Source organism: Oryza brachyantha, chromosome 3 (assembly GCF_000231095.2).
Source record: "Oryza brachyantha chromosome 3, ObraRS2, whole genome shotgun sequence".
In the NCBI taxonomy this organism is placed as follows: domain Eukaryota; kingdom Viridiplantae; phylum Streptophyta; class Magnoliopsida; order Poales; family Poaceae; genus Oryza; species Oryza brachyantha.
In genome coordinates this window covers 27867027-28005142 of record NC_023165.2, presented here as the reverse complement: position 1 = coordinate 28005142, position 138116 = coordinate 27867027, and the positions used below count along the sequence as shown (strand labels likewise).

The following is a 138116-nucleotide window of genomic DNA, read 5'->3' as shown; positions in this document are numbered from 1 at the left end:
TGATTAAAATATCACCAAAAATTTCGCAAAAAAATTCAATGTTTTGCTTACGATTCAAACATGACACGCCGAAGACCTGGTCGAATCAAATTTCACCCGCACGCACGGGGACGAAAAAGATGACTTGACCCAGGAAAAGGAACAGAATTTCCACCAGAAAGTGGCACGCAGTCAGGCAAATCGATCGTGGCTGTAATCCATAGTGGCAGCGACCGTCACCCGTCAATACCGATCCACATCTGTGTGCTACAAGTCAAAAGGCAGCAAGAAAAGAAGACCAGTAGCAATGTAGCATATCGAGTTAGCTAAAGAGACAACCACATTGTTAAGCTAGTAGGTTTGCAGTCACTAGCCACGTAATGGCACAATTACGCATTGAAAAGTTATTGGTTTTAGTTGCACGCAGTATGTGTGTCAGATACATAATTATAAACTGCACTGTGAGCATTCTCCCTCCATATCAGAAAAAAACGAATTTCTGAAGATGAATCTGAACTTAGTTTATGTTTAAATTCATCTTCAGAAATTTTTTTTTTCTAGACGGATAGAGTACCTCATTCGACAAGTCACTACATGTCTACATGTCTTAGGTAACGCATATAGAAAATCGTTCAACAACGAAACGAGAATAGGTACTAACAGAAACGGATAAGCCTGACATATGGGAACACAAAGTACAACAATAATTTAATGTAAGAGAACTTTGGAAGAGGTCTAAGTACAATTACAATTATCAGTGGATGGGATCATCGGCGTTTGTACAAGCAAGGTTTCAACTGAGGCCAATCGACATTTTTGACCATCTTACTCTTTTCCTGAAAAGACATGTGAAGCATTCAGTGCCAGACAGATAGCTGGACAAATAATCTCCCGATGATCAAAGTATGGAGTAATTTAGTTAAGGTACGGAAGTGGCATGACTGACCTTTTTCCGGAAATAGAACAGAATGAACATTTTGTTTTTCGCGTCCTGCGGAAAGGAGTCAATCACAAATTAGAAAACATGATGACATTGTTCTCTTTTCACACAGTATGGTTTGTGTCAATACAGACTTTTGAGCATGGGACAAAGTGGTGAAACATTAATGGGAACATTTCAGATACCATAACAAAGAATGGGCACAAAGAACATATTAGTTTCTGAAGCACACGATAAGGATGGGATATTTTGGAAATAAGACCTATGGTTAGGTAACTACTGCACTAAAAGCAACATCATAGCTCTGAATATTTAGTGATACTCAGACATAGTTGTATGTGGAACATAGCATAAAGAGCTAAGACAAACAGGGTTATACCAAGTACGATATAATACTATAGTATGACATAAATATAGAGTATAAATTGATGACCAATAATTGTCAATATGTTATAACAATTATTCAAAACCGCTCACTTAAGCTTTCATAAACACAAAACCACCTTATGGAGTGAACATTAAACAGTATTGCAAAGTTTTGGGGTTAGATGTCTGGTTTTAAGGTTCAAGGTGCTAAACAAACTTCCATCCAAAGTTTTTTTTTTTGAGGGGGGGGGGGATATTTGGGCTTTTCCGAAATATAATGATTCCCAAATCCTATCAAGCTACTTTTCAGCCCTCCAAAACGTCAAAAAAATATTCAGTATACAAGTTGTTATTCCATCAGTTCACAAATGGATTGTATGACCTTTTTCACATATGTGGCTCAGGACTTCAGCCTCGGTTTGCCATCAGTTAACACCACTGTTATGTTATAATCATTCTAGGGCTTCATTATATAAAATTACCTCAACATAACCACGAGGCTGTTTGGTTTGTTATGCTTTCAGCCATACCAAAATTTGGCAAGGTAGCAAACCAAACATGCTTCATATATCCCTCCATACCAAAAATTGGTAATTCCAAAAACTTCCTAACTCATCATCAGATGAAAAGTTTGAGAAAGGCATCATAACAAACACATCGTGTACACAACCTTACCAAAATTTGGCATTATAAATGGCAACAACCGAAACAGCCCCTAAGTTCACTTGAGAACAAGGTAGAAGAAAACCTTAAGAATACAAACCTTTGAAACAAGGGAAAACCCAAGCTTGCTGATGGCTTCACAAAATTTATCAGGATCAGCACCTCCAGTGTTTGGGTCTAGCCTACTCCTCACTTCAGCAATAAGAAGCCAACCACTGGATAAACAAATGTATCAATAGTAAAAGAGGGGGTCATAGACTGTCATAGAAGTGTAGCAGCTAATGAATAGTGGTGAACCTTGGCTTGAGAACTCTGTTTGCTTCCTCTATGTATCTCGGATAGTTTGTTCCCATCAAAGAAAGACAAAATATTGCCACTTCTACAGAGGACGACTGCAATGGAGTCTAGAAATAACAAGACCTTTAGTTTAACAACTCAGATAAAAAAAACAGATATTTTAGTGTTTGTTTGATATAATTAGTTTCAAATACTTTTAGATTAACTTCTTGTTTACAGAGGGAACATTGCACATGGTGGATCACAACAAACGTTAAGAATGTCAAAGTTAAATGAAAACACTTGATGAAGCCCCATGACGAGCACAGAACCATGAGGATATATAATGGAGTCATCAACTATTTTAGTAAATCACATTTCTAACTATTAGGAAAATTCCGTTACCGTGGTGTCCCAAAAGCTAGTGATTTCTTCCTTGCTGTCATGAATTAAAGAAAGAAATAGAACTTGTTTTTTATGACTAATACACTTTAATCATAGGAAGGTAGCAACTGGAAAGCTGCATAACCATTGGCCCTTCATGCATATACTAACATTACTTCTAATTCACACATGACTGTATTGAGTATTGGCATAATGGCTTCTAAGAAGATGTTAGCATCAGAATTCAGTGCTAAAAGAGCACTAGCCTGTAATGGTTCGATATCATGGATAAATTATGGCCGCACGCTAAGAAATAAAGGTAAAAATGACCTTATACAAGAATTTAGCCAATATTTGGAGGTTTAAAGTTTGTTTATTTTGTAATGACACAGTGTAGTGGTGATTGGTGAAGCATAGTAAACATAGTGTAGTTGTAAATTCCTCCTGAAGTCAAACTGGAAATGAACCAAGAAGTGGATGCTAACGCACCGAGACAAAACACACGCAAGTTAAAGCATCAAAGAGGTACATGATATGGTTAAATGCTTACATGAGCCATATCACATGCGATCACTGATGGATCCTCTGAAACAAGATCGATGGAGAATACCTTATTCTTCACATTTTTAGAAACTGCTGCATTGCCTAACAAGATGTCAATTGTATTAGCATGATTAAACATTGTGAGAACATGTCAACATCTTGAGAGTAAATGACTGAATGTTTAGCATTCTTACCACAGCCAAAATCTGCAACTGTCCAAGATGCACTATGACTCTTCAACCAGTTAATAATAACATTTACTGGTTGCTCTGGCCAATGTGACATTTGTTCTTGATATCCTGCATGATACTAAAAGAGAACAAAGTGAAATATCAGCCATGCATCAGGTGACAATAAACCCTGAACAAGCTATGCAAGAAGTCCCTGCGTATCAGCTGATGCAATGCATTTTCCTCTGACAAAAATACATGAAGAAGTATTCAAATAAGAAAGAGACAACTGATAGAATGAGGTTCGTGTAGGTAGAATTGTAGAGGTCAAAAAAGGCACTGACTCATGGGTTGGTAAGGTAAGATATGAAATAGTTGCTACCTAAATTCCAAAATTTGTGTCTATAGCCTTACAAGATAAAATTATTTTAAAAAACAATAAAATTATCAAGATGGATGAAAAGTGCATAACATACCACATCGAAAAGGTCAGGCTCATTTGTGAAGTAGTCAAATGCATCTTGTCCACTGAAAAGAATTAAACAATGTTTGAGTAAAAGAGTGAATCGTGCAAAAATAAAGCTCTGGTTTCTACAGTTCCAGATCCAAGGGTAAAGTCAAAGTCTATTGAGTACTCCAATTTAGAATACTATGCACCACAAGTGAGAGGACAATCCGTTTTTCAGGCATAGCAGTTGATATGTCGGGTAATTAGCAGTGCCAGGTCAGACAGAGCATGAAGGTTAAGATTGATCCACACCACTAGCACTTAGCACGATTAATGGCAGCAGCATGTTGTACAAAAAGTAAGCTACAATACTATGTGGCTATTTCAAAATATGAAGTACAGTCATGTTCCTACACTTCATTATTGGCAGAAAACTGTCCAATCCAGTAAGACAACGCAAAGCATTCAAGGCTAACAACACATGATTAGCGTAAAGTAGTTTTCTGTGGAGAAGAATGCAAACCTGCAAGTGTATAGTTTCTCATTTAACATTCTGAAATGACCGCCAGATAACCTTGCACGCATCTAGAGTGCACGTCATAAGAAAAACATATCGACTAATTAGCTCAGAGAAAAATGTAATGAACAGAAGGTAAACTCAGTAGTAACACATTCATGTTAGCCATGGCTCATCTCCAAATCGCAGGATAATTTGTTATTTTGTTTTTAGCAATGTTATTAATTCCTCTATCCCAAAGTAAGCTCATCTTTCTAGTTCAAAATTGAACTAGAAATATGAACTTGTTTTGATATGAACTTGTTTTGGGGCAGAGAAGTAAATTTATTGAGCGGCAAATACAAGCAAGATGTGGATACTGTGCTGGGCCTGTTGGCTAAAAAAAAAAGTACTACCTCCATCCTTAAATGTTTGACGTTACCTCCATCCTTAAATGTTTGACGTTGTTGACTTTTTTATATACGTTTGACTATTCGTCTTATTTAAATTTTTTTGTCAAATATGTAAAACTATATATATACATAAAAGTATATTAACAATAAATGAAATGATTTAAAAATAATTAATAATTATGTAAATTTTTTGAATAAAACGAGTAGTCAAACGTATATGAAAAAGTCAACGGCATCGAACATTTAAGGATGGGGGGAGTATTCAATATTGTGTTGCCTAAAACATTGTGAATACTGTGCAGATATAACATATTGAACCATCTATAAGAAAATATGAAGCTCTAAACGGAATTATTAAGGTTTGGTGCTTTTACTGTTGCTACTAAGAATAGCAGGAGCAATGAGGCAATCTATCCTTTGACGTCACCCGCAGAGGATCCAATCAACCAGTCAACCCATCGACCGTACCCAAAATTTCTTCTCGATGCTATCAGAACAGATTTGCAGTGCTTCTGCACACGAAACGAATCGAAACCAACCCACCGGCCACTGCTACTGGTACTGCATACCGCTGCTGCTCCAGTGTGAGCCGATTACCTTGTCGAGGAGGCTCGCAGGCCTCGCCTTGCTGCCTCGCCCCTCCGGCGTGGCGTTGGCGGCCCCGCGCTGCCGCTTCGCCGGAGGGGAGGGGGGTGGAGGCGCCTCCTGCGAAGACGACGGAGCCCGGGGCTTCCGGCGGTTCCTGCCGCCTCCTCGCCGGCGCCGCTTGCGGCAGGCGGCTGCCGCCGCTTCCTGCGGCGGCTCCATCGGGGTAAGGGAGGCGGCGCGGGAGGGCTTCGGGGTCTCGTGCCGCCGCCGCCGCTCTCTTGTGTTCGTCGCGGGCACAAACTTGTACGGTTCTACCCTACTACGGCCCATTATCGTCCTCTTGGCCTCTTGGGTCTGGCTAAATGGGCCATTTGATTTTGCACAAATTGCTGGGTCGGTCTAGAACTAGGGTTTGGGGAGCCCGTTCACCCCCGGTCAGCCGCCATTCCGCCGCCCGCGCCAGTCCGCCGCCGCCGGTGCCAGCGACAGTCCGCTGCCGGTCGCCGTCCTCCCTCCTCCCCCCCCCCCCCGCGACAGTCCTCCGCCCCCGTCGTCCTTCGCCGCCGCTCGGGCTCCGCGTCGGTCGCCGTCCTCCGTCCCCGTCGTCCTCCGCCGAGCTTGGGGTCGCCGTCCTCCTCCTCCGCCGCGGTCGCCTCCTCCCGTCGGGCGGCCTCTGTCTCTCCCACCGGCCACCTCCAACTCCCTTCTTCTTCCTCTACTCTGGTAGGTGGTAAGTGAAACATTCCCTCTTTTTTTTTCTTCTACTCTTGATTTACTTGCATGTGAGCAGAATAAGGGCATTTCCCCATAATAAATCTTCTAGACCTATTAAAAGCTGGCATTTTCTGGGTTGGTTTCTGTGGATTAAAGGTTGAATGCTTGCACTGTTGAACCTGTATCATTGTACTCAGTTTATTTTATTTCCATTGTCAATGACTGTTTGCTACTGGACGTAGCACTAGTTGACTGATAGTAGTACGCATTGACAGCACTATCCATTTTTATTCTCTGTCTTGACTATGTATTATATATTTTTATTGGCATAGATGGAAGAAGTGCGACGTATTCGACAGACCTTAATTGCTAGAGCAGCTGGGTTAGTTGCAGTGCTGCATGCTTACACCATTTTTGTTATACGAAGAGCTAGAAACCGTACCCCTAGGATCTCATATGGCCCAATGTCTGAAAGAGACGTAGCTAGGCAGTCAAACCTTTGTTTCATCTATCATACAGATGATACGAATTATTTAAATCAACTCAGAATGAGAAGGGCCCCTTTTTTCGGCTGTGTAACTTGTTCCGAGAAAGAGAACTATTGCGGGACAATATACATAGCTCAGTGGAAGAACAAGTTGCCATGTTTCTCCTTGTAGTAGGCCACAATCATAGATTTAGAGCTAAACTTCATGTTAAGGTAGTAGTGGACAACAAGTACTCTTTTGTAGTGAACATGATCACATGTTGGCTAAGGTGGAAATGGATGCCATACTATTCAGATTATGCTTATTTTATTTCAGCCTTGTTTTATTGTTTGAAGTATTGCAATGTGGAAGATGATGGTTTGGAGTACTGTTATCTACAGAGTGGCTGATAATTTAAAGTATTGCTTCAGGTTTCTTTTCAGTGCATGTTTACTCCATTTTATTTTGTGTTGGCATTGCACATGAGTTCATACTGGACACCATTTTATTTCAGATATGATTAGTATTATTTAGTTCCTTCTGGGTTTGCACGTACGTAGTACAGTTCAACGGAGACTCAGCAGCAGCAGCTAGCTTCTTTTTTTTCGATAATGGAAATTGAATCAACCTGTACATCAAAACATGTTTGGCAGCAAGCAATCCGCCATGGAATCATCTCATTTCACTGAAAATTGCTTATATATACTAGCAGTGGCAGCAAGCAATCTGCCATTTTTTGGCACCCAAAAAATATTATGAACACTGTTGTCACCACCATGATCAGAATACAGGGAAAAATATACATCAATGGCGTGCCAAAAAATAGAATAAAATTCAGTTGACAATTTGTTCAATAAGGACTTAGAAGATTTTTCATTGCACTAACACACGTGGCAACCTCAAAATTTAAAAGAAGAGGTGATTGCACTCAAGATCCAAACATCCAACCAAACACCATCTCCTCCATGCAACCTTTTACTGCAGGCAACCAAACACCATCTAACTATATCTGGGCTCATTCAATACAGACAACCAAACAAGTGCATCTGCATATTCAGAAACAGACCAAACTCAGCCTGGATTAGAGAGATGGGCCAGGCTAGGATGATTCAAGTAACCAAACACACCCTAAGGGAAAGACTTATGAAGTTGTTTTTGATTCTGTGAACCGTGTTTGCAGTCGAGGTGATTGGAGAGGGAGGGCGCAAAGATCTGATTGGAGATGAATGCTCCTGACCGCTACGAGCGCTTTGTCGTGCCCGAGGGAACCAAGAAGTGAGTCCATACTTGCATGGTCGTTCAATTCACATTGTTTGTGTATTGTCTGTTTGAAAAGAACTCTTAACTGTATAAGACTATAGATTAGTGCGCAACAAGTTGGCACAAAAGAGTAGAGGTGTTTCTAGCACTTTGACCCTGTTGTTTATGTGAGTCAGTATGAACTTATGAACTTACCATACTCTGATGCTTGGCGTTTAGTGTCTTAAAAAGATTCCTAGATGCCCTGGTGGCTTGTTTGCTTTGGATTAGGGCTTTGTCGCGCCTGACAGAGCCAATGAATAAGTCAGTTTATCGCCTGTACTTAGCCAGTAATTTTTGACACAATCAATTAATTACCATTTCTTGACTTGTTAAAAGGGGAGTTTTGTCCTGTTAGTATCTCTATTGTTACTCTCATTGGTGAGAGGATGACACTCAAACTTGGGGCAATTTTCTGTTTACTTATCACCAAATGTCATACGCTTCCCGGGGGAGGGTTGGATACATATTTATAGCTGCCTACTAGTCTAAAAGATGCTGTCCTAGAGCATCTCAACAACCTGTCCTAGAGCATCCTAACCACCTGTCCTAGAGCATCCTAACAACCTGTCCTAGATGCTGTCCTAGCAACTAAAAACTGAAAAACAAGGGTAGGACACCACAAGACCAAGACTAAACAGCCTAAGACTTATTCCTTCATTCTCCCCCTGAGTCTTTGTGCGTCGTCTTGTGGGAAAGTTGAGCCATCCCGATTCGGGAGCAAAGCTCAAGGAACTTGATCCTACCAAGGGGCTTGGTAAGCAGATCCGCAAGCTGGTCCTTGGTGTTGATGTAGCTTGCCTTGATGCTCCCTTCCTCCAAGCAGCCTCGAATGAAGTGGTACCTCACCCGGATGTGCTTGCTCCGTTCATGAAAGACAGGATTTCTTGCCAGGGCCAGAGCGGACTTGCTGTCCACCCTAATCTCCACCGCTCCAGTGTCTCGGCCGAGGAGATCACCGAGCAGTCGAGCAAGCCAGAGTGCCTGGGTCGAAGCAGTGGAGGCCGCTATGTATTCGGCCTCGCAGCTGGATAGGGCCACCACCTGCTGCTTGATTGACTGCCAGCTAACGAGGCACTTGCCGAGGAAGAAGAGAATCCCGCTCGTGCTCTTACTAGTGTCGATATCGCCGGCGTGGTCGCTGTCGGTGTACCCAATGAACTGTGCCTTTCCAGGGCACCTCGGGTAGTAGAGGCCGTGGTCGAGAGTCCTCGCAACGTAGCGGATGATCCTCTTCACAGCCTGCTGGTGCTCCGTCGTCGGTCGCTGCATGAACCGACTAACGTAGCCGACGGAGAATGCCAAGTCCGGCCGTGTGTGGGTGAGATAGCGAAGACTCCCCACAAGACGCCGGTACTGCGTAGCGTCCACCTCCTCCGCCGTGCTGTCCCGGCTCAGCTTCAGCCTCTCCTCCATCGGGGTGAGGGCTGGGTTGCAATCGTTGAGCCCAGCAAGCTCAACTACGCGCTTGGCGTAGGCAGTCTGGCGAAGTGTGATCCCGGAGTCATCTTGGTGCACCTCGATCCCCAGATAGAAGGAGAGGGGCCCCAAGTCACTCATCTGGAAAGTGGCCTTCATGTCTTCCTTGAACGTTGCCACCTCCGTATCCTTGGTGCCGGTGATCACCAAGTCATCAACATAAACACCCACCAGCAGGGTATTTCCTCCATTTCCCCGCCGGTAGATAGCAGCCTCGTGCGGGCTTGGCTCGAAGCCCATCCTCTTGAGCGTGGAATCCAACTTGGCATTCCACGCCCTCGGTGCCTGCCGCAGGCCGTACAGGGCCTTGTGCAGACGTAGCACCTTGCCCTCCTTGCCGGGGATCGCAAAACCCGGCGGCTGGTGCACGTAAACCTCCTCCTTCAAGTCGCCGTTGAGGAACGCCGACTTGACGTCCATGTGATGGATGCGCCAGCCTTCCTGAGCTGCCAGCGCAAGAAGGAGTCGCACGGATTCCATCCGTGCCACTGGGGCGAAGGCATCGTCGAAGTCGATCCCCTCCTGCTGCACAAAACCACGTGCCACCAAGCGAGCCTTGTGCTTGACGATGACTCCGGCTTCATCCCTCTTCAGCTTGAACACCCACTTAAGAGAGATCGCACGATGACCATGAGGGAGGTCAGCAAGCTCCCAGGTGCGGTTCTCCTTAACCGCGTCCAATTCCGCCTTCATCGCGGCGCGCCATGCCGCGTGTCTCTCGGCCTCTGCGAAGGACCGAGGCTCGCCGTCGTCGCACGCAAGGTGCAACTGTTCCTCTAGGTCATGAGGCACCAGTCCCGGCACTGGCTGGTCGCCGAGGAGGTCCTCCATCGTACGGTACCGCAGGGGCTCTCCATCATGGTAGGCGTCGATGCGCTCCTCATCGTGTGAGAGCGGAGTAGCGAACTGCATCGGGCTGCGCTCGACGTGAGCTGGTGTTGGTGTGGACGTGCCCGGAGGGGTGGCTGGTGGTGTCGGAGTGCGTGGGGTCGCCAACTGTGGTGGTGTCGGCGTAGAGCGCGGCGCAGCCAAAGTCATGGCTCGAGAGCGTGGCGCTGCCGAAGTGGTGTTTGCTGGAGTTGGTGGAGAATCGGAGACTGGGGTAGGCACGCTCGGTGAAGGGGAGCTGCCCACTCCCCCAGCTTCCCTGAAGTGGATGTACTCGACAGTGAAGTCGTCATACGTCGGAGTAGAGCCGTTGTCCACCGTCTTGTCCCATGTCCATCCGCGCCCTTCGTCAAACACCACGTCGCGTGCCGTGCGCACACGCTGTGTCGCCGGGTCGAGGATGCGGTAGGCCTTCGAGCCTTCCGTGTAGCCGATGAACACCCCTGGGATGCTCCTGTCGTCGAGCTTGCCGATGTGGCCAAGCTCCTTGGCGAACGCGAGGCAGCCAAAGACTCGCAGGTGGGAGACCGATGGCTTGCGCCCATGCCAAGCCTCGTACGGCATCCTGCCATCGAGAGCCTTGGTAGGTGAGCGGTTGAGGATGTAGACAGCCGTTACCACCGCCTCCCCCCAGAAGAGAGCCGGCATTCCTCTCTGCTTGAGGAGGGCTCGAGCCATCCCCACAACCGTCTGGTTGCGCCGCTCAACGACGCCGTTCTGCTATGGGCTGTACGGCGCGGAGTAGTGGCGGTGAATACCTTCATCGGCACAGTACGACGCGAATTCAGCCGCCGTGAATTCGCCGCCGTTGTCGGTGCGCAGGATGCGCAACTTGCGGCCGCACTCCGCCTCCGCAGCAGCCTGCGTGCGCCTATTGGCGTCCGCAGCCTCTCCCTTGCTACCGAGGACCGTCACCCACATGTAGCGAGAGAGGTCGTCGACGAGCAGCAAGAAGCGTCGTCCTCCTGGTGTGGCCGGAGTCACCGGGCCACACAAATCCCCGTGCACGAGCTCGAGCCGCTCCTTGGCTCGGAAGCTCGTCTGATGGGGAAAGGGGAGCCGCCTCTGCTTCGTCAACACACAGACGTAGCAGAACTGCTCCACGTGGTCAAGGCATGGCATGCCTCGCACCATCTCCTTGGTACTGAGCCGCTTCAGGGCCTCGAAGTGGAGATGGCCGAAGCGCTCGTGCCACTGCCACGCCTCGTCGTCCCGGCGGGCGACGAGGCACACGGGTTGTGCTACCTGCACGTTGAGGATGTAGAGTCGGTTGTTGCCTCTGGTTACCTTGACAAGGAGGCGACCACGGCGCTCCCCGATCTTGCGCCGATCCCAAATCCTCATGACTCCGTTCTTGATCACCACGCATGAGCCTTTCTCTTCTTCCAGCTGTCCAATACTGATGATGGAGTTCCTCAGCGCGGGGATGTAGTAGACTCCGGTGAGCAGCCTGTGCTCGCCGGACTTGGTGGTGAAGATGACGGAGCCGGTGCCCTTGATATCCACGCCAGAGGCATCCCCAAACTTGACGAAGCCTCGGACGCTGGGATCAAGCTCGGTGAAGAACTCCCGTCGACCGGTCATGTGATGGGTGGCCCCGGTGTCGAGGACCCATCCATCAGTCTTGTCGTTGGAGTCGTCGCCAAGAAGGGCTCGTGCCTTCGGCTCTTCTAGGTGGAGGAAAGCCGATGCGGCCGGTGCCGCTGGAGATAGCTCGATGCTTGCGTGTGCCAGGAGCAGGGCTGGTTCTTCCTCCACTTGTGCGGCGTTGGCTTGGCCTTGTCGTGGTTGTCGGCAGTCCTTGGCCCAGTGGCCAGACTTGCCACAGTTGCGGCAGGCGTCGTCTCGCGTCGGCCTGCGGTTGCCAGTGGTGCCGCCCTGGACGCCTCCGCGGGCTCCACCCCGGATGCGTCCTCGCAACCTGACCCGGACGCCTCCGCGCCCCTTGTGCAGATTGCCGCGCTTGCGGCCGCCTACCAAGGAGGACTCCCCCTTTTTCCCATCACCCTGGCAGGCCTCCCACTGCTCCCGAGTGAGATGGAGCTTCCCGCCAATGGTGATGGGCCCGGAGAGGGGCTGTGGCTCATCGCCGTCGACGACCTTGAGGCGACCAATCGCCTCCTCGATCGTCATCGTGGAGAGGTCCAGCAGAGACTCGATGGAGCGGGCAATCTGCTTATACTTCTCTGGGATGCAGCGGAAGATCTTCTCGACAGCTCTCTCCTCGTTGTAGGTGTCGTCGCCGTACTGCACCATCTTCTGCAACAGAGTGTTGAGACGGAGGGCAAAATCATCGATGTCCTCACCTGGCTTGAAGGCCAGGTTCTCCCACTCCTTGCTGAGTGCTTGCAGCGTGCTCTTGCGGGCGCGATCGCTGCCGATGCGTGCCGCGGCGATGGCATCCCAGGCCTCCTTGGCAGTCCGCTTTTGCGAAAGGGAAAACTGCATCTCGGATGGAACTGCAGCGATGAGGGCATCTAGCGCCCGTCGGTCTTCATCGTAGTCGACGTCGCCATACCGAACTGCCTCCCACATGTGCCGCACCTGGAGCCTCACCCTCATCACCGCGGCCCACTCGATGTAGTTGGTCTTGGTGAGGGTAGGCCACCCACCACCGGGACCAAAGTCCCTGACCACCGCTTGGATGCCGTGGTAGCCATGGCGCCGGTCAGGGGAGGGAGAGTCGCGCTGCCTGTGAGGGCCGCGCTCTCCGTAGATCCGGCCGCCATCACCGGGAGGGTAGCCGCCGCGGCATGTGTTCTCTGGGTTGCCGCCGGCACGCCTGCGCCCATCTGGGCTACCGTTGCCGCACGCGCCCTCGCTTGGGGCGCCGTCGGCGGATGCGTGGTCCCCTGGACCGCCGCCGCCATGGGGGTGGGCTGCTGCCCACCGTATTGTCCGCTCCCGCACCCTTCCTCTCGCCAGCTCCTCAAGGTTCCTGTCGGCGGTGATGTCGCCGACGATGGAGCCGTTGATGCTGCTACGCAAGGTCTCAACCTCAGCCTCCGCCGCACGTGCTGCATCTTCCGCCTCCTCTGCTTCTGCCTCCGCCCTGATCGCCGCCAACTCCGCTGTTGCCAGCCTTGCTGCCCTTGCTGCTGCTGCTGCGGTCTGTGCCGCTGCTCGCCTGCGCTCTTGCGCTGCAGCGAGCTCGGCGTCCTGCTGACGTCGTGTGCTCGAGGCGCCCGAACGCCGAGACTGTCCGTCGGACATGGCGCGCCTCCGGGGGGCTGCTACGTGGAGAAGGGAAGGGGAAAGGGGAAGGAGGAGCAGCCGGTGGTGCTGCTGTTGATGGTGGCTGAGTGCTCACTCGAGCTTGGGAAGGGGAGGAGCAAGAGATGTTCAACCTACAGGAAAGTGTGGCTCTGATACCAGATGTTAGTATCTCTATTGTTACTCTCATTGGTGAGAGGATGACACTCAAACTTGGGGCAATTTTCTGTTTACTTATCACCAAATGTCATACGCTTCCCGGGGGAGGGTTGGATACATATTTATAGCTGCCTACTAGTCTAAAAGATGCTGTCCTAGAGCATCTCAACAACCTGTCCTAGAGCATCCTAAACACCTGTCCTAGAGCATCCTAACAACCTGTCCTAGATGCTGTCCTAGCAACTAAAAACTGAAAAACAAGGGTAGGACACCACAAGACCAAGACTAAACAGCCTAAGACTTATTCCTTCATGTCCATCCACACTCTTCCCACTTGATCATGTATTCATGTGTAGTGTGCCACCCCTAACTTGACTCCCTGTAAAAACCATCAAATGTGTGGCCTGAAGCCATGACTCATATATGTTAGTATTCTCACACTAAACTGATTGTTGCATGGAGAACCCAGCAAGTATATTTTCTTTGGAGTAGTACATTTTCTAAATCATTTTGTGGATATATTGTGAAATATACCAAACCAATGAGCTTCTATGCCCCGGAGGCCCAGACATTCAGAAAGATGGTTCAAGAATTTTCACACAATTTATGATGGGCTATATATTGCCTTCTTATTATTTTGGAGTGCATGTGCTTTACATGTTCTCTAAATCAAGTGTTTGTTTGATGTAGGAAATGTTTTGTTCGATATTTCTATATATACTTTAGTTTTTCTAAAGATGATTTGAAGAATACATGTTACTGCTTTATGAAAATATGACATGGTTTATTTGAATTTCTCTGTTGCAACACACTGCATTTGACTAGTTAATTGTAAGAATAGAGTAGTGAGACACAAGTTCACAAAAACAGTGCAGTGGTTTCTAGCGGTTTGATCTGTTCAGATGCTTGGCGATTATTATCCAAAAAAGATGGTTAGATTCTTGGCATTTTGACCTGGTCGCTTGTTTCTTGGAATGAAGGCTTGTTGTTTGCCGCTTTAGTGCTTGTGGTCTTGCAGATATGTCTCTAAAACTTATTATTACTGGCGCAGGGTATCATATGAGCGGGATACAAAGATCGTGAATGCTGGGTCATTCACAATTGAGCGTGAGGACCACACCATTGGCAACATCCTCCGCATGTATGCACAGAATCTTTTTGTGACTAATTCGATCCTGCTTATTTTTGCAACTTTTGAATGTTTTTCACCTATGAAATTCTGCAGGCAGCTCCACAGGGACCCAAATGTCCTTTTTGCTGGTTATAAGCTTCCTCACCCCCTTCAGTACAAGATCATTGTCAGGGTAGGATGAAGGTTTTGTTTCCTTTATTTATTGTGTTTGGTTGGGGTATATGTAGTCTCATTGTTTTACTATGTCGGCAGGTCCATACTGCAAACCAGTCCACCCCTACTCAAGCGTACACACAGGCAATCAATGATTTAGACAAGGAGCTTGAGAATCTGAAGCAAGCTTTTGAGGTCTCCTCCTAGTGCTGTTGCTCCAATTTTTAGTTATTTATATGCTAACCTATGGTGTGTCATTAGAACGGTGGTACCTTCTGCTTCTCATGATTTCAAAATTTTCATGGCCATCTCTTCAATATATTATAGAATATTTGATATTGATGTTGCTGCTGGTGATTACAACACAAAAAAGGAGAGGAGTTTATACGCTGTTTTTCATGCCACTGTACTGAGATACCAATCATTCTGTGACAAAAATGTTTGTCCTGATATTTGACTGGATATATTTGCTGCGACCAAAAGCTTGTTCCTCTTGGATGACATTAGAGATGTTTATTAGTAATATGTTCATTAGAGATGACATTAGCTCCAATTATGCTACTGGTTACTGACATTCTGAGCCTTCTGTTTTCAGGACGAGAAGAACCGCTACGAGGAAAGGCCTAAGCAGGGATACTAGGCCAATGCTCTTGGACGTTATAAAACGCAGAACCTGTGTGGATGTTAGATCTGATGCCTGAGCATCCATGGATTTTTTTTATTTTTTATTTTTTGTCTTATGGATCCCCAGGACGCTACTAGGCTAATCCATGAACTCTTAAGGTAACTTGTGTATGCTTAAACTCAATACAATGCAATGCGGTTTCATCTAAATGCATCCTGTCTTGTGTATGCTCCAGCAGTCCAGCGTGTTGTACCTGTCATCTGTGGATCGTGCTTCTTTCGTTTTCTTTGTTTTATATTATGTTTTCTTTGTTTTATATTATAAGACTTTATGAATTTTTTGGACGCACACTTCTTAAACTATTAAAGTGTATGTTTTTTATAAAAAAATTCTATATAAAAGTTATTTTAAAATCATATTAATATATTTTAAATTTTTTATATCTAATAATTAACCAATCATTTACTACGCGGCCTAATTCATCAAGATTTTGCATGTTACTTGCCGGCCATAATTTTTGTTGTCGGGGATAGTATTTAGTCAAAAAAGTTATAACTTTGATTAATTATATGATTTCATTTTTGTCGTCGGGGATAATATTTAGTCAAAAAAGTTATAACTTTGATTAATTATATGATTTGGTACATGTAGAGTTGCTTTGATAGTTTCATGATACCAATTTAAACTAACGACAAATTTACAACCATCCTTTAAGGGTCTATATTCGGTTTGGAGAAAATTTAACCCACAAAAATAGTGTAAGATGAATGGAGTACATGCCCACATCAAATCCATCTGAATTTTTATAAGTGGTCAGAGTAGATGAAATTTTTCCTATGTGTTTCTTCGCTTATTGAAAAGGAAAAATTTGTTGGTTTCGTATATTTTATTTGTACAAACCATATGATTTTTATGGAAAATTAATCCTTAGAATCCAATACGTTGTTTTTCCTACATGAGTATAAAAATGCGGGAATAAATAAAATGTAGAAACGGAATGCCATATTCCCTAGATTTTTGTAGGAATTTAAAACAAACAAAGCTCAAAACCATCGTTAGGGCATGTTTAAAGATAGAGTCCACATAGACTCTTCCTCCAATCCACACCAACAATAGGATTTTATTTTATAATTATACGTATAAAGTTAGAGTTAGTATGATTTGTTAATCATTACAATAAAATAATTTTTCATTACACTACTTTCCTTATATTCGCCCTCATACAACATTTTTTTTATGAGTCGGCTCTAAGCTGACATCATATATAACAACTATTTTTCTCTCTCATTCCCTCCATTTCATCCACGTCACAAAATTTGTTTACGTGACGATTAGTAGAGTAAACTAATAAACGTCATTCTAAATGCCCTTAGTCTCATATATGGGAGAACCACACATAGAGGGTCTGTTTGGTTGCTTGCATCAGTTTAGTATGGCCCGTATGAGCCATCCAAGCTGACTCTGCCCTGGATAGGTGGGTGCAGTGAAGTTGTTTGGTTGGTGTATCTGTCAAGCCTGTATATCCCGAGATGCTGTTTGGTTGGTTATCTCCTCTTTTACAGTTTATGGGTAGAAAATTATTCAAACTATCCAACAAACAGTAAAAATAGCACATATATTAATTAATTTCTGTTATCATTCATACACATTGCACACTGATATGAAAAAAAATTAAAAAAAGAGAAAAAAAATCCCAAACGGGCGTGTGCGGCGCGACGGCCGCGGATCCGACGATAGGTGGCGGCGGGCAACGCGACGGACGCGGATTTGGCGACGGACGGCGGCGTGCGGCGTGGATCCGGCCACCGGCATTGTCGTGCCCGCGGATCCAGCGACGAGCGACAGCGTGCAGCACGGATCCGGCCACGGGCGGCGATGTGCGGCGCGGACCCGACGACGAGCGACGGCGTGCGGCGCGGATCCGGCCATAGGGGGCGACGTGCAACGCGGATTCGGCGTCGTGCGGTGCGGACTCGGCGACGAGCGACGGCGTGCGGCACGGATCCGGAGATGGGCGGCGTCGTGCGACGCGGCGCCAGCGGATGCGGCGGAGACGACGGGGCGACGACGGCCGCGACGGCTGAGGAGCGACGACGCCCAGGACGACGATGAGGTGACGATGACCGCGATGGCTGAGGCGCCTACTCGTCCCCCCTCCCTCACCCGCTGCACAAATGGGGCCAAGCTGAGTAGCGAAGCTCGATTCGAGCTTCCCTCCTCATCCTGGCTGGGTGATGTATTTTGCATCTGCGGGTGCAAGCTCTGACCTGCAGGCTCTGACACATGACCAGACAACCAAACATGTATCTCTCTGCATCCACCATGCGAGCCACTCTAGATGCGGGCAATCAAACACGCCTAGAGTCATGCCAAGAAAAAATGTAAGGCAGGACATCATGTATATTTTTCTCTAAAAACTATATAGGATGTCCCAATCCATAGGAATTCCCAAGAAAAGATAGTATATAATCTTTTGTTTCAAAGCTCTCGTAGGATATTTTTCCTATAGATTTTAATCCTCCAAACTTTCAATATTTTTAAGTACACATCAAAGGGCCTAAAAGAATCTCGGGCAAACGCAGGATCAAGGGGAAAAATGGTGTAGAACAGACCACACAGGCCGCTGCGAGACCCAAAAAAAAAAAAAAAAGCCCAGCCCAACCCCTAGCGCGTTCCGGTTCGTGCGAGACAGCGTGGCCTGAAACGGCAGCCGTTGGATCAAGACCAACACACACCTCATCATCTCCCTTCCCTCCCACGCCGAGCTCTCCGCCTCCGTGTCATTCGCCTTCCTCTCCTCTCCTATCTCCCTCCCTCTCTCTCCCCAATCCAAAACCCTCGCAAAACCCCCCTCCCAATGTCGCAGTAGTGGCTGCTCCGCCGCCGCAACAGCAGCCGCGTCCTCCGCCGTCCCGATGGCTCTCTCGGCGGCGCTCCGGCTGCCGCTCCCGCGCCTCCTGCTCGGCCCCACGGCCTCCCTCCTCGCGGCGGCCTCCCGCCGCCGCACCGCGGTCGTCGCCGTGCCCGCTGCCCGGTTGCTCTCTTCATCATCATCCTCCTCCTCTTCCTCCTCGCGGACGGTGAATCCCACACGCGCGGCCCGTGATGAGCGCGCGGCGGCGGGTGAGGACGGGGTGGCGGTGAAGGAGCGGGTGGTGCCCGTGGAGCTCCATAAGGAGGCCACCGAGGCGTACATGGCATACGCCATGTCGGTGCTGCTCGGCCGCGCGCTCCCCGACGTCCGCGATGGGCTCAAGCCAGTGCACCGCAGGATACTGTGAGCTCTCCCGAGTCCCGACCTACACTGTTCATTTTGCATCCATACGTGTTGTTACACCGAAGCTGGTCGAAGCTGGTCGAATCTGTTCAGCGTTGCAGCTGTGCCTTGATGCCTTATATTAAGCCAGTTTAAAATCGTATCAAGTTGGCTCGAAATGTTGAGCCATTCACCTCACTATCTCGTTAAATTTGTACTAATTATTTTAACTGTTTTTGCAAGTTACTAGGCAGTTTGGCCCGGCCTCGTGCTTTACAAATTATTTTTATGACTGGGTGAACTAATTTGATTTGATTCCTCTGCAGTTATGCTATGCATGAGATGGGTCTTGCATCCCGCAGACCATTCAGAAAATGTGCACGAGTTGTTGGTGAGGTATGCAGTAAGGAACTTGCATTTGTTACTCCTTATGGGACATTTGAACATTAATTTGTGTGTTTTGTGGCGGTGTTGGGTGAGGGAGGGCCCTGTATCTGCCTGTACCTTGTCCTACTACAATTGCACAGGGGTTTCGGGAAAAAAAAACTTCCAATAAATTACCATGGAAAAATGAGTTGGATTATCTTTTTGGATGACCTTTCCTTTCATATGGATCACTTATTATTTGGTCCACTATTTATAGCTACATATCTCTAATATGCTATAGATTCATAACTAACCAAGACAAGATTTATTAGTTTGGCTTGATTATCCCAAAAGAGATGGCATATTTGTGTTTAGGAATTAGAATTAAACCTGTATATTGTAGATGGCGTATTTTCTTGTGAGAAATGGGCTTGGTTATGTATTTAAGGATCTATCTGTACATTCTCGAGTAATATTTTAGCTTGTGTGTGATGTCCTTCATTAACTATTCTTAACTCTTGCAGGTGCTAGGTAAGTTCCATCCACACGGAGATTCAGCGGTATATGATAGCTTAGTGCGGATGGCTCAGGTAACATGCCCTTGGACGTATTATGTTAATATATCCTTGTGTGGTTATATATTCTTCATTTTCCATTTCTGAACTAGATAGGAAAATGCTGTATCAGCTCCTTCCATCAAGGTGTTGTGGTATACGATTGTTATAGACTTTAGTTATATCATGGGTCATCTTATCCAGTTTCGGCTACTTTATATATTTACAAGAATGTCATACTCTGTAAAATTCAAGTGCTGACACCCTGTCTGGGTTTGTGATCTGCCCAATACACAGATGTTGGCATATCTGCATTAAACTGCACATTTGTTGTATACTTGTATGTCACAACTTAAAACATTCATGACTTGGAGCCAACAATTATTTGGATAGCATTCTAAAGTGCATTTTACCATTGACAATGCAGCTCATGTTGGCAGATACTTCATTGTCAAATATTTCATATTACACATGAAAATGACCTTTTATTTTCATGTTCATCATTACATGCATTAAATTTACCATGTCCTGCGGAGGCTTCCTATAATGTGTGCTAAACTACAGAGCTTTTACTTCGCACTATCTCGCAGGACTTCTCAATGAGGTACCCACTTGTTCAAGGTCATGGAAATTTTGGTTCAATAGATGCTGATCCTCCTGCGGCAATGCGATATACAGAGTGCCGCTTGGATGTAGGTTTTGTTTCATCTATATATTGTTTATTGCGCAAACACTTTGAATTTTCATTTGTTTGTCTTCCCTAGGGTTTCATGAATGGCTTACCTTTTGCATTCAGTTTCTCACCTTCTTCGTATACCATAAGCATTCATGATTGAACTTAGCCTATCTGTTCACATAGCAGGTCTAGCTTTAAATATTACAAGAAGATACTCTGTATTACAGTGGTCTAAATGTATTAATAAAACTTCTTAATCTGTTTATTTTCCTTGGTGACTTATGAAACTATATGTAGTACTCCTTAGTTACCGGTTCAACCTTGTGTTTCAATTTTTCTTCGAACCATCTAATATCTATGCACTAATAATGATAAACTTTAGGCAAAAGAAGTTCAGTCACTGACTAGTTTCTATATTTTGCAAAGGCGGGAGTATGTATTATTTTTTCCTTGCTTTCCCACGATTTACAACCATTTTTTAAATATAATATGGTTGAAATTAAATGTACTTTACTAACACACACCCTTAGTACCATAAGGTTATTCTTTGTTTAGGCATTGTGCACCTAAAGATATGGGTCTTCATTCTTGGTAGAACAAATGTGTGTTTTTATCCTGCTTTCTAGTATGCCTTTACTGCTAACTATTCTGTGATATAGGTCACAATATATTTGAAAGAAGGGAAGTGAATGGAATACACAGAAAATTTTATTTGGGGAATTTTTATCGAATGATTTTTGTGTTTATATGTCCAAGCATGCACAGCAACTTTCTCTAAATGTTGCAATCTAATTTGATATTATCTCCTTTTTTCATCAAAATCCTGATGGATCATTAATTCTATTGCAGTCATTAACAGAAGCCATGTTCCTGACTGATCTGGAGTTGAATACAGTATATATTTGCCCTTCACTTCCTTTTTGTTCTTCACATTGTGTTTGATGGTCATTGTTCAGTTTGATTCTTTTCCTGTACATTCATGCCATGTTATCATTGGACAGGTTGACTTCACCCCAAACTTTGACAATTCACAGAAAGAACCTTCTCTGTTGCCAGCTCGTGTTCCATCTCTACTGTTGAATGGATCTTCTGGAATTGCAGTATGCTCTGTTATACTTCTCCATTTGGAATTTATGTTTTGCCAAAAATGTTGTCTGGGATATGGTTGTTACTAATGTGTTATTGTCTTACTCTTAGGTTGGAATGGCAACAAATATTCCTCCTCATAATCTGGGTGAACTTGTTGACGTGCTCTCTGTTATGATTGAAAACCCTGAAGCTACGGTAAGTATTTTATCGTTTTTCATTTGTTGTTTGTCTTTAATAGGATCATATGGCATAAATGATCCTGACAGCAAAATTGTCTTTGTTTAAATCAAAGAAGAACATGGTACATATATGGATCATTTTGCTTGCTTCTGCTCATGGCCAAAGGCTTGGTAGTATAAATGCAATAATTAATGTGTTGGCTATCACTCATTTGTATTGCATCCGTTCCAAAGTATAAGCATTTCTAAGTTGTTTAGCAGAGATTAAGGTTGAGCATAAAAGACTATGATGGCCCTAAATAGATGAGGAAGTGGTTGATGACTTGATTGGACAAGTAGTACCGTGAATAGTGTCTGAAATGCTTATATTGTGGTACAACATTCAAATCCTAAAAAAGCTTACATTTTAGAACGGAGGGAGTAGTTCGTTGCATTAAACGACTCTTTTTAGAATACTAGAAAAAAATGCCCATGCGTTGCACCGGGTCAAGTTAATTTTAGTTGTGCAAATTAAAAATAAGTTTTAAAAACAAATTACGCGTTGAGTAAGGAATAGTAAAGTGTGCATACAATTGATTTGGGAATCGTGTGTTGCATCGGAAAGCTTGTAATTGAGAATAATGTGCTCAACATGATAAACAAATAAAATAAGATGGGTGATCTTTCGACAATGAAGGAAGATATTGGCACACTAAATCCTGTTATGCTATTTTCAACCAAGTTCTCTGAGTCCTACTCCCTTTGATTTATTTATTTGATGCAAATATTCAATTTTAAACATCTCACAGTGATGACTATTCATAACCTTTCAATTTGCATTTTTTAAAATATTTTTATTACATTGAACGGTGGCAAGTGGTGGTGGTGTAGGGTTGGGACTGATATCAGAATTGGATATGAATTTCACGTCCTATTCAGGCGAAACATCTAGTTGTTTTCTTTTTTAAAAAAGTAGAAACGAAATCATAACGCTATCGTGATTCCATTTTTATTGTTAATTGTATTACTACTTGGATTTTTTCTAAAAAAAAATTAAAGGTAAATTGCGTTCTCACTTTACTGATAGTAGATTTGTATTTGATATGAAAGGCAAAAAAGAAATTAATCAGAACTGCACTGGCAGGTAAAAGACAAAAAAAAACATGATTGTAGATTTGTATTGGATATAAAAGGCAAAAAAGAAATAAACCAAAACTGCATTGGCGGGTAAAAGACAAAAAAATAAATATGAGTTTTCTAGGGATTGAACCTAACGTCTTGTTCTAGGGCCTCGTTCGGGAGCTGGATAAGTTATCTTATCTCTCTCGTTTTCCGCGCGCACGCTTCCCGAAATTTCTATAGGAAAGTTGTTTTAAAAAATCATATTAGTCTATTTCATAATTTTTTAATAATTAATTAATCATGTACTAATCTATTGCTACGTTTTCCGTGCCGGATAAGTTATCTTATCCAACTCACCAACGAACGGGGCCTAGGAACGCCGCCTTATCCATTGGACTACCAATGCTTTTCTGTATCGTTGTCGAGTGCGAGCCATATTAAACCTATGGTTTCGGACTGACCGATTGAACGGACGGCAGAAGCGGTCTTTATTTTTATAATAGTAATAGATTGTTTGGACAACTGGAGAAGATACTAACAATACATGGTCCCTTCTTATCACTGTACTTGTTGTTACAGGTTGTTAAGTCTATGATCAACTTGTGCTTACATGCTGTGTTTGGATTTTCCTGGAAACCTTCTTATTAACTGACTCTAGTATCTAGAAAATCTTCTTTGGTGAAACTGAAATGCATAGCACTTACACATTGGTTAACCAAGTCTGTAGAACATTCCTAATGTTTAAGAGCTTTTCAAATTATGTTGTGCTAAATAATTTACAACTTTGGTGCATCACTAAAGATATATTCAATTACTCATTCAAATCCAGTGTTTGATGCTTGGATCTTTTGATTCCGCAAAAGTATTCCCACTTATGCTGTTATGTTAGGATACATTATTAGATTCACTGGAGTGGATTGTGATGAATTTTAGTTCATTGAGATTTTGTTATTTCTTTGCTTTATAATCCAGTACATCTTTCTACTTTAATTATCTTATTTGCAATTTTGTGTTCGATCTTGTATCTAGCTTCAAGAACTACTAGAATGCATGCCTGGACCTGACTTCCCTACAGGAGGGACAATTGTAGGAAATCAAGGGTACTTAATTATTAATTATTTTTCCTTTGGTTTTATTTTGCCTTTATTATCTCAGCATTAAGTTACTAATTCCATGCTTGTCATTTTTTTCTGCTTAAACAGTATTTTGGAGGCCTATAAGACTGGGCGTGGCCGAGTCGTTGTTAGAGGCAAAACTGACATTGAAACAATTGATGTGAAAAGCAAACGCTCTGCTATTATAATTAAAGAGGTTCTATTACACCATTTGGAATTCTAAGATGGATTTTTCATGTTTCTTTTGATATTTGGTTATAAGGGACCATATTGTTGGTTGTAATTTTGTAAGCTTACATGCAGATTCCGTACCAAACAAATAAAGCTACTCTTGTTGAAAGGATAGCTGAGCTTGCTGAAGAAAAGGTAATTTCATTTGGGGGTATTGTTAGTTGAATCGCTCATTGTATGGCCGGTAGTTGCAAAAAATGAAAACAGTGTAGATATTATTCTTGCTGTGTGTGCTTTAGACCCAACTAAGATTATTCTAGCATTAATTTTATTCTTAGGCTAGAATTTTTCTTGCATGCACTTAATGTGATTCCTATTATCCAGTTATTTGTACTGTTGCAACCAAAACATCAGCAAATATTATTTTGTTAATAATCTCAAATGCAGGTACTAGAAGGCATCAGTGATATTCGGGATGAAAGTGATCGCTCTGGAATGCGTGTAGTAATAGAGGTTTGTACTGTTATATTTTAATACGTGCTATTTATGTTGAGCTTATCTCTGCCAGGATTGGAATGAACTAACCAAGCTCCAGTGATTCTAATTATCTTATGATTTATTTGGAATCCACAATTTTCTCTTCCATGCTATTTTAGCTGAAAAGAGGCGCAGATCCTGCCATAGTCCTCAACAACTTATACCGTCATACAGCTCTGCAATCTAGTTTTAGCTGCAACATGGTAGCGTAAGTATGCTCCTAATCACTCGTACGATCAATGATTATAGGACACTTTGTTGTGTGTTCTCTTGTAAAAAGGATGGGATTGTTGTTCATGTTGATCATTTGTGAAAATTATGGTGACTGGTCTGCTTTAATCAACAAAACTAAAAACCTTTTTTTCTCTGATTGAGTTCTTGACTTTTGTTAATTTTAATCAATGTAAACATTCAGACTTTTGGATATTAATCTAAATGTTTACCATAAAGCTGTGCTAATGTATCCCTCAAATACTCGCTCAATATAGCTTATGCTTGTATGTTAGATGTGACTGTTCTCCTTGAACTAAGGCATGAACCCATCTTCCTTTGCTCTTTGGCTTTGAAACAGAACCATCATCCTTGTATTGATTGCTTGAAAAAAGAAAAAGGCTGTTGCAACCTGCAACTTTTAAAGTTCCATTTCAAAATATTTTTGGTGATAAATATGGTTTTAGGATATACTCATGTGGTAAGCTTGAAAGTATTTATTTGCTTTTATTTGACATGCCTAACAGTTCTTACTGAACCACCCTTATGGACTAAGTCATGCCAATTTGAATATTTAGACTAACATTGTTATGATATATCTGCTGAAAACACTGAAACTAGGATTTGTAAGGAAGCTGTGTAGCCATTTTAATCTTTCAGCTATAAAAAGCATCGTTATGAAGCACTTTCCAACATCTAGTTCTCTAAGAAATTAAAATGGATAATGGGTGCAGAGATTTTGAAACAGTTTTTTTTACAATGAAAGTGCAAACACCATAGTATTTACCACTTAAACCTGTAGTCAAATCATGATTTGAATTTTGAATTTCTAGTGATTTTTTTCCATTTAACTGAGTTGCAATTATTGTGAGCATTTGGACTGAAAATGCCAAGCTGTTGTTTATCTAACAGATGAACCAATTGAAGAGGAAACAAAGGAACCATTGTCAATTCAAGCATTTATTTCATCCCTGTGCATATCTTGGTCTATCTGTTTACATGTTTGAGTTTGCAAACTTGGTTTGTTGAGGCCACTATAGACGTGATTATACCGTCTACTTTCTTTGTTGCCACCATTTCCAGAGAGCTGGTTTAGTTTACCTGTATTCAAATTCATGCATATTTTTTCTTGATTTTTCAGTATCCTTGATGGGCAGCCAAAATTGATGGGACTAAAGGAAATTATTCAGGTGTTGTTATGTTCATCTACCCTGATATGGATCTCTATCAGTGTCCCTACCATTCAGTTCTAGCGTATATGTTGTTTCCCTCTCAAGTTGCAATTCATCATCCTATCCCACTTCACACCTGCTGACCTGCACACCACACAGTCTACTGCAATGTTTTTTACTAGATGAAAGGACATAATTAGTTAATTTCACTTGGCGTGGCTGTACTGATGGAGAGCTGAATGCTAAGGTTGATTTTGTCCAATGCACATATATATTTGGTATTGTACTGAGATTATCCTCTTCAGACACGGCGACATGTTTCTTTATGCAACTTTCACTAATTACTGCCCTAAATGATTTGTCTGCCCATGAGGTTTGGATCTAATTTCCCTTTGAACTTTTGCATTAGGCATTCATTGACTTCAGATGTTCTGTTATTGAAAGGCGTGCAAGATTTAAGCTTTCACATGCCCTGGAAAGAAAACATATCGTTGAGGTAAATAGGTTTGGATCTCTTAACTTGCTTGGGGTTTGAAGGGTCGATGACTAATTTTCTTCTTTCTGCAGGGCATTGTTGTTGGTCTTGACAATTTGGATTCTGTTATCCAAATAATAAGAGGAACATCGAATCATGCAATGGCAACAGAATCTTTAATCAAGGGTAATGTCTTCTGGTTCTGTTTCTGTGGGTTTATATGATTTAACCACAGTACAGATATTCTTTTGGTGAAACGAATGTCTGTTCTTGCCTAGTAGCAGTTGCAAATCACTTGTGATTTTATTTAGAAGTGAAGGAACAATGACCGCATAGAAATTCTTATTGCCAGACATTTAATAAATTGAGACGGATCTAGTTCATACATCTTACGCTGTACTAAATTGTGCAGAATTTGGTCTGTCTGACAAGCAAGCAGAAGCCCTGTTGGATATAACACTAAGGAAACTTACATCCCTTGAGGTTTCTCTTTTGTATTTCAGTATTGTATACAGTTAGCCAAATCCATTTCCCGTTTTCCCTACTTAGAGGAGCTTAACGGGCCCCTAATTATTGCAGAGGAAAAAATTTATTGATGAAGCAAATTCTTTGTCAGAGGAAATCTCCAAGTTAAATGAGCTCCTGTCTAGCAAGAAGCTTATTTTTCAGGTCAGACATTTTAAGACTTTGTGATTTCAGCTCATTTTCCTTTTGTTTGCTCTCTATTCATGTGGCATCTACCTGACTACCCCCTCTTATGCACGAAGTGTATATGTATCTTCATTGATTCATTGTGTTTTGTTAACTAATCAATTATATATGTTCCATACTGATCACTCAGTCAAGTTTACTATTCCCTCCATCCCATAATGAGTGCACCCTTCTAGTTCAAAGTACACTTATTTTGGGATAGAGGTAGTAGTTAATGTGGAATTCCCCTTTTAACTGAGTGGTTTGCTTTGACCTCTTGTCATTTGCTCCCACTGTGTAATCTGTGTTGTGCTGGTCTGTTTATGGTCCTTCCATGCTATCGTTGCATTACTTTTGAAATGAATCATTGGTGAAAACATTATATCTTTGCTAAGCTTTGAATTTTGACTGGTTTGATCTTTGTTTGTGCAAATACAACTTACACAATATTTCATTATTCAATAGCACATCTGGTTTTATCTCATAAAGAAATATTTGCTTTTCTGTTAGCTAGCCAATCACCCATGCATGTGATGGGTACATAAATGCATTACCTGTATAATTTTTAGAAAATAATAATTGCACTTATTGATGGAGTTAAATTGTTCAGTTGCCGAGAAGCCTTAAATATGCATGATGCCAGTCAGGTGTCGGTTATATCTGGTTTATGATTAGATATGATTATTTGGGAGCTGAAAATTAATATACGATCTTTATTTAAGGTCTCATGAAGGACAACTAGATAGACATATTCTCTCTTTATAATAGTAGGCATGGTCTTTAACCTTTTTCCCAAGTGGTAAAAAGAATACTATATAAGCTTAGCAGTTTCTTTGTCATTAATGAGCTAATGTGCACTCTGGCTTAATATCTTATTCCATTGCCATATATTAACGCTTCCTTGTGTTTCAGCTTATTGTACAAGAAGCAACCGATTTAAAGAACAAGTTTACTACTCCACGGCGTTCTTTCATAGAAGATTCAGCAAGCATTGAAGTTGATGATCTTGATATTATTCCTAATGAGGAAATGCTTTTGGTGAGGGATGTTTCTGTGTTCATGTGCTTCTGGTACCTTTTTCTTTTCACAACTATTCACCTGACAACATATGGCATCTGAAGATTCTTAGTGAGAAGGGCTATGTTAAGCGTATGAAACCCAATACCTTCAATTTACAACACCGGGGAACAATCGGAAAATCTGTTGGAAAGATGCGAATGAATGACAGTACATCTGATTTCATTGCCTGCCAAACACACGATCATGTCCTTTATTTCAGGTATGCAGTCTGCCTTCTGATCATTCTAGCATATTACAATGGTGGTGATTCTATGTCAATATTTCTTGTTTACCTGGAAGGTGAATGTAAGTGAATTAAGTCAAGATTAAAAATCAGTTCTCACTAGATAAGCCCGGTAGTCGCTACTCCCTCTGTTTCAGAATGTAAGGAGTTTTAGTTTTGTTCTAAGTCAAACTTCTCTGAATTTTACCAAGTTTATCAAAAAATAAATCATCATCTAAAATACCAAACAAATACACTATTAAGATACATTTTATAGTAGATTTTAGTGATACTAACTTGATGCTGTAGATGTTGGTGTATTTTTCTATAAAGCTGGTTGTCCTGGTCAAAGTTAGATAAATTTGACTTAGGACAAGTATAAAACACCTTACATTCTGAAATGGGGGCAATATATTATCAGCTCTAGTGGAATTATGTAACAGTAAATTCTTAAGATCCACTGAAAGTTAATCCTAATAAGTTTCCTGCAGCTCAGTTGTAGTGACAGCTAAATAAGTCAACCTACATAAATTTCAGTCTGTTGATCCAAGATTATGTTGAAACTCTCAAATACTTGCATTTTAAGAATTTTATATCGCTTGTTCGGATGTTACATTGTGTTTTCTTATGCTCTCATGTATTTGAATGGTGTTGGATGTCATTTGATTCAGTGACAAGGGAATAGTATACTCAGCACGTGCTTATAAGATACCTGAATGCACAAGAATTGCTGCTGGCACTCCACTAGTACAGGTATATTGATAGATGCTAATTTGCTATACTGATGCAACTTACCAGATGATACTAATCATTATTTTGATTTTAACATTGTTCAGCTACTTTCTTTGTCCGACGGGGAGAGAATAACCTCCATCATACCTGTAAGTGAATTTGGTGAAGATCAGTATCTAATGATGCTGACCGTTAACGGTTATATCAAGAAAGTTCCTCTTAATGCTTTCTCAGCAATCAGGACTTCTGGGATCATTTCAATACAACTGGTACTCTCATGTGTTTGCATCTTTTCCACATCAGATTGCCATATTGGTGTTTTCAGTTTTGATAAACACTGTAATATATTAACTTCTTAGGTTCCTGGTGATGAACTGAAGTGGGTTCGTCGTTGTGGGAATGATGACCTTGTTGCTTTGGCTTCACAAAATGGGATGGTTATAGTTAACTCATGCAACAAGGTAGGCTAGAAGTGCATTCATCCTTATATGCATTTTGTGGGTTCATGAGTTGTGAGCTCTCCGTCCCTTTTTTTCATAAACCGAGTGACCAAAATAGGGGTTGTGAAAGTGGAGAATCTATCTGCTTAGCTTTTGTATTTGTTCCACCACAGCCATTCTTTATATTTATCCTTATTCTGCATCCCAGCTTCGCTCACTTGGAAGGAAAACAAGGGGTGTCATGGCAATGAAGCTAAGAGAAGGCGACAAGATGGCATCCATGGATATAATTCCAGCAACATCACACAACATGCCTGAAACTTACAATAGCAGGTTGTATTAGTACTTAGCAACTTCAGACAGATGGATTTAATAGAACTGATTGTATTTTTATGAAAGAAGTTTAGTTTGATAAACTGTGTGCAGTTAAGATATATGCCTGAACTAAAATAATTTAGCATATGCTTGAACAATGCCCATCATTCATGTCATGCCTTGCGAAAATTTAATTGACGAAGCAATTGTTTGCTGCCAAAGTACTTGTCAACTAAGACCAGCATTTGGAAATTCTCTTGCTTGACAAAAATTAATCATGCCAGTGTGGTATGTGTATCTTCACGGTTTGGGTAGTTCCTTCACCAAAGTACTGACCAAATTATCTTTGAATTATGAATGCTTTTTCTAGAGTCAGAGATTTGAGTCCTCCCTGGCTGCTTTTCATAGCTGATAATGGTATGGGGAAGCGTGTGCCTCTAAATGCATTCCGGCGATCAAATTTCAACAGAATAGGCATGCAAGGCTACAAGGTATAATAGATTTTTCTTCTCTCTTGTGTTGATACAATCTTTGTTTATAACATTAGAGTTCAAACTACCCATCAGTACTGTTGTCTTTCACAGAATACTTTGTGAGCTCTTACTAAAATGGTAATGTACACCTTGCAACTTACAGCTTCTTATGTCATTCAAAAAGTATAGGCATGTGCTTGTATCTGCAAAGTACCTTCAGACACATGTTAAATTATGCAACTGATTTTGGAGTACTTGACAGTGTGCTGTTTGCTTTGCAGCTTCCACCAGAATGCAGCTTAGCTGCTGTATTTGTTGTTGGGTTCTCACTGACTGGTAGCCTTTTTTTATACATTTTTTGCTTTCATTTGTCGCTCCACCATGGACAAGCTGTATTTAACATGCTGTTTGCTTGTCAATGCTTTTAATAATAGATGATGGTCAAAGTGACGAACAGGTGGTTTTAGTTAGCCAGAGTGGCACTGCAAACAGAATCAAGGTTAAAGATGTATCCATCCAGTCTCGTTCCGCAAGGTAATATCTTTGTGTTTGTGTCACGTGTGCGCGATGAACACTGTTTTCAACAAAAATTATAATGACCTCTACCTGCAAAGCATTTTACCTTTTCCTTGTGTTTCAAAAGCAAACTAGCTTGGTTGTTTGAAGCATTCTTCAGTTTCATCATCTTTTTTTGGTCATGCAAACCTGCTATATTTATGTTTTCCTATTTCTGATCGTGCAACTGGATTACGCTCCACTTCAGGGGAGTCATTCTAATGAGGCTAGAGCATGGTGGGAAGATCCAGTCAGCCTCGCTAATATCAGCAGCAGAAGAGGAAGAAGAGCAGGACCCGGAGGATCAAATCGCAGCCTAGGCGAGGCGAATGTAGTCATCTATTGAAGGCCTGCTGATCGAGCGCAGGTCAGGGATGCAAATTTTGGTGCGGCTCGGTGATCACGCAAGATTCATGCCACGCGGAAGCACACTGCTGATTTAGACAGAACCCCAGACCCCAGTTGGCATTAACACATGTTTAGACAAAACACTAGACCCCAGTTGGCATTAACACATGTCTTAGAGAAGTAGGATTTCCCTGGCAGAACCCATTCGTTGTTAGCAATGAAGCGGCAGAACCCATTCGTTGTTAGCAATGAGGCTGCATCTATCCTGCCATGATTAGTTTTGTGTGCGTTAACGATGGGTTGCTGCTGGACTGAATTGGTGTGCTTCTGTGTTTGATATTATCTGATTCTTGCGCATCCGCTGTTGCGTTGGTGACAGTGTAACATGGCCTTCTTTCTATGTTTGCCCGTATTGCTCGGTAGCCTCGTTCTGCCATGCACGTCTTCTCGCTTCCTAAGCTTACACAAACCCGTCCTATTCCTTTCCTATATGTAACTCGTTCGTTCTAGTGAAATGTTAATTGAAATATGTACATGTTAATCGTCCGCTAGGTGGTTGACAAGGATTTAGTGACGATGCAAACTATGAGAACGTGAGTACAGCTGGAAGTCAAACGTAAGAGCTGACATTCCAATTAGCGTTGTGATTTGCGATACGTGACGTGCTAGAGCAACATAGTATGTACGTAGCACGTACTGTGCTACGGCAGACGAGTAATCATCCAAACCACAAATAATTCAAGAACTCAATTTAATAGCTGTTTGATTCAGAAACATATTTAAGGCTCAAAGTACAGTAAACCATTTAAACGTGAAATCATAACCAAAGCTCAATAACTATTGAGCTCGGAGTTACACCTTACATACTGGGAATAGCAACCACGGCCCTAAATACCCATTGTTCCATCCAAAGCTCCCCCTAGCTTATGCAACTCTTGTTAAAATTTAGGCCTGCAAGGTCGTAAAACGCACGTGATAAGCAAATGAACCAAAAAATGGTGTTAATTCCGTGGAATCTGTGTTACTAGTCCATCCCTTTCTTTGATATGGTAAGAATAAATATGACGAATGTTTTCTATTAAAAAAATTAAATTCCTCGTACCTTGCTGGCAATGTTGCTGGACAGCCAGTCCAGGCCCTCATACAATCCCTCACCTGTTGTAGCACAGGTGCTCTGGATGTACCTGTCAGCAAGATAAGAAGTTAAGTCTAAAGCGCTGCTAGCAAAACCAAACCAAAGGTCGGAAAAAACATTTCTTGTTAATAGAAAACATTAATCATGGCTGCATCTCATAGGGTAGTTTGGGTGGAAATAAGCTAATGAAGTTGGCAGTGATAAGCTGTTCTGACATCTTATTTTACAAAAAGGAACAGTAGCAAAAAAAATGTGCATAAATACCAGTGTCGCTGGCGAAGGGAGTGCAGTCCAAGCTTATCAGTGATCTCAGCAGCATTCATAGCATTTGGCAGATCTTGCTTGTTAGCGAAGACAAGCAGCACAGCATCACGTAACTCATCCTGCAATCAGTGCAATGTGAATGGTAAGAACTCATAAAGACAATTTTCCATAAGCAAAGCACAATTCCAGACCATAGGGTTTAATCTTAGCTAATAAACAATGTGAGAAAGTAAACGACTGCTCCTAACAGTAATTATAAAGAAGTCAAAACAATATGCTGTGAATGTTTCAAAGCTGTAATTTCATGATTAAATATTAAGCTTCAGGTTACCATATGCTAATTAGACAATAATACATCACAAAAGAATTTACCTCATTCAGCATCCTGTGAAGCTCATCCCTGGCTTCAACAACACGGTCCCTATCATTGCTGTCCACAACAAAGATGAGACCCTGGGTGTTCTGGAAATAATGCCTCCACAGAGGTCTGATCTGTTGTCATCAAAGGCAGGAGCAAGACATGGTTTAGAGAAAGTAGTGCAAACTTTCATGAAAGAACGAAGGCTATAAACTACATGAAGGAAATTATATGCTAAACAATATAAAGTTGTCCTTCAGAAAATCAGCAATATCTCGCAGAGTTTTTAGATGAATGGGCTAGACAGTGCAAAATATGAGACATAATAGTTGCAGATAACATGCTCGTCATTTTGCCACATACCTTGTCCTGACCCCCCACATCCCAAACAGTGAAGCTGATGTTCTTGTACTCCACAGTTTCAACATTGAATCCTGTATTTTGAGTAAAATCAATAAAGAGGAAAAAGGCAAGTATCTGCAGGTTGTCATTATTCATCGACAAATACAATTTAGGATATTCATTAGTTTTACTCCTTTGTGATAACATATCTGGCTAATTTTGGCTAGTGTGGTTCTTGTCTGTGCACATACATCTATCATAAATGAGTAAATCTATCATATAAATGTATCAGCTGCAAATATAACTGAATGAGCATAACCACCGGATACTAATGATTTCTTGCTTACAACCAAATTTGGCCTACATGGTCAATAAGAAATGCATTGGTTACAGATATTTCATGTTATGCAAGTAGAAGTATTATAGGTGACGCTTAAATGTTACCGCCACAACATGGGCCATGACAAGGAAAACTATATCCGAATCCCACGTAAAATTGGAACTGCATGCATCTAATTCAACCTTACATGATAAAACAAGGATCCATTATGGATATCTATATTCTGCTTGTTATTTGGTCTATTTTTTACCCAAGCTAGGTGGCAATAATACCGTTGTGCTAACCATCGGGTGATATGCTACACCAGAATTTCATACATAAGATACGAATGGAGATGCAGTGCACATGCAGCACGGTGCTCACCGATGGTAGGGATGGTGGTGACGATCTCCCCCAGCTTGAGCTTGTAGAGGATGGTGGTCTTTCCGGCGGCGTCGAGCCCCACCATCAGGATCCGCATCTCCTTCTTGGCGAAGAGCCGGCTGAACAGCTTGGTGAACGTGAGCCCCATCTCTTCCGATCGCCTTCGCCTTCAACAACAAACACAAATCCAAACCAACGCAGATGAGACACATCAGCTTCCGATCGCTAGTGCAGCTAGATAGATCTACCCACAAGGCACCAGATCCAGCTCCCAAACCGAACAGCCACGGAGCCCTAAGGCCATCCCCGCGCGATCTACAAGCCCGAGCACGAGATCCGCAGCCGGATCTACCCAACAACGCTCGGGGCGAGGCGCAGGAAATGGGCACGCAAACCCACACGGATCTCCCGCACGAGGGCCTGCGCGAAATGCACCCGCCTCGCCGCGAGAGAGCCCGCCTAGATCTCATACGGAAGGAGAACCACCAAATCTCCTTCAAAAAAAAAAAACGACGAGGCGAAAGCGAGAGAGAACCTGCAGATCCGGGTGGACGCGCGGCGAGAGGGAGGGGGGTGGATCCGCTCACCTGATCGGGGGTGGGCTCGCCGGCGCCGGTGCCGGAGGGGAGGGTGGAGGGAGGAAGCGGAGGTAGGGGGAGCGAGAGGCGCGGTGGGTTGAGGAGGCTCTGTGGCGGTGGTGCGCGCTTTTATTTATGCGAGCGAGAGACGGGAGGGGAGGGGAGGGGGAGCCAACCTTGTGATGGTCGCGTCAAACGAACGCGTCTCATCCCACCTTGAATTTTCTTCTTTGTTCTTTCGCCTCCGTTTAGTTTTTAAAAAGATTTTTTATAACATGATATTGAATTTTGGGATATCTAAATAAACAGAAACTCTAAGTAACGATTCCATTAGTACGGGATGAATTAAGATGACCCTTTGATTACCAGGTCTTGCTTGTTGGCGAGGATAAGGATGATGCTGTTGAGCATGAGGGGTCATTGATGTTACATTAATTAATTATACCGTTCATACGATATTCCGTCCTGTAGTACTTCTCCTAAATAAAACATTAAATATATATAAATATTAAAACTAATTATACCGTTACAGAGGAAATAATGAGATAAATTTTTAAGCCTAATTAGTATATGATTAGTTATAGGTGATACAGTAACCCACATGTGCTAATGATGGATTAATTAGGTTCAAAAAATTCGTCTCGTAGTTTTTTGACGGAATTTGTATTTTTTTTTGTAATTAGACTACGTTTAATACTTTAAATGTGTGTCCGTATATCCGATGGGATGTTTTTTGCAAAAACATTTTGCAAACTGAATGGGGTCTTTCTTTGCCAAATCTCGGTTGCAAAAGAGGGGAAAAAAACGTTTTTTTTTCCTTTGGTCATGTTCGTTTCTCGTGAATATTTTGGATTTTTATTATTCTTAATATTTTTCTGAGAGTATAAATGATTAGGTTGTTTTAAGAAAACTTGTTTTAAACGGCTAGATGAGAAACTAATACGTGGAATTTTTTTTGCGAAAAATGCATGATTTAGGAGTTTGAAAAATGTGTTAGTGATAGTATATACTACCTCCGTTTCATAATGTAAGATGTTTGATTTTTTTTATAACGTTTGATCATTCGTCTTATTCAAAAATTTAGTACAAATATAAAAAAGTACAAATTGTGCTTAAAATTCTTTTGATAATAAATTAAGTTCCAAGCAAAATAAATGATATTTCTATAATTTTTTAAATAAGACGAATCGTCAAACATTTCAAAAAAAAATCAAACATCTATTTGACAATGACCAGAGAACATGGTCATCCCTAGCCCTAGGGAGATTATTCTTTCCGAAATTTTAATGTCTGTTGTGTGTCATTGTCCAATGATGATGAGGATAAATGTTTTTTTTAATTTGTGTGCAATAAGACTAGTGCAGAATGGTAGTGGATAGAAATATAATTTTTATGTGATAAGTAAAACGGTGTTGTATAGATGTCCAATTGATCATGTCATAAGAAGTAATAAGGTCATATTGATGTAGGTATAAATATATTATGCTATAAACTAAAGGTGTTGGTAAGGATAAAATTATATAAGTTGCGGTTTAATGAAATGGTTAACCAGTTATGTGTGGCTGTAAATTAGATGCAAATATATGGTATTTTTTTCTAGTTTGTATTACTACATAATTCAAAAGATTTTCATTTGTTTTATGTTCAAATTTTCGTGTTTTAAATTTTATGTTACCTTGTCTTTTCTTTTTTTCTATTATAACACGCATGAAGTATATCTTAAGAATTCAATTATTTAACAGTCCCGTGAGATAATCAATTATGTATCACGCAGGCATTGTTTTTCAAATGAAATCTTAAAACACGATTTGGCTCAAGCTCATCTACTCAATCGATATTCCACGCATCTTGTGCTCACAGACGATACGGGAATGGATTCTTGCATTTTGAGAGGATGCATATCCTCTTATTACTTGTATACCATTTTAAAAAGTACATTTTCCTAAAGTCATTTTACGCGAGGGAAGCCAAATATCTCACATAATCTCATCTCATCTCATTTTTTAGCTTTTGCTTATACTTATAAGCCAAATTTTCAATTTTCAATTTAAATTTAAAGTTGACTTTGAGGTTCTTTCGTCGTAGTTTAATTTTCAGTTGTTATTTTTAGATCGTTATGAATACACGTATATAAAAGCATAATTGGCAAAAGAAATTTCGTTTGCAAATATGTTGTATGTCCCAGAAAAAAGTTTAAGGAAGACCCTTTGAAACCATCAATGGGATGTTCCATCATTTATTATATATCATGTAAATTGTCATGTTTTTGTTTTGAAAAATAGCAACATACTCAGTTTAGTATGTATTGTATCATCAACACAAACATGTATGTCAGATTTGATTTCTACATGTTACTGAACAAACACATATTTCTCATAGTTTAATTTGCTCCCTCTGTAATATTATATCCCTCCCTGTTAATTCTTCTTTGATCTTTTGGGACAAATGTTGATTTCGTTATGAACATGCCTAATATTTTTGTGTTCTGTGATCTTGTTTGCTATTGATTTGGTTATCGGTGATGCTTAGCCATGCTCATCGACTTATTCGAGCAAAAAAAAGTTTTTTATGCCGCTATAAATTACTATTACCTTCGTTTCCTAATGTAACATGTTTGACTTTTTTGGTTGCAACGTTTGACCATTCGTCTTATTCAAAATTTTAGTACAAATATAAAAAATGACAAGCCGTGTTTAAAGTTCTTTTCATAATAAAGTAAGTCACAAGAAAAATAAATGATATTTTCATAATTTTTATTCAATAAATAATATTTTCATAATTTTTAAATAAGACGAAATGATCAAACATTGCAAGCGAAAAGTCAAACATTGCATTAGGAATTAATGTAAACGGAGGAAGTATCAAATTGTCTCACACATCTCTGCATCATTAGTTGGGCCACTAATGGGCCGAAATCCAGTGTATGGGCCGCCACCTTCACCATCGCCGGCCCGGCCCATCGACGCAGCCGGAAACCAAACCCTAGGCGAGGGCGAGGAGGAGAAGCCCGAGCAGATCGCTCGCTCGTAGCTCGAATCGAATCGGGAGGAGGCGACGGCGAGAGGAAGAAGATGAAGGTTCGCGCGTCTGTGAAGCGGCTGTGCGCGTACTGCAAGGTGGTGAAGCGGCGGGGGATCGTGTTCATCCACTGCAAGGCCAACGCCAAGCACAAGCAGCGCCAGGGCTTCTCCACGCTCGCCGAGGCCGCAGCCGCCGCCGCCGGCGGCCACCACCCACCTCCGGCGCTCGCCAACACCTCCCCCGCTGTCGCCGCCGCCGTCGCAGAGTAAGGAGAACGATCCCCTCTCTCTACTCGTGATTTCATCTCCTTTTCATACCCTTTTAATTAGGTTATAAACTGATGGTAAATCGAAAATTTTGATACATTTTAATTTAGTGATCCATCTACCATTTTCTATGTTTATGCTGTAAATTACTGGCTATTAGTCTATCTTAAGAACATATTAAGCACTAGCCAGCAAAACGCATTTCACTAAGAGTTTGAACTTTGATGGTCTTTCATCCGTCAAAATTACTTAAACTGTGTTCTGTTATTGAAATCCTCTTGATCACGATATTGGGAGTCATATTGTTTTATGGTTCATTCATGTGCTGAATGAATTTCCCGTATGAAGTCGTGTTGCCCATTCAACCTTCAGCTTTTCAAGTCCTCAGGTTATTTTTCATTTCCTGTTGCAATCACCTTATTCTAGCGAAATAGGTTGTCCGATGTTGTCTGTTGCATGGCCCTTACTGTAAACTTAACTTGCATGTAGATTGTGCTGTATGGTTTTTATCGTCTGTTTTAGACTGTTTTTTGAGATGATACCTGTATTCGGATAAAGCATTAATGGAGGAGCATAGATGAGAATGGGATCTCAGTGAAGATAAATTATGAGATATAGCCCCCATCTTTCCATTTATGCTTAAGCTTATAAGCCAAAATTTGAAATTTAACACTTAAATTTGGACTTGATTTTAGAGTTTTCATCGTAGTTTATTTTCTAACCTTTGCTTTGAAATCGCTAAGAACACGTATATAAAAGTTTTACTCACATTATTTTTTAATGGTTGATCATTCATTTTGCTTATTCTTAATTTAAGCGAATCAATGAGGTTGATATTTATCGTTAGAAGGCTTAGTTGTTAGAAGGCTTAGTTGAATTGTACATGTTTCATTTTGAGGCATACAATGTAATATTCCTCAAGGCACATGCCCCAGATTGTCGACTTAAGCAATTTTTCAGCATAGAATGTCATTGCACACTGGTTGACAAGAACTCTTAACTTTGTTTTGTAGGGCCTCGAAGGTTGCTAAGCAAGAACCTTCTTTGAAGTTTTATTGGCCTCTGGGTTTAGCTGCTCTGCTCAAGAACAGCGATAAATAATGTACTAGCTTCTTGTTATATTGGTGCCAAGTGTAAGAATTTAGTTGAAGAACCAACAAAGTTTGTGTATCTGCAGTCATCACATCAGCTGAACTGATCTTGTGATGGAATAACATCAGCATACCTATTACTTTGTCATCTAAAAATGTTTGCTTTTTTCTATTTTTATCATTCTAATTCGAAGAGAGCTTAAATAATCATGATATCTCAGTGGCTGGAGCTGAAATGCCCCCATACAATGTTATGAAATCGTACTATGCCTCCTGTATGTAGAGTAGAGCTGCTGTACTGCTGATCGTTCTATTGACTGGATATCTGGAATTGTTAGATGCGATTAATTAGGCATGTCTGTTGATCGTTCTACTGACTACTCGCCAAATGTCTGTACATGTAATAAAATTAGGTGTAGAGATATGATCGAACAATTCATCATATCTCTGCACGATGAGAACTGATTTTGCCTGAATGGCTGCCAATCTGCAGCTTATCCGCATAGTTGATACACAGAACTGTTCCTGAATCTATCTGAACACGAAAATGCTGGTGGCTACTTTTCTGTCAGCAAATATAAACTGAAAAGAGCTTATACTCAAAGCTTATTTCATTTAAACAACATTTCTGGAGTCCCAGTATGTGGAGCAAGTCTAACTAAATATCGCTGTACAAGTTTTTTTTTTTCATGGACCAAATTTCTAGTGGAATTAAATTTACCAAAACACGTGATATTAACACACCAACTATAGCTAAATACAATTAACAGTAGAACAATAAAATTCAGATAATTTGATACAGTGAAGATTATTCATCGACTCTCTGAAAACACACTCAACAAGAGCAGCTGATGATTTATGAATTAAACATATGTTTGAATTGCATTGCAGAAATTATACTTCCTGAGACAGAAAAACACCATCCGCACTATCAACATGATAAGCACAAGAAAAGAAGTCACAGGCAAATTATCCAGCAATAGCAAATTCACCTGATAAAATGAAGTTGGTACAACATAATTGAGAGATCATATATATTTGTTGGCATTAAACCAGATAATCAAGCAGCAAAATTAGTAGTAATATCAGGGAAAAAAAACATGCCAAGGTTCATGTCTTATCTTTTGTATTAACTACGAAGGAAATAGTTGTCAACAATAAGATCAACAAATAAAGTTCAAACAGATAACGCATGATCCATAGCAACTGCTGAACAGAATACAAAACACATCATTAAGAACAGGCACACCATAAACTTGATTGTCACATTCAAGATTACAAGTACCAGGAACCCATTTTGAATAATCAAAATGTATCATATTCTGACTACATCCATAGGGTAACAGACCTTAGAGGTGCAAATCTAAAACTTAATTCTGAGTGCATGCAAATTAAATGGATTATGGCATTCCATACCACCAGCATGGATCAACTTACTCTAGCATTAGCATTGGATATATAACCCAACAAGCATCAAGACACAGGACAATTCAACTAAATGCTACTACCAATCAGATCTTTCAGTCAAAGTACATATAGCTGTGTCATGTTCATTGATACGCAACTCCCACACAGCGAAATTGGTAAAAGGCCTACGCGCTGGAGGAGGAGGAAGGCGTCTTGGAGCCGAGGCCATACTTCTCCTGCAGCCTGGTGATCTCCTCCTCCTTCTTCTTAACGTCCGACTTCTTGGACATCTTGGCCGGCTGGTAGTAGAGCACGATGAGGTAGCGGTTGGCGACGTTGAAGCCGGAGAGGTGGTCGACGGCGTTCTTGGCGTCGTAGATGTCCTCGTAGACGACGAAGGCGGTGCCCCGCGTGTCCTTGGCGTTCCCCAGCCGGATCTGCCGGATGGCGCCGTACTTGCCGAAGATGTCGTACATCTCCTCGCTCGAGATGTTGAACGGCAGGTTCCGCACGTACAGCACCCGGTTCACCTCCGGCGGCAGCCGCGCGTTGCTCTTCCGCAGGCTCACCGCCGCCATCGCCGCCCCCCTCTCCGCCTCCGCCTCCGCCGCTACGCTAGGGTTTCGCCTCCTCTCGGGGTTTCGATTTGGGGATTTTTCTTTTTTCTTCAGATGTTTCGCTGCATAGCCGCCTCTCTCCCCTTGCCTTATTCGAGGTTGCCGACATGTGGGCCCACGCGCGCAGCGGGACCCACATGTCAGTGTTTGGATCCGAGTCATCTTCTCCACCGCGTCTCGAGGCTTCGCCCACGAATCTTGACGCAGTAGACCATCGCCGCCGCCGCCGCCGCCGCCTGGGGAGCCTCCGAGTGCTCGAGCACGAGCAGAGGCATGGCGTCCTCCGGAGGAGCGGCAATCTCGGCGGGGCCGGCGCCGCCGTCGGCGGGGGCGTCCTCGGTGGACTGGCACCAGCGGCCGCCGAACCCGAAGAACCCGGTGGTGTTCTTCGACGTGACCATCGGGTCCATCCCCGCCGGCCGCATCAAGATGGAGCTCTTCGCCGACATCGTCCCCAAGACGGCCGAGAACTTCCGGTACGTACTGACCAGACCCCCTCGCTGGCCTTAAACCCTAGGTTCCGTTCGTTTCCTTCTGCTTCTGGTGTGTTTGCTTTTTATCTCACTGATTAGTTTGCTCTGTTGGATTGGTTTCAGGCAGTTCTGCACCGGAGAGCACAGGTAGGTACAATGGGCGATTGGTAGATGGATGTGGCCAGAGATTTTGTTGTTAATTCTGCAGCATTGACTGTCTTGAGAATTTTGAATGTTTAGCCTTGTTTTATGACATTGTCACAGAATTGCTTTGATATTATATATCTTCAATGATGATGATTGGTACCCAGATTATATGGTTGGTAGAGTAGCTTATTTCCAAATGAAGTAATGAACAGATATAAGTAAACACTAATTTGCCATCTTCACAACGTAAGTCTTTCTAGCATTACCTATATTCATATGGATGCTAATAAATCTAGACATATATATAAATTATATACATTCATCAGTTGATGAATTTAGATAAGATTAGAAAGACTTACAATATGAAACGGAAGTAGTATTATACTTCCATTGGTTGTGACTTGTTGTGATTGGCAGGAAATCTGAGCCTGCTTTTTTTTTCCAGAACACTGATTGCTTGATTATGTTATCCAGGCAAAATGCAAAAAAAATTTCCCGCATACTGAGTTACTATTGCATCTGTCATTCAGTTATAGAATGCTTCATTGTGCTTAGCTTCAACACTGGGTTGCAGGAAACAAGGTTTGCCACAGGGATATAAAGGTTGTCAGTTTCATCGAGTGATCAAAGATTTCATGATTCAGGGAGGTGACTATTTGAAGGTCTGTTTGCTAAACTTTATTTCAGGTGTCAATAGTCTTAACCTGATGTTTTCATACAAATAACTAACTAAGCTTGTGAAATCATGCTTATAACGAAAGGCATGAACTATTGCACATTTTGATGTTATCTTGAATAAAGCTTTGAGTTATGAGCTGGTGTTATTCAGTAATTCCCATACTTGGAATTGATTAAGGGATATTCAAAATAAACTAAAGCCCTCTGTTTCCATGTCCTCCAGGGGGATGGTACTGGATGTGCGTCAATCTATGGCACCAAATTTGATGATGAAAATTTTATAGCAAAGCATACTGGTGCTGGCCTACTCTCTATGGTATTATTCCTTTCCACCCCGATTTTCAATTGACATACTGTTAGTAAATGTTACTTTTTTCTAATGTATTCTTATTTGCGAGATAATTATATCTAGAGCTTAGTGTTTTAGCTATGTTTTCAAATAACTTCCTTGTGACTCGTTGCATTTAACAAATGCTTAGTTTTCATCTGTTTCTGCCTTTTGTGTTTGGCTGCTGGTCATTGGGTAAGCAGAGCCGAGTGCTCTGGAAACCTGCAGATAGTTGAAACGAGATTGCATGTAAAATAAGGTATCTAAAGTGAACTATCTAAATGCAGCAAATTGGTTTACACAGCCAACCTTCAGAATTTGCATAGGTTAGTCATGTTACATGTACATCAAATTAGAACAAGGCATTGAAGTATCATCGAAGGTCATGGTGATTGGTGACCGAACCCAATGTATTTTTCACTTAGAATTAGAACATTTGCCTGATCAACTTGTTATTTGTCTATACTTTTTCTGTTCTGATGTAACTAGCTGCTTCTACATTCTTTCTTTTTTAGAATTGTATGTGTATGCTTCCTACACTGCACAGTACTTCGATTTATGTCAGAAGATATATTAGCTTTATTTTCGAGATATAAACCATCCTGCCATTTTGCAGGCAAACAGTGGGGTGAACTCTAATGGATCTCAGGTACTTTCTTCTTTTGATAGCTGCTTTGATTTTTTTTTTCTGTATGGCTGCAGATCTTTTATCCAGCTACCCTTTTCAATCTTCTAGTGACTGTATCTTGTTCCTTTACAGAATTAGAAATCTCCATTTATAGGTATTTTCAGCTAAAATTTATTGAAAACATTGTTTCTATCTTATCTTTGCAGTTCTTTATAACTTGTGCAAAATGTGAATGGCTGGACAACAAGCATGTGGTTTTTGGGGTAAGTTCTCTTGGTTTGAATGCTTTATGCTTTCTGAGCAACAGTCTGATAGTTTGTACTCGGCTACAAGAAACAGTTTAGTTGATCTAATTTTGAGGTTATGGAAAAACAAAGCATGCATGAGTAAAATAATTTGCTGTGAGGGTTCTTATGCAGTCATGTAGTCTCTGGTTAGGTGTTTTTACCATACCTATAACTCTATTGGGCTGCCATCATTTAAATTTAATTAACTCTATCTATTTCCAGAGGGTGCTAGGGGACGGTCTGCTTGTTGTGCGGAAGATCGAAAATGTTGCAACTGGACCAAACAACCGGCCGAAGCTTACATGTGTCATAAGCGAGTGTGGTGAAATGTAGCTTGTACCATGAGGGTGTGACTATTCTTCGTGCTGCTGATATAGAAATAGGTTTTGCATGGATGAAACTACTGAAGCATTGGTAACATACCAATTCAGCTTGTACTAAGCATGCCAGAACGAGTCAGTGTCTCAGTGACATCAGTTGTCACTTAAACTGTTGAATAATATTCTAGACAGGAAATGTGTCAAAAGGAGCTGGCATTATATTCTGTTCGACAAGAACCTTCGGGGATGTCAACAGGAGCTGGCATTATATTCTGCTGAACATGCTGCATGATCTCTGGTCGCACCATTTTATTCAGTAAACTTTAAGTTATCATTGATGCGTGTACCATGATTCAGGAAACGAGAGAAAAAAAACTAGACCTGTTCTGATCTTGCCTATGGTACTACCAAATCATTTAGAAGATTGCCCAATGTTTATAATATACTTTCATTGTATTATACTTCCTCTCGGCGTAATGCAAGTGCGCTGCACGAACAATAATCCATACCAGATGTTGAGCGCTGCCGCCTGCCGGCATCTACTGCCTCCGTTTTATATATCATTTTGAGCTTAAGCCTTGTGTTTTATATATCATGAGTTACTTTGAATTTATTTTAAGTCCTATCTTTTCCCTTAATTTTACATCGTAAGACACTTTGAGTTTATCATAAATCAAACATCTTTAAATTTGACTATGTTTTATATAAAAATGTATTAACAGTTACAATACCAAATACCAAATTAGTTTCATCAAATTCATCGTAAATATATTTCTATAATATATTTATTTAATGTTGAATATATTATACATTTTTCTTATAAACTTAATTAAACTAGAGATACAAAACCAAAATAATTTATAATATGTAATGTAGTACTCCGTCTATTTTAGCCTTATGTATATTCATCCCTTGTGTATATATGGTTGTATATATATGTTTGGATGCATTAGTATCCGGGTAAAATGTTTTACGTTGTAAAATAAATGGAATCAATTCCAACATAGCCGAATCACGAAGTCTTTTTGACTACAATATTTTCTACGTGCATGCCATCATGTCACGCTCCGGTATATAGGATTCCAAGGCCACTTTCGTCGCACGTCTTCCAGGTCAGTTTGCGCGCCATGTCTCGCACGACGCCGTCGAGCCCTCTCTCGCGCGCGACGCCGCCGCGCTCACCCACGGCCGGCGGGACACCGAGCCGCCTGGCCGTCGCGCCGCCCTCGCCGTCCACCCCGCAGTGCGCGATCCCGGCCTCGCCGCACACTCCAGGGAGGGCGAGGGCCGCCGGTGGCGCGCCGGCCACGCCGCGCCCGGAGATCACGCTCCGGCCGCCGGCGTCCCAGGCGCAGCAGAAGCGCGCGCCCTCCGCCGCGGCTCGGAAGCCGTCGCGGACGCTCCGGGCCATCCGCGCGCTGCTCCGGTCGCTCCCGTTCGTCGCGCCCGCGGCGTGCCGGCCGGCATCCGCGCTCCCGCGGCGGTACAACAAGCCGCACGACGGGCACGCCGGCGGCGGGACGCGCGTGACGGGGACGTTCTACGGCCACCGGCGCGCGCGCATAGCCCTCGCTGTCCAGGAGCGCCCCGGCAGCCTCCCGTCCCTCGTGCTCGAGCTCGGCGTGCCGACGGCGAAGCTCATGCAGGAGATCTCCACGGGCGGGCACGTCCGCATCGCCCTCGAGTGCGAGAAGAAGCCCAAGAAGTCGTCGCCGCCGGAGCAGGCCAACGCGAGCCTCCTGGAGGAGCCCATGTGGACGGCGTTCGTGAACGGGCGGCGCGTGGGGTACGCGGTGAGGCGGGAGGCCTCGGAGGGCGACCTCGCCGTGATGCAGCTGCTGAGCACGGTGTCCGTCGGCGCCGGCGTGCTGCCGGGGGACGTGCTGGTGGAGCCGGCCGGGGCGGACGGGGACGGCGAGGTGACGTACATGCGCGCGGGGTTCGACAGGGTCGCCGGGAGCAAGGACTCGGAGTCGTTTTACATGGTCAACCCCGACGGGGTCGCCGGCGCCGGCGCCGGCGGCGGGACGGAGCTGAGCATATTCTTCGTCAGAGTGTAGCGCGGGTGATCGATCATTCGGCGGGAATATTAATTGCAACACAAACGTTTGATCACAAAGTGTTTTAACCGCGAATGTATTAGAACTGTTATTGTGTTCTGGAGTCGCGGTGCCACAATCATTAGTGTGTTTCATTGTCTTCCGATTGGAAATGTACGGACGAGTTCAGGTTTCCAACAATAGTAACAACTGCGCCATTGATATCTTTAGTAATATATTCTTTGCTAACGATACGGCTCTATTTAGTAATATAGATAAAATATCATAAACTCTATTAATTGCAATCATATAAATTAAACTTCCGAAGTTTCTGTCTATCAAGCATTTGTTATTTTGGTTATCTAAACAAATTCTGATAAATAACAGCAAACAATCTGTTAATAATGACTATTATAGCTTTGAAAAACTAATTATAGGCTAGCACACATCGTAAGTACAAGTTTCCTAGTATGGATAGCAAGCCCAAGTTCATACACAGATTGCAGAACACACTGCAACAAGTCCAGACACTAATTTCACAATCAATGCAAAATCAAGTTCACACGGCACATTGAAAATTTTAATTAAATATTTTTTTATGTTATCTAATTTTATTGCAAAATTTAAACTCTATAAAACTAAATTTAATAAAAACTAAATTTATGTCCCCCGCCCCACGCACACAAACGAAGAGAAAAAAGAAAAATTGGACATTATGCCACTCTCAATAGTTGGTTTCGCCAAAATGTCACTCCGCGGAATCGCACATTTAAAAAACCACTCCAAACCCGTGCCCACCATTTATTTTGCCGTTTTGGCCAACCCGGACATTTTTAGTGGTTTTCCTGATCTAGAGGGACGAAAATACCCCTGGGGCTGGTTCAGATCGAGGCAGCCACTCCTCTCCTCTCCTCTCTGACAACGATGAGGCGACGACCGCCGCTCACAGTGTGCCGCCATCATCGTGGCTCCCATCGTCATCACCATAGCTTCCCCCGCCCTCCCCCTAGCTCCGGCATGTCTCGCTCTCGCCGCAGCCCTCACCCTTGGTCCAACGCCTACATCCCGCGCCATCGCTGTCTCACCCTCGCCCTTGCCAGAGCCCCTGTAGCTTGCGACCGTCCCGATGTCCCCATTGCACCAGAATGGTGAAGAAACGACGACGCGTCGTCGTTGGAGCCAACCAGTGCGCGTCTCTGTCCCCGACCGACAACTAGATCGATGCAAGGGGCGGGAGAGGTAGGAGGGCGACAAAGACGATGACCTAGATGCGGACGAGAGGCAGACGGAGTACGCCATTGCCGGAGCCAAGCCGCCCACCATCTCTGTCCCGGGCCGACGACGACCAATTTCTCCAGACGATGAGACCGGTCAGGGAAGAGGGAAGATGAGAGAGCGGCGACGTCTCTCCTGCCTCTTCATTAGCTAACAGGGGGTATTTTCGTCCGTCTAGGTGGGAAACCCAACAAAAATGTCCGGATTGGTCGAAATGGCTAAATAAATGTTGAGCACGGGTTCGAAGCAACATTTTAAATGCGTGATTCTACATTGTGACATTTTGGTGAAACTAATTATTGAGAGTGACATAATGTCCAATTTCTCGAGAAAGAAGCGAGAAAAGAAGAACGAAAGAAACAAAAACAGAAAAAGAGTCCGAAGAGTGAGTAATAGGGCTACGTTTAGTTACCAAATTTTTTTAGGAGAAATGTCACATTAACATGTACGGTCACACATTTGAAGTATTAAATGTAGTCTAATTACAAAATAAATTTCAGGTTCCGCCTGGAAACTGCGAGACAAATCTTTTGAGTCTAATTAACCCCTCATTAGCACATGTTGGTCACTGTAGCACTTATAGATAATCATGTACTAATTAGGTTTAAAAGATTTGTCTCACGGTTTTTTCTATAACTGTATAATTAATTTTGAATATTTATATATATTTGATGTGTTAATTATGCAAGAGATTTGTTTTTCGGAGAAAAATTTACGAACTAACCAAAGCCTAAGCAAAGACGGGGCGCCATATAGGCCCGGGGGAGCGAGGCGGCGACGGACGGACGGACGGAGGAGGAGGGAGAGGAGAAACGACGAAAGGCAAAGCGCTTCCGCGAGGGCGCGTCCCGTCCGCGTGGAGCGGAGTAGCGCGGAGCGGGAGAAAGAAAGAAAGAGAGAGATGAGAGGAACTACGCGTTGCTCCCCCTCCCCCTCCCCCTCCTCATCGTCAGCCAGTCGCCACGGGCCGGGCCCAATACCCTACTCCTCCCCGCCGAACCCTAACCCTAACCCTAGCCCCCCTTCTCCCCGTCGCCGCTCCCTCCCCCCTCCCTCCTCCTCCGCCGCCGTCCCCCGGGGTGGCCCGGATTCAGGTGATGCTCCCTTGTACGTGCCCCTGTCTCTGGTTGTTGCTGGGCGCGGCGGTGGCTGGATGGGTTCCTTCCTCGCTGTTTGGTTGGTTAATCCGTCGCCGTCGCCGTCGCCGTCGCAGGGGTTTTGAGTAGCTCGAGGGGTAGGGTTTATGCCGCCGCGGAGGTTTTGGTTCCTTGTGCTTGTAGACGATTGTTTGGGGTGGGTACTCCTTGGCGAATTTTATGCCGCGCGTTTCGGTTTGATGCTATCGCTTTCATGGCCGGCCATGTTTGGGGCTGCAGCTCGTTGTTTAATTATGCATCGCTTTAGTATAGATTTGTTGTTGTCCGGACTTGATGATGAAGTGAGGTCAATGGAATGTACTATCTGTTTATTACTGATTGATTGCAGCTTGTTTACAAATCATGGTTGTAATGGTGTGCTTGATTGCCTTGATTGCATGCAGTACTGCAGGTAGCTAATCCGCAGCCACCTGCTTCTGGAGATCAGGGTGTCCTGGAATGGAGGGGCATGGCAACCCTCTGAATGCGACGGAAGCGGTTTTGAAGCGGCCCAGGAGTGTTGCTTCAAGGAAGCCAAGGTCCAAGGAGCAGCTAGTTTCTGAGTACAAGGACATCTCGTGCACACCTTCATCGCGGAGCATCTCTCCGGATGATGATGGTGGCGTTGAGGGCAGTGGCCATCGGAGGAAGGAGTTGTACCTCAATGGACCTGAATCTAGGGGCTCCACACCACACAGGAGTGATGCATCCAAGAAGATAAAGAGAGATGATAGAGCTGGAGGAGACCATGATGGGCACAATAAGAGCAGCAAATCAAAGGATGCCAAGCGTAGTAGTGAGGGAGTCCTGGCTCTTGCCTGCACAAAAAACTCTGGATCCCCTGATGGCCAGCCTTTGCCCCCAAAAGACGCTAGTGTGCCAACTGAACATAAGGTGAGAAAAGTAAAGCTAAAGGTTAGCGGGATTACTCGACCCATACAAACGAAAACCATCCAGGAGGCGAATGATGATGGCAAGCTTAGCACATCAGACGGCTCTGTTCACCGTCACAAGCAAAAGGTTGGTTATTTCCATTCAATTGGGGAAGGAAATCAAGTGAAAATGTCGGGTGTTTCATGTTATTAATGCTTGCCTTATTTTGTTTCCAATAATCCTATCTTCACAATTTCATGTGAATTAGTATCTTTAATTTATGCATGGGTTGTGTACAAAATGTGTCCATCCATCGCTTTACTTCTTAGTAGTTTCTCATAAATGGTGCAGGAGATGCTTTCACTCACTACTTATTACTGCAATGCTAAAGCTTAAACTACTTAGTCGCCATGCATTTTTGGTCAACATGAAACTAAGACATACAATTATGTTCTAACTATTTTATATTGCGCCATGCCAGTGTTTCTTATATGGTAGAAGCCTGTGTGGTTTCTCTTTTTTTGGTTCAACTCGGATGTCCATAACTTTGCCACATCCTCTTATGGTTCAAATTGATACATTTAACATCCACCAGTAATTGACGGTATCATTCATTTTGGCAGTTTTGCAGCTGAGCTTTTAGTTAATTTTTTAGTTTTTTTTGAAATTAGGATTCTGGTGGGCAGAAACACCACCAAGACAAGCATGATGTTTCACCATCTTCTGACCTTGTTCGCAAGAGCAAAAGGGTTCCTAAGAAGCGAACACTTGATGGCGATTCTGGTGATGAAGATGGTAGATCAGGTTATCTTGTAAAATTTAAGATAGCTAAGGTTGTGCCAGAACAATCTATAGCTACTAATCATGCTGGAGTGTATGATGAATCTCCTGAAGATGATGTTAAGAAAAAGAAGCTGGTCAAGGTTTCCAAAAACAAGAGCCTTCCATATGAAGTGGATGAAGACTTCACTATGTCCCGATCTGGCAGGGATGGTAGGAAGAAGTTGAAACTGGGGGATGGCAGTGATTTTATTGAAGAGGAGGAACCTGAGATGGATGAGCCAAAGAAAAGACTAAGCGAAGCTGATTCACCTTCAGATGTAAAGAATGAAACTCCTGGTCTTATAACCAGGCAGCGTGCTCTTCAAGGCAGGGGTGGGAATGGTGATACTTTGATTGAATTTCCTGATGGATTACCAACTGCTTCATCAAGAAGTAAATGTCTAGCATATATTTGTAGCTATTTATTGGCACCAACGTGTTGCCTTGGATGTGATACTAAATGCCATTGTTTATTACTGTTGCAGAGCAAAAGGAGAAGCTTTCTGAAGTGGAGGTACAAGCCAAAAAAGCAGAAGCGGCTCAGAGGCGTAAGATGCAAGTTGAGAAGGCTGAGAGGGAACAACAGGTTTGCCGAGTCCCTTTTAGCTTCCTAGTTCTTTCCCTTTGCATAGCCAAGCTTATTCACCCCTACTGCTCCTACTGTACAGGCTGAAGCAATGAGGAAAATCCTGGGTATTGACACAGAGAAGAAAAAAGAGGAGAAGAAACAGAAAGAGAGGGATGAGAAGGTACTATTCCATAAGTTTAGATTGTACCAATATTCCCATACATGGTACAGTAGATTCATTTTATCCATTCTCTCTCTTTTTTCAGGAAAAGCAAGAAAAAATAGAAGAATATAAAAGAAACTGCATCCAGTGTGTCATGGGGCCAGAAGGAACTGTTGTTACATTCCCTGAGAATATGGGCCTTCCAAGCATATTTAACTCCAAGCCTACCAGGTTACATGAGCTCTTGACTTAGTACTACTTGTGCTCCTAAGTTGTTGCAAGTTTATGTCGAGCATAGAATCATGTACTGATCCATTTTGAAGTTATGTACTTACATTCATCTCCGTTTCATTCATTTTCCCAGCTATCCACCTCCAAGGGAGAAATGTGCAGGCCCTTCTTGCACAAACCCATACAAGTACCGTGACTCCAAGACAAAGCTTCCACTCTGCAGCTTGCAGTGCTACAAGGCTGTCCAGGGAAGTTCTGAGACGCTAACATGCTGAAAGGATGACTGTTTGTGGAGATGGAGAATTGTGCTAGTTCCATTTGCCACCTCGCTGCTTGTTGTTGTGTTGCCTTTGTTACCCTGCCAGTCCCTGACAATTGATCAGCCAACAGAGGTGGTGTCGCCTGCTTCAGTCTCAATTAAGGATTCAATTTAGGTTGTGATCAGATGAATGAGAGTGATGTATACATTAGTTGTACAGTGATCGTCCTGTTCATCATCATTGGTCATGGAATCATCTTGAAAATTGTCTCTTGGTGCAGGTGTTGGTGATTACAAACACCTGTTTGTAACAAGCTACTAGCTTGAGATGGGCTACAACTTTTATGGGCCAAACTGAGAACACCAGAATATGGGCTGGGCCTAGCCCACATGCAACTGATGCTACTTCTGCCGTAGCATTAAGCCAGCCAGATAAGTACATGCTGCCACCATACCAAAACAAACAAAAGATTATACTCAACCGATCTATGAAGTATGAACTGGTGACAGCCTAATATGTCATACTAGTAGTAAATAAAATGTACAGGCACGCACAGTTGCAGGCACTTCGCTAAAGCTGCCGATGCAATCGTGTTGACCAGAAAAAGATGAACACGTCCTGTACGTTCGATTCGTTTGGATATGATCGCACTATGCAAACGTGTTGACTCCTTCCCTCTCCGATCCATTCCATCTCATTGCCTTAGCCATCATGTAAAATAGCAAGAGGATAACCAAAAAGTGATGGGTGTTTTTGTATGCATGCTTGTTTACTACTCCAAGTCAACCAAGCCTTTGAGTGGCCCAAAGCCCCAAACTCTCCAAGACGAATTGACCTCTTGCTTTACTGTTACTGTAATAATCTCTCCATCTTGATCTCAAGCTTTACAAAACTGGTGGAAACTCGTTTTGATCTAGCGAAATCCGAATTTCTCGAAGTAGATTCATAATATAAACCACTCGGTTTTTCAATTGAGTTAAAAAAATTAAATAGATTTTAAATTCTTTATCAGGTTTCATAGTTTTTCGTGAAATCTGAAGATATTACTCATGAGAAACCGGTACAGGATTGAGAACCCTCTCTAGAGAGAGAGCTGTAGCCACTAGTCCATGATCAGCTTTTAGTGCGCATAAAACTGTAGTCAGAAAGTGTAGTAGCAGGAGAGAGAGAGCGAGAGGCTGGCTAGATATATATAAATAAACCTGTCATGCAAAAGCTGAGGCATATATTTTCAGCTGAAAAGAGTGGCATCTTTCCCTTCAATTCCCTTCGAAGATCTAGCTGCAAGATCATGTCACAGACACACACTTGTTCTTGTTTTACTGTTCAGTTGTCCAGTGTCTCCAGCTCACTTTTTACTACTGCTACAATTCCATGAACAATTGTGATGTTTAGATTGAGAAATTTTTTGGAAGAAATGTCATGTCAAATGTTTCACCGAATAACGGAAGGGTTTTTCGGACACAAATGAAAAAACGAATTTTACGGCTAGCCTAGAAATCGCGAGACGAATCTTTTGAACCTAATTAATTTGTCATTAGCACATGTTGGTTACTGTAGCACTTATAACTAATTATGTGCTAATTGGGCTCAAAGATCCGTCTCAAGATTTCTTCCATAACTATGCAATTAGTTTTTTGATTCATTTATTTTTAATATTTTATTTAAGTGTTCAAAAATTTAATACGATGTTTTTAGAAAAGATTTTGGGAACTAAAGGAGGCCTTCCGGTCTTTTCTTTCTCTCTTTCTCGTTGGCTCGAACAAGGAACGGTCACCATCTGACAGTGACACGAAACCCGAGGCATATACAGATGTGCGCGTGGCTTTCTTTCTCCTCCCATTTATAACTGGATCCCCCGCAAGTGCCGGTTACTGTAGCGTGTTGCTATGGACATGTTAGCGGTTAAATTTTTATACGCCTTGACTATTCTTATTTAAAAAATATTAAATATATAAGACTATATATATTCATAAAAATATATTTAATAATACATGAAATGATATAAAAATAATTAATAATTATATAAATTTTTTGAATAAGATGAATAGTTAAATGTGTATAAAAAAATCAACGACGTCAAATATATATTTAGGGATGAAGGGACTACATGCATGCTTGCCTCTACGGTAAGTTAGTGTTCAGGGCTGATTATATTTGAGAACAAAAAATAATTTGTTAACAGAAAATTATATATATATTCTTAACGATTAAAAGATAAAACTGTAAAATAGATTTCAGTGAAAAACCCTCAAAATCTATTCTAAATTTAATGTTTAAATTTTAAAATTCGGTTTATAAGCATAAGCAGATACGAGAAGAAGTGGGGTTGAGAAAAATCCTGCTTTGTTTTGTGTCGTTGTTTGTGACATTTCAACCGAAGCAGGCAGCAGCAGTAGACTGGTAGCAAATGCTAGTGGTAGCTGGAGTAATCTCTACGTCTTGATGATGCAGTTGTACGTAGCAAGCTAGCGTCGTGATTTTGCCATTTAATTGCTGCACGCTGCAACGTCGCTAGATTAATTTGTCAGTTCATGTAGCTGTACAATTCTAAAATAATTATCCTTCTACTCAGTAAAAATAATTTGTAGATATGTTTAAATTTATAGCCAGAAGAGGAAGTACATGTAGGCTCTCGGTATTATTAGTTGACTTATCAGCCACAACCAAAATTTAGATTGGAACTTAATCTTAATCTTAGAGTTGATTTTACGTATTTTTATTGTATTTTTTTCAGTATTTATTTCTAGAAAACTAAGAATAACAATGCAAAAGTTAGTTTAAACTTATTTTTTATTGTTTCATTTAAAATACATGTATGCAATGATTGAAGTTTTAACTCTCCCAAATCATCAAATATTTTACCATGGAAAACATTCTACGTACGATAAAAATACGTATGAGCCGTGTACGATTTTGTGCGCCGTCGCCACGACTTCTGCTGCGTGCTGATCTCTGTGGTGACGCCGTCGCCTCGACTTGCTGCTGCTGCTGCGTGCTGCCGTTAAATCGTGCGTACAAACAATCGTACATATAGCATTGCTCATTTTACAATACTTCCTACCGGTAGTACAAGTGTATAATCAATCTAAATATTTTATTTTTTTAATATAATGGATTATATTTATTAATAGTATCAGATTAATTACATATAATAGAACATGTTTTCTGTTAATATTAGAACTCATAAATTAACTATTGATATATTTCTTCTACTAGTGATGATATAGAGTAATACTACTAGTATGCACCATAAAATTAAGTGCAATGCATACAAACTATACCTCTCGGTATCTAGTGAGGACCAGAAAAACCTGCAAAGATCGAGAGCACCATGATGGATATACACCAATTAAGCTTTTTCTGAACGGAAGAAAGGAGTACTACTTGTCTACTACACTTTGTTTCCTGCATCGTGTTATCCAGGAAAAAAAGTTGCTGATCAGTAGATCATGCATGCATCTTGCCGGAAAAGTAACTTTTACAGCACGCATGTTTGTTTTTATTTTTCACCACTGACAACAATGCACAATGGTCACTCTGTTCTGCTAGCTAGGGAGAATGTCTGTCTCCTCTCTCTCTCTCTCTCTCTCATGGTAGAGAATGTTTTTGAGTGAGAGCCAACAAAAATAAACACACGCTGCTGATCGACCATCAGCTAATCTGGCACGCACGATCCAAGGACGGATGATCAGCATCTTATAATTTTGGTTCTGGACATTCAAACTACTCCCCGCGTGCTTCAAAATTTTATTACAAATTAATAAGAGCATTAGACTATAAGCCAACTCTAAATATATTTTAATTAGATAAGAGAGAGAAAAGAAGAATTGTGAGGTATAGATTTATAGTCAGCTGCAGCACGGACACTAAAACATAATGGGTATGTGGCAGATGGGACAAGATAATATATGTTTTATAGCTGGCTATTGTATGAATTAACTATTAGATTGACTATAGATGAATTAGAGCTATTAGTTGGCTATACTATTAAACTTGCTCTAAAACAATAAGTTATAGCTAGCGTCTTTCATTTTTCTGAATCCAAATACATTTCTTACGTACTTTTTTTAATCCCAATGCATTTGCCTTTCACTTACTAAACTTCAATACATTTTAAGAAGTTAAAAATAGTCTCTGGGAAACGAATATATATAATAGATAATTTAGCACGGATTATGGTTTCATCTCTTATTAAATGAAGAATAAACATGAATGATATAGGATATGTAGAGATAAAAGGAGAATAATTTTGAATGAGAATGAGTACTTAACAAAAATCCCTTTAACTTTTACCATGTCTCTTTTGTGCAGCAGCCAGCACAGCTAGCAGGCCAGCCATGATCAGGGGCAGGGAGACATGGCAACAAGCATTGGTTGGGTTGCAGCAGCAGTGGAGACTCTGGAGATCTCTCTTCTTTTCAGCCACATTCTCCTTGCAAAAAGCTTGCATTCTCTCTGACGATGACCCATGCACACACACACACTATACTGATCACTTTTCCGTGAGAATGATCATCGTCGTCGTCGTCGTCGTCTTCCCGGATGGCGTTGGGTTGCAGCGCTAAGTGCTAATCATGGGCTCTCGAGCACGCATGTCAAAAGCGACCGCTCTCTCATCCTCTCATTGCCTCCAGCATCGATCGCCTATCTTTCTTTATTTTTTTCCCTCTCCATTGTTTCATCTCCAGAATCATCTATGTTTCACGTTATAAGATGTTTTATTTATCTATAGATTCACACGAATATTAATGAATATAGACATATATAAAATATATTCTTATAATCTTTTTTATCAAATTCCTCCTATCCGAATAGGCCTTTTGAGCATTACTCCCTCCCTTTCATATAGTAAGACTTTATAGTGTTACCTAAATTTATCAGTTAATGAATATATATAATTTATATATATGTCTAAATTTATTAGCATCCATATAAATCTAGAGCTTAGAAAGTTTTATATTGTGAAACGGAGGGAGTAACTATTAGCGAGTCTTGATGCGAACATACAGTATTAAAAGTTTAAAACGATGGTTCTAAAGCACCGTTAATTACAAAAGTACGTAGTATGGTCACACACGAATACATATAATCATATGTAGTGCACCACATGCGCCATATATATGTGTACAATTTTTGTGCAAAAAATAGATTCATATGCACGCGCATATAATAGTTCCATGTGCGGTTTGACCTGCGCACTGTGATTAATTATGTACCAAAAGTTTAGGGGAGAAAGGCTAATGCTTTTTTTTTCCAACAAAGAGTACTGCAAAAGTGCAAAACCAACCATGCATGCATATGAAATAGCTCAAATGCAGCAGAATTAATGCAGATGAGAAGCATAGGTAGAAAGCTCATGACTTGGGAGGCAAAAGGAATGGAAAGGCCGGAAGGGCCATGAGAAAAAGCTTGTAACTAAACTCGAGAGAAACAGGTTAACCAAAAAGGTTGGTGTAGAAAAGTGGTTAATTGGATGGGCGTGCAGTGATTACCGGCACTGATAATTAGAGAGAGAGAGAGAGACTTTTAGGGAGGCATGACGGCATGAACGTCACGTGTGTGTGGGCAACACCCACACCGATTGAGAGAGAGAGAAACATTGAGGAGAAAGTGGGTGTTTGAATTGGTCTAAAGTAAAATTACCCTATTTTCTATAGTTATTTAATATAAAATTGACTATTAAGTTGTTAAAATATATTAAAAAATAAGATAGTAACCTTCTACGTAACAAAACATATTTTATATATATATATATATATATATGTTCGAAAATTATGCATGCGAACAAAATTGATACTAAAATAGAAAAAAAAACGATGAATGGAAGCGTTGCGTTGGTTGGAGGGAGAGGAAGGAGGCAGCGCAGCAAGAATGGCAGCAAATGGAATGATTGCCCATCGCTCTCGTGGCTGACACACCCCGCAGCACGCGTGCCCCGGATCCTCTACACCCACCCATCCATACATACCGCCATGCACTGCGCATGCTTCTCTCTTTATACCTGTGATCTAAGCGAACTACCCTATAAATTTTAGATAGAGGAGAGAAGAAAACTGAACTATATATTTATATAAGTCAGTTGTAACATATGATTCAAGACATTGTGTGTACGGTTTATGCAACAATGTATCGATGGTATACTTCACTTTTAGCTTCTGTGTATAACGTTTGACCATCCGTTTTATTTGAAATTTTAAAAAAAACTTAAAAAAATAGTCATGCGTAAAGTCTTGTTTATGTTTTATCATATAATAATAATAAAAATATTAATAACAAAAAACATCAAAGAAACGAAGAGTCAAATATTGTATTAAAAAATAAAAAAACAAATTTATTTTAGAACAGATGGAGTAACATACTAGGTATATTATATAAGTCAGAGAAGTTATAGTCTGAGAAAATTAAAATAATATGGATGAAGAAGTAAATTTATCTCTGCAATACGTGTACTTTGAGCGCGGTAGATGCAACGACTAGGAATGATCGATCGGTTGATTGCAAAATGTTTTCTTTTGTTATAGCTAGTAAAAGTTATATTTAAACTTTTATGTAGGTGGAGTTGTATATGTTATATATTAACCCACCTTGTTTTTATTAAGAGAATTATAACTATTTGGATGACAAAAAAATAAGAGGGGGCATCATCTAGAAGTTTAGAATAATTTCATGATTGATTGTGCGTGGCTGTTTGACATGGCTCTAACCCTAAGGTGGTGTTTAGATTGAGAAAAATTTTAGAAGAAGTGTCACGTGAAATGTTTGATTGGATGTCGGAAGGGGTTTTTGGCCACGAATAAAAAAACGAATTTCACGGCTAGCCTAGAAACCGCGAGACGAATCTTTTGAGCCTAATTAATCTGTCATTAGAACATGTTGGTTACTATAGCACTTATGGCTAATCATGGGCTAATTAGGCTCAAAAGATTCGTCTCAAGATTTCTTCCATAACTGTGTAATTAATTTTTTGATTCATCCTTCATTTAGGTGTCAAAAATATGATGTGATGTTTTTGAAAAAAAAATTTAGAAACAAAACAAGGCCTAAATCTAACTTATATAGCAGAGTTCGACTACGTACAACAGTGCAGTGGCCTAAACCCCACTCCACCTCTCTCTAACATATTTTTCTAAGATCATCTATAGGCCGAACCTATGGTTAAACTTGAGCATAAATAAATATATTACACTTGTTTTATACTATAAAATACTTCGTTAACTTATATAATATTAATGAATCCAAACTTAGAGTGAGTAGATCTAATTAATATAGTTATAGCCCTTGCAAGCCACGACATATGCAGCCCTGTATTTTTACTTTGCTTATTTTTATAAGACAAATTTTAAATTTTAAATTTTAAACTTTAAATTTAAATTATATTTTAGGTTTTTTCATCGTAGTTTTTTATTTTGATTTTTAGATCGCTAAGAACGTGTGTATAAAAATTTTATTTACAAATATATCATTTGTCTTTCCTCTAAATAATCCAATCAATCGCCGCCACGTAAGGGTGCATGCATGCTACTACCAGCAGCTGCGTATCATACGGACCATGAATGCACGTATGCACGGTTAATTCACGCTTAGTGAAGTCCTCCTAGTTACTCCTCCGTTACGCAGCTAAGCTATATAGCTACTAATTCCGTCCCAACTTAACCGTAATTTATAGATTTTTGTGTGTAACATTTAATCGTTTGTCTTATTTAAAAAATATATAAAAACAATAGTTATACATAAAATATTATTTGTATTATATTATCTAATAACAATAAAAATATTAATTATAATTTTTTAGAAAATAAAACAAATGATCAAATGTTATAGGTCCTTTTGATTCAAAGGAAATTCATTGAATTTTAGAGGATTTTATTTCTATAGGAATTTTTCTATAAGAATAAAAGGAATGAACCCTATGAAATTCCTATGAAATGTCTCTTCCCATACAAGTTTAGAGAAAATTTAACAAGAGGTAGAACCTCATGGAAAAAAATCCTTTGAGTCTTTATCTTTCCTCAAGTTACTATGTTTTCATGTGGTCCAATCAAACGACTATTCCTATGTTTTTCTGTGTTTTGTAATTCTCTATTTTACACTTACATTTCTGTCAGAATCTTTTTTTTTCTATTCCTCCGTTTTTCGTTACTGTTATTCATAACGGCCCTAAATATAAATAGTACCGGATACACTTCTATTTAGTAGGAAGGCAAGGCAGTACCATGCTATCATGTATGGCATACAAAAGAAATAAGGACATCCACATATGGACATGCATGGATATAGTATGTCAGGCCCGTGAGAATTGCATACGAGACGGGGGTGACCTCGATGAGATGAGATGAGGAGTGTGCGTGCACGCGTGCCGCCGCTTCCATGCACCGCCCGCCACCGCCACCGCCGCACATGAAATCAACCACCCGCGCTCGCGCGTGCCTCACACAGTTATAGCACACTACTAATACCAGCTAATTAATCTTGATAGCATAAGTCAACTGCTAGTTTTTTTTTAAAAAAAGCATGACATATTATCTATACGATTAAAGTGTATATATATATATATATATATTCACATGTATAAGGTGTAAGTACAGTCAAAACACACTTCTCGATCACTTCCCGTATTGTAAATAATCGAGAGTAATTTGTTTGCTGGAAAAAGTTTATGTAGTTTATTTACTAAAAGAAGAGAAAAAAGAGAAAAGAATATTCCCTGTATATGTAGGAGTAATTTTTTATCTAGATTAATAACTCATGCGTTATTTACTTACTGAGAATGTTGAGTAACTTATTTACTAATATAAGAAAAAAAGAAAGAAAACCCTATGTGCGGACGTGAGACGGTGAGAACAGAATAACGTCAATTTTTTCACTGTGTTATAGCTACCTATAAATCTGTATCATATTTTTTCTCCTCTTTACTGATAAAAATTCTAATGTTTCAACGTATAACTCGTCTATTTTGTACTGCGCTTCTAGATTTTTTTTGAGAATTGCCCACTCTTAGATCGAGAAAGATCGATCGATCGATCGCGTGTATATGCATGGATGGTCCCCGTAGCTACGGTTGGTAGGGTGAGGCTGAGTAGTACTACTGTACGTACTTGTGTATGTAGCTCCCACGCATGCACGCTTCTTTGTTCCTTTCCTCTATACCTACTATACGCCCCACAGCAGCAGCCATCGTACGTACGCACGCGTGCAACTATATATGCAGCTACTATACTCTCCAACCAAATTAACGGCCATATTTCTTCGATTATGTTTATCCTTATAATTAATTTTAAATTTTAAAATTTAAATTTATAGGTTATTTTAGAATTTTTTTCCTATGTGTATTATTTTCGACCACTACTTTTAGATCACTCAGATGAGTACCTACTTATTAGAGCATCCTTAGCAACTCATCTAAATTTGATCATTCATATCTTCGTTTAGATGATCATCTAAAACAATTTCATCCTTTATATCTCTTTGCACTCCAGCAGATCTTCCATATATGACACACTCCATATTTCTTTGGAGGATATTAAGAGAACATCCAAATAAGGAATTTCTCTCTTCTAATATGGATGACGTTCAAAAATAGATGATAAGATGGATATTCTGCTGGAGCTCAATTTTTAGTCTGCATCCTCTATTTTTAGGATGACAGATGGGATAGATGAACTGTTGATGATGCTCTTAGTCTATTTATTTGTACTAAGGTTTGCATTTGTTGTCTGTTATCGCACGGCAACTATGATTACTGAACTTATCACGTGATGTTTTAACAAGAACTGTCCAATTAAGTAAGTATGTTTACCAAGTTATAAAAAGATTTAAAAAAATCTGCAATTTTAGTAGGAAATATTGTTTTTTCGTTATCGGTTTTGCTTGGCAGATAGCCATTTACAACAGTTACCATAGAGAATTGATTACCCTCTAAATAATAATGCAATTAAACTCTGTTTATAACTAGTGCTTAATTCACAACATAATGGATGAGTTAGTTTGGTGATAAACAAATATCGTTTTTTAATCACTTTTATACGTACGCATCTAGAACTGCTAAACGGTAAATTTGGTGCGTGGTTGTGTCATTAGTACCAATTTTATCTAGTAAAGATGCGGTGGATGGAGATCCTATCAGTGTCGGATTTTTCTTACACCGATAAGATGATATGGATATGTAATTGTGTATGTAGTTAACCGTTACTCCCTCCGTTTCACAATGTTAGACATTTTAACTATGTTTAGATTCATCTATTAATCAATATATGTTGTTTAGAAAATCTTACATTATGAGAGCTAATATTATATACTCCCTCTGTTACAAATTGTAGGTCGTCCTGGGATTTAAAAGTTAAATTAAGCTTTTAGCTGTCTTGGAATCAGAAATAGCTAAGAAGGACAGCGTCTGCACAGGACAGCTTGCAGGACTTTGTCTAGGACGTCTTACAATTAGAAAAAAAGGATTGGGGCCTAAAACGACCTACAATTTGTAAGAGAGGGAGTACCTATTTAATACTAGCTCCGTTCCATAATTTAAGACTTACTAGTATTGTCTAAATTCATATGGATACTAATAAATCTAGACATATATACAACTAATATACATTGATCAATAGATATATCTAGCAATAGCTAAAAAGTCTTACAACGTGAAACGGAGGGAGTACAAAAGTTAATCATTTGAATTTTAGTAAATAGTATAGTAAAATACATTTCGAGTCACATTTTATTACCCAAGTTTCATGATGGACTACTCTTAAACAAATCTTTCATCTTAAATCGGTTAAATTTGCCAGTTACCATTTGGATTACTCCGAACAACTTTTCAAACATGTATAATCTTAGTTTTTGGAAATATATGAACTGCACATAGATAGGAATTCAATGGGGTGTTTGAGGGCACTTAATATTTTAATGGTATTATTATTTTTGTCGTCAATAGATCCGTTATATATGTACGTTGAATGTATTGGATTGCGATCCAATGCTGACCAATGGGACATGAACGTATTACATACGGTCTTTTACGATACGCTGAAAATGATCAGCATAATAGAGGATTTTATTCTATGCCAGTAGCTACGTACTCTCTGTCCCAAAAAAAACCAATTCTTTGATTTTCGTGTCCAGCGTTTGATCATCCGTCTTATTTGAAATTTTTTTAAGAAATTTAAAAAAAATAGTCACACTTAAAGCATTATTTATGATTTATCATCTAATAAAAACAAAAATATTAATCGTAATTTTTTTAAAAAACGAAGTGTAAAATATGAAAGATTGATTTATTTTGAAACGGAGAAAATACTCTACTGTATATCTACTGTATATTTATGTCACATCAAAACGGATCGGATAATTTCAAAGTGCACCTGAACAGTAGCAAGCCTTAATATTAGTAAGATATACGAACAGTACAGTAACAGTGCGTCTTTTCTCGAGTATCTAAATTTGACATCAAGATTGTCTGCTAACGCCGAATTGGATAGCAACCTGGCCGCATGCAGCATCGATCCATGCACATCTAGCTATACATATATACTTACTCTGCCAGCTATCTAGGATAAAAATTTCAAATAATTTATAGTACATATGTAGGACAAAGAAAATAATAATAATACAGTCAAGTACTGATTATAAATATATACATATTATCTGAATTCATTCATTCATATAAATATAATATAGCATATAAAAAGGACTATGTACATAATAAATAAAAGAGCATTTTACTAATATATTTTAATCATACATCTCTCCTCGCTCTATGGAATATTAATTAATGTGTGCATAACGCTGAATCATTTCATTAGATGTTGCGAGAGGTCGGATCAAATCTCCAAAACATCAACCATGTCCTGCTGAACCCCTGGCAAACATGTGTACAGTACAACATGGTAGTGGTAGATAGTACTGTCGTACAGACAAACGATATTTTTTCCTCTTAACGCTTTGAACATTTATCTTATTTAAAAAATATGTATAAAAACTTAAAAAATTAGTCACACATAAAGTATTATTTATATTTTATCATCCAGTAAAAATAAAAATATTAATCGTAAAAAAATTAAATAAGACAAAAAATTAAAATATTATAAAAAAAACTAAAAAATAATCATATTTTGGAACCGAGACAGTACATACTAACGTAGAAAACTGTGCCTCTGCTTCTGCTGTGTCGTCTGAAAAAGGATTGGAACTAACAACATGCCATGTTGTGCAAAGCCACAGCCTTTTATGTACCTGTGTGCATTCTTGTGAGTTCCTGTCCTCCCAAACGGACTATTTATACTGATCACCATCTAAAAAAATTTAAACAAAAGTAGTACTGATCATGGTGTATAGCGATTAATTAATATACTGAGCAGTGATCAGTTGGCAACATCCAGAAATGTGTACTGACCAATTGTTTATTAACATTAACTGCAAACCACTCAATCCGTACATGTATGCTTCTAGCCTGTTGTAGTGCTTAAACTGCTCATGATGGTGAAAGTCAGTCTTTAAAATTGCCGTTGGGGATCAAGTTGATTATTTCCATATATTGACATACTGATGCATGCTGCATCACTAATTTAAAATATTTGGGGTCATGACTTCATATTGCTAGTTAATTTTCACGTGTTTTAGGAAAGAACACATTGCATACGTTCCACTGTTGTTTTTCATTGAATGGATGAATAATGTGCACGCTTTCTAAGCTCTTGAACAACTTGAATTTTACAAAAACTTTCTACATATAAAATTATTATAACATTATTTTAAACCTATTTTCAACCTTATATAATAAAAGCATTCGCGTGTGTGTACCCTCGAATGGTCATCACAAATCATTTAACTATTCTACACAAAAGAACACGTCTGCATATTAACTTATTTTTATTTACAATATCAAATTAAGGAGTTTTTTTTTGAGATAATCAAATTAAGGAGTTACTCATGCATGTAAGCAATATTAATTCAGCTACTAGCTAGCATAGCACTGCCTCCATGCATGCATTTGACAACGTACTGATATTTTGTCTAATCGATACTGATATTCATACTTCGTACGAAAAACATGCATCCACACAGGAAAAACATGCACCGATAATTTTCAGGGGCCGCCATCAGTTAGCTGGGCTTAATTTACATGTCAATAAATTGAGTAAACTAACAAGCAACTATAAATTAACCCAACATATGCATGTGACCTGCATGCATATGTCAAGCTACCAATACAAGGCGTGCCATTGCAAACCACAGCAACAAGCTAGTGTGGGCATGCAGAAACCAAACCACACAGAAGGACAGCAATGCATGCCCTCATGTCATGCATGAAGCTACAAATTAAGTTACATAGGCAGAGAGTCACACAGTCTCCTTTTGTCCCCAGCAACTGCAACCCTGGCTTTTGCCACAGTGAGAGGCAAGAGCACAGCACACGGTACCCACCCTGACATGGAGATCTCCTCCTCCTCCTCCTCCTTCATCCATGCATGCATATGCACATCACCAGCAACTAGTCTAGCCTCTCTCAAGAAGATAAGAGAGGAGCAAGATTACAAAAGATAAAACCAGCAAGGAACAAAAGGCTCATCACCTTCCTTCCTTTCTTCAGACAGACACAGTAGCAGCAGCAGCAGCACACACACATACACACACACTATATACTAGCTTAGCAGTAGCACTGCCTCCATGCATGCACTCATGTGTCATGAGAGCTCACTGCATGCCCACTCTGTGGCACTTCACCCCACAAGCAAGCTTAGCAATGATTGGTTCTTCTCTCTTCCTCTCTCTCTCTATATATTTCTCTCTACATTGTATTCAAACAGACATGCTGCCTAGATCATTCAAGCTTGCCAGATGAGCTGACCCCAAACATTCACAAGACAGGAAGCTACAATATGCATGCAGCAATGCAGGCATTGACAAACATCTTTGTCTGTTTGCATCAGGCACTTGTCATGCATGTCAACATATGACCTGATATATCATAAATGGAATGCAACATGTGTTGTTTTAAGCCTGTGATGATGTGTTATATGTATATTTGACTTCCAATGTTGATACATGCATATATATGTTGTGCTTAATTAGTTGGGTAAGTCTGCAACCTTGCATATATATTGGGCATGCTGACATTGTTATTTCAGTGGCTGGGTTTGCATTGGCTTTGGAACAGCTTTGATGAAAGCTCAAGCAAACCCTAATGGTAATATATATATCCTAATTAATCATACATGGCTTATTGGTTGGCAATATTGTATCACCAAGAAGAGCCATATATGAAGAGCAACTGATTAATTAGCACACAAAAACTAAGTAAAACATGGCAAGCAAAGTACGTAGTATACCAAGAGCAAACTGATAGCTATGTTGAGCTATGGCCGGCTAGGCTGCAGCTTGCATGTTCATGTCGGAGACGACACGCCTCCGCTTCGGTCGGTCGCCGGCGGCGACGCCCGGCCTCTCGACCAGAGCCCTCAGGGCTTCCTTTAGGAAGTCGCCGCCGTCGGTGGAGCCGGCCGAGTAATCGGCGGTGCTGTCGTCGTCGTCGGCGCCGGCGCTGGCGTCGCGCGCCAGAACGAGCACGTTGCGGACGCGGCCGCCGAGCGTGGCCATCTCGGCGCGGAGCGTGCGGAGGCGGAGCGCTCGCAGCGTCTCGATGAGCTCCGGGAGGAGGTCGGAGCGGTCGTCGCAGCAGACGGATGCCTCGAACACCGCCGCCGCGCCGCCGCCCGACGCGAGCACCACGATCTCGTCGTGCTCCGTCGGGAACAGGTGCGCCGGCGCCGCCTCGCCGATGCCGGCCATCCGCTGCTTAAGGTCGCGCACCCTCTCCACCGCCTTCGCCAGCAAGGACGCCTTGTCTATCTGCACACCACATCGATCGACAAAACTTCCATCAACAAAAGCTCAAATCTCAAAAACGCAAGAACCCTACACATTAACACGATTGAATTAACTCAATTTCATGTGAATGATTAGCGCTACGAAACATGGTACTAGGCACAAAAGAGGAATGCACGCGGACGCAACGCAATAGCCACAAATCATGAGGAGGAGAAGCTAAACAAGAAGCCCTAATCTATGGTAGCTAGTGTCACGCAATCATGCATGCTACTAAGCTTTAATTTAATCAAAACGATTAATTAGCTACTTGAAGCTAGACTCCAATTTAATTTGCGGTTATTTCGTTCTGAATTCATAATATTGTAGGAGAGAGTATCAGTTTTTTTTTTTGCAGAAAATTCAGGTGAGAAAATATGTATGATTTTGTATTATTGCCTTGGGGTCGCACGCGAGGACGGCGCGGAGGCGGTCGAGGTGCGACTTGATCCGCTCGCGGCGGCGCTTCTCGGCCTCGCGGTGGTTGCGCGACGCGGCGAGCGCGCGGTCGTGGGCCGCGGCGGCCGCCGCGGCCTCGTCCTCCGCGGAGCCCGCCGCGGCGTCGGCGACCCCCGGCGCCGGCCAGATTCCGGAGTCCATGAAGAAGGGCGGCAGCATCATCGGCACCACCGCCTCCCCCTGCATCCTCCTCCCGGCTCCCGCCGCCTCCACCTCCACCGGAATCATGCACGGGCAGCTAGATAGCTAGCTCGATCGATCGATCGCTCACACCGCTGCTGCTGCATGTGGAAGAAGCTCGTGGTAGTAGAGTAGGTAGCCTATCTAGTCTACTAGGGCAAGAGATCGAGGAGGAGGAGGAGGAGATGAGGTAGTGTTGGGGAGAAGAGAAATGGCGGAGGAGACGAATAAATAACGAAGGGGGGTGGAGGAGGGAGGAGAGAGAAAGCGAGTGTAGAGAGAGAAAGGCGCGTGCGCTTTGGTCATTTGTTGGTGGCTGGGTGGGTGGGCCCACGTGTTGACTCGTCATCGAGAGAGTACGAGGCCTTGTTTACTCCGAAATATTTTTTCAAAAACATGACATCGAATTTTTTAGACACATAAATAAAACATTAAATATAGATGAACCAAAAAATTAATTGCACAGTTATGGCAGAAATCTTGAGACGAATCTTTTGAGCCTAATTAGTCCATGATTAGCTATAACTGCTACAATAATCAACATGTGCTAATAACCGATTAATTAGGCTCAAAAGATTCGTCTCACGGTTTCTAGGCTAGCCATGAAATTTGTTTTTTCATTCGTGTCCGAAAACCCCTTCCGACATCAGGTCAAACATTTGACATGGCACTTCTCCTAAAAATTTTCTCAATCTAAATACCCTTCGAATGCCCATCTCTTGCCTACAACATACTCCGCTGCTTTGCTCCATATATCATTAAGGTATCTCTAACTTTATAAAGTCATAGTAACACAGTTATAAATTTTTTGCTGTTAATTGAAGCAAATTGATAGGGAAAAATCCAAACGTGGTAATGTATGAGTAAAACTTTTATATATGTATATTTAGCGATCTAAAAGCTAAGACTAAAAAATAAACTTTGATTAAAAACATCAAACTCGAATCCAAGTTTAAATTTAAAAAGTTAAATTTGGCTTATAAGCATTTTGTTATGATTTTATTTATACCAAAATATAACTTTAAATATGACTTATAATTTTTTTATGTTTAAAAAAAAAGTAAGAAGAAGGTCAGATATAGATCCAAAGTAAACGTCGTCAAATAGAAAAAATAGAGGGATTATAGAATACAGAAATATATCATTGCCAAAATAATTTCATATTTTAATTTTAAATTGTTTTAAAGTTTTTTCGTTATAGTTTCTTTCTCAATATAATTAACGTTTAAGTCGCTAAAAACACAAATGCAAAAGTTTTAATCAAAACTTACTTTGTTGGGTGTATTGTACTTTCCGCAATTGGGCAACAGATCAGCTGGGCCTGAGTCCTGTGTGGCAGGGGAAGTGTCAAGTATGTGCGCGTCGTGGACCGTCCGATGAGGGGTGGATGGGACGGCTGCGATGGTGCCGACCTGCAGCCACGTCGCCGTCGGGCGAGATAGTGTGGCGGCGGTGCTGGATCGACCTTTGCTTGACTCGAAGAAAACTTTGAGGAATGTTTGCTATTGATGTGCTGCTAACCTAACATGTAGCCATTTTTTTACTTAAGAAAGGGGTAAGAAATGGGGGATTGTTTGGATGTTTTATGGAAAAACTAAACAATATATTTATAAATAAAAAATAATTTATAAATATAAATTTTATATATGTATTCTTAGCGATATAAAATTTCAGATTAAAAAATAACTTTAGAAAAAACTTCAAAATTAACTCTAAATTAAAGGTTGAAAATTTATATTTTGTATTATAGCTATGTGTTTGGTTCATTGTCACATTTTTCAGTATCGTGGTTCGCATGTTATATAGCTAAGACCTATGTTTTTGGCTAAGTTTTGACACGCTTATGGCTATCAATTTATATTTAGGACACAATTTGTGGAATGCTACAACTTGTTTAACCTTATTTATGGTGAACTTAGCCATAAACAAAATATGCCTTCCGAACACGTGCAATAATCCTCAAGAGAAACTGAGAATAGAGGGTAGATATATATGTATATAAATTAAAGCACAAAGCCCTCACAAAGATATTTTGTGGATCAGCGGGTGGACGTCAACTTGGTAAGGAAAGATATCAAAGTGCTCACTTGGAGATTGCCTACAGCGACATGCATAGAGCAAGTTCAATATTAGTATAGTCAACTACTGGCTCTAAATCGTCTATAGCTAACTTAATAATCAATTCATACGATAATTACCTATAAACATATGCTACACAATTAGTATTCGGTCTCACCTATTATACACACATGTCTTAGAGTTCGTGCTATTGATTGCTATAAATTTATAGTCCGCCGCTCTTCTCTCTCCTATCTTTATCTTCTTAAAATGTTTATAACTAGCTTATAGTCTGCTATTCGACCTGCTCTAATGTAAGCTATAGTTGCCAGCAGTGCTGCTGCATTTCTGGAAAACTGAGGACGAATTAGGAAGATGCAATTGCAAGAAGATGATGGAAGAGGGCAATTCCAATTGGGTGTCACTGTCATGGAGTTACTATTGCAATGCCCTAAAATTGTGAGAGACGTCCTTGAGTTGGGTGCTTGGTTGACTTATTGACTACATGATCAATCTGTATATCCATGCCGTTTTGGGTAAAGAAGTAACAACGACTTGTAGGGGTAATTAATGGTCACTACTATTGTACTAATACGTTGATACGAGTTTTTTTAAAGAAATATGCACATTTTAATGGCAATTATGCCATTTTTAAAACCATTTCTGGTTCTTTGAACCAACCAGACCAGGAGTAACTAAGCACAATAATACTGTAGAAAGATGCGCGCTGAAAATTTCTTAGCCAAATTATTTCACGAATATAAGTTTTCCTTGGCACCATAAGTGAGAAGAGCAAATATATATATTCTGAAGAAAAAGATGTGGAAAAAAAAGATAAAAATATAGAGGGTATAAATTTCTGCCGAAAATGAAAAAAAAAGAGTACGTTAAAAAGATATTTATACGGAAAGTTCAGTGTAAAAACGATTTCCTGTTGATTATGGTTAATATCATGCCCTGGGGTGAGAGTAATCATCATTGTAGGAGACACAGTGTGCTCTACTTGGTGGCCTGTGCAATTATGTTCCTCAATGAGCTTGCCGCCTCCTTTGCGGCTTCCACCATCGAGTCCTGCAAACACACCAGTTTATTCCACAATGTCATCATAGATCAACCCAAATGCTCACCACTCAGTAGTGCATTTCACATGAGCACATGACCATGCTGATGTATCGCTTTTTGTTGTTACTCCAAGAAATTCAGATGAGTTCAGTCGAACCAAAAAGGACTGTAGCAAGGAATTCATTTCTTGTTAGTCCATTAGGATGTGTGTGTGCAGTAGTGTGTCAAGGTAGAATACTCAGACCAAAGCAAATTTCCTCGTTTGCTCGTTTTCTGTCTGTGGAAGGTACCTATGAGAGTTGAATATTTGAATTGGTTCATGTGAAATTTCTACGTTTTGAATGTGGCGTATCCATTTCAATCGATGCAGTCAGTACCTGTGTAGTGATCAGGCGTAGTACTGCTTTCTTGTTAGATTCTTGAAGCTCACCAGCAATCAAAACCTCATCCAATATAAAGTATGCCTGCAAATACAGACAGAACGAACAACTAGTTCAGAAATTCAACAGACATGGCCAGTAGATATAATCATTTGAACAAACAAAGCCGGCACCTTATGGAAGTTGAAAATCAGGTCAAGCTCGCAGACCTGCGACATGGTCATAATGTAGAAGAAGAAAAGAAATTTCAGAATGCCTTCTAGCACAACAAACTGGGAATATCATGTTAAAGTATTTCTGTGCAAGAGCTTACATTGCCAAAATACCGGTCCAATATCTCAACATAATGATGGATGATTTGAAGAGTCTCCAGTTCATTATCAGTAGCATCAATACACATGCAGAAGTAAAGGCTTGCGTACCTGCAGATGGTGCAAAACAGCTTGATGCAATCAGAAAATCATAAATGTTTCATTTTAGACGAAGTACGTTTGCATGTGACTTAGCACTCTAGCACTAGCTGTTAATAACAGTACTCGCATACAATCAGAGAATAAAATTAATAAAATTATAAGTGTAACCACAGCTCAGTAGTACCTTTTATATACAACTCTGCATCCATGCCAATCGACAAAATTGCACATCTTTGGGCCTCTAGTCAGGACGAGATTACTTACTTCTTTGATAACCTTATCAACAAAAGGAAATCATTTCTCTTGCTGAATTTTTACCAAGAAAAAAAGTGATCGATGTAGTAAACATATGGTGATGCGTGTTAAAACTGTTATTCCTTACCTTGGATCTTTCCTTCTGAGGATATGGATTGTACCATTTTGTCAGCCTCACCTTCCCTTGTCTGCTGATGAGGAGCACAAAATGTATCTGACAACAAAACAAATGGCAATGCCATATGAATTCCTCCTGTCTACTCTGTAGCATCAAAAGAATCACTAAGAACTAATGCTGAACCAAAGTTCAATTGGAGGATCACCCAACAACTAATGATCATGTGGTCATGTGGTATCAAGACATGCTGACGGTATGATGATGTAGTAAAAACGCAGATCAAGACAAGCTAATAATAGTATGATCACAAATATGATCCCAAGTTCCTGGCTGCATCCACATGTACTGCATTTGCTCCTGTAATCCCAAAATCATGCAGTCTATCAAACCCACACTAGGGCAAAACAAAATTCCAACCCCAGATCAATCAAATTGACGCAATTCAGGAATGGCCTACGGATCTTGATCGACCTTCCATTCCGTTAAATCGCCATCGCAAAACTCCCGGCAAAATTGATCGATGGGTGCAGTTTTCGAGAACAACCGAAATGTAGGAGGCAAGAGAGTCGGATTGCGACCGGATTACCATGGCGTGCGACGGAGGTGGCGCCGGTTCAGCTCCGATCTCGAAGAGTCGCCGGCCGCCGTTGGAGATGATCGGCCGATCTCGCCGGCGGGAAGAGGGGAGGATTTTTTTCTCTCTCTATTTTTTGAGAGAGATGAGACGAGACGAGGAACAGAGGAGGTGAGGTCTCCACGAACTGTTTCGTTTCGTCTTCCGTAGTTCTGACTCTTTGCGCATCTTGGGCCCACAGGGCCCACGAATGGGATATGTATTTCGGCCCAATACTGGGTGAATAATTTTGATCCCACGAGCGTTTGCTCAAAAACCATCCAAATAGTTATAAAACTCTCGAAAACAATTGACAACATTCATATAGCATGTATATACACCACTTCACAAAATCTTAAATCCAAACTCAACATTCATATATCAAGATACTATCTCCGTTTTATGATGTAAGATGTTTGATTTTTTTTATTACAACATTTGACCATTCGTCTTAAAATTTAGTGTAAATAAAAAATAATAAGTCGTGCTTAAAGTTCTTTTGATAATAAAGTAAGTCACAAGCAAAAATAAATGATATTTTCATAATTTTTTAAATAAGACAAATAAGCAAATATTATGATAAATAAAGTCAAACATCTTACATTATAAAATGGAAGAAGTCTTTTTTACGAAAGAAATAAGATACCCAGCATATATGAACAGTAGCCGATACTATCCACGCACAAATTTGTCTTTCTGTTGTTTCTCAAGGGGGGCCGCATGTCTGCCACTACATAGTACATGCATGACCTGCAATGCATTATGCATGTACGTAAGCAGCAGGAAACAAAGCCATTATGAGAAAAAAAAAACATCCATCGATTCCTTTCAATTTTGATGGCATAAGAGATATGAACAACTCGGTGTTGCAAGTGACAAACATATTTCGTCAGGTATTAACATTTACAAGTTACAACCAACAACAAAGAAGAAACATTCTCCTGGATATCATGATCTTCACAAATGAACACTCCCCTGTCTCTCCAGAATTAAGTGAGCAAGAGACGGTATGGACAAATACCGCACAATTCAAGTTAGCAATTGATCCTCACAAAGTATTTTCTTGAGATGCTTTGACATCAGTCACCTTTTGGTATTTGCAAGTCAAAAATTGGATACAACATATATGCCACTTCACAGGTCGCCCAACAATAAGTATCAGAATGAGCCCACTACAGACGAATTTCATTATCACAATTTGATGTTGAAAACTGCTGGAATCAGAGGATCCAGGTAAGGATTATTCAGTTCTCATGGGATGATAGCTATGCGACTGATCTCAATCATCATATTTCTTGGCTCATGTCAAATGCTTGCTGCTGTTGGAATGATGGCATCTTAATTCTGCGGAATAAGGCACATCGGTCCTTCTTCAAAGGAATCAGTTTGCCAGAAAATAGACTGCCAATGACCCAGCTCGCTGGCTGCAAGAAAAAATTGAGAATAAGAATCTGAAAAATGATAGTGTACTTGTTTGAATAAAATGGCAGTGCAAAAAAACCCTTCAGGTGGTAAAAACAATGTTCCTGCTTTGTATGGTGTGAATCGAGTGCTTTTTTGGACAATCTGAAAGCAAAGCCGTTCAGATAATGATCACTGTACTATATACAACAAGTACAAGACCTTGAAGAAACAACACAAATGACTGGTAGGTGGTAAATTTTCCTATTCACCTAGCATGAAGATATTCAGAATAGATTAAAGATGTCCACGCTATCGAGTTATAGTTATGTAATGCTCAAATCTTATACCAGGTTTGGAAGTTCTACGTTTGAAATTCAACTAACCACTGTTTTTATGTCATGCTCAAGCCCACAATAGCTTAGATGACGTGATGCGCTCGCCTCATTTGCTACAAGAATGATTCCATGTGAAGAGCTTCTATCCTTCAAGCTTTGAACTAGTCCCTGTAGAGATACAAAAACTTGGCCACCTCCATGCTGCAAAACACAAATATACTTTAGGGTCACATCATTGAGAGCTAAGGATTCAGGAGATAACTCTCAAAAGATCAATTATAATTCACATAAGCAAACCATCAATAATCAGACTAGTTTATATTGTGGCTATGCTTGCAAGTTGCAACATACCTTGATAATGTTGGAAAATTTTGAACAAAAGCTGATTTTTCCGAGGATTAAGAATCCTACTCCATCAAATAACAATTTATTGTTTTTTAGGTGAAGAAACTGGTCAAACATTGAAGTACTCTTCATTGAATGCACTTGTCGAATAAAATACCTAGAAAAAGGATATGCAAGCAAAAAAGTGAGCATCAAGAATGAAGGTCATTACCATATTTCATATGGGAAACGGAACAAGATTGTTTGACGAATTATTGGTTTTTCAAAAGAAAGGTAGCATAAATGTTCAAAAAAAGTGTGTTGGCTATGTTTGACAATATAATCAAGCTGTTGGACTTTGATGAAAGAGTATTATGCATTGCATAGATGTATTGTAGCTGATTTAAAAGAATAATATTGTCTATGCATGTGTTGTACTGTTAGTCTTGCAATTTACATATGCTTAATCACGTCTGCATTACCTTCTCAAATTGAAAAGTTAGGTATCCAATTGACAGTTGGTAGTGATTCAGAACAATTAAGGACATCAACATGAAAATAGTTTTGACCTTCTACAATATCTTAGTATCAAATTATAATAGATTAAACCATTAAGTTTTCAAATAATTCTAGAATACCACTTCAGATATCAACTGATGCAATGGCTGAATGGCAGATCTTATGGAATACTAAAATCGATAACTCTTCCTGATTACTTCATAAAATGCATGCAACACTGAACTTTGTCAAGAAAGATGTAAATACCAATTCAAAATACATTTTAAGAGGATAGGCACCATGCAATGTGTGTACATAAGCATATGTGAATATGAGTGGATGCTAGTAGATCGCCTTACTTTCCAGGTGGCAACAGGATACCAGCTTGAATAGAATCGAAAAGCCAACTGGTATTCAACATCCAGGAATTTATAGCACAGCCATATAAGAACTTAGCCGTTGATACCTGTCACAACAAATACCTGAGAAATAAGTGCAAAATATGGTCCAAATATGTGAAAGTGAATCATCATTTGTGATCAATAAACTGCACCCAAAAAACCAAAAAGAAATGGATGAGCAAACCTTTTTAGGAGAAAGGACTATGGGAGGCTTGCACCTAGAAAGCTCTGCCAGCTTGCTTCTTTTATCAAGTGGACAGGGTGGCACTTTAGAAAGAACATAGCCTCCCAATCTTCGGATCAATGACTCAATTTCTTTTTCCTTGTGACTCTGAAACCCAGTTAGCAAAAAATCTAGTCCACGAAATATGGCCTCTTTATTAGGAATGTGCTCCCTGGGCTCCATTGTGTCAATGAGTCTGCTATCGGACCCTGAAAAACTCAATAGCAAGGATCACCAAAAGGACTAATGATAAGCAAACGATTTTCAAGATGAGTCAGAATACATCTTTGATATTTTACATGGGATAATGGACAAGGGAAAACTTACAACTCAATCGAGATTTGGTCTGCATCCTTCTATCCTTGGTTTTTCTAGTACTGATTTTAGCTTCTGAAAATTGGTCTTTCTTTCTTTTAACACTCTGAGTGTTTTGATGCTCACTAATGCCCTTACCATAAGATGGCTTCTTGAGAACCTTAGAAAATCCTTGCAAGTTTCCAGCTTCAACATTATTTTCTACAAATACTTTAGAGGCTTGCACACGTCGTATCTTCTTATTTAAAGTTAATGTTGTGAATCTTTCCTGCTGACAAATTGCCACATCAACATCATTATGAGTTTCACTACTGCCTGATACATATGATCTAGGTGCTACTGTGCTAAAAGGTCTGAGAGAACTGTGTCTCCTTCGCCTGAACAGAATATTAGACGCTGCCGCCTTAACTAAAGATGTGCAAGATGGACCAGCTTCTCCCTCCAGATGTTGCTTCAAGGGAGATACTTTGGGGTTGATCCATTCTTCCTCCTCCCCTTTACTTTGTTTGCATTCAGGACCCTGGCTAGGGGGGCCTCCATTGCAAGGTATGCTACATGGAACAATGGAACAAAGAGGATCCACAAATGACAAGCTCGGACATACTACTTGAGAACATAACTGCACGGCTTCAGCACCTTGATTTTCCTCACAGAAATCTTCATTTTTTTGAAGAAAAGAAGCTCTTGAAGATGCGGCCATTTCCATAGAAACAGTTCTTGATGCAGAAGGGAACTCATCCATGCTATCCATTGACTCAGAAATGAAGCTGGTTTCTTTGTTGAATAATTCCTTTACATGCTTCCTTCTACCAGCATTTGTATGCACAGCAACTCCACCTTCCTGGACGGAAAATTTAAATTTTATTGTGATAGACAAAGAAACAGGTGAAATTTATTTTTAAACAATATCATTTGATGATAAACCATTTGACTGGCATAAAAAAATTTCAAAATGTTGCTGTAAGGATATTGGACTTCGTACCAGAATCCTCAAGCCTGCAGTAAAATTATCATTGTTCTGGGTCAACATCTGATAAGCAGCTTCTTTGTTTCTTGACCATGTGATTCCTTTTTCTATATCTGTTTGTTTTACAGAACCACAACCTGGAGTCAACTCATTACGTAGCACACCAGCTGACCCATTGTTTGCTAAAGAATCAGATACATAGTCATTAGCATCAACATTGTGGCTGTTCCATCTAATATTTTGCTTCTCAGAGGAGCAGATCTCTAATACGTGAGCTTCTGCATTACACGAGTGAGAACTAGCCTGAGATAATTTCTGTTTCAGGCCGCTTATGTTCTGACCTTGAGATGCACAAGCAGTTTGTGCAAGAGACAGGCCAACATCTTGAAATGCATCGAGCATTTCAGTCTCATCTAATTCTGAAAGCCCATCAGTCTCATCCAGATCACTCTCAGGGGATCCATTAGAATTTTCTAGCTCCACAACAAAACACTGTTTCCGAGCTTCTTTCACATGTAGAGCAGCTTCTAAGGCAGTTGTAGTTAGCTTATCAGACTCAGAGTCAAGACGTATCATTTCTGCAATAACCATGGCTTCAGAGGCAGCAATTGATAGTTCAACTGCATCGTGCACATCTGCATTACGGAGCTTCCTTACATCAACCTTTGCTCCAGACAGTTGCTGTCTTCTATGTCCTTTTGAATCACATGATTTATTAATTTTCTCACTAGCCATTTTACAAATTTCTTGAAAGTCCTTGGAATGTGATTGATTTTGCAGTGCTGTCTTGATCTCTTGTGCTTGGCCATCAATACAAAACCCACCTAACAGATCTTTGCATGTACCAGAGTTCAGACCGTTGGCTTGAATTGAGGATAGTTGTGCAGTACTTTCTGAAGAAAGATGCAGAGAGAAAGGTACAACCTGAGTGTATAGAGCAAACTATTCAGTGTGTTACTACTTCATGCAACAGGAAGAATATTTGGCAATGAATACACTTAAACAAAAGGATGTACAACAGAAGGACAAAGTTACAATTTTCAGGAGAAATTAGCATGGCACGCTGTATGCAGAGATGTATATCCAGGATTGATGGCTACATGCACTAGTTGAACAAATTACGTTAATGACAGGAAACCATTTGTAACTTCTGTCCTTTCAAAGTAAATAAGGGTTTTCTTGTTTGTTGCTTACAATTAACTCCTCCTAGAACATATTCAAGTTCATGATTATTTGCATCCAGAATTTATGCAGTCCCAGTAAGGAATGACATTCCTAGAACTTACATTGCCACTGCTTGAGGCAGTTCCAGTAGGTGTACCCTCATCTCCCGACAAGTGCAACCGAAACCCACTGCAACTAGCAGCATTCGTCATGCCATTCAGACAACTACCCTGTGCAGGATCTCTGACGAACACACAGTTCTGCAACGCAAGAAATAACATCAGTCATTGGATCATAGCCAGTTGCGCACCAAGAAACACGGCTACATCCATCAGATATTCAGATTTAATTCAGCACATCTCGAATCCTAGCTATCAACTATTGGATCAAAATACGAACTAAAACCCTACCAGATTGTTACTAATAACCAAAGGGAAAAAAAGGGGGGGCACGGAGCACCTCACAAGACGGCGACGAAACCCCGGCGATGTCCTTTCGGCGTTCGCCAACTGCCGGCGGCCGATGCGGCTGAAGCCATTGGGGGAGGAAGGCAATGTCCTGGACAAATCAACGCAGCTCCCTTAGGTCATTCTAAAAGCTGGAGAGGAGGGAATCCCTCCCACTTCGTGTCTTGCAGTTGCAGACCAAACCACTCGGCCGCTCCGGCCACAAACGCGGCGGCGGCGCGCGAGCGAGATAGAGAGAGAGAGAGGATGGGGGAGAGGCAGGGGTGCGGCCGGGTGCGCGATTACCTCGGAGAAGCGTGGGGAGTGGTAGCCGCAGGTCGACATGGCGGTGGGCGGCGCAGTCGCCGGCTCGCCGCCGCCGCGGGAGGAGGGGATGGGGGCGCGCCGCGACGCTCTTCCTCCACTTTTTTTTTTCCTTTTTTGTGGTGCGTTCTTGAATTTATAATAGAAATGGGATTCGCGCCGGAAATCCCAGTGAAGCGCGGGCTTTTCGGGTGGGAATTCCACGCTGCTGGATGACAGGTTGGCCCCACTGGACGAAGCCGTGCTTTGACAAAGTGCAGTGAATTGTTTTATTTCGTAAACTTCTTTATATTTTTTTAGAAAACAAAAGTCACAAAACCCATTTTGAACATATACACCATCTAATCATGTTATCATAATTAACATAGCAATAAAATACTATCACGCCATAATTACCATAATTTATTAGTATGCTAGTATTTTTTAGCATGCCGGTTCGGCTGATCACATCAATCAGAATGACGTGGTCAAATGGTAAGTTTTAAAAATAAGTTTTTAAAAGGTTAATTTTAAACATAGATATTTAAGAGTGCTAGAAATTAAAAAAATCACATGCAAGTTACTAGTAGTTACTTCTAACATTTGTTCATAGCACGCGTTGTGCGTACATATAGGCACACATTCTGCACTTGTGCCGGTACATCTCAAGACTAACAATACCACCACACTATTGATATGTACTACTATATTATCTATCAATAAAAAACAATTATCCATAAATATAAGCACATGTATTAAGGTCTTAAACTTAAATTCGATTAGAAAAGTTTCACAAAAAAAGCTTCTTTATGAATGTTACTTAAAACTGTACTCAAGAACACCATATTTACATGGCCAATTATTACAAAGAAGAATTACAATTTTACTCGATGCTACGCCCGGATTCGAACTCTCACGGTAAAAATCCTAAGCCAAAATTGGTTATCAAAGTTACACAAAACATGGACATGGACGCTGCTGTACCAGTGAAAGATGAAGGTAGCACACCGCTAATTATCTGAAGGTCAAATAGTCTTCGGAATCACAAGCTCTTCAAGTCCGAAAGTGCAGTCTTGGTGGCGGCGGAAATAACAGCGTCTGAAGCATTTGGCAGGTAATAGTATTTTCCTGTGGAGAGCAAGTGAAAAAGAGGTTATATCAGTTAATTTGTGCACAGTAATGTTCTCTTTGTGGGATTACAAGGTTGCCTCCAGTCAAAATAGTGAGCACATTAGATTTATGCTCTCAACTCAAATTAGTCATAATGATAAGATCCAGAAATGAAGGAAAATGGTGTCCTCTTACGTTAGGTGGAACTGCATTTTGGTTTTTATGCTTATAAACTAAAATTTGAATTTTCAACCTTAAGTTTGAAGTAAATTTTGAGGTTTTTCCATCGTAGTTTATTTTCCAGCCCTGCCTTGGCTTTTAGATCGCTATGAACACATATATAAAAGTTTTATTTGCAAATTATTTTCCGTTTGTAAATATGTCGTTTGGCTTTTTTGTTGTAAAAGCCAAAAGATAACCCCCACTCCCTTAGATTCTGGATGTCAGTTGTTTTGAAACTTAGGCATTCTTTAGTGTTTTCTTTCTTGTTTGCCATTTCAATATAAATGCTACCCCCTCACAAATAAATGACTAATATTCTCCAATGTAGTGTAAATGTAGGGCAACAAAGTTGTTTGAGCTATTTTCTTAATTCATATGCAGAAATATAAAACAACTTATATTTGAAATCAAAGGGATTATCTCCTAATTCTAGAAGTCACGCTGAGAGTACCTTGTGCGACCCTTGCAATTTCCTTGGCAAATCCTGTGGATACAAACTTGTTCTCAGTATCAATGACAAGAAGTGACATTCCAGCCTTGTATATTTTGCCGGCCACCTCAAGTATCTCATCCTTGATAACAAGAAAAATATCATATCAGATTTAGAGTAGTTGATACAGGCTTTTAAGAAAGCAACTTGGAAGTAGTTCTAAGTATGGTATATAGAAAAAAGAAAAAGGGTGGTCACAGGCTTCCACTTTAAATAAATACTTTCCATGTCATAGTACATTATGATATTAGATAGGAGTTATACCTTTAATTCTTGAGAAGAAGGTCTTGGTGCATCTGAAGTACCTTCTGGATCAGTTGATCTCTTTAGTGACACATTGGCTCTTCCGTCGGTGATTGCAACAATCATGATGCGTCCAACATCACCACTCTTTTCAGCATTCAACCCCACTCTGACAGCCTTTGAGGTAAAAAAACATATTGTTAATCAATATAAATAGCATATAGCAAAGTTCGAGGCAATGCTTAGTTCTTACTGTACTAAGGCCGTGAGCTAAAGGAGAACCACCACCACATGGTAGCTTCTCAAGACGTCTGCGGGCCATTGCTATGGATCTTGAAGGCGGAAGTAAAACCTCAGCAAAATCTCCACGAAATGGAATGATTGAAACCTGAGAAAGACGTCAAAATGCAATGGTAAGGTTGGACAGTTTAATAGTTGATAGCATACAAGCTAACCATATATGTACCTTTTAGACACAGAAAAAAGGATGCATCTCCCAGGGCAAGGGGAAGCAGTTGAAGGTGGCTTAAAGGGTATATAGCTAGTACCTGATCTCTGCTTGTGTAGCTTTCTGCAAGCAACTTTAACGCTGCACCTTTAGCATTCTGCATGCGATTTAGAGCCATGCTACCACTAGCATCCACAACAAATATGACCTGTCAAAAAGAGCAATTAAGCCTCATCATTAGACAACAGTGTTTACTGCATAACCAGGGCAGAGCAAATAGATAATTTGATAATCTTAGAGGCCTGGAGAGAGAGAGAGGAGATTTACCAGCGCGCCTGCTTTTCGAGCCATTCTTTTGGCTCTCATGTCAGTTTTTTCAACGAAAACTTTTCTTGTCTTGTCAAGATCTCTCTCTCTTCTCAGTTTTTGATATGGTGCAGCTGCTCGAAGTGTGGCATCAACAGCTAACCTCCTTATTGGACCCTACAATAAAGTTGACTGTTTAGATTAGCAGCCTATTTATGACAAGGGTGCCAAGCAATTAGATGGGAACAGTAACATACAAGGGAACACAGCAATCTAGGACTGTAGGTGTTTGATATATCAGTAAATAATAGAGCGTGGCAAACAGCATCAGAGGTGAATAGGCAAAATAGTTAGGCACACATTTACAGATAAGGAGAAGCTCTAAAGCACTACTGGCAAGGATTTGTATCCAGGAATCTTGGTACAATAAAATGATTTAGGAGGTTTACCTTGGGAAGCATAGAATTTATATATCGACCCCTATCAGATGAGAATATGAGATTCTTTGCTCGTCCAGCTTTTCCTCGCCGTCTTTGTGCTTGCTGAGCAAAGAAAAGGAGCTTGTCATCTACTATACCACCATCAGGATCAAAAATGAACTCCTCGGGTATCTGCTGGTCCTGTTGTTCATTTTCTTCATCATCCTGTCAAAGCGTACAGCTAATGAGATATGAGGAAACAAAATGAATAAAACAGAAACCAATTGTTGAATAAATATATATATTAACCTCTTGTTCTTCTTCCTCCTCCTCATCTTGATTTTCTTGAGAATCTTGATCTTGTGGAGGGGGTGGCGGTGGGGGTGGAGGTGGAGGTTGCTGGTCTTGCTGCTCCTGTGGATTGTCAGATAGGATTGATCGAGGTAGAATAACTAGCTCTACCTGCAAGAAAGTCACACACATGTCAAATGTCTAACTTTATTCAGAATATAGTGACATCATTACATTAAAGCAAACGGCCAGCATGGCAAAAGAAAATTGTGAGCCATGCCAGGGCAAAATCTGTTTCACTCTGGCATTTAGTACTTGCAAACTAGCAAATTTCTGCACAAGGGCATATCGTCTAATGGTTGCAGTGACCTGAGTAGCACCCCAAGGTCCTGTCTTGAGTTCAAATCTCCATAGGTAAGAATTTCATATTGGGTTATTTGAGGGACTAAGTTCCCAATTTAAAAAGGCAATGTATACCCAGTTGGATGTAGAGGTCAGGTGAAAAATACCCTTCTCTTAAAAAAACTAGCAAATTTCTAATTTGTTCTTAACAAGTCACATCTATGATTTGTTTGGTACAAAAGGGAAGAGTTATCAGCAGAAATTACAGGGAGTGTCTTACTGTATTACATAATGAAGAATTCACAGGCATAAGTATACTTAACAGCTTTCTTAAGGTCATCCACATATACTTTTTCACGCCCTTCCATTGCAGCAAGACATTTTGCCACTCGAGCAGCATACAGCTCAGCCCGGTGCCCCTGCAAATGAGTTTCAGATGTACATGTTTACATGAGAATGCATCCACCTTTTCAATTAAATTATCCACAAAAAAAGTTCATCAATGTATCCAAAACCATTATTGCTTTTGGTATTGCACTAACCACATGCTGCAGATGGGCATGTATAGTATCTAGGTAAGTAGAAAACAATGCAAGGACACACTGATTTCAGGGTATATAATAAATACAACTAAAATGGCATCAATGGTTACAACAGATAGCAGGTTGACCATAAGAGGTCATAACAAAAATCTAACGGGTCCAATGAAAATACCCTAGGTTGCAACCACTGGTAAGTGACGGACCATGGGATCAGATGAAAATAAGAGCTTAGTTTAGGCAAACAAAAAATTTAATGATCTCCAATTGATAACCAAACAGGGAGTTCATAGGAATGGAATGAACAGCCGTGCCAATTAGTAAGTTACATTATGTGCACATACGTAAAGAAAAGATCCATCAGATTTCCTAAATGGTGCATGCTTCAAAATTCAAAATAATATCCCTGTGGCTGTTGGAGCTGCATATAATACAAAATACATTTTTTCTACAAACACCAGGCTCAAAGTAAAAACCGTCGGAAATAATCTGTGTAGACAGGTAGCATAGGAACATGTATAGGTTTCATAAAGAAATCCTTGTCTTGCATGGTCAAAACATTGACTTTATGCAGTGTTAGACCACAGTGCCACATGTTATGATCATAATGCACAAACACAGAGTGTAGGACAAACCGTAACAAGGACAGTGCAAGATTCCAATCAAGCTCCTCACTCAGCTTTATGGCAAATAGAACTAAAAATTCCTTTCACTGGAATATCATCAATGTCCAACAGAGCAAGCTAACCTGGCAACCACCACGCATGGCTTCCATGACAAGATATTTGAGCTGCTCTGTGCTGATTACAACATCTTTCAAATATTCTCTTGCCAAAATTATCTGCAAGACCATGCATTATCGCATGTGAGATAAGTAGTATACAATATTGTGTTTGACTAAAAGTCCATTGTTGCTAGTTTAAGTAGCTATTGAGTTGAATTTTCATAGTATTCAATGTGGAAGTTTGGCCTCATTATTTTACAGTATCATACTAGTAAAACAATAAAAGTCGATAATAGCAAAAAAGTCTTGTCCAACAAAAACAAAATATAAAGCATTATTTTGTGCGCCAGTCCATATACCTTCTATATAAATTTAAGGTTGAAGTTTCAAGCGTTGGACCAGATGGATCCCAGACAAAATATGTTGGCAAAGCCACACGAGGAGTATAAATAAATGTGGGTACAGCCAGTTAATTCAGCATGAATTGTTGACATTGGTTTTTCAAAATACATAAACACAAATAACGTATACTCCAAAGGTAGAAAGAAAATCATACGGAAATGGCACAAGTTATAATTGGATGAGAAAGATCAACTTGTCTGATGTGACCAACTGACCATTTGTTTTGTTTATCTGCTGCAAGCATGAGTGCTGAAATGGCTGAAATACTAATGAATCTATATATTTTGTGAAAACTATTTGGTTGGATATCACTATTCTGAATAAAGTTGTTTGTGCGCAATACATAAAATATGAAAGCAAAAGCTAATAGTTTCTGCACCCTATTCTGGTTAAAAAAAAGAGGTGTCTTACAGGCTTACAGCCCTGGTTTAACTGTGCCAGTAGTACCTGTGTTTTTGCAACCTCAGTCTCTTCTTCCACCATTTTAAAAACCTCTTTGCTGGACTCCTGAAATTGTGTCGCAATATCCACAGCTGCCACACGATCATCAAAACTCATTGGCAGATCAGCACTGCAACAAAACAGCAGTATGGCAATGAATAATCAATGGTATTTCATAATTGCAGTGAGAATTTTTCTTGTATTCACCACACCAACAGAAGATAAATAAGATAATGTAACCTGAACTTGATTTAAAAGAAGTGAGTAAACGAGCAATACATAGTCTAAAGTACCTTAAATTAATTGCAATACGATCAAGTAAGTGTTCACGTACAGATCCTTCCTCTGGGTTGTAAGTAGCAATTAGAAGTGGTTTGCACGGATGACGAAAGCTAATGCCTTCTCTTTCGACAATATTGACTCCCTCTGTCAAGACATTCAGAAGGAGATTGCTTATGCCCTCGTCCAATAGATTTATCTCGTCAACATAAAGAACACCTCTGTGAGCTTCAGCAAGAAGACCAGGTTGAAACACAGTAGTTCCTGATTTCACAGACGCTTCGACATCAACTGATCCAATTAACCTATCCTCAGTGATACCAAGCGGGATCTGTCAAGGGAAAACCTGCAATTGAACTACCAATGGTATGGGAAAAAAATATTTTGTTTTAAAGAAAGGTCAATGAGGCATACCTGCACAAAAGGTGTTTTGACAATCTCAGTCTTCAAGTTACCATCAGCATCATATTGAACCCGTTCAGCTAAACCATCCTCCCATCTGTCATAAGAGGAGAACAATCAAGCGAGCTGCCTAACAATCATTTCAGAAATGAAAGTAAACATATTCTAATTGTAGTTGAATGCTTATATCAGATGTCCTGAAAGCATTATCAATGAGCATTTGGGAAATTACTCTTCTGGGCAGTTAGGGTTAGCATTTGAAATCGAGCCTGCTACCACTTCAATAGGTGGAAGCATAGCGTGCAAGCCACGAGCCATCACTGTCTTTGCTGTCCCACGCTTCCCTGAGATGGCAATGCCTCCAATTTCACGGTCAATTGCCCCAAGCAGCAGAGCAGTTTTAATTGCATCCTGGACGACCACAAAAAGTTGGTTAGAACAAAAACAAGCTGAGGCTAAACAATGGTAGGAAAACCAAAGCTTTAAATTCATTCCAGTAAATTTTTCAGCTTCAGAGAGTATCACTGCAGAATAACTCATTCCAAGAGCACTTTTCTAGACTCGATGTAAACTACTTACTGATCAGCAATCACTATTTCTACACTGATTCGCTAAGTCTGCTCAAAGTCATACTACTATGGCCGTTTACACTAGCATACAGCACAACAAAATCGAAATGCATTTGTTGGAATTTGAACCATTATCACAACAGCATTCGCACAACAAAAACGCATCAAACCAGCTAGGAAAATCAAAAATACTCGCACCACTTCCCACCAATGCAAACCACTACTCGGCACTTCATCATCACCAATGCGGGAGGAGGAGCTCACCTGCCCGACGACAGCGGCCAGGGGGAAATACTCCCTCCCGTACTGCTGCCCCCCGCCGCCCCTCCCCGAGGGGACGGCCCCGTTGGTGGAGTCGAGGACCTCGGAGGGCGCCGAGGCCGCGGCGGCGAGGCGGGGCGGCGGCAGCAGCCGGACGCCGCGGGGGGAGGGGGAGGGGGACGTGGCGGGGAGGCGGCGGCGAGGCGGCAGCGGCGGCAGGAGGCGCGGGAGGGAGGCGGAGAGCGCGGCGGTGGCCATCGCCATGGAGGGAGGAGGGGGGGTGGCGGAGCGGAGCGCTGCTATCGGCTTCCCCTCTTATCCGGTTTGGCTCCGGCGGATTCGCTCGCGCGCATCGCGCGCATCTCGACCGTCGGATCGGGCTGCGGGTAGAGGAAGAGCCCGCAAGGGCCGTCCGATCGAGAATTGTAAGGTTATCGTGATCCGTTGCTCGCACTCTTTCTCTGTTCATTTTCGTACGGTAATAATACGTGTATGGGGATCTCATTACTCTGTCCCAAAATAATACTTCTTCTCTATATGTTTGTTTGATATCGTTGACATTTTTTATACGTTTAACTATTCGTCTTATTTAAAAATTTTATATAATTATTAATTATTTTTATATTATTTTATTTATTATTAAATATACTTTTATGCATTTATATATATACATATTTTTTTAAAAAAAAAATAAGATGAGTAGTCAAATATATATTAAAAAGTTGACGGTGTTAAACATGTGTAATGGTTACTTATTAATGAATTTATTTTTAGATTATAAAATAATCTTGTTTTGGAAAAGAGCTAACAAAATGGGTTGTCTGTAATAAGATAGTGAAAAAATGATATTTAATAAAATAATTTGCTTATGCTTATCAGCCTCTTGTGCAAGGTCCGTACACATGCATTAGTGAATCTTTAGTCCTGCGATTGATTTGTTGATTTTTATTGTTTCTGACAACAAGTTTTTGGTTGGACCGAAGATATGACTAATCCAATAGGTATTGTTTGTTCGTTGATTAGTACTATACTTAATTAACAGCACAGTAATTACCATGAGCTTAATCACATACTAGTATACCTCTGGCCCATGTGAAGAACCAAATAGGCATTGGTTCAGGCTGCCTAGCCAGGATAATTTTTTTTTTCTCATGTAGCTCTCGGGCACAAAATTGTCAGCAATGTTGGTCTGTCAGGCACGCAAAAATCTCACCGTCGCCATGGCTGCTATCTTACCCGTCACCGTTGGTGAGCGCATAGGAGGGGGTAGTGGCGTGCAGCGAAGGAGAGGGGAGCGGCACAGCCAGCTCCGGCGAGATACTGGGTGATCGCTTGTCTTTTTAAACATACGGTATACTTGTAAATAAAAATTAATTTATAAATAATTTTTTATATGTATTTTTAGTGATCTAGAAATAGGTCTGAAAAAATAAAGTATGAAAAAAACTCAAAATTAATTTTAAATTTAAAGATAAAAATTCAGATGTTGGCTTATAAGCATAAACAAGATAAAAAAGATAGGGTGCTAAAGAATATTTTTTTCTTTTTTATTTCCTTTTCTTTTTGGGACAACGGAACATGGTAATATATGATGTATTTAATGTTTACTCTGTGCACATTTGTTCCACCATTTTTTAATTAATATAATATGCAGACTCAATGATATAGCTTTTTTGTGGGTGATTTTCGTGTGTGAAAAATAGCATTTTTATACACAATACTGTAGATGCAACCTTAGCTAGCCAAATAAGAAGGCAAGTAGGCAACCTCACTCAAAACTTATAACCAACCAAACAAAAATCTTTAAGTGTTGTATTAGTAATACAAACAATCAAACAACATCTAAACCACATATAAGTTTATGCGGAACAACGAGTCAACAACTAAACAACTATGTGTATCTACAGGCCAAAATCAGTCTGAATGAGTTAGATAAACCAAATTAATTATGAGATACGAGTAACTAAACACACCCTAGCTTTTATACCGAACGAAGTAGGATGACATCCATTATTTATCTGAAAGAAATTAGCATAAAACAAGGGCATTAATTAGATCGTAGATGCCAAACGCTGGAATGGAGTCAAAGAGTGATTTCAAATTAGTCAAACTATCATACATACAACAATAACTTGGAGTATTACACATTCTCAGGGTATATGTCCGAATGTGTGACCGTACGTGTAGCCATCTTCCTTGCGGCGAGCCGGCGATGCAATGCAAGTCACCGGCCGTCGGCGGCTGCTGGTTCGATCCGGTTCATCCTCCTAGAGTACACGTTACGTCACATGCACTTACATACATCTATACACCCTGTTTCTTATGTATACATCCATATATGCCCTCATTAATTCATTTCCCACTGTGGATTATGGGTTTTTCGTACATGTTTTTAAAGATACTAAACGGTATATTTTGGGGGAATATTTATTTAAGTTTCTTAGCCATTTAATCCTTTTAAAAGAGCTACTCCCTCCATATTTTTATGTATGACACCGTTGACTTTTAGAATCACGTTTGACCATTCGTCTTATTCAAAATTTATATCCAAATATGTAAAATTATAATGCATAATTAAAGTTTCTATAATAATAAATCATATTATAACAAAATAATTAATAATTATATTTTTTTTAATAAGACAAATGGTCAAACATGGATCTAAAAGTCAACGGTGTCATATAAAAAATTATGGAGGGAGTATTATTTTCCAAAGTAAGATATTCACTATGTACCTAAGGGCGGGATCAAGGGAGGGTAACTAGGGCTCAAGCCCTTAGTTTAGCTTTATAATTCCATTTATATCTTATCAATTTATCATATAAATTCTGAAAATGGTGAAACACATGCTAACTCAGCCCTACACGTCATCAGTTCCTACGTCCGCCCATGTTTGTATTGGTTAATTCATTTAGTTTTTATATAAAAAAAACTAGCCTTGCTAAAGCAATATATTCACTTTGTACCAGTTAATTCATTTAATATTTTAGAAAAGTTAGTCTTTTTCTAAACTAAGATACTCACATATATTGGTTAATTCATTTAGTCTTCTTAAAAATTAGTTTTTTAAAGTAAGATATCCACTTCGTGCGTATTGGTTAGTCATTTATTATACTCTTAAATAGCTTTAAAAAGCTAGATAATTGTCCAACCATTTAACCTTAATTACTTCAAACATCATTGGATGGGATCGCGCGCATTCATGATGTGATGTTCCTAGACGTCGGGATCGTGCAAGCATCAGCTGCACCGGCATCATCGTCAGGGACGACGGCTTCTTTTGCATGCATGCATGCGCGCGCGGTCGTCGTCCCGGCCGTGCGTACGTCGCCGTCGTCGTCGCCACGGCGTTCGCATGTTTGGAGTAATGGCCACTTTCCGTTCGGCCGCCCGTGACGTGGGATCTGTACCCGAGATAAATACTACTTCCGTTACTTCCGTTTCTATTTTTTTTAACGTTTGATAATCCGTTTTATTAAAAATTTAGTATAAATATAAAAAATGATAAGCAGGGGCGGATCTAGGATTTTATATAGATGGTGTCACTTATTCACTGTTGATCAACTCTAAACAAAACTTCTATCCTATATTAAACATATTATAATAAAATATAAAGAAATACTACGTGTGAAATTGAATTTTATTTTGAACAAATATTTTATTAAAGTAAAATACACCGAGAGTCCTTAAAAATCTATAAACATTAAAAATATAATATAGATCAATATTGCTAAATGCATCATCTATATTCAAAACCACCACGTACTCCTCCACAAAGATGCTCTCTCCGATTTTTTTAATTGACACCGATGATTTTTGGTTTTACGTTTGACCATTCATCTTATTATATTTTTTTCCAAAATACAAAATTATAAATCATACTTAAAGTTACCTTTAGTAATAAATTAAATCATAATAAAATAATCAATAATTATATAATTTTTTTAATAAAGGGTCAATATCCAAAAGTCAGCGACGTCAATTCACTTCATCCCCTTCTCTCTCCATGTCCACCGTGTCAATACCGTATCCAATATAGTGAAATGATGTTGTGAAACACTAAACTACCATTAGTGAATACAATATGTACAAATAAATAATATATATCAACATTGTTAATTTTCTTACATGGATCATATATTATAGAATAAAAATAGAAGAATATTCTAATCATGTGTTAAAAAATCACCAGAATCTCATAATATCTGCAAATAAAAAGCCTTAAACTTTAAGTAATCATTAGAGCTCAGGGAATTGATGGATTGACCTAATCGGTGAGTAGCTAGACTACAACGTAATTAAGGGCCTGTTTGGTTCCCACCAAATTTTTTTTAAGTCCCTGTCACATCGAATATTTGAACACTAATTAGAAGGATTAAATATAGACTATTAATAAAATCCACCTTATTTTCTGGACTATTTCATGAGACGAATCTATTGAGCCTAATAGTCCATAATTAGCGAATGCGATGCTATAGTAAACATTTGCTAATCATGATTTAATTAGGCTTAAAAATTTGTCTAATAAAATAGCCTTGATTTATACAATTAGTTTTGTTGTCAGTCTATATTTTATAGTTCTAATAACATTCAAATATGTGATGTGACAAGGGACTAAAAAAGTCCCTGGATCTAAACAGCCACTAACATAAAAAAACTTGTATGGAAAATTGATATTTTTGGCACAAATTGTATAACACGTCACTTTTTCTTGGCACTTGTTCCAAGAATCAGAGACTAAAAAAGAATCACCATCGCGAGTGCATGGTGTCACATAAGGCCAAACAAATTTGTTGGTTGGTGTCATTAAGCTTTGCTTGATGGTGTCATAAGTTAAAAATTAGAACAATGTGACTAGGCTAGTACTTAAGTCATTGGTGTCATCTGACACCACTACTAATACAGTGGCTCCGCCCCTATGACAAGTCATATTTAAAGTTTTTTTTCATAATAAAATAAGTCGCAAGCAAATAAATGATATTTTATAATATTTGACAAGACAAATGGTCAAACATTTTAATTAAAAAAATCAAACATTTTACGTTATGAAACGGAGGGAGTATAGTAGAAGCACCATAATTTTTATTTGGTTGATAATTGTTATTTGATTGAGACTACGTAATAACGTACCGTTGTATAACGATAGGACTGATGACTAGATATTGGTCTGGTATATATTTATATCATGTTTATAAGATTATCCCGTTTCAAAGGTATCAGTTTTTTTATTTATTTCTGTTATTGTTTTGGAGATAGAGAAGTCATTACATTAATCGAAGAACGCAAGGGATTTGCTATATCATGATGTCTCACGTAGATTTTATCCATATAATAAAGATAAGAATTATATATACTGTAAAATCTAACTCTGCTTTTTAAATCAACTATATGTGCAATATAATAAGCTAAACATTGTATATCGAATTTAGTTATACCTTTTAATTTTTTTATTATGTATAAAAAGTGACCTCTATAACCACACAGCCAATTATGCATTTTAAATACATCTAGAAATAAAATTGAACGGAAAATTCCGCTACTCTATTTGGTAGTAAATCGAAGCACCCCTTGCTTTGAACGTGTGGAAATTAAGGCCCCCTTTGATTCAAAGGAAATTCATAGGAATTTTAGAGGATTTTATTCCTATAGAAATTTTTCCTACAAAGCTCTTTGAATCAAAGAAACGAACCCTATAAAATCCTATGAAATTCCTCTGCATTGCCTCTTCATTTGGAGAAAATATAACAATAGGTAGAACTCATGGAAAAAATCCTATTAGTCTTTATCTCTCCTTAAATTCATGTGTTTTTCCTGTGGGCCAATCAAACGGTCATTCATATGTTTTTCCTGTGTTTTGCAATCATTTTCTTTACACTTGTATTCCTGTCAGAATCCTATGTTTTTTCTATTCATCCATTTTTCCATTCCTGTTATTCAAAGGGGCCTACATTAATTCAACTTTAGGCCTACTCAGTTTGGAGGGAAACTTATAAGGATTAATTTTTATTGAAATAATTTAATCCGTAGAAATGAAGTATCAGAAAATGAAAGAAAATTTTTCTTTCCTTCAAATCGCATAGAGAAAATATAGGATTTTTTTTATGCATGCAAACCTCTTGAAAAAATTATCCGTATCTATTGATGTGAGCATACATTCTCATGTCTTCATTTTCCATATTCGTGTATATTATCACCTTCATTTTTTCGCATCCAGCCTATGCTTATAAGCAAAACTTTAAAATTTTTAATAATTTAGAGTTGGTTTTAAAGTTTTCAGTATAGTTTATTTTTCGGTCTTTACTTTTAGATAAGTAATAACATGTACGTAGAAATTTTATTCATAATTTATTTTTGTTCGTAAATATTGTTTGGTTTCTTGAACCCCTAAAATTCCTCCAAATGTTGACATATTCACATATAGTGTTGTGGGTCTTCAACACGACGTCCGGTTTATCCATTGCCTGCCCAATATCTTAAGAGAAAGTTTCAAGGGTTACACTGTTTGCGCTCAAATTTCAATTTTTTTAGCTCAAGGCCTCAATCGTCCTGCTTGCGCCATTAAAATTCCTCCCACCAAATCTCACATCACGCACAGTAAGGATGGTGGACTTGCGCTGTACATAACGAACTGGTTCTTGCTTCCACGCTTGCTCCACTCCCCGTGGAGTCGCACATCTCCCCTCACTTCCACGCAAAGTATTTTTTTCTCTTGTGAGATTGTAATCTGCTTGATTCATCCAAGACTGTCGGGAGCTTGCGCTTCCAGTTTCGGCGAATTGATTCTTTCCCCTACGTTTTCTTCCCTCTTGATGCGTATCGATTTGAGAGTGAGATCAAAACTATTTGGTTCTGGGGGTATCTGGGTTGTTTTAGCTTCTGATTTCTTGATCCGGTAGCTTGCGCGGCTCAAAATCCGAATCTTTTAGCTCGGGTTGCGTGTCTGCGTTGCTCCGTTGATCGTTTGTTCGGTTCGAAGATCAGTTTTTCCCTGTAACGACGCGGGGCGATACGAATTGGGGATTCTGACATTTGGTTTCTGCAAAGAAAAGTTTCTGTATCTGCAGTTGTTTCTGCTCGAAATTCAAGTCTTTTTTTGGGGAATTGTACAAGTTTTGACTTCTCAAGAACAGCAAGATCGATTTCTAGAATCGCCAATGGACTTGTCCGGCGAAGCAAGCCTTGGGGGCTTCAAGATCGGGCCGTCGACGCTCGTCGGCCGCGGGGTGGCCGTCCGCGTGCTCCTGTTCAGCTCGCTGTGGCGCCTGCGCGAGCGTGCCTACGCCGCCGCCTCGCGCGTGCGCGGCGCCGTGCTTCCGGTGGTCGCGCCCTGGCTCCACCTCAGGAACACCCACGGCGTCCTCCTCATGGTAGTCCTCTTCGCGCTGTTCCTGAGGAGGCTCTCCGGCGCGCGGTCACGGGCGGCGCTGGCACGCCGGCGCTTGCAGTGCAAGAAGGCGATGAGGCACGCGGCGAGCTACGAGGAGTGGTCGCGCGCCGCCAAGGTGCTCGACAAAATGTCTGAGCAGGTCAATGAGGGTGATTTCTATGACGAGGAGCTCATCAGGAACAGGCTGGAGGAGCTCCGGAGGCGGAGAGAGGAGGGGTCGCTCCGGGATGTGGTGTTCTGCATGCGTGGTGATCTCGTGAGGAACTTGGGGAACATGTGTAATCCTGAGCTTCATAAGGGCAGGCTTGAGGTAATTAGCAAACAGCTTGCCATTCTTTGTTGAACTAGTTCATGTTATTTACTTTGTATTGGTAAAATGTTTTACGTTGAGGTTTAAATGTCTTATCCCTCTCTATGGTAGATATGCATTTTTAGACATTTAGTCATTGTGGTGACGATTGCCCTGGAGGCCTGGAGGTATTTATGCGTCATATAGTGTCATGTGCTGAAAATGACATTGATTGTTTTTTTCCATGTACTGTGTGTGCAAAAAAAGAAAACTGATCTTTATCATTTGATGTCAAGGTTGTGCTAAATACCATTAGATGTACATATTCAATCATATTAGGGTAATCGTCCTGATTATGCTTGAACCTCTTATTTGATCAAATAGTTTAATTTATATAGCTCATTTTTCCATGTAGTGTGTGTGTCCTAAAATGTTTCCATAGCTCACTATCTGTTCTGGTACTACACACCCATAAAAGGATCATTTTTCTGGCAACTGGGATTTTTGCATGCCCTGTTATGAAATGTTAAAATGTTATCTTTCATTGTCTAAAAATTTGTTTGTTGCAATGCAGGTTCCTAAGCTTATAAAAGATTACATTGATGAGGTATCTGTGCAGCTGAAAATGGTATGTGAATCTGATACTGATGACTTGCTTTTGGAAGAGAAACTTGCCTTTGTTCAAGAGACCAGGCATGCCTTTGGGAGGACAGCATTACTCTTAAGTGGGGGTGCTTCACTAGGGTCTTTTCATGTAGGTGTGGTGAAAACACTGGTTGAGCACAAGCTTTTGCCTCGAATAGTTGCAGGATCTAGTGTTGGTTCCATCATATGTTCAATTGTTGCTACCCGAACATGGCCTGAGATACAGAGCTTCTTTGTGGACTCATTGCAGACCTTGCAGTTCTTTGATAGGATGGGTGGAATTTTTTCAGTGACAAAACGGGTTATGACTTATGGCGCACTTCATGACATTAGCCAGATGCAAAGACTTTTGAGGGATCTGACTGGTAACTTAACGTTTCAAGAGGCTTATGACATGACTGGCCGTGTTCTTGGCATCACAGTTTGCTCTCCTAGAAAAAATGAGCCACCCCGCTGCCTCAACTACCTGACATCACCACATGTTGTTATTTGGAGTGCTGTGACGGCCTCTTGTGCATTCCCTGGACTCTTCGAAGCTCAGGAATTGATGGCAAAGGATAGATTTGGTGAGATAGTACCCTTCCACGCACCCTTTTCCACAGACCCAGAACAAGGTCCTGGAGCATCAAAGCGTCGGTGGAGGGATGGAAGTTTGGAGATGGATCTTCCCATGATGCAAATAAAAGAGTTGTTTAATGTAAATCACTTCATTGTGAGCCAAACTAACCCTCATATCTCTCCACTCCTCCGATTGAAGGAGATCGTCCGAACCTATGGAGGTCGCTTTGCTGGAAAGGTTTGTCTGTAACCCTAAGCAGTAGGCACCTTAATGGCACTAACTTTATGGCTTAGGGTATGGCATATCATAGCTTGCAACCATGTAGGTCATCTTGTAGGTAGTTAATTGTGTTCCTGTTCATCATCATTATGTTGTCAATTTTGCACATATTGCTGCACAATGCATAATTATCCATGGAAGTAATGTAATATCTGGTAGACTGAGAGGTTTATTCAGTATGAAAATAAAGTTCTTTTACAAATACATTGCACCTGAATTATGCTCCCTAAACACTATGAAAAAAGTTCTCTTTGAAATTTAGATTCCTAAATGCATTTCTCATTAAAATTTTGATTCCTGCTATTCTTATTTGTATAGCTCGCTCGTCTTGCTGAAATGGAGGTTAAGTACAGATGTAACCAAATCCTAGAAATTGGCCTCCCACTGGGAGGACTAGCAAAATTGTTTGCTCAGGATTGGGAGGGTGATGTCACCATGGTTATGCCAGCAACAGCAGCCCAGGTTTGCTTTTTGACAAATTAACTGTAGGTTATATGGGCGAACGCAAAATTTTTTGTCACAATTATTTTTCTTTGCTGTATTTTCCCAATTTTCAGTACTTGAAGATTATACAAAATCCTACATACGCGGAGCTGCAAATGGCTGCCAACCAGGGTCGCAGGTGCACATGGGAGAAGATCTCTGCTATCAGAACAAACTGCGCTATTGAACTTGCGTTGGATGAGTCCATTGCCATCCTGAACCATAAAAGAAGACTAAAAAGAAGCATGGAAAGGGCAGCTTCTGCTTCTCAGGGATATACATACAGTTCAATACTCAAAACACCAAGGAGGGTACCATCATGGAGTTGCATCAGTCGAGAGAATTCTTCAGGATCTCTCTCAGAAGATTACTTTGCAGCTGCTAATTCATCTACTCAGCAAGGTGCTATTCAAGTTGTTACCACACCGAACATGACTCATCATGATGGAAGTGAGAGCGAATCAGAAACCATTGACTTAAATTCCTGGACTAGGAGTGGTGGACCTCTGATGAGGACTTCATCAGCTGACATGTTCATCAATTTCGTTCAGAATCTTGAGATTGAGTCTGAGTTCAATAGGGTCTTTACTACTGAAGATGAGAATAAACACAATTTGTCAGGATCTACCATTTCTAAAGATTTATGCCCAAACTATAGTTCTCAAGTTACTACACCAGATACAGATAGAAGCACATACACTTCAGAAGCCGGGTCATGCAATACTGGAAACAATATTACTAGTCAACCCTCTACATCTACAAGCATTGCTGTTACTGAAGGAGAATTGCTGCAACCAGAGAGGGCTACTAATGGAATTCTAATTAATTTTGTTAAAAGAAACAGTGTGTTTGATGAGCATGACAATGAAGCTGAAACCGAATCATATGTGGATACAACACATTTGGACACTTTTGATACCATCTCAGCTTCCGACTGTCCTGGAGATAACAAAGATTCTTCAGTTGCTCATACTGATTTTGTAACTTCACAACATTCTTCAGCTGATGAATAGATCGATGCTAGAGATTGGAAGATTACTTCTAATAGCTTATTACAGCAATGTCGTACATGAAAGCTAAAATGGCTCCGTTTAGAGAGCAACTAATAGCACCATATGGGTTGACTGGTGAGACACATTATACGTTAATGATATGCCTCTGTTCTGGTGCATGCATCTACTACGAAATCACTGCTTGTCGCATCACACATGCATCTGTGAAATCGATTGGCTGAGATTTTTCACACTTCACATGCATGCTGGTAACGGAGCATTTAACTTTTTGTCACTCTTACCAATGTTCCACTGGACCCATATGTCATAGACTCGTGAGGGTCCATATATCATAGATAGCGAGTGACAAATCTATTTTGAACACTTGTAAGAGTGGCAAAAAGTTAAATTTCCCGCTGGTAATGGTACGCTGAATATTTGGATGCGGCACGGCCATTTAAATCCCATGCTGTCAGTTTCTTCTATTATGAATCGAGCCGTTGGGTAAAGTCCATCCTATACAATATTTGTCAGCAAATTAAAAGAATCTCCACCTCAAAAAAAAAAAAAAACTTCAGAGAAACCAAAGATTCTGTTAAGAGTGAACACCCTACTTGCACTCATATCACCTGACACTCAGGACTCAGTGACTCACCACACATGAATACCTTGATGCTACATGAATTCATACCAGAGAATTGTAACATCATAGCGATGATAAAAATCAATGGTTTGTCCTTAATCACCAGCAATACAATTATGGTACAATACAATACCACAGGCACAAGATTGCCATCCTTACTGACACACTTATTTTAGGTAATTGATCAAAGTTCTGAAATCTGAATGGTACATTCATCTGAAACTAGAGTGCCAATTGGGCCTAACAAGTTATGCTAATCCTCAAATGCTCTCAGATTGAGATTCACAGATGTGAAGCCACCATCCACCATGAGGTTGAGAGCGCTGACGTACCTCGCTTCATCGCTTGCCAAGTAGAGCACTGCTTCAGCAACATCTTTAGGCAGCAGGTCAACACCTTTCAGGTTGGCTTCACCACCAACAAAGGCCAAAAATCCTTTCAGCGCATCATCCTTGCGTTCGTCCTCAGGCAAATACGGCATAGAGAGAGCCGTGGGCACCGCATAGGGAGACACGCAGTTCACGCGTATCCCATGCTTCCCCAGTTCAGCAGCGACATTCTTGGTGAGACCCACCACAGCATGCTTGGATGCTGTGTAGGCATGAGGTCCCAGCCCTCCCATGACACTGGCAACACTTGCCAATGAGATGATGGAGCCCCTCTTGTTTGGGATCATGACGCGTGCCGCGTGTTTCATCCCATGGAACACGCCGACTAGGTTGATGTCGATTACCTTTCTGAATTCAGCAAAGTCGACGTTTCGGATATCTGTGATCTTGTTGCCCGTGATGCCAGCATTGTTGACTATGATATCAAGAGTGCCAAACTTTTCGGCTGTTGCATCGACTGCTCGGCTTACTTCCTCCTCCACCGTGACATCGCAGTGGAGAAACAAGGCGTGTTGGTCACCTCCAAGGGAGTCCCAGAGCTTCTGGCCTGCTTCGTCTTTGATGTCTGCAATACAAACCTTTGCGCCATGCTCTCTAAAGAGGCGGACAATTGCTTCACCGATACCTGAAGCACCACCGGTGACCAGCGCAACCTTGCCTTCCAACCTTTTCTTCAGACGAAAGAGCTCATATCAAATTCAGAGAATGGACAAATATACAAATTGAGTCTAAAATCAGATCACCGCCGTTTCATGAAACATATATGCATCCTGTCACATTCACACCTCACAACTACACTATCCCTGGTTAACGAGAGATCATGCGAAAACCATTGCAATTTGCAAAGGTGCTCTCCTTACACAAGCACCCAGATATATCTAACCCCAATTCTTTCACAGCTGCGTTGACTTTTTCCAGATTATTTCTTGAGTTTTGTGCGTACGTTTCTTATACTATTAATTAGAATTTCATCATCTCACCTTTATGTCACCTTTATATAGAGTAGATTTCTAACTTTACAGTAGTTAATTTCTTCGTTTATACCATTAAATAGTTATAAAAAATCAGATAATCTTTTCTTCATTAACAAAAGAACACACAGCATGTTCTTTTCAGCTACCGGGAGCAGTCAACCTACCGAGCAGCTAAGCTAGCCCACCCTGCTGGGGAGCCGGGGGCTGGGATCATGGGGGCAAATCCCACGATTCGAGCCGGCCAGCATCAGGATCGGGCGAAATGGATACGGCTGCGAGCAAGGATCGCGGGAGGCGGCAGCCAGGTACGTACCGCGGGGCAGGGGAGGAGGAGGAGCCGGCGGCAGCGGCGGACATCGTTCCGTCCGGCCTCGTGGGGGCCGCCACAAGATCGCGGCTCCGGCGAGTCCGGAGAAGTGTAGCTAGCTCTCCGGCGCTGCTCTGCACGCAGAGACGGAAGTCGTCGCCGGTGGCGGTGGCGGAGCTCTGCTCGCCTTGCAGTGGTAGGGATTGGAGTGAGGATGACTTGGATCTCACTCACCTACTGGGTTACTGTACATGTTACTACAAGTCTTATAATTTAATCAAAGGATTTTTTTTAACGTACTCTTAAATTATTGTGAGCAGTTTGGATCTAAAGATTCTAGATGTAGTAGAAATTTTATAGGTATAAAATAAGAACTAAAATATATAACACTAAGATAAATTTGTGTGTCATATATTATGTTAAAATAGATGAATTGGTAAATATATATTACCAAGGTTCCAAATAAAAATTTTAATATACTTATTAAAATATATACTTAAATTTACTATACTACCACTACTAGTAGTAGCGTGAGGTACCGTAGCATTGTCCTAATAAAATAGTGTTATTGTCTTTTTAACGCACACTTGATTATCGATTTCTTTTATAAACTTATGTAATTAATATTTATTTTGCTGTGATTAGATTTATTATTAAGATATATTACAGTTTTATCTTTTATGTCCATATATTTGTCTACAAGTTTTTAATAAGATATATAGTCAAATATTTATCATATATTTGTCTAAAAGTATTAATATTGTCATATATTAAAATATGGAATACGTATTATACATTTATCCCGAGATGCGAACTCGCGATCAATCAAAATCGACAGGAATCTTCGTCTACTCGTACTACTGGTACAACAGAGATCCAGGGGAAAAAACAAGAAGCGAATGCACGGAGAAAGAGACAGGAGGAGAATGTGTTGGCTACGTTAGGCTATGTTTAGATTCTTCGAAATAGCAAAAGTTTTGTTATTTTGAAGTATTTTTTTAGTAAAACCGATCTAAATAAAAAAATGATAACTTTGTATTTAATATTTGGCAGTCTATAGTAGCAAATTTCACCAAAAAGTACATAGGGACGCGAACCACCTCTCACTTTTCTCCAAAAATGACAAATTTTACATACCTCTAAATACCAACTTGTAAAAATGCAATGCTAAAACTTTTGCCACCAAAACTTTTACTATTTACCATTTGTCATTTCAAATGCATCTAAACATGGCCTTAGATACTTTAAAATGACAAAAGATTTGTTGTTTTGAAGTACTTTTTGACAAAATGGATCTAAACACTAGAGTAAGAAAATGGTAACTTTGCATTTGGTATTTTGCAGTCTAGAGTAGTAAATTTCACCAAAAAATGTATAGGAACGCGGAACACATCCCACTTTTACCAAAAAGATGGCAACTTTTATATGACTCTAAACACTAAATTGGAATAATACAATACCAAAACTTACAAAGTCATTTTTGCAAGTTGGTGTTTAGAGTCATGTAAAAGTTGCCATTTTTTTAGCAAAAGTGAGAGGTGGTCCGCGTCCCTATATAATTTTTGGTGAAATTTACTACTCTAGACTGCCAAATACAAAGTTGTCATTTTCTTACGTAGTGTTTATATCCATTTTACCAAAAAGTGCTTCAAAATGGCAAAATTTTTACTATTTTAAATGATCTAAACATGACCTTAATTGATGAGGATCAGGATCGACTGTAGTTGCCAGTGTAACTGTAACTTTAACTTTAGTAGTTGCACACTTGCACTATAACAGTAGGATAAGAAATGAGGGGTCTAAATTAACACACTACTGTATCAATGTTCTACTGTAAAGGAAAATGTTATTTTATACATCTATCTGGATCATTGAATCAAAATATGAATAGTCTATGCATCAAAATATAAATAGTCTAGATTTTATGCGGTACTTATTACGCAGCTGTAGGACTAACTGCATTTGATCTCGATCCAATTGCAGATGCAGTGACCATTTCCTGCCGCGAATCGGGGCTCTTTTGCAACAAAGCAATTTTGAATTTCCTGAAAGATTAGATATATGGAAAAAAATTGTTATGTGATTCTCTGTTATAAATGAATGTCTATTTTAAATTTCTCTAAGATTACTTAGAAATTTCTCAAATCATAAGGATTTTCATCTTGAGGTTCAACCTCATCAAAAATTTCTCTTACTTCTAATTTGTGTGTTTTTCATGTGTTCGATCGAAACACTCACTTATAATCACTGTGTATTCTGATTCTTGAGTTTTTTCCGTACTCGATTAAATCAGTTATTAATATATATATATATATATATATATATCTCGTATACACCCCTAAAATAGATTTTAGCTTTATAGAAAATAGTTTTATCGTGTACGCTATTAAATAGCCATGAAAAATCACGTATCTAAGGACAGCAGACGTTGCAGCGTCCATATGATGTATGAATGGTCGTGTTTTTTCTTTCTTTCCTTTTTTGAGAGGATGAGTGGTCGTTTTGGCCGACTGCTGTGGTGCTGATGATACATACAGCACACCGATGAAAGGCACTGCTCCGTGGCAGCGATAAGGTTCGCTACGATACGAGAACGAGCAGCTGCTGCGACTCGGGATTAAGGGTGTTTGTTCCCGAGATTTATTTTTAATCTCATATCGGACGATTGTTATTATAAATTATAAACGTAGATTATTAATAAAACTCACATATAATCTTGACTAATTTACGAGATGAATCTAATGAGCCTAATTAATCCATAATTAGTCTATGTGATGCTATAGTAAACATTTGCTAATTATGGATTGATTAGGCTTAAAAAATTCGTCTCGCGGATTAGCTCTCATTTATGAAATTAGTTTTTTTATTAGTCTATATTTAATACTTCAAATTAGTGTCCAAACATCCGATGTGACATGGCTAAACAACCCTTAAGGCTGTGTTCGGTTAGACTGATAAGTTAACTTATCTTTCTCGTTTTTCATGTATATATTTTTCGAACTGCTAAACGGTGTATATTTTGTAAAATTTTCTAGAGAAAAGTTGTTTTTAAAAACCATATTAATTTATTTTATATTTTTTAATAATTAATAATTAATTAATTATATATTAATCTATTACTGTGTTCTCCGTTAGGTGTGGACCACAAGCTCTTACCCCTTAGATATTTTTATATAAACGGAAAGGATCTATTCAAATGTTTTACTAGTATCCCGAATATTAAGTTTAGCAAGCAAGTTCAGATTTACTTCATCCATTCTAGTTTATAAACAATTAGTACTGGATATGAGTATATGATACATCATGTTATTATGAAGCCAAGCATAGATAAATAATAAAGTGGGACTGAATATTTAGGAAATGCATAGTTTACTTGAGAAACAATATATGCCATGAAAAAGAATACCAATGACATATATACGATTCTTTCATCCGCTCCGGTCCATTCATAAAAGGCAAGGCTAAAAGGTTAAATGAGTATAAATATTATTTATTCTCTAAACTAATACACAAGTGAACTTAAAAAAATAGAAAGGATACAGTCATCAGCTACCACGGTTAAAAGGAATCCTTTCCAAACAAACAAAATTAGAAAGAACAATGACCAAACAATGTCAGAAAAAATATTTACCTCTATCTTTTGGCTTTTGCTTATGCTTATAGCCCAAAATTTAATTTTTAATTAAAAAGTTCATTTTTGAGTTTTTTTTATTGTAGTTTATTTTTTAGCTTTAGATTTTTTAGCTTTAAATAACAATGAGTAAGGACAACCGTATGGTACTTGGTACCCATTGGGCCATTTGATTGCTCGTTTTATTGACGGTTTCACGATACTCAGCAGCTTAATTGCAAGATAAAAAGAGGGCGATGCACTTATGTCGGACGGTTTAAGGAAGACAACGAGAATAAAACACGTACGCCAATTGAACTGGTCCCTTTTGATTGCAACGGCTCAAGTTTGACTGTTTAGATAGGCCAACCGGTGAAGATTTTGCACCGATCCATCCCAGATCTAAAGGCTATAATAAATTAGAGTGATGTGGTAGGCTGTGGAAGGAGAGTTTATTAAGCACTAATTGTACTTAGTGAGGAATCCGGGGATCAACTATATAGTTATACTAGATAATACCCCGCGCTTTGCTACGGGATATATGGATAAATATATGTTAAATAAATTGAAATAGTATATGAATATATTTAATTCGAGATACATGGATGAATGTAGGTAAAATAAGTTAAAATAATGGATGAATATACATTGAAATATTATGAAAAATTATTCTGAAAATAGTAGAGAGGACGATGATTTGATATTGTCGCATATTAATATTTAGAATATAATGAATTATATATAATGTAGTATGATTACATGAACTTTAAATATAATAGTTGCTAATGGGTTACGACATGTCATGTTTGTTTGTTTGCATGTGAAGCTTTCGTAGCATGCTTGCATGAGCTTTAAATATAATAGTTGCTAGTGAGTGATGAGGTCATGCGTGAATGTTGAGCTTTATAGCTAGTGAGCAAGAACTATACAGGAAGAATAGATAGGAGAGGGTGGGATAACTTTGACTTGCTTTTTTTAAAACAAAAATGTTAATAATACTTAGAAATTAGTCAAGTTGGTAACATGTGTACAGTATTTATTAATCATATAACCATTTTAAAACTATTAATGATCAAAATTAAAACATTTATGGTCAATGGGGCAAGTATTTAAAACAACATAGGGTGGGTTTGTTCAGTTCGCGAAAATTATTGGGTTGGGTGTCACACCGGATATTTGACCGTATGTTGGAATACTATTTCGATGACTAATTAAAAACTAATTAGATAGGGTGGCAGGAAACCATGAGATATTTTAAAGCCGAATTAATCTGTTATTAGCTCATGTAACTTACTACAACAGACTAATCGTGGACTAATTAGACTCAAAAGGTTCGTCTCATAATTTCTTTCAAATTGTCAATTACGGGGTGTTTAGATGGCAAAATTTTTGGGGAAAGAAGTCACATCGAACGTTTGACCGGATGTCGGAAGGAGTTTTCGGACACGAATGAAAAAACGAATTTCACAGCTCAGCTAGAAACCGCGAGACGAATTTTTTGAGCCTAATTAAGCCGTCATTAGCACATGTTTGTTACTGTAGTACTTATGGCTAATCATGGACTAATTAGACTTAAAAAATTCATCTCAAGATTTCTTCCACAACTGTGCAATTAGTTTTTTGATTCATCTATATTTAATGCTCCATTTAAATGTCTAAAAATTTGATGTGATGTTTTTAGAAAAAAAATTAGGAACTAAACAAGACCTTAGTTATTTTTGGGAACTGATTAGGCTCAGAATGTTCGATGTGACGTTCACCCGTTACATTGAATCTTTGGACACGTGTATAGAGAATTAAATAAGTCCATGATTAGCCATAACTGCTATAGTAACTCATATGTGTTAATGATAGATTAACTAGGGTTAAAAATTAATCTTGTGGTTTCCTAACACCCTATGTAATTAGTTTTTTAATTGGTCGCTGAAATAGTCTTTTAATATTTGGTCAAACATCCGATGGGACACTTAACCCAAAAATTTCTGCGAGCTAAACCAAGTCCTTAGTATCCTGGGAAAATAAATGGGGATAGGAAACAAAAGGATTTGAAATGGGTAAATTGTTAGACAGCCAAAATGGGAAAATAATGTTGGCCATGATGCTTAAACACTCAACACATGCATGCATGCATCTTCGGGCCGAAATGGTGGTCATATTTTTTGGGGAAAACGGATCAGTCAACAAAAGGAAAAAAATGAAGTTAGTTGGCAATGACTTGTGCTAGATTGCTGGAGTAAATTGAAGAGATGATGCAGGTATAGATATTATTTCAGCGACTAAGCTATAGCAGGTGAAATGTCACCCGCCTGATAGATTTAACGATTATGCATGGATGATGATCATGTGAATTTATGGGAAAAATGGAAAGAGGGGATAAGAAGAGAATAAAGGACATCAAAGCCATTAAGGATGACTCTTTATCCGTCTATCACGATGGCATCGGTTTGCAAAACATTGTGTTGGAATCGGACTCTCAAGTGCTTGTGAAGGCGTTGAATTCAACTGAATATGATTTTGCTCCGGCAGGGGTGTTATTCAGGGAAGCCAAATTCATCATGTCTTTCTTTGTTTCGGTGGCTATTTCTTATACTCCTCGATCTTGTAATAAAAGTGCTCGTGAACTAGCACGGTGTGGGCGTAGTTGGGACTCGGATCATCCTGTTATTTGGGCTGATCCCCTTCCGGAGTTTGTAAACAGAATTTTGGTTCCCGATTTGTCTGAACCCATATCGTCTGAATAAGAATCCACGAGGTTTGATTTCAAAAAAAAAAAAAAAAGTTACTCCTACGTGCTTGCGTTTGCATGGGGATCGGATCTAGTTCACATGGATTGATTGCTTGCTTGCATGCAGCAGGATCATGGGACGTGGAAGTTGGACTGGGCTTGAGTTGCAACCCCAGCTATGGAAAACAGAGCTAAGGAAATGTAGAGCGTTGAGATCAAATCTAACAACCATCATTTATTCTACTCGTACCATTACAGCCATCGGCGATGTAGATCCCATCCTCCGCGCATGTAGTGGTAATTATTTTTGCGGGAAAAATGTAATGCTAATTATCATTTTCCATCACAATAGAGACGCGAATCTGGATTCTGGTATTGATTATCCCTACTCTTTCTCCTCCTCGCGTAAATAGTGACCCGTCGGCTCCACTCTCCTCCTCACGTAACTCGCACACAAACCATCCTGAAACCCTACACGTAGTACAGGAGATTACAGGCGTGCAGAGCCATGGGAGCTGTTGCGTCGTCGGCAAGCCTGGTGGGCAGCAGGCAGCGGGCCGGTGCGAGGGTTGTCGTCATCGGGGATCCCGGCACTGGCAAGTCTAGCCTCATCGTCTCTGCTGCCCAAGAGCAGTTCCACAAGCATGTCGCACGGGTCGTGCCGCCCACCCGCCTCCCCGCCAACCGCTTCCCCATCCCCAACCGCATCCCCATCACGGGTTGTTCTTTACGCGTGCATTTTTTTCGTTGATTCGTGTGGATTTCACCGCCGAGTCCCCCTGCCCTCTATGGATTCAGCCCGGAGCGCAACAAGGAGATGATCGTCGAGTGCCAGACGGCGGATGTGGTGGTGCTCACCTATGCCTGCGACAGTCCGGTCACGCTCAAGCGGATCACCACGTTTTGGCTCCCCAAGCTCCGACGCCTCCAGGTTAATCTTCTCAACTTACAGTTGGATCAATCGCCATCATGCATGGTTGACTATGTGGGCTTCATGCATAGTTGACTATGTGGGATTTGGATTGCATTCTTTTGACTATATTATTCACAATTTTTGTACGCATGTTTTTTATAAAAAAGTGTTTCGTATAGTTTATTTTATTATCTTTGTATAGTAGAATTTTAATTTATATAATATCAATCATAAAATTAAATAATATTTTATCTTTCATGCACATAAACAATATAGATGCAATGATTTTGTTTTTTGTTTTTGTTTGCATGTGGCAACTGAAGGCACCTCTCATTCTCGTGGGATGTAAACTGGATCTTAGGGACGAGCAGCAGCAGGTCAGTCTTGAGCAGGTGATGGCGCCCATCATGCGTAGATTCAGAGAGATTGAGATAGGCATTGAGTGCTCCGCACTTCGCCAGATCCAGGTTAGATGTGTGACGATGCCTTCATATTCATATATTATTTAGTTGTCATTCTATAATTGTTGATTGATCTGAAATGTTTAGGCTTACTATGCTAGTTCATCAATTGTCATTTTATGTTTGCTCACGTAGAAAAATTCTCATAAACATATCATGATGACATTTATCGTCTATCCTAGCTTATAAACTTGTAGTTTTAATTGATGCCTTATTGAGATACATAATTACATATCTTATACTAGGTTTGGGTTATAATTGTTTTCTTTTTGCAAAAATATGAAAAATAACGTGATCGATTGTTTTACTAATCAATGTTTGTAGGTGACTGAGATATTCTACTATGCCCAAGAGACCGTGATTCACCCAGTAGACCCTATATTTGATTATGAGACTCAATTTCTGAGGCCACGATGTGTGGCGGCTTTGAAACGAATATTTTCCTTATGTGACCGTGATAGGGATGGAGCACTAAGTGACGTGGAGTTCAACAAGTTTCAGGTTCGTACTCATGGAGAGGTTCCTGTTTCCTTTACCTGCGCTACAACAAAATATAATTAGTTAATTACTATTCTATAATCAATCTTTTTCAATATAGTTAAACATATATATAACCTTGTTCATTGTCTCTAAACTCATGTATCTTCCTTATCATAGTATATTTTGCGGTCATGTTGTTGTTAGTGTTTCTGGTATTGTTAGTTTGCATTACAGGGTCAACAATCCGTCTAATCTCTTTCTTGCTTTATAGGTCAAATGCTTTAAGTCTCCTCTTCAGCCTGCTGAAATTGCAAGCGTGAAGAGAGTGATTTGGAAGCATATGCCTGAAGGAGTGAACGACAATGGCCTTATTACCTTCATCGGATTCCTCTACATTCATGCTCTCCTTATAGAGAAAGGACGGTTAGAAACTACATGGACCGTCCTTAGAAAGTTTGGTTATGACCATGAATTACTTCCTTCTAGATATGGATTTTCTTGGTGGCTAAGGGCATTAACCTTTCGAGGCTATTGGTGACCAGCTTCCAGCTGGGCATATTATTTAGGCCAGGCATCTAGCTAACTTGTAGCATTATTCGTATTGGTGGTATTTCTTCAGCTATATGTAAACGGATTATTATTTTTATTCCAATGTTTGTTTCACTCCACTGTAGAATGTGCTCATAGCTACTTACGGCCTACTTAATTGCAATAATGGTAAATTTTAATACGAAGTTGATCTCGGACCCTAGCGATGATTATTTCAATGGCATGCGAGTATGTGACCACTGAGATTTTGCCGAACCTTTTCTTGTAATAGATGTCTTCCATGGAAGTTCTTATGTGAGAGTGCTAGTGTGGGTTAATTCAAGCTAACTTAATTTTTTTATTATATATAGTTTGCATACTTTGTACTTCCTAATGTTACAAGAGACGTCGTCTCAATATTTTATCATCGTGATAAACGAAAAGAATATGAATACAACTTTTTTATATGTGTTTTAGCGATTAAAAGCAAATATTGAAAAAAATAATAAACTCTCCAAAATTATCTCCAAATTTAAAGTTAAACTTTTAAATTTTGACTTATAAACATAAGCAGAAACAACAATAATGCTCAAACGTCTTCTATTGCCCCTAGGACATACAAAAGACGAAGATCTTGTACTACCGATTCGTTTCGGTGGATGAAATTGGTCTATTATCTGCATGCAAAATGAGAAGAATGATTAATATACATCAATTGAATATTTTTATCACATGACTATTTGTTTTATTTAAATTTCCTGTGCAAATACGTGGAACGTAAATTATAATTAATTTACATATTATAATTAATTCAAACATAACAAAATAAATGACACCCCATCCAGTCAAAAATATGTATCGTTCATGACAAGATTTAGTTAAACTTCTAAAATTCCAAGCATCAATAATTTTAAAAAAATTAGTTTAAATACAAGATAAATACTATACATAGATTATCCTCGAAAAGTATTACCATAATATCATAAACTTATATGTTATAAAGTTATTTTAACATAAAACTTATTGTAAGAATTTTAGAGATTTGATCAAATCTTATCCTAAACAACAAGATTTTTTAACAGAAGGGAGTGATTAGGCAATTTTTTAAAATAAGTCGAATAATCAAATATGTGACAAAAAGTCAATGGCATCATATATTAAAAATATGGAGATATATTAATGAAAAAACTAAAAAAATAACTTTTATATAGGAAGTTTTTGCAAAAATGTGTCGTTAATGTTTGAAAAATGCCCTAACGAAAAACGAGATACAAGCCAATCACACGAGCCAAAAAAAAGGCATGGTTACGGTAGCTTTTACTAGTAAGGGTATTAGTGTAGTAAATTTAAATCTAGCTATATATTTTCATAACTATATTAAATATTTTATTTAAAACTTCGGTAAGATATATTCACCAATTCATCTATTTTAATATGATGTATTACTCACAAATTTACCATAATATTATATATTTTAGATCTAATCGTATCTTTATAAAATTTTAACTACACATTCACCAGCGTGATATAAGAAAAATCCGTTGTATCCAAAGTAATATACGGCTGAGAGGGTACCCTAAAAAAAAAATCATACCGCTAACGTTGCAAGCCTCTAGTGGGCTGACTCATGAAAGCCCATTGAAGAATCGGCCCAGCCCACGGGAGCATCGAGTCGAGGAGTGAGCGAGCGAGCGTCGTCTCTTTCTTTCCTTCCAAGGCGAGGCGAGGCAGTAGCAGCAAACCTGCAATAAAAAGAGCGAGGCGTCCACCCCAGCGGGCCCCACTCTCTGACGGCCGCCTCCCCCCCCGCGCGACGCCACGCCACGCCGCGCCCAAATCTCCCAAAACCCTAGCCGCGGCGGAGGGAGGGGAGGAGAGGGCGAGAGCCATGGCGGCTGCGGCGACTGCGGCGAACCTGGCCGGCAAGCAGGGCGTGCGGGTCGTCGTCATCGGCGACCCGGGCACCGGCAAGTCCAGCCTCGTCGTCTCCGTCGCCACCGAGGCGTTCCCGGAGAACGTCCCCCGGGTCATGCCGCCCACCCGCCTCCCCGCCGACTACTTCCCCGACCGCGTCCCCATCACCATCGTCGACACCTCCTCCAGGTCCGGTCACCCCCCCAGATCGCGCCGCGAATCGGGTCGGGCTGTTGATGGATTCGTGGGTTCCTTCCATTTCGGTTGTTTTTTTTTTCTCCATTTTGGGTCTGGTGTTGATTCGGTCTGTGCTGTGTGCCGCGTGCCTGTGTGGATGCAGCCCGGAGCAAAGGGCGAAGCTGATCGCCGAGTGCCAGGCGGCGGACGCGGTGGTGCTCACGTACGCCTGCGACAGGCCCGCCACGTTGGAGCGGCTCAGCACATTCTGGCTCCCCGAGCTCCGGCGCCTGCAGGTTCGTGCTGTAGGATTGGATCGGCCGTGATGGGATAGTTTTGTGGTCTATCCGATGTGATTCTTGTGTTGTTTGCTGCCTGCATGTCACAGTTAAAGGCACCTGTGATTGTCGTTGGGTGTAAGCTGGACCTTAGGGACGAGCAGCAGGTCAGCCTTGAGCAGGTGATGGCGCCCATTATGCAGACATTCCGAGAGATTGAGACCTGCATTGAGTGCTCTGCGCTTCGCCAGATCCAGGTTAAAGTTGTGCAATCATGGTTCCTTGTTGATTATTACTACTAACTTATTGGTCATCCTGAAATGGGAACGTTCACTAGCTGAATTGCCATGCTTTTATGGTTGGGTACATAGTCCGCAACCAGACCCTAATGCTGTTATATTCTGAAAATATATTTTGTTTACCTTGACCATGTATCAGTTGTACTATGCGCTTGGTAATTTTAATTAGTGCCTTACTGAGATAGAATTCCAGATATTGTTCTGGGTTTGGTTTCAAGAATTAGAATATAATGTACGAATACTTGCAGGTGCCTGAGGTCTTCTACTATGCCCAGAAGGCAGTGCTTCACCCAACAGCTCCTCTATTTGATCAAGAGGCACAATCTCTAAAGCCACGGTGTGTGAGGGCTTTGAAGCGGATATTTATTCTATGTGATCATGACAGGGATGGAGCACTCAGTGATGTGGAGCTCAATGATTTCCAGGTTTGTATTCACCGAGGCTGCTTTGCTTTCTGTAATTAAAATAAGGCCAACTAGTTCTTTTTATTGTCATTCTGTTATTTCTGGTGCTTGTAATAATCACTTTTGGTTTACAGGTCAAATGCTTCAACGCTCCTCTCCAACCTACTGAAATTGCAGGTGTGAAGAGAGTTGTTCAAGAGAAGATGCCTGAAGGCGTGAATGACAATGGCCTTACCTTGACCGGATTCCTTTTCCTTCATGCTCTTTTTATCGAGAAAGGACGACTAGAAACTACATGGACTGTACTAAGGAAGTTTGGTTATGATAATGAAATCAAGCTTAGAGATGACCTTATGCCAACAATTAAACGAGCTCCTGACCAAGTAATGTGTTATTTGGTGCTTTTACTGTTCAAATTTTATTTTATATTGAAACTAGATATTTCTAGATATTCATTATTTGTCCTGTGTGCTGTTTAGCATCCATGCTATGTGTTGCCGCGGCTTCATATATTAAAACTGATTGTCAGATGTTTCTTGAACCATACTGATACTGCTCCTTGTAGCATTATTATTCCATCAACTGTAAAATTTGCTCTTTTGTTCTTTCATACCTTGCACCCTTTGATATCCTTGTTGCTATAACATTGCTACTGTAGTGGAATAACCCCAGTCTTAGGAATAAGTGTGCCTCTTAGGCCACTCTAGAAATTTCATGTTAGTGATTATGTAAGATTGTTCGAGACCATCTTAAAGTACTCCTCCTTTAGGGTGGATGACTGGGTCTCTATACCCCTTCCCGCAGTTTTCCTTATTATGACAACATGTAAGTATGTAACTCCTTGGTTCTTGAACAATACAAAATACACATGGCCAGCCCTTTCTTCTCACTTTTTGTTGTGCATCCCTGGAGGCTGGCATTGCTGGCAAATAATATATTCTTTAGTCTCATCACTCAGACGATTACTTTACTCGTTGATTCCAATAGTATATCGGTTGTTTAACATCACTAAGCATTTATCTGTGTGATTTATCATATTTTTGGCTCAATATATTTTTGTGATATCAAATGTGATGACAATGACATTTTTTCCTTGCAGACCCTGGAGTTAACAAGTCAAGCTACTGATTTCTTAAGAGGAATTTTCAATATGTTTGACACAGATAATGTAAGCTTATCACATTTGATAGACACAATTGTTTTACTGTTGTGTGAATGTTAGTCAACCTTTAGTTCTGAGCATTTTATTTTACCGAAAAGCGTCATGGTTGATCAGTTCAAAATGCCTTTTCTGTATGTCTAGGATGAAGCTTTGCTACCTGCTGAGCTGGATGATCTTTTCTCCACTGCACCTGAAAAGTAAGTTGATAGAAGGTCCTGTCCTATTTATGGTTGACACTGTGATTGTAAAATAAAGATAACCAAAATCGTCATGTAATCCTGTATTCGTTTTTCCTTGGAGGATTTGAATGAATGAGTTTTATATGCTTCTATTTTCCTTGCTGATACTCTTTTGCTGGTATTTCAGCCCATGGTCTTCTAATCCGTATGTGGACTGTGCTGAAAGGAATGTCTTGGGTGGGTTGTCACTTGAAGGATTTCTCTCCAAGGTACTGTCTCAAACTAAACATTCTACTAAGGTCCTCTTTGTTTGAGCTTAGGCATATTGGCTTAAGCTTTTAAGCGGACTTTTTGGTTTATATGATTTATAAGCTGGTGACTTAAAAGCTTCAAATTTAATGTTGGAGCGCAACCTATATTCCAAATAAGCCAAAAAAGCTACTCGAGCCTAGCTTTTGGCTTTAACGGTGTAAGAGGTTCTTTTGGCTTTAGAAGAACCCAATAAAAAGTTGCTTGTTTGTTTAGGCTTATGTTTCTTGGCTTAAAAGTCAGCTTATAAGCCCAAACAAAGAGGGCCTAAGAGAATAACACTGAACACAAATACACCAACTGACAATCATGCATGATCATCTGCAAATTACTGTGTTGTTGATTCGGTTTGATATTAGAAACAAAACCCCTTTCTCTACTTAGAAACTATGTTTCATGTTTGTTGATTTAGTTATCTTGTAACATTGTCTTATCTTTCTTTCTTTTGTTCATTAAACTTTATACGTATGAGTTGTACATTTTCACTAGTATGTAGAACAGTGGTATCATGGTTAAATTATTAGACTATCTTCCTTTAATGATTAAGTATTCTGTAATTGCAGTGGGCTCTTATGACACTTCTAGATCCAGCAAATAGTTTTGCCAATCTTGTATATGTTGGCTATTCGGGTGATTTTGGCTCAGCATTTACCACCATGAGGAAAAGACGTGTTGATCGGAAAAAGCAGCAGACTCAACGGAATGTTTTCCAGTGCTATGTTTTTGGTCCCAGAGGTGCTGGAAAGACTGCGTTGCTACAATCATTCCTTGGAAGGTGCTCTATGCATCTCCTAGTGTTTTACAGCATGTGCTTTATATCTTTATTACTACTATGTCTATTTCTTACCATTTGTATGTGGTCCTTGTTCCAGGCAACCTTCTGATGCTCTGCCTATGAATGGCGAACGGTTTGCGGCAAATACTGTTGAACTTTCTGTAAGTGGTCAAGACTGCTTTCACCATATGAAAACATCCTATGATACGTAAAGCGTGCAAGGTTTAATTGTTTGCAAATTTGTTAATGTTCTATGATACATATAAGCACTTCATTCTCTGTTAATATAATGCTGGCCAACATATCATGTGGAATCAAGTATTCCAATCTGTTGAAATCAAGTATTGCAATCTGATGGTAATGGACAGGGCATCACCCCTTAATGGACTAGTTCTTTTCAGTGGTAGTTTTTGACAAAAATATATTATTATTATACTTCAGTCAACATTGTCAGTTCCAATTATCACCGTGCTATCAAATAAATGCAATTTGGGTATTTAGCTTTTGCCAATTCTGAGTTATTTCATAACAGTTGGTCTGATTGAATAATCTTGTTTTTGAAGGGGTTCAGAAAGACACTTGTATTTCGAGAGATTCCTGAAGATGATGTCAGATCATTACTGACTGATAGAGAATCCTTGGCTTCCTGTGATGTAGCAGTATTTATTTATGATAGGTATATATTATGCCAAGTTCTATTTCTTTACGACCAAGAAATCTCTCAGTGCACGGTCTGAAGTAACTGAATTCTTTCCCTATTAGTGGTAGCAATTCAACTTGTTTATAGACATGGGTTAAACCAGGAATATGAATTGTTTACTAAATGTGTCATGGTTTTGGAGAGTTGTAACGGATGATGTTTATTAGCGCAAAGGATGGTAGAAAATGTAGTATAACAGGCAATCTGTTGTCTTTTCTGGAATATAACAATTTCAAAAACTACACTTAACAGCAACCACTCCTGTCTACATCTTTTCATGCAAATTGTATATGATTTTCTGTACACTACATTTGACATCTTTCCTGTACACCTGTTGAAATGGCAGCTCGGATGAACTTTCTTGGCAAAGAGCAAGGAATTTGCTTGTGGAAGTTGCTACACATGGAGAGAACACTGGCTATGAAGTTCCTTGTCTGATTGTGGCTGCTAAGGATGATCTTGACCAATCTCCATTGGCTCTACAGGAATCAACGAGAGTAAGCTTGAAATACATTGCATGCTCATTACCAATTTGTCATTTTTCTCTGAAAATCATTTGCCATTGTTTTATGTGATAGCTGGCACTAGAATCAGATATTTGATATTTCTGGCTTGAACATTTGAGTTGTGTACTAGTTATATTTTGGAAGCTGTTTCTCTTTACATTTGTATTCACACTTGTTTATATATACAGCGCAACGTAATATATATATATAATGGTGGGTGTATAGATTACTGATCATGAATACTGAAGATAGTATTACTTCCAATTGTACTTCTACTGATTTTTTTCATACATAAATGGCTAAATTAATGTTTCATCCGTTCCACATTATAAGACTTTCTGACCTTGTCTAGTTTCATATGTGTGCTAATGAATCTAGACACATATGGAGGGAGTAGAAGGGGAAATGCACTTCTAGTTCTATATTTAAGAACCAGGGCATGCTCAAATCTGCTGCTATGCAGCATAACTCCCAGTAACATTGGTGCTTTTCCAAGTCAAGACCAATACATATCTACTGGCGTGTAAACTTGGTCTTGATATTGCATGTATGGTTCACTTTCTGGAGAACAGCTGGGAAATCTTCAAAGATAGAAGCTTTTAGCCGCTGGGATTATTTGATATGTCAATTAATATGTTTCTTTAGAAATATTTCATTATTGGTTTTTTTATGTGACGCATGTTGCATTGTGCAAGTGGTTCTCTCAAATTTGCTTATTACCCACAGTTCTCTCTTCAACTATGGATTATTTTTTGTTGTCTTTATTTGCTTATTGACCATAAAGTTATGTATTTTCAGGTGAGCCAAGACATGGGAATCGAAACACCAATTCCTATTAGCGTGAGGTTGAGAGATTTGAACAATATTTTCTGCAGAATAGTCCATGCTGCGCAGCAGCCACATTTGAGCATTCCAGAGACTGAAGTTGGGAAAACACGCAGGCAATACCGTCAACTTCTGAACCGGTCCCTTATGGTTGTCTCAGGTAAGCCAGTTTTGCACTCAGTCCCTGTTGCTTTTTTACTTTTGTTGCTTGCATTCTCTCTTACCACTAAATTGTACCAAACATACTATAGTAGTAAAAAAGACTGGTGTAGTATAGCAATAGATATATTAGATCAACAAAGTTACTAGAAAGTTTATGGCAATATGAAATAAGTGGTTAGTAAGTGGGATTATTGTTGGTGGTGTGCCAATGAATGCAATAGTTGTATAAGTTCCTTCTGAGTTCTAACCCAACTGATACTGTACTAATAATTTGCAGTTGGAGCTGCCGTTACAGTTGTGGGAATAGCTGCTTACCGAGTCTATGCAGCTAGGAAGAACACATCGTCTTGAAGCTCCCTGGACAGTGCTGAAATAAAAGTGCTTTTCTCCTTCCACTGCCCATCAACGGGATCGTTTCAGATCAGTTTTACTTTTTGAGCTTCATAACGTGAAACTTTTGTCCTGAGCTCGTTTATGTAGTTATGTACAGATGTGTTCTCAGCAATGAACCGTGCTGCATATTTGATTTTCGCATTTTGCGACTAAAGATTATGTAGCTGATAAACTGCTATGACTGATTTAGCTTTGGCAAAACATTAGTACTGCCGTAAAATTTTGTTCTTTTGGCAAATGAACTGGTTTCGGTTCTTTTTCATCAACCCCTATGTATTCTTTCGACATTCAAGGATGTTCTGCGAGCTTATCCTTTGGCTCAAACTTCTTTAAATTTTGGATCAACAAGATTCTAGTATGATATACTACGCTTGTCACACGAACAAATTAAACAAAAATGTTCTACCGACGTATTAACTAATCTCTTCAGTAGATTTGGTACATTCCAACGAATCTCACATTCCTGTTAACAAAATCTATTTACACGCCATACCGAAGTTCAGGAGATGAAATCAATCAATCGCCGGCATAACAAATTCAGCATAAGTAAGAATATAAATATTACATAACACGATTTCTCCCAAATTTGGAGTACAGAACGCCATTACATATAGGAATATAGAAAAGAAAAAAATAACTGGGAAAAAAATGAGATCATATAAATGTTACGTTCCTTCGGTCCTAGATATGCCATGAACTCCAATTTTACCTTCCTCAAAGAGCTAATACTTTCTTTAAAAATATTGGAAGGGACAATTCGCTTCAGGATGAGCTAATACTTTTATACAAAAACCTTTATCTGTAAAACAAAGAATATTATGACCTAAAATCTATCTTTTGGTTTTTATGATAATTACAAATGAACAAAGAATACTCTACCCCAAGCAACTCATCAAATAAAATCTCCATGGATAATTAATTGCACACCACAAAAGAGAGAAAAAAACACAAAAGCTCAGAACTTAGCTGCATTCTGGCGAACTGCATCCATCAAGAAACCACTGATCAGCAAAGCACCTCCAAGTTGCGATGATGAGCTGATCACAGTGGCTCGCCGGCGCAGGCGCCGTCGCCGCCTCGGCCATCGATCGCCTAGCCGACGTGGAAGACCCCGACGTGCCCCGTCCTGAGGGCGCGCGCGACGGCGACCGCCGCCGTCAGGCACGTCGACACCCACGCCGCGAGCGCCGCCCACACCTTGTCCACGACGGACACCGCCATCGCCCACGGCATTGACATCCCCGCCGCCGCCGCCGGCAAGAGCTCCGGCGATTCACCTGCGCCGCGGCAACGAGACCGGCTAGGCGGTCGTTGTATAGGGCACGAGATCCGCGCGCGTGATCGGAGAGGAAAAGGATGGGATCACGCACGTCGCAGGCGGTTGCTGTCGCTCGAATGCGACGGGATTTAATCGGCGAAAACGAGAACCCCGCGCGTTTCTCCCTTATCACCAGCTCGATACGAAACACCAACAAGAAAAAAAAAATAATACAGCCCATTCGTTCCAAGATACCCTTCTTTCTTGTTATAAATGACACTGTTTAGTTAGAAAACTAAATTATCCAGTGACTAACCTTGCAAAAATGGGGTGAGTGCAAGTATTTCTATAGTTTTAATCTTCTATGATTATAATTATAATGTTAGCTCTATCTCGATGAATAAATATAACATGTATATATATGTTTATATTTATTAGCAAAGTCTTGCACCATGGACAGAAAAGTATATTTCTAGTGTTATCAATCATTCTAACTTAAATTTCTTCTCATCTTAACCTCACGTAACTTTCCACCTAAAATCATTTGATATTTATTAAGAGGACCAGATCTTTTTTTAACTTTAATTAATACTAAATAATTTATAATACCTATATTTTTAGAATAGATGAAGTACATAATACTCACAAGGAAAAAAAATATACGAAATACATAGCGTGTAAAAATCTCCGGTGATTACAGAGCCCGAGAAGCAACCGCCGATGATTATCTAAATCTAAAATAGCCCAGACTTGCACACAACTACGCAATTTGTAATAGTTATTGCTTGAATAAGATGTGTTTTAGGTAGCTGATGAAAAATAATTAGCCATATCCTTTTTCTCTACCTCATCACGTTCTCGTTTGCGCTCTATATATATATATCACATGGTGTGCAGTGTGCTATTCATGCAATTAATCGATTAATTGACTGCACCGAGAATATTCAACGATCGGACACCTGTGTGGCGTGATATACCCGACGTGATAATAATAATAATACTAATTCGTTAATTAATTCCGGAATTATGATGTAGTGCCCACCACGCAATGTGTTCTTTGTAGCTTAGCAGCATGGGACTATGGGAGAAGCGCAATGTGTATGCCATGCCGCCATGCCGGTGTCATATTGCTATGTAGTGTGTGATCCGTGTAACGCAGAGGGTGTTTGTTTTCTCTGATTTTTATTAAAGTCTCTTTCACGTTGAATGTTTGAACACTAATTAGAAGTATTAAATATAAACTATTAATAAAACGTACCTCATAGTCTAGACTATTCCGTGAGACGAATCTATTGTGCCTAATTAGTTTATTTTTAGCGAATGTGATGCTACAATAAACATTTGCTAATTATGGATTAATTAGGCTTAAAAATTTGTGTAATGAAATAACATTTATTTATACAATTAGTTTTGTTATCAGTTTATATTTAATACCCTTATTATATAAAAAAGTTTCTCGATCAAAAGGAAGGCCACGTCGGCAGGCCGCCCGTGTAGTTTGGGCTTGATGTGGGCCTCCATGGGCCAGGCCGCGGAAACACCCAAAAGAGGGCAGCTGGGCCCGGGCCGGAACACTGCACAACACACGCAACAACGAACGTCACATTTCGATATGCTATATAGTTAACAACAAAAATCATATTTAGTTGTTATTATTATATAGTGAAAGGAAAGATGATGAAGTCGATCGTCACGTTATATTACGGACGCGTGCAATCTGCCTCTGCAGCTACAAGCAGCATGTAAAGTAAGAGGCGAAGCTAACTGAAAATGTCACTATCATTTTAGTGATTGCATAGCACTATAAACTATTAGAATCAAAATATTGTTTTAGTGGAAAGTTTAGAAATTTAGTTGGGATTTCTGATCTAGACGAACAGAGAGAGCTCCGTTAGGGAAGGATAAGTTTAGCATCATATAGTATGATATCCCATTCTAAAATGTACTAGCTATTTAGTACCCATATCATATTCTACTATGTGTTATCCTATTTAGGGACCATAGAAATATAGAAGCAGAGAAATATAAATGTATGTCCACGTTAGTTTAATCGTAATTTTGAAGAGAATTAAGTGGATGATAATTTTTCAACGCTTTCTCTTGAAAACTTAAGGGAAAAGAATTTTTCTTTGGTTTTTTATACTTAATTACAACAAACTAAATTATTTTCATAGAATTTAACCATTGCTTCTCATCAAAGCCGAAAGGTACTTACTTATGTGAAAAATATCTTTTTTAGATAATATTTGGTCAAACTTTTAAAATTATTGCAAACAATTTTATGCTGAAATAAATTTATAAAATTTAAAATTTATCATATTATAGTACTTTTCGAGGAGAATCTATATGTATCATTTGTTTTATATTTAAGCTAAGAATTTAAATTTTAAAATTTTAATCATATTTTATTCTAAATAATAAATATTTTTGATAAAAAGATTACTATGGGATAAGTACCTGACAAATATGTGATATGGCCATCAAAACAGCGGCCGGCCGGTTCGCCGGTGAACCGCACCGTACATGGTTTTGACCAACCCCTCCTTTCTTCATCTTAATTAGGCTCGGTTTAGTTGCTAAAAAATTTTGGCAAAAGGATCACGTCAAACGTTTGACAGATATCGAAGGGGTTTTCGGACACGTTTCGCCTGAAACCGCGAAACGAATCTTTTAAGTCTAATTAATTCGTCATTAGCCCATGTGGTTTATTGTAGTACTTATGGCTAATCATATCTTAATTAGACTTAAAAGATCCGTATCACGATTTTTCCCTATTTAATACTTCATTTCATTTAGATATCTAAAGATTTGATGTGATATTTTCGGAAAAATTTTAGGACTAAGCAAGGAAAAAAATTGGCTGCACACACCCATATATAACAATTTAAATGGTCTCGTACGTTACACCGGCCACCGCGGCCGCACCTACCATTCACCTCCGACGAGCCACCGGCGGCGATCACTTAATTTGATGCAGTTAATAATGCATATCCGTCTTCTCTATCTTGCACAATTGCTCAGTGTCAATCTTTTCTCAAGAAGCATATATACGCAATCAAGCAAAAGGGCCAGTGATCTTATTATATTTTTTTTACCATACTATTTTACCTGTTTCAGATTATAAGTATTTTTTGGTTAAATTAGATTTATCTGTTGATCAGTAATTTTTTTATCTTTTTATATATGTGTTTTGATTTATTACGTGCATATATATATATATATGAATTATTTTAAGGATAAAATAATAATTTGAAGGCAATAAAGACAAGTTAGAATATTCTTAGTCGTTGTGAGTTGGCCTGACGTGTATTCTAAAAACTTGCCGTTATCTGATGACAAATTTGAGGTTGAAACCTCCATTTTGCCATAGTTTTCGCTTTCAACGACAACTTGGATTTGGATTTATAATAAAAGGGCATATCAACTGACAAGGAAAGCAAGGTTAAAAAAAAACTGCACTCGTGCAGGGCAACAAGTGATGGTCATTTGGATGGGTAGCACATGGGTCAGTCCAACGTCAAAAATTACTTCTCGTTGATGTCACGTGACTTTCATGTTTTAAGCGGTCATCTGCTCATCACATAAATCCAACTAACATCTAAAACATCCCATTTAAAAAATATTAAGAACAAATTCTATATCTTCTTGAAAAAGCGAAAGGTCAATGTAACTTCATGCCATAGCCTTTTATAAATGATAATAGCTCGTCAACGTAATAGGTAAGGGGTGACATATTCAGTTATTTTTATGGTTTCTATTTTTCAGCCTGTAAATACAATTACACTACAATTATATTATACTTTGGAACTTTATAAATAATATTGTGACAGTGTTTTTAAAGTAATCCCCCGATCACAGGCAGAATACTCTGCAAACAGGAAAGGGAAGGAAAGGAGGATTTGAAAAAAAATAAGAAAAATTTTCAAACAAACCATTAAAATAAATAAAGAAAACAACCAATTCCGGATAACAAACAGAAAACAGAAAGAAAAGCAAAGCAAAGGAAGGTAACCAACCGCCCACCACGCCCCCCTCCCCAAAAATACAACCCAACGACACAAAAAATAAAATAAATAAATAAATAAATACGATATATATAAAAAGAGAGAGGAAAAAAAAAGAAAAAAGAAAAAGAGAAGAGGCGCCCTCATCACGGCGAGGCGAGGAATTCCCACCTCCTATCTCTCACGAATCTCCCCGCCTCCCTCCCCGCGCCGCATTGCTCCCCGCCGGCGAGGCGGCCGCCGCCGCTGCTGCTGCTCCTCCTCCTCCTCCTGCTGCTGCTGCAGAGGGAGAGGGTGGCCCCGGGGGCTAGCATGTGCGACCTGGTGGCCCGCACGGGTCGGCATCAGCAGCGGTACGAGGATGGCCGTCGCCTCGTGGCCGGGTACACCGACCGCCTTCCTCCTCCCTCCCTCTCCCTCTCCCTCTCTCTCGGCTTGCTCAATTATTGCTCCCGCATGCTCGCTCCAGGGCCTGGCTTGGTTTGGGTTGGTTTGGTTTGGTTCTCGATTCGATTGGGATGGATTGGATTGGGGCGCCGGCTGGTTCATTGCGCGCTTGACCTAACCTAATGCGCGTCGTGTTCCGTGTGTACGAGGCCGATGGCGATGGCATTGGCCCGATTGGATCGGTGGACGTGGTGATGTGCCATCACGGCTGTGGATTGGTTCTCGCGTGGATTTGCATATACTCGATTTTTGATTGCCTTTTTTTTTCTCTTTTTTTCTGAGAAGGAAGTAGTATGGCCAACGTACTACGCCGCTGTGGATGGATGGGTTCGAGCGCTTAGCCGAGAAATCTTAGTTGCAACACCTGATGATAGCGACGGGGTTATTCCGCGGCCCAATCGGCGGTATATCCATAGGAGGGATTCTAGCAGCAGCTTGTGTTAAACTCCTAGGAATCGGCTCTCCGTTCACCCGATGTGAAGTGGTTTTGTGTGGCGGCAGTTGAGATCGAGATTGATGGATGTGAGCTTATTTGGATAGATGCATTTCAGTGTAAGTCGATGTCGTCGCATGTTGTTGGTGACATGAAGGCCATGAACCATTACTGATAGTCCAGGCACCTGTTCCTGACAGGTGACCAATTTCTGTTTTCAGCTTTGCTCGTAGTTAAGTTCTGTTTTGCCTAAGCTGGGTAAGTCTTGCTGTGCATTGTGGCATGGAAAGCTAAAAGAGTTTGCGGCGCTATTATCTGTTGTACTCTGCTTCGGCTGGTGGTTCAGGGTACTCAAGATGATATTTTCGTAAATCGTGCGAAGTAACAACTGAATATGCAATGGATCAGGATAATATAGATGGGTAGCTAATCATATATAAACAAAGAAAATGTACCCAATTTTTATAGATAATGCATCATGGCATTTTAGTGGTTGACCTTAAGCCCTAGATGCTTCCTTTTCATAATACCAAAAAAAAAGTTTCTGCTTGTTTAGATGCAGGTTGGGAGGTGCACCTACATCATTTATTGGCAGGAACTTGTTCAAGTAGCACCTTTTACATGTATATACATTATTATGTTATAGGTTAGTGTTGCCAGATTTGTTGCCTTAATGTATGGTATAGATTAGATGGACACTCTAAGGACTACTGGTTTTGGCTCTTTATGTGAAAGACCTAGTTCCTCTCTGGACCTGATTTCACAATGTCGGGGAACTATTGTCTATGCCAATTCATAATTCCTTCTTCTGCGCCTTGTTAACTTGTTTATATTGGACTAAGACCTTTGTGAATCATGTGGCCTTGCCTAAAACTAGTACACTATTCTGTTTTTATGTAGTGGCTAATTTTTGCATGCTCTGATTAAGTTATGATCTCTACAGGTGCATACCATTCAGGTATAGAAATAGTAGTAATAAAACTTCTGATGGTGAACAGAAGAAACTTCTTGAAGTTCTCATGATAAACTCTCAAAGTGGACCAGGTCTCCTGTTTCCAAAGGTAATGCTCCTATCCGAGTTATTAGAATCAAGAAATTCATGATGATGCAAAAAAATGTTTGTGAATTCTATATGCATAAGTTTGCCAAACTCTTTATAGTCAGTTATTTTAAATAAAATTACAATTTTCCAATAATAAATTGTGATAATTTAGGATCTAAACTTGGATTGGCATTTACTTGACATGAAATTGCTATAATTTACGAATTTTCACCATTTTGACATGGCACATTGCAGCATTGCTGCACTATATACAAACTCTGAGCAGCATATCTATAGTTCTGCTAGCCATAGGTGAAAAGGTGCCTCTTCTGGCGTTTATAATGTTCTTCATGGCTCCCAGATGAATACACATGAAGTTAGAAAGAATTGAGATGCAGACATAATTTGCTTATCAAGAAACACCAAAGTCTGTTTGCAAATCATGTTTTGTGCTTTTTACTGATTTAGTTTATTGATAAGCTGGCAACATACATATAAAGTATGTTCGAGTTATTTCCTTCACTTTTATAGATTCTACATACATTAGGTTTTATTTGTCATTGTCATAAACTTGCTGTACAAATGTTATACTAGCACAGTACTAGGTAGAAATTTTGTTATTTGTGTCGTCTTGTTACAGGGAGGATGGGAGAATGATGAAACTGTTGAGCAGGCAGCTGCTCGAGAGGCTGTAGAAGAAGCTGGAGTTCGTGGTGATATAGTGGTACGGTACATAAGAGATGATTTTTTAAATATCAACTAATTTTGCACATTTATTTTAGCTACTCCAGTTTTGCCAAGTGTCAGAAACATTGTTGCATGTATTTTCCTATTGAGCCTTGACATAATCGTATGACTAGTACTATATATGTTTTGGGCTGTGATGCAGACTTATATTCAGTGTGTAAGCCTCAAGTTTTGGCCTGATTCTTCAAAACAGCTGATGTAGAATAACCAGCCTCAATCTGTTGAAACCTGCTTTCTCCTGAAATATTGAGTTCATGGCTATTGTTAGATGCCCATATGCAACAAATCATCCAATTTAAAATGACAATGGTTTCATAGTGGAAGAATCACAAGGTGCAAATTTTAGTAGTGCTCTTGTGGTTTATAAGATATGATGCCCCACTAGTTCATTGGTTTAGTTGGGTATGTTATTCCATTGTTTGAGCATGGTTTGTGCTTTGATTTCTCTGATTCAGTTTAGCATATTTAGCACGTTTGCAATTTCACATGATGAAAGGACTATGGAATCAGAATATTTAAAGCTTTTCTATGAATTCTGATTAAGCTATTCTAGGAGGGTTATTAGGTGTCACTGAAACATGTTGCTCTAGTGGAGATAATACTATCCTTATTCTAGCGCAATGCTTAATAATTGTGAAAATACATGCGTACAAACCATGTTTTCTTTATGCATTTTGTTCTGCCGTTAATACATGTCTGTGAAATAGAAGAGGCATATATTTAAATTCTAGCTTATAACGCCGTTCTTTCTCTGGACCAGCAATTTCTGGGATTCTACGACTTCAAAAGCAAGACACACCAAGATGCATGCTGCCCCGAGGGAATGTGTAGAGCCGCAGTGTTTGCGTTGCATGTGAAGGAAGAGCTGGACTCATGGCCCGAGCAGAGCACCCGCAGGAGGACCTGGCTGACAGTCTCTGAAGCCACCTCGCAGTGCCGATATGAGTGGATGCAACAGGCCTTGCTTACCGGCTTCTCTGACTGGCATGCCAACTGGAGCAAAGGCGGTGACTCAATCTAGTTGCAGAAGGCGTCGTCACCTCACCACTGGGCCTTCTGTTTTTGTTCATCTTCTTCTTAACTCTCCCTAGGCTCCATCCAACCTTGCAGAATGCAATAATACAGTGTACACTTTTGTCTTGATGCCTAGTAGGTGGTCATTGACCCTTCTTCATTCCAGGATTGCTATCTTTCTAGCGTAGTAAGTATATCTCTCTCATCGAAGACGGGAATTCTCACAACTTTTAAGTGTCAATTCTCGCGCCCTATTGTTCCTCACCACCCTCTTAATTACTTCCTCCCTCCTCCTGGTGAGCATTTTGTACGTCGCTGCTCCTGAATTATGGAGTTGCATACACTATGTATTAATTAACTTGACCACACCTGAAATCGAAAGGTGTATTTCTTGGCTACATATATATGGCATCCAGCACCTTAATCATACTGGACCCTTATTAATTGTTTTCTCTTTCCTATTAATCACTGCAATTGTGAGATACTTCCATCATGAGATCCATCACATTTGATCACAAAGCAAAGATTAATCACTGTTCCAGGTTGTTGTTCATCAGGATCATTCGTTTTTTCCTGGCATACACACCAACCACTACTATACAATGTCCTCTCAGTCTCAACACACGCTGAAAAAGATGGATGCTACCGCATTACATCCTTTCTTTTAAACCTTTTGCAAAAGATGGGTGCTTAAGTACGTATGGTACGCACATATTTGCGGCTACCACACTAGTCTAATTAAGCATGTACTACCTTGGAAGGTCAAGCTACCCATCCTTTGAATATGTTCTTCGCATGCATATCATCATCGGTGTGTGTGTGTCTATACACACACACACTACCAAATCCCTTCTATGCACCAGAAAAATACCAAATCATTTGTGTGCCCTTGAAAATTTGTTTGGAACCCTTGCGTACCTCTCTGCCGTCAAGTCTCTAGCAGTTTAGAGATTAATTTTCTTAGAAATGCCCATTATTCCCTTTGAGAATGGATGCCATGTATGATATTTGATTGTAGTTGGAATTAGAGAGCTTGCTACATGTAAAATATACTTTTTTGTATGATGTGTGCTTTAAGATATTAAATAACCAGTGGATAGAAAAAATTAAAATTAATTTTGAAAAATTTAGTACATTGCAATTTTAAAAATAAATCAGTGGTTAGAGCTAGCTGAAAATACTGAGATTTGTATTACTGAATGGATATAAAAGGGTGATCTAAAAAAATGCCAACATGATAATACTAATACCATTATTTTCAGCTAATTATATCCATTTATTTAATTTCCAAAATTGCAGTGTAGTAATATTTCTCAAAGTTTATTCTAAATTTTCTATCCACTGATTATTTAGTATCATAAAGCACACATCATAAAAAATATATTCAATATATAGCAAGCTTTCTAATCAGCTAACTAGGATCAAATTTCATATCCCCATTCTCGAAGGGTATAATGGACATTTCTAAGCAAATTAGCCTCTAAACTGACATAGATTTAACGGGAGAGGTATGCAAAGTTTGCAAACAAATTTTCAAGGACACACAAGGAATTTGATATTTTTCAAGTGCATAGAAAGGATATGTACACTACTAATACAGATATACTACCTCCGTTTCATATTGTAAGATTTTCTAGCCTCGCATAAATTCATCAATTGATGAATATATATATATATATATATATATATATATATATATATATATATATATATATATATATATATATGTGTGTGTCTTGATTTATTATCATCCATATGAATCTAGTCAGTACGTCTTATATTGTGAAACGGAGGGAGTATAAAACATGCATGAGATGATAGGATGGATATGATGTCATGTCAATTATCATGGCATGCATGCAATGGTCCTTGAATAAGTATGTTTTAAGCATGCATGCCGTCCTTAGAGGGCCGAAAAGGGGGACACTTGACGAATCATGATTACGTTCTTGGCTCATGATCAATCAATCGATCGATCGATCGACCGTCCTACGTACGAAGAGGAGCCAAAAAAGAAATTTGAATGCGAAAGCTAGGAGCACACAAGAAAATTCCTGTTGCCTTTAAGTTTTTTTTTAAAAAAATTCCATCGAAATATATGCGCCGAAAGATCAGCATGTTTTCCAAATGATCGACTTTTCTCCGTTCCGGCCTCGTGATGATCATGATTAGCTACGACTTAAGCGTATCTTTCTCTTGAATAATTGCAAGCACAATTCCTTGCTTGATGCGATAGTACTCCTACTAGCTAGCTACATATAGGGCCATATTATGGAAAGATTAACACTTCTAAAAATGATTTTACCGCCCCTACTATATATTATATATAACCGATGGTAATTAAGGACTGGTTTGTTTCCTATGGAAGATTTTGGGGTTTCTCGGGTACACTCTCAAACTGCTAAGTGGTATATTTTTGTGCATAAAAAATTACATAAAAAATTCTCACCTAATCTAAAACAAAATTTTAACTTTTCAATAGTTAATGTAATTGTTTATTATACTCTTAAATAGATATTATAAAAATAAGATGATTCAAAAGAATAATATCTTCATAAGAAACAACACCACCAAAAAGAGATATTTAGACATTTGTTGAACGAATGCATGCATGCACTCCATCGAGTATCACTTATTAGTTATATATATCGTACATATGTGTTTATCATCAGGTTATCAAGTTGATCGCTTAGGTTAGGTTACCAAAGTAAAATTTGGCTTCTAGCTAGCTGGCCAGATCGAGTAGCTAACTGCTCATAGTCGTTTGGATGCAATGTGTTTCAGTGTTGTTAGAATCTGAACGGGGAATCTAAGAGAGGCTAGGAGATCATTGAGCTTCGATGGTGTCGTGTTCGGCGCGGGTTTTGATGCATGATGTGATCTCATTTTGGATGTCATGATATATCCATATTGTTGGGTTCTACCAATTTATACCAACGGGTTTAGGGTTTTATTCCTATTACGAGTTTGAAGTATGGCTCATTGCTACTGTTCAAAACAAACGAGATTCTTGTTGTCCTCAAGTTTGATTCGTGCTTGCTATAGTCCAAAAGACTATTTGCAGCAAGGTGATTTTATCTATACGAGATTTCTGGTGATTTATAATTTTTATGCTACAAGGGAATTCGTCTCAAGGTGGAAAACCACTTGTTAGGGAAATTAGCCAATAACCGAGACAAAGATTTAACGTGGAAAACCCTTGCGGGAAAAAACCACGGGCGCCAACCGGCAATATCCACTATGAAGTGATGATTACAATAGCAGGAGAATACACCGGGCCGTCGCACCCTTCCCGTGCAGCTTACAAGGGATATATATAAGGGAAAATCAAGTAGTCCTAATAGGAAAATGATTGCAGAATCCTATTAGGAAACTAATCCTACTCCTACTCTAAGTAGGAAACGGTTAGTAGAAACCTAGTAGGAAACTAGTAATATAATCCAAATACATTATAGATAATAATTCGGATCATATTTCTAACACATATTATAATACTTTCTAGGTTTACCTAGATTCATCTATATGTTTTGTATATGTGTTTAGGTTCATTCAGGGGCGGAGTTAGAAAATTAATTCATCGGGTCAGAATACACTAATCTTACTTAACTTTTAGTATCATCTTAGCCGCCTAAACAATATAACAGTAGATTTCATCGGAGGTCATTGTGGTCGGCTGACCCCGACTATTACACTGTAGCTCCGCCCCTGGGTTCATTATCAAACATATGAATCTATTCAAAAAACTTGGAACGGATGAAATATCATCTATCGTATTCAAACAAGACCTAAATTGAATTTGGGGAGGTACTCATTGGACTCTTAAGGGGATGGCTTCCTAACACTACCTGCCATCCAAATACCTTTGAAATTCATGCACGGAATATTGACACATAGCATGTTAAAGGTCTATGTGCGAATATCTCTTAAATGCACAGTGACATATAATCCAAGGGTACAAAGAAGATATACATCTTGCTATTGAGGTATTGAGCCTATTTGGTAGAGCTCCAAAACTGAAATGGATCAAGAGTCGTGGAGATGGAAGAAGGTAGCTTCACCCTTCTTATGTATTCTCTAGAGCAGATCCACCTGTTCAGCTTTTAAAATTTTTGATAATCTAGTAGTGTTTGGTTCAATTCTAGTTCTATGGCTGTACTAGACAAGGATCCGGAAGCTAGAGTTTTGCCAAACAAACCTTAAAATCCATCTCCTTAAAAATGACATAATGATAGGCAATTTATTCTATTCATGTCGAGGATTTTGAAGAGATGATCAAATATAAGATGGGATATATGACAAAGAAGAAAGTTTTGTCCTTGTGATGATAACTGCATGGTAGGTTTGGTTAGCGAGAGAACATGGGATATAAAGTTTGGAAATTCAAATCAACATTTCTAAAACGGGATTTTTGAATGTCATCTCATTTTGAGTGGGTTTGACTAATCTGAGCCATCCATCCATATATCATTCGATCCAACGATTTGATATGCTTTTCTACCATGGTACCCTAGGAAGCATCCATCCTATTGAAATTTTGTCAAGATCTGTACATACTGTAGCAGAAACGACACCACTTTTCACATATGTATATTCCTCCAAGCAAATGCCAGCATCTGTGGTTCATTGGCCCCTCACCGACTATATGAAGAAAAAGATGCCTTTTGTTTTGCAAGCTTGATACATTTATTGATGGAATTCTACATCTCAATCAGTCTGTTCATTCAAGAGGTCGTTTCCCAGGTTTCTGATAAGATTCGCTCCACGATCTCATTGCCTCAAAGTTGCAGCTAGTACTACGAACACAGCAGTCTTTAGCCGATTCCATGCCATCGCCAGCGAGTGGAAACCACTGAATTTGATTCCATGCCATTGCATGAATCAGGTGCATTTTCATCAGGTCATGAGGTCATCAGTTGTGAAACACAGAAGCAGTGTACTGTATTTCTCAGAGAACTGCTTACTGGAGGAGTACTGCAGATGCAACAAATGCAGAATGCAGGAAACCACTGCAAACTCAATTGCATAGAGTAGATTTTCTCATGTTCTAGACTTCGAGTCTTCGACTTGGCATCAATACCCAGTTCTCCTTCATTCGAGTAGCGCAAACCGAAAGCTCGCGGACAAATTACAAATTGCAAGTGCTTCATACTATATATATACTATTTTGGAACAGCTTTGGCACACATGTTCTCCTTCTAGTAGTTCTAGTATAGTAATAATAGAATTGTGCAGAGAGGTACATTCCAAGTGCAAAAAATATATTGGGTGACAATCCATATTATTCTCATCAGCAGGAAAAACATGTAAAAAACCCCCCTTTATATTATATTACCATCAAAGTGGAATATTTAGGATGATATTAATTAACTATCATCAAAGGTTATACCACAAACAAATATGTGGTTAATCCTACATATTGAAATATAGAAAGATGCATACGTGCCGTCTATTTTTGACTTAAATTGCTGCATATAGAGGACCCCTCCGTGCACCGAGAGAAAAAGAAAATGTAAGAAATAAACTAAAATATGAATGGATCAACTGTTAGTCAAAGCCAGAATCTGATGCACAGCAGGAACCCTAAACAAAGGAGATGGATTCCACTTTTCACATTTTCTTTCATTTTTAAAAGATCACTAATAACCATTGCTGAAAGAGAGCGCATGTGAGATAAGACTGTTGATGATGATGGTAAGTTGATGCAGTAATTATTAGGTAAAAAAATGCAGCCATTAGTCTAAAAAAATGCAGGCATTAGTCTGCATAACAACCTCGAGTGGGCAACTGCAGATGAACTGACGGCAAGGGAATATGGATGGATGAACACAGAGGAAGGTGCTTTTTAAAATTTCTAGACTCAAACAAATATGAGTGGTGTGCCTTTTTATTCAGTGGAAGAATCTGTACCCCTTCTCTATGATTCACCACGCACACAAACTGTTATCCTCGTTTTGTCTAGTGCGTTTGTCGTATATTAAAAATATCATGGTTTTGTTTGTTATTTTAATTATATTTTTCATCCCCTAGGTCACTGAAAAACTCCAATCTTTCTAGTTTGACCGGAGCAACGGCACGAATTGGCATGGGTTATGGATGAATGGGTTAAATCCATTCACGAAATCAACTAATCTTACTGATAAGAGAAATTTTATGGTTCTTGAGAAAGTATGGGTACATACCAAATTTTACACTAAAATATTTGGTAACACCAAATTTTGCACTAGAAAATATAGCAAAAATGACCTACTGATAATATATCATGCCACCCCTCAAAACATTTTAATTTTCAATAGTATAGCAAGTTTTATTTACCATCCAGATTGTCCATCAGTTTGAAGTGTTCATCATCCCAAAGTTAAATTCTGCAGAAAGGAAGGAGTGATCACAAGCATAATACAGTAGTATGAGTAGGAATTTGAGTAATTTTACGGTCCCTAAGAAGGTACCAAGAGGTAAAATTTTGGTACCTCTTGATACCTAGGTACTAGGAGGTACCAAATTTTACACTAAAATTTTGGTATCTCTTAGTACCTACTCAAGGATTGTAAAATTGCTCTTGTGAAGCTAGCTCCTAATACACTTTCTTTGATCGCTGATCAAATCCCAGATATGTCCTCTTGTTCTTTTGCCTTTACCGGAATACATGTGTGACTATCGTATCAAGTCCCAGCACGCCTGAATATGACAGGTAACTGCAAAATTCTTCTTCAGAACACTAGAAAACAACCTGATACTCCGAGCACAATTACAGAAGAGGGATTAGAATCAGCTAATAGTTTATGTCATCACATCTGTAGATAGATTAATTTTAAACTTTTTATCAAGGCATAGCATATTGTAGACTCTAGGAGTCTAGGGCTTGAAAGGACTAGTGGAAGAACCAGAAACTCATGTACAATGTAGGCAAAATTAAAGCAGCCAATTGTTCATGAATTCTTGTCCTGAATCAATATAGAAGTGTTTAATTAGTACTAAGAATCCTTGAATTCAGTGTGCTCTTGGCTTTAGCCAAAGCCCAAAGGCTTATTCCTAGAGTACCCTATGAGATCATGGCAAGTGTTAAAAAGGAAACACTTCAGAGCAAACTCCATTGCAATCTCCAGCCTAGCCATCACAATGAAAATAAATATCATCATGGGTTACAAATTGACAAGATGCGAGAAATTGACATATACTTTGCAACAAAACCAATGGTAATTTCTCTTTCAGAAAAGACAGTAAGATGACAAAATGAGGAATATTTATCTTCCTGAACCAGAGAGGCTACTGATGGAATTAGCAGATAGGATGCTAGCTATTAGCCTGCAGAAAGCAGCCAAGCACGCCCATAGTTTTCAGGCTGATCAATTTGGAATTAGCTAAGATACTGCAAGTGATAAGAAAGGCTAATGGTAGCAGCATAATGACCTACTTACACAGAATTGTACTGGCGCCTCTCCACTCTGCATACTTTCACTGTTTGTCGTTATATTTAAAAGAAAACAATCAGGGTAAATTTTCAGATAGATATGAAGAAACCAAGGCCTGGATGTTCATCAGTTTTAATGACTGCAGCTGATTCTGAAGAATTAAGAAGATGAACGGAATTCGCCTCTTCTTTTCAGAAAAATAAAAGCTTGCTAAGTGGAAGTCGAAACTGATGCAACTAAACTTATTATCAATGAGATTATCGAAGCGATGACATCTTCAATTTGGTCGTATTTGCACCGCCAGAAGTACATATGTTGGTGTGACATTTACAAATTCAATTAGACAAACCTAAGCAGCTATGCTTTTCATATAAACATAAACATAGTTGCTTTATATTTTTTTTGTCTCTGAAAATTTGAGAGATAAGAAATGGTTGACAATAATTTTTGGCAAATAGAGCTAAATAAGCAGGTAGGTAATTAGGTTTAGTGCATATATAAATGTTGGGTTGCCCTACTACTTCCTTGTCCCTTGTGAAGACCAACTTTCCTGCTAAGCACTCTTTGAGAAGTACAACTCAATGATGTATTCTCAGTTTAAACAAATTACCAATTTGGAATTATATATCACTTTTCCAGTGCATTCTTGCACTAACTACCCTATTACCTTAAGGCTAGAGGACCTTGAGGATTTGAACCTTTCCTATGATGCTAATATAAATTAAGATGCTAATATAAATTAAGTAAGCTCAAGCTATCACCAAAGGCAAGAGACAAACGCTAGTGTTACTCAATAGAAAACAAAAAGGATCAGTGTAGCTAAGTGATGCAATTCTTTTGACCATTGCTTTAAGCCAGGATTAGGGGCCACAGGGCTCATGCTTAGAGGTTTTGCTAGAAGTAGCACTGTTTATGAATGCTGCTAATTAAGAATAGCTTATAATGGAAAGTCATGGGTTTAACTGTAGATTGTATTTCATGTCCTTGTGTGGTCCTCAAGTGCTGAGATTATATTAAATGTACTAACACTATGTCCTCATTACAGCACCTAATGCATCCATAATACTAAAATAAGGCTTAATTATATAAAAATATATGTATCGTTTCCTAAAAAAAGAATAGCTTAACTTACTCAATTGTTTCACTTGGAAATTTTCGTGGGTATGTTAGATGTGAGCAAGGATAAATCTTCCAAGACACACATAAGAGACACATAATTTTACGTGGTAACACTTACGGGAAAAAATCGCAGAAGTCACACTATGAGAAGATGATTACAACATAGGAAAATACAACGGACTGTCGCACACTTCTCATACATTTTGCAACAAATATATAAAGGAAAAAAATCTAAGAGTCATAATAGAAGAATATAAAGTCTTATTAGAAAACTACAAATCATAATGGAAATACTAGAAGTCATATTAGGAAACTTGTATCATAATCGAAATGCATTGCATATTAAAATTCAGATCATATATCTAACAATCTCTAACTCGAGACGAATTCCACTATAGGATAAAAATCATCATTCACCAAACAAAACCTCATGTAGATAAAATCACCATACGGAAAATAGTGTTTTGTACTATACTGAACACCGATCAACATTGAGGACTACGAGAATCTCGCTTGTGAGAAATTAATCTCGCCGAAAATTGATATGATGATGATGAACCCTTTGCGTTGTACGTAGATTGGATATCCATTGCTTTGATACCACTTGTTAGGAAAATAAATATACAGTGGAGAACATAATTTTACGAAAATAGAAAAACCACAGACGTCGAACGACAATAACCACTATAAAGAAATGATTACAATACAGAGGAATACAACGGATCGTCACACTATTTCTGTGCAACTTGCAAGAGATATATTCAGGAAAATCTAAAAATTCTAATAGAAAATGAGTACAAGCCTTATTAGGAAACTACAAGAGTCTAAGTAAAAAAAAAAAGAGAGATGAAGTCATACTATGAAACTAATACCATAACCCATATACATTGCATATTGTAATTCGGATCATATCTATAGCAACTAATATCAGCATTCAAAGATAAGTTCAAGGATTTGTGTACATCAGGTTTGGATGTAGTGGCCAAGTTTTTTTTATTCCATTTTCTAAAAAAACGGAGATTCCATTTTTTTCTAAAAAAGGAAGATAAGTTCAGGGAAAGTTACCAGCATGGTTTCTATTACAGAAGACAAAACTGAAAACTACATCTTTGCTTATACCATGGATTGCCAGGGAACGTCACTTTGTTCAGTCATTTGTGGACTAGTGGTGAAACTTGACGTCAGCTGGTTTTCTTTCATTCCAAATTTTCTGTATGAAGAGAAGGGGTAAAAGCTCTTACAACGACTCAGCAGAAACTTATATAATATTAGTGGATAAGATGTGGAGGAACTAATGATTGGCTCAGTGTTGCATGAAAAGGAATTATATGCAATTCATGGTAATCATATATTCATATTTATATAAGTCATTAACAAAATATCATCATCACTTTTCAACCAAAAAGCAAGACAAAAGAGATAAAGTAAACCACCCAAATTCATTTGATGTAACTTCACATAAGTTGTTGGGCAAATGATAAAACCGTTGACTGGTTTTGGTTGATCTGTGTGCTAGCCATTTTAGGAGTCTCTAATCATAAAAAATTAGTGCCACCTAATTAATAATCCTATTAATATGCATATTGCAAAAGGCACTAGGGCCCAATTGTTAAGTGGTTATTCGGCTTGTACCACTTGATGGAGGTTTTTCGACGTTTAATTATGATTTGGTGGTGTACTATGAAATGATGAATAGAGCCATTCCCCTAAAAGTTTTGCAATCTCTAGTGTTGACTTTAAAACCTTTATGGAGTGTGTGATATCTTTCCCATTGCTCAATGATCAGCTTGCAAGCTATTTGCTGATTCCTTCCATCTTTTCCTGCTTTTGTTTTTGCACACCATGCTGCAAGTTGGACCCTGTATTTGAGAATAGCAGTTTGACTTTCTCCTTCACAGAAAATAGATTTGACTCAATTAATTATTACTGGGAAATCAGAATGGTATAGAGCACATTGTACAACAGAAATTATTACTGATTACTCATGTACCAGTGATGTGTAGGTAGTTGGTCAAGGGGCAGTGTCTCCCCCATTGAAGAATCTTCCAAAAAAATGAAAACAAAACAGAGTGGTTAAGTGGTTATTGTTGCATTCTTTGTCAACCAGTTCTAGTTGCGATTTGGGGGAAGGAAACGCAAGAACTGCACATTGACCATTGACCAAAGATCCGATTCGTATTGCGATATTCAGATTTTATTCTCTAATCATCCACTTGACATAACTTGGTAAAAATGGTCAAATACCTCTAAATTGTGCATTTGTTTTTGTCAATCCATGTAGGAAAATGTAGCATTCATAAATGTCATTCTTGCCTGCATAATGTAGTAGGATTAAATTAAAGATCTCATTTACCTGTGCAATGTTACTGTCTCATATCAGTATCTGTTCATGTTGACCTTCTGAAGCCTAGAATATTCTGAGCTGATGATTGTTGAGTCGTCTGGTCTCCATACTTTCTAGAGAGATCAACAGTGTATCCTATGAAGATTACTTTAACAATGTTCAAATAAACTCTAGTTTATGTGGAAAATCAGGCTTATCCTTGTGAAAATGTGCATATACATTCAGAATGTGAAGTTGACTTTGAACAAGCAAGGGGAGGAGCACCCTGATGGGCTTGACCTTGACATGCAGGCACTGCCCTAACTAATCCCAATTCCCAATCATGCATGAGAGAATTTCCATGACCAAGAAACAGAATTGGGAAAATTGATGCCAAAGAAGCAACCAGAATTGATGCAGATGTCAACTTGCATCCACAGACAGGTACAGCACAGTGCCAGAGACTGCAAAAGGGGAATGACTGGCTGACTACCATTGCCACTAGCTATGCAGGCTAAATGTTGCATGCATCAGCTGTCATGGTGACTGGTCAGGACCTCTCTGAATGTAATAGTCCAGGGGTATATATTCCCACATTGTTAGAGAAAATATGAAAGTAAACAAGAAAATTATAAATATAGAGTACACATGATTCCCATTCCCAGCAAAATATAGAAACACCATTGAAGAAGATACAATTTACAAGTCCTTATAGGGAATGTGCACAAGGATTGCACAATCTAAGTTCCATATAAAGATAAACTTAAGCATATTGCGCGCCACCGAGTTCTACTACTCGTACCCACAACATGTCACTCAAAAAAGCATGCGGCCTTGAATTAAGAACAAGGGCCGTCTAGAGCATAGTCACAAACTATTTGAAGTGCGCGGCAAGTGAGATTCTCAATAGCAAAGCTCAGTGAAGACCTTGTAAAGTTGATGTTATGACTTATGATAGAGACTCCCAAATATTCCCCTTTCATAAGATCCTTTTCACCTCTTAAATCTGTGAGGTCTCAACAATTTGATTATCTCAACTCGTTAGTTCTAAGAGATATCGGTTGTGTGCCCAATGGCAGAGAGGCTGGAGAGATGTAAACCATTTCCATTGTAAAGGAAATCATATCAGCTCAAGATTTAATTACAAGGATAGAAGCTATTACATCACCCCCAATCAACAGCAAGGTCAATACTCTTACTCCTACTGAATACTGTTACAGTTACAATCCCCAAAGCAGAGGAGAAACAAAAATGAAAACTCAAAACTCATAGGTTACATTCTCGCGTTGTATCTCCTCGTCTCACAAACTATCCCACAAAAAAAAAAGCAAAAGAGCCCAAAAGAAAAATTTTACGGTTCTTGAGAAAGTAACTAGAGGTATCAGATTTTTAGCGTAAAATTTTGTTACCTCCATAGAAGTACCAAAATTTACGCTCGAAAATATGTTAACTCTCCGCGTAAATTGTAGACCTTACCCTATGAACAATCTTGCTCTGCAGACTGCGAGTCATTGAGGGTTTGACCGCAGCAGCAGCGTGAGCATGCATCATACTTTGTCGGTTTGAGCTGACGAGCTCTGAATCATCGCCAATGGCGATTGGCAGTGTGCAGAGAGTGGCATGGCATTGCGTGCTCATGCTCGGTGTTTGGGCATGTGTGTGTATGTTGGACAGGGTGCGTGCTCGCGCTTCTTAGATGACTCCGGCCGCCACTGCGGCGCCGGCCGTGGAGGCGAAGACGGAGGCGCTTCTTGAAGTGGTGCTGCCGGAGGCGAAGAGGGGAGATTTACCGGCGGCGATGCTGCTGCATTCTTGGTCCTCGAAGAGGAATGATCGGACGGCGTCGATGCAGGGCGCGGCGACGAGCCGCTCCCACGCCTCGTCAGCGGCGGCCCCGCGCTTCTGGAACACCTCAGTGGCGTCGACGCGGCGGACGCGCCACATGCGCGCTAGCCTCTGGATCTTGCCGCGCTGCCGGCACGCGAGGCGGTAAGTGTTCGACTTGATCTCGCCGACGGCCGCCGCGAGCATGCGCGCCCGCTCCTCGTTGTCGGCGGCGGCGGCGGCGTTGGCGCGCGACCGGAGGTACGCGTCGAGCTCGGGGACGCCGATGGCGCGCCATATGCCCCTGGAGTAGTCGGTGCGGCGCGGGTCGAACGCCGCGGCCACCTCCTCGACGAGCCCGCGCCGGCACATCTCGTCGACGCGGCGAGCGACGAAGTCGTGCAGCACCGGGAGCTGCACGTCGACCCAAAGGAAGCAGCACTCGTACCGCTCCCGGAACGCGCGGCGATCGCCGTCGACGAGCTCCTCAACATACGAGTTCGACCCACCGGCGATGATCGGCACCCGCCCCCTCTCGGCAGCCCCCGCCGCGGCGCGCGCGGCCTCACGGCGGAAGTCCGCGGCCGTGAACTCCTCATCCGGGTGCGCCACCCCGATCAAATGGTGCGGCACGCCGGCGCACTCATCGGCGGTCACCTTATTAGTGACCACATCCAACCCGGCGTACAGCTGCATCTTGTCGGAGTTGATCACCTCGCCGCCGAACCGCAGAGCGAGGTCGACGGCGAGGCGCGACTTGCCCGTCCCAGTGGCGCCCATCACGACCACGGCCTTCTGCTTCGCGCCGCCGCCATGCCTCACCACGAGCGGCGGCGGCACCGGCACGGCCCCGTCGAACCGGTCCCTCGTCGTGATCGCGATCCCCGAGCGCTGCAGCGGCAGCGTCAGCGAGCCGGCCGGGAACACCGGGGCGGCGGCGAGCGCCATGGACACCTGCATGGTAGGTAGGTAGGTAGGTAGCTGGATGCTGGTGCTGGCTGGCTCAGCGTTCGATCGAGCGCCGGTGAGTCCGGTGACCACGGCTTGACCGCGGGTGAGCTAAGCTTCTTGGGGTTTGAGTGATTTCTGTGAGGAAGACGGCGATGAGGTGGTGCTGTATTTATAGGCCTTATTACTTAGCCTGAGGCGCGACGCGGCGCCTGGAAACCGGGCTTCAGCCCAAAACCACTCTTCCCCTTTAGGAGCCGGGTTGGACGTGTTTTGGACATCGACAAGGCCTGCGGGTGGAAATACCCGTAGTTAAGTTCTGTCGCGGCATGTTTATAAATAGAGATTTGTTTCAGTCTATCCTGAGGTACCGATATCTTAGGATAGCAAATCGT

The 138116-nt window shown here is 40.0% G+C and overlaps 19 protein-coding genes across 23 annotated transcripts; 10 read left to right on the top strand and 9 right to left on the bottom strand.

The window, feature by feature from the left end:
* Positions 1–375: 375 nt before the first annotated feature.
* On the bottom strand, positions 376–5559 carry LOC102703950 (ribosomal RNA-processing protein 8). Its single transcript, XM_006650720.3, has 9 exons — positions 5276–5559; positions 4293–4354; positions 3798–3849; positions 3346–3460; positions 3159–3253; positions 2246–2352; positions 2049–2163; positions 926–970; positions 376–815 (listed from the first exon to the last, which is right to left on the bottom strand). Exons 1-9 carry the CDS (start codon positions 5483–5485, stop codon positions 747–749), a joined length of 870 nt encoding a protein of 289 aa, XP_006650783.2. The 5' UTR covers positions 5486–5559; the 3' UTR covers positions 376–746.
* A 329-nt stretch (positions 5560–5888) lies between these two features.
* On the top strand, positions 5889–15634 carry LOC102703667 (DNA-directed RNA polymerases II, IV and V subunit 11-like). Its single transcript, XM_006650719.3, has 6 exons — positions 5889–5996; positions 7628–7722; positions 14537–14626; positions 14711–14789; positions 14870–14965; positions 15366–15634. Exons 2-6 carry the CDS (start codon positions 7670–7672, stop codon positions 15408–15410), a joined length of 363 nt encoding a protein of 120 aa, XP_006650782.1. The 5' UTR covers positions 5889–5996; positions 7628–7669; the 3' UTR covers positions 15411–15634.
* A 2585-nt stretch (positions 15635–18219) lies between these two features.
* On the top strand, positions 18220–31560 carry LOC102709264 (probable DNA gyrase subunit A, chloroplastic/mitochondrial). Its single transcript, XM_015834638.2, has 27 exons — positions 18220–18672; positions 18978–19047; positions 19542–19607; positions 20162–20263; positions 21097–21141; positions 21249–21347; positions 21445–21531; positions 23646–23716; positions 23819–23927; positions 24035–24097; positions 24350–24415; positions 24559–24647; positions 25791–25839; positions 26231–26317; positions 26389–26482; positions 26709–26779; positions 26876–26965; positions 27899–28024; positions 28108–28265; positions 28940–29021; positions 29105–29269; positions 29360–29461; positions 29649–29773; positions 30126–30246; positions 30510–30564; positions 30663–30762; positions 30992–31560. The coding sequence occupies exons 1-27, from the start codon at positions 18311–18313 to the stop codon at positions 31101–31103; spliced, it is 2766 nt and encodes a 921-aa protein (XP_015690124.2). The 5' UTR covers positions 18220–18310; the 3' UTR covers positions 31104–31560.
* A 290-nt stretch (positions 31561–31850) lies between these two features.
* Positions 31851–34620, bottom strand: LOC102703382 (ADP-ribosylation factor 1-like). 2 transcript variants are annotated; one of them, XM_015835146.2, is made up of 7 exons: positions 34521–34620; positions 33934–34100; positions 33252–33322; positions 32903–33022; positions 32531–32649; positions 32234–32315; positions 31851–32082 (listed from the first exon to the last, which is right to left on the bottom strand). In XM_015835146.2, exons 2-7 carry the CDS (start codon positions 34079–34081, stop codon positions 32077–32079), a joined length of 546 nt encoding a protein of 181 aa, XP_015690632.1. In that variant the 5' UTR covers positions 34082–34100; positions 34521–34620; the 3' UTR covers positions 31851–32076. The 2 variants fall into 2 exon arrangements, with proteins under 2 accessions (XP_015690632.1, XP_006650781.1); XM_006650718.3 differs by lacking the exon at positions 34521–34620 and adding an exon at positions 34469–34492.
* Positions 34621–37501: 2881 nt separating this feature from the next.
* LOC102703108 lies at positions 37502–39059 on the top strand. The gene is made up of 2 exons (XM_006650717.2): positions 37502–37797; positions 38812–39059. The coding sequence occupies exons 1-2, from the start codon at positions 37583–37585 to the stop codon at positions 38897–38899; spliced, it is 303 nt and encodes a 100-aa protein (XP_006650780.1). The 5' UTR covers positions 37502–37582; the 3' UTR covers positions 38900–39059.
* A 1254-nt stretch (positions 39060–40313) lies between these two features.
* LOC102702832 (splicing factor 3B subunit 6-like protein) lies at positions 40314–41000 on the bottom strand. The gene has a single exon (XM_006650716.3). It carries the CDS (start codon positions 40872–40874, stop codon positions 40482–40484), a length of 393 nt encoding a protein of 130 aa, XP_006650779.1. The 5' UTR covers positions 40875–41000; the 3' UTR covers positions 40314–40481.
* Positions 41001–41054: 54 nt separating this feature from the next.
* On the top strand, positions 41055–44236 carry LOC102702546 (peptidyl-prolyl cis-trans isomerase CYP22). Its single transcript, XM_006650715.3, has 7 exons — positions 41055–41389; positions 41510–41533; positions 42108–42195; positions 42435–42527; positions 43156–43188; positions 43374–43430; positions 43677–44236. Exons 1-7 carry the CDS (start codon positions 41187–41189, stop codon positions 43785–43787), a joined length of 609 nt encoding a protein of 202 aa, XP_006650778.1. The 5' UTR covers positions 41055–41186; the 3' UTR covers positions 43788–44236.
* Positions 44237–44901: 665 nt separating this feature from the next.
* On the top strand, positions 44902–46024 carry LOC102708982 (protein MIZU-KUSSEI 1-like). Its single transcript, XM_006651886.3, has one exon. It carries the CDS (start codon positions 44902–44904, stop codon positions 45832–45834), a length of 933 nt encoding a protein of 310 aa, XP_006651949.2. The 3' UTR covers positions 45835–46024.
* Positions 46025–48628: 2604 nt separating this feature from the next.
* On the top strand, positions 48629–51984 carry LOC102702177 (INO80 complex subunit B-like). Of its 3 annotated transcripts, none has more exons than XR_423335.3 (7): positions 48629–49244; positions 49769–50312; positions 50405–50505; positions 50588–50668; positions 50754–50881; positions 51015–51273; positions 51422–51984. XR_423335.3 is itself a non-coding variant. In XM_006650714.2 (6 exons), the coding sequence occupies exons 1-6, from the start codon at positions 48684–48686 to the stop codon at positions 51154–51156; spliced, it is 1557 nt and encodes a 518-aa protein (XP_006650777.1). In that variant the 5' UTR covers positions 48629–48683; the 3' UTR covers positions 51157–51405. The 3 variants fall into 3 exon arrangements, 1 of the variants encoding a protein (XP_006650777.1); XR_001549986.2 differs by having other exon boundaries at positions 51015–51315; XM_006650714.2 differs by lacking the exon at positions 51422–51984 and having other exon boundaries at positions 51015–51405.
* Positions 51985–65128: 13144 nt separating this feature from the next.
* On the bottom strand, positions 65129–66829 carry LOC102701902 (transcription factor bHLH106-like). The gene is made up of 2 exons (XM_015834637.2): positions 66400–66829; positions 65129–65985 (listed from the first exon to the last, which is right to left on the bottom strand). Exons 1-2 carry the CDS (start codon positions 66685–66687, stop codon positions 65503–65505), a joined length of 771 nt encoding a protein of 256 aa, XP_015690123.2. The 5' UTR covers positions 66688–66829; the 3' UTR covers positions 65129–65502.
* Positions 66830–69427: 2598 nt separating this feature from the next.
* Positions 69428–71678, bottom strand: LOC102708704 (AP-1 complex subunit sigma-1-like). Of its 2 annotated transcripts, none has more exons than XM_015835304.1 (7): positions 71512–71678; positions 70935–71021; positions 70737–70828; positions 70453–70561; positions 70313–70348; positions 70137–70223; positions 69428–69768 (listed from the first exon to the last, which is right to left on the bottom strand). In XM_015835304.1, the coding sequence occupies exons 1-7, from the start codon at positions 71512–71514 to the stop codon at positions 69697–69699; spliced, it is 486 nt and encodes a 161-aa protein (XP_015690790.1). In that variant the 5' UTR covers positions 71515–71678; the 3' UTR covers positions 69428–69696. The 2 variants fall into 2 exon arrangements, with proteins under 2 accessions (XP_015690790.1, XP_015690791.1); XM_015835305.1 differs by lacking the exon at positions 69428–69768 and adding an exon at positions 69775–70049.
* Positions 71679–72220: 542 nt separating this feature from the next.
* Positions 72221–78044, bottom strand: LOC102701622. Its single transcript, XM_015835303.2, has 10 exons — positions 77922–78044; positions 77629–77727; positions 77292–77429; positions 76021–76929; positions 75051–75879; positions 74685–74932; positions 74459–74565; positions 73629–73779; positions 73326–73478; positions 72221–72962 (listed from the first exon to the last, which is right to left on the bottom strand). Exons 1-10 carry the CDS (start codon positions 77958–77960, stop codon positions 72825–72827), a joined length of 2811 nt encoding a protein of 936 aa, XP_015690789.1. The 5' UTR covers positions 77961–78044; the 3' UTR covers positions 72221–72824.
* Positions 78045–78659: 615 nt separating this feature from the next.
* On the bottom strand, positions 78660–85694 carry LOC102708425 (magnesium-chelatase subunit ChlD, chloroplastic). Its single transcript, XM_015834635.2, has 15 exons — positions 85410–85694; positions 84809–84987; positions 84589–84673; positions 84189–84505; positions 83902–84025; positions 83077–83169; positions 82113–82208; positions 81466–81618; positions 81187–81381; positions 80759–80914; positions 80532–80639; positions 80237–80371; positions 80005–80160; positions 79702–79822; positions 78660–79046 (listed from the first exon to the last, which is right to left on the bottom strand). Exons 1-15 carry the CDS (start codon positions 85668–85670, stop codon positions 78961–78963), a joined length of 2265 nt encoding a protein of 754 aa, XP_015690121.2. The 5' UTR covers positions 85671–85694; the 3' UTR covers positions 78660–78960.
* A 6217-nt stretch (positions 85695–91911) lies between these two features.
* Positions 91912–96653, top strand: LOC102701344 (triacylglycerol lipase SDP1-like). Its single transcript, XM_006650711.3, has 4 exons — positions 91912–93103; positions 93657–94523; positions 94884–95027; positions 95123–96653. The coding sequence occupies exons 1-4, from the start codon at positions 92561–92563 to the stop codon at positions 96059–96061; spliced, it is 2493 nt and encodes an 830-aa protein (XP_006650774.1). The 5' UTR covers positions 91912–92560; the 3' UTR covers positions 96062–96653.
* A 36-nt stretch (positions 96654–96689) lies between these two features.
* Positions 96690–98579, bottom strand: LOC102708142 (zerumbone synthase). Its single transcript, XM_015835346.2, has 2 exons — positions 98360–98579; positions 96690–97738 (listed from the first exon to the last, which is right to left on the bottom strand). The coding sequence occupies exons 1-2, from the start codon at positions 98401–98403 to the stop codon at positions 96937–96939; spliced, it is 846 nt and encodes a 281-aa protein (XP_015690832.1). The 5' UTR covers positions 98404–98579; the 3' UTR covers positions 96690–96936.
* Positions 98580–105088: 6509 nt separating this feature from the next.
* LOC102707857 (mitochondrial Rho GTPase 1-like) lies at positions 105089–107369 on the top strand. The gene is made up of 4 exons (XM_015835082.2): positions 105089–105619; positions 105925–106068; positions 106387–106563; positions 106814–107369. The coding sequence occupies exons 1-4, from the start codon at positions 105506–105508 to the stop codon at positions 107078–107080; spliced, it is 702 nt and encodes a 233-aa protein (XP_015690568.1). The 5' UTR covers positions 105089–105505; the 3' UTR covers positions 107081–107369.
* Positions 107370–108867: 1498 nt separating this feature from the next.
* On the top strand, positions 108868–115266 carry LOC102701067 (mitochondrial Rho GTPase 1). Its single transcript, XM_006650710.2, has 14 exons — positions 108868–109173; positions 109325–109457; positions 109550–109696; positions 109987–110163; positions 110277–110525; positions 111242–111310; positions 111446–111501; positions 111671–111752; positions 112356–112567; positions 112665–112728; positions 113131–113243; positions 113614–113764; positions 114572–114758; positions 115038–115266. The coding sequence occupies exons 1-14, from the start codon at positions 108959–108961 to the stop codon at positions 115109–115111; spliced, it is 1929 nt and encodes a 642-aa protein (XP_006650773.2). The 5' UTR covers positions 108868–108958; the 3' UTR covers positions 115112–115266.
* Positions 115267–120526: 5260 nt separating this feature from the next.
* Positions 120527–124553, top strand: LOC102700787 (nudix hydrolase 16, mitochondrial-like). Its single transcript, XM_040521619.1, has 4 exons — positions 120527–120798; positions 122239–122356; positions 122978–123061; positions 123845–124553. Exons 1-4 carry the CDS (start codon positions 120728–120730, stop codon positions 124103–124105), a joined length of 534 nt encoding a protein of 177 aa, XP_040377553.1. The 5' UTR covers positions 120527–120727; the 3' UTR covers positions 124106–124553.
* Positions 124554–136091: 11538 nt separating this feature from the next.
* Positions 136092–137733, bottom strand: LOC121053981 (adenylate isopentenyltransferase 5, chloroplastic-like). The gene has a single exon (XM_040522731.1). It carries the CDS (start codon positions 137731–137733, stop codon positions 136642–136644), a length of 1092 nt encoding a protein of 363 aa, XP_040378665.1. The 3' UTR covers positions 136092–136641.
* Between the last annotated feature and the right edge of the window lie 383 nt (positions 137734–138116).

Coding starts and splice junctions, on each gene's coding strand:
- LOC102703950 (XM_006650720.3), bottom strand. CDS start 5,485: ATGGAGCCGCCGCAGGAAGCGGCGGCAGCCGCCTGCCGCAAGCGGCGC. Junction 3,850..4,292: donor GAGAAACTATACACTTGCAG/GTTTGCATTCTT, acceptor AATTCTTTTCAG/TGGACAAGATGCATTTGACT. Junction 3,254..3,345: donor AGTTGCAGATTTTGGCTGTG/GTAAGAATGCTA, acceptor ACATCTTGTTAG/GCAATGCAGCAGTTTCTAAA.
- LOC102703667 (XM_006650719.3), top strand. CDS start 7,670: ATGAATGCTCCTGACCGCTACGAGCGCTTTGTCGTGCCCGAGGGAACC. Junction 7,723..14,536: donor GTGCCCGAGGGAACCAAGAA/GTGAGTCCATAC, acceptor TTACTGGCGCAG/GGTATCATATGAGCGGGATA. Junction 14,790..14,869: donor AGTACAAGATCATTGTCAGG/GTAGGATGAAGG, acceptor CTATGTCGGCAG/GTCCATACTGCAAACCAGTC.
- LOC102709264 (XM_015834638.2), top strand. CDS start 18,311: ATGGCTCTCTCGGCGGCGCTCCGGCTGCCGCTCCCGCGCCTCCTGCTC. Junction 24,416..24,558: donor GAATGCGTGTAGTAATAGAG/GTTTGTACTGTT, acceptor ATGCTATTTTAG/CTGAAAAGAGGCGCAGATCC. Junction 26,483..26,708: donor AACAGAATCTTTAATCAAGG/GTAATGTCTTCT, acceptor TAAATTGTGCAG/AATTTGGTCTGTCTGACAAG.
- LOC102703382 (XM_015835146.2), bottom strand. CDS start 34,081: ATGGGGCTCACGTTCACCAAGCTGTTCAGCCGGCTCTTCGCCAAGAAG. Junction 33,323..33,933: donor CACCACCATCCCTACCATCG/GTGAGCACCGTG, acceptor CTCAAAATACAG/GATTCAATGTTGAAACTGTG. Junction 33,023..33,251: donor ATGTGGGGGGTCAGGACAAG/GTATGTGGCAAA, acceptor TGATGACAACAG/ATCAGACCTCTGTGGAGGCA.
- LOC102703108 (XM_006650717.2), top strand. CDS start 37,583: ATGAAGGTTCGCGCGTCTGTGAAGCGGCTGTGCGCGTACTGCAAGGTG. Junction 37,798..38,811: donor GTCGCCGCCGCCGTCGCAGA/GTAAGGAGAACG, acceptor TTTGTTTTGTAG/GGCCTCGAAGGTTGCTAAGC.
- LOC102702832 (XM_006650716.3), bottom strand. CDS start 40,874: ATGGCGGCGGTGAGCCTGCGGAAGAGCAACGCGCGGCTGCCGCCGGAG.
- LOC102702546 (XM_006650715.3), top strand. CDS start 41,187: ATGGCGTCCTCCGGAGGAGCGGCAATCTCGGCGGGGCCGGCGCCGCCG. Junction 41,390..41,509: donor AAGACGGCCGAGAACTTCCG/GTACGTACTGAC, acceptor GATTGGTTTCAG/GCAGTTCTGCACCGGAGAGC. Junction 41,534..42,107: donor TTCTGCACCGGAGAGCACAG/GTAGGTACAATG, acceptor ACTGGGTTGCAG/GAAACAAGGTTTGCCACAGG.
- LOC102708982 (XM_006651886.3), top strand. CDS start 44,902: ATGTCTCGCACGACGCCGTCGAGCCCTCTCTCGCGCGCGACGCCGCCG.
- LOC102702177 (XM_006650714.2), top strand. CDS start 48,684: ATGGAGGGGCATGGCAACCCTCTGAATGCGACGGAAGCGGTTTTGAAG. Junction 50,313..50,404: donor ACCAACTGCTTCATCAAGAA/GTAAATGTCTAG, acceptor TTACTGTTGCAG/AGCAAAAGGAGAAGCTTTCT. Junction 50,882..51,014: donor TTTAACTCCAAGCCTACCAG/GTTACATGAGCT, acceptor TCATTTTCCCAG/CTATCCACCTCCAAGGGAGA.
- LOC102701902 (XM_015834637.2), bottom strand. CDS start 66,687: ATGATTCCGGTGGAGGTGGAGGCGGCGGGAGCCGGGAGGAGGATGCAG. Junction 65,986..66,399: donor TCCTCGCGTGCGACCCCAAG/GCAATAATACAA, acceptor TGTGGTGTGCAG/ATAGACAAGGCGTCCTTGCT.
- LOC102708704 (XM_015835304.1), bottom strand. Junction 70,562..70,736: donor TGCAGAGTTGTATATAAAAG/GTACTACTGAGC, acceptor CACCATCTGCAG/GTACGCAAGCCTTTACTTCT. Junction 69,769..70,136: donor TACGCCTGATCACTACACAG/GTACTGACTGCA, acceptor GTGTGTTTGCAG/GACTCGATGGTGGAAGCCGC.
- LOC102701622 (XM_015835303.2), bottom strand. CDS start 77,960: ATGTCGACCTGCGGCTACCACTCCCCACGCTTCTCCGAG. Junction 74,933..75,050: donor GACCAAATCTCGATTGAGTT/GTAAGTTTTCCC, acceptor TGAGTTTTTCAG/GGTCCGATAGCAGACTCATT. Junction 72,963..73,325: donor AGCATGACATAAAAACAGTG/GTTAGTTGAATT, acceptor TTTTTCTTGCAG/CCAGCGAGCTGGGTCATTGG.
- LOC102708425 (XM_015834635.2), bottom strand. CDS start 85,670: ATGGCGATGGCCACCGCCGCGCTCTCCGCCTCCCTCCCGCGCCTCCTG. Junction 84,988..85,409: donor TGGCCGCTGTCGTCGGGCAG/GTGAGCTCCTCC, acceptor GTGGTCGTCCAG/GATGCAATTAAAACTGCTCT. Junction 80,372..80,531: donor GCTACACAAGCAGAGATCAG/GTACTAGCTATA, acceptor CGTCTTTCTCAG/GTTTCAATCATTCCATTTCG.
- LOC102701344 (XM_006650711.3), top strand. CDS start 92,561: ATGGACTTGTCCGGCGAAGCAAGCCTTGGGGGCTTCAAGATCGGGCCG. Junction 94,524..94,883: donor GAGGTCGCTTTGCTGGAAAG/GTTTGTCTGTAA, acceptor TTATTTGTATAG/CTCGCTCGTCTTGCTGAAAT. Junction 95,028..95,122: donor TGCCAGCAACAGCAGCCCAG/GTTTGCTTTTTG, acceptor CCCAATTTTCAG/TACTTGAAGATTATACAAAA.
- LOC102708142 (XM_015835346.2), bottom strand. CDS start 98,403: ATGTCCGCCGCTGCCGCCGGCTCCTCCTCCTCCCCTGCCCCGCG. Junction 97,739..98,359: donor TCCTCCTCCCCTGCCCCGCG/GTACGTACCTGG, acceptor TCTGAAGAAAAG/GTTGGAAGGCAAGGTTGCGC.
- LOC102707857 (XM_015835082.2), top strand. CDS start 105,506: ATGATCGTCGAGTGCCAGACGGCGGATGTGGTGGTGCTCACCTATGCC. Junction 105,620..105,924: donor CCAAGCTCCGACGCCTCCAG/GTTAATCTTCTC, acceptor TGGCAACTGAAG/GCACCTCTCATTCTCGTGGG. Junction 106,069..106,386: donor CCGCACTTCGCCAGATCCAG/GTTAGATGTGTG, acceptor CAATGTTTGTAG/GTGACTGAGATATTCTACTA.
- LOC102701067 (XM_006650710.2), top strand. CDS start 108,959: ATGGCGGCTGCGGCGACTGCGGCGAACCTGGCCGGCAAGCAGGGCGTG. Junction 111,502..111,670: donor TTCTCCACTGCACCTGAAAA/GTAAGTTGATAG, acceptor CTGGTATTTCAG/CCCATGGTCTTCTAATCCGT. Junction 114,759..115,037: donor GTCCCTTATGGTTGTCTCAG/GTAAGCCAGTTT, acceptor AATAATTTGCAG/TTGGAGCTGCCGTTACAGTT.
- LOC102700787 (XM_040521619.1), top strand. CDS start 120,728: ATGTGCGACCTGGTGGCCCGCACGGGTCGGCATCAGCAGCGGTACGAG. Junction 120,799..122,238: donor GGCCGTCGCCTCGTGGCCGG/GTACACCGACCG, acceptor TGATCTCTACAG/GTGCATACCATTCAGGTATA. Junction 122,357..122,977: donor CAGGTCTCCTGTTTCCAAAG/GTAATGCTCCTA, acceptor GTCTTGTTACAG/GGAGGATGGGAGAATGATGA.
- LOC121053981 (XM_040522731.1), bottom strand. CDS start 137,733: ATGCAGGTGTCCATGGCGCTCGCCGCCGCCCCGGTGTTCCCGGCCGGC.